General features: G+C 47.3%; 1 protein-coding gene across 12 annotated transcripts; it reads right to left on the bottom strand.

Annotated features, from left to right (window-relative positions):
- Nucleotides 1-7,222: 7,222 nt before the first annotated feature.
- Nucleotides 7,223-90,335, bottom strand: USP48 (ubiquitin specific peptidase 48). Of its 12 annotated transcripts, none has more exons than XR_016210218.1 (29): nucleotides 90,208-90,335; nucleotides 89,531-89,761; nucleotides 66,939-67,059; nucleotides 65,849-66,005; nucleotides 61,994-62,121; nucleotides 61,308-61,432; nucleotides 60,703-60,811; nucleotides 57,443-57,576; nucleotides 56,466-56,548; nucleotides 53,031-53,210; nucleotides 46,729-46,857; nucleotides 45,931-46,080; nucleotides 41,934-41,986; nucleotides 39,871-40,068; nucleotides 38,342-38,456; nucleotides 37,317-37,444; nucleotides 33,425-33,496; nucleotides 29,696-29,820; nucleotides 29,422-29,544; nucleotides 29,084-29,145; nucleotides 28,732-28,842; nucleotides 27,513-27,643; nucleotides 27,109-27,215; nucleotides 25,968-26,072; nucleotides 18,885-19,040; nucleotides 14,018-14,143; nucleotides 10,388-10,436; nucleotides 8,418-8,444; nucleotides 7,223-7,429 (listed from the first exon to the last, which is right to left on the bottom strand). XR_016210218.1 is itself a non-coding variant. In XM_008265728.5 (28 exons), exons 1-28 carry the CDS (start codon nucleotides 90,210-90,212, stop codon nucleotides 7,407-7,409), a joined length of 3,210 nt encoding a protein of 1,069 aa, XP_008263950.2. In that variant the 5' UTR covers nucleotides 90,213-90,335; the 3' UTR covers nucleotides 7,223-7,406. The 12 variants fall into 12 exon arrangements, 8 of the variants coding, with proteins under 8 accessions (XP_008263950.2, XP_051712689.1, XP_089155343.1 ...); XR_016210219.1 differs by having other exon boundaries at nucleotides 46,729-46,854; XR_016210217.1 differs by lacking the exon at nucleotides 41,934-41,986 and having other exon boundaries at nucleotides 27,513-27,638.
- Between the last annotated feature and the right edge of the window lie 17,464 nt (nucleotides 90,336-107,799).

Below are 107,799 nucleotides of genomic sequence, written 5' to 3'. Positions count from 1 at the left end.
CACTCCCTGGACCAGGCACCTCGCCCAGGAACGTCGGGCGGGAGGCAGACAGCAGTGGCAAGCCCTGGGCTGCCTGGCGGGCACCCCCTTGGATGGACTGCAGAGCCGGACACTCCTGGTGCCCCCTCCAAGCGACCATCCTGCACCAAACAAGGACACAGCAGTGCGGCCGCGAAGGCACCGCTGTGGGTCCCAAGCAGCATGGCCATGGCTGGTGGCTCCCAGCTCACTCCCAGGCCACAGCGCAGCCGTGATAAGAGAGAGATGGGATCCTGCTGGACCTCACCTTGTTCTAGAATCTGAGGCCAGAGAGGGGCAGAGACAAACCTTCATCTCAGAACAAGGAGGCCACAGAGCCCAGCAGACCCACGCCCAGAGCTCAGCGCGGGGACTCGGGTCACAGAAGTCTCATGTTCACTGAGCACCTGCCGTGCGCTTCACACGATGACTGTCAGCTCCAAACCCCGCTGTTTTCCCAGCTGCAGAGACTGCATTTCATTAGGGAAAAGATCTGAGGTCTTGAGCAGCTCTCACATCAGCCCCTGGGGGATCAGAGACTTGCAGGGCCCCACGCGCAGTCCCGTAGGAGCTGGGGACCAGGGCCAGGTTTCCTGGCCAAGACTCCCACCCCAAGGGAGAAGAGATTAGCGTAAGGGGGAGTAGCAGGAAATGCCTCGCCCTCCTCCCACCCACCCCCCCCCCCCAGATGGGAGAAGGCAGGGGGGGGGGGGGATGAGGCACTGGCTCTTCCCAGTGCTTCTCTGACAGCTCCTCCAGCTCTGGTGGGGAAGAGGCCCTGGCCCAGGGTTTCCCAAACTTCCAAGAGCACAGGAATGGCCTGTGGGTGCGGACTGCTCGGATTCCAAGCTCCCGGATCCGGCTTCAGCATTGCTGGTGTGGCCCGGCCCGGCATTTTGCTCCGAGGACAGACTGCTCCAGTACCACCTGCTCCCCCGGGGGCCCCCACTCCTGGCCACAGCCCTGGGGGGCCTTTGGTTTCCTGCCAACAAAAGCACCAAACTACATCATCAGTTCCAGGAGAGGAAGTGGCTGATGAGGTTGGCTAAGTCCTTCCGGGGGTGATGGCAGAAGGGACTGCCCCAGACAGCCCCGCCCTGCAGGGCACTGGTCCTGGGGGGTGCTGGGGGAGATGAAGCCTCCCTGGGAAACGACAGGTGTGTGTCTGTCCGAGGCTGCACGCGCCAGGCTGGCTTGGCCTCACAGAACTCAGAGGTGCACGTTCCAGCACCCTCAGGACAGCATCCCGCCTCCACCCGTCCGGCAGCACTGCTGTAGCCCGAGCTGCCATGATCCGGGAGCCCAGTTACGAGCCAGTCCCAGTGTTTCTTCCCGCGGCTTCCTCACACGTTCAGGAATCTGACCAGGAAGACACTGCTGATGCACGCTCCACACTGTGGAGGGGCCCCACTGGAGCCAGAGGCAGGGGCAGGAGGAGGCCAAAGCGGTGCAGAAATAACCAAGCCAGGGTTGGTGTTGTGGCTCAGTGGGCTAAGCCACTGCCGGAAACACAGGCCTTCCATAAGAGAGCACTGGTTCAAGTCCCAGCTGCACTAGTTCCCATCCAGCTCCCTGCTAATGCATCTAGGAAAGCACGGGCGATGGTCCAAGTGCTTAGGACCCTGCCACCTATGTGGGAGACCTGGACGGAGCGCCAGGCTCCTGGCTTCAGCCTGGTCCAGCCCTGACCATTGCAGTCACCTGGGGAGAGAACCACAGGGACGGAAGACCTCTGTTTCTCCCTTTCTCTTTGTAACTCCGCCTTTCAAATATAAGTAGTGGGGGAGGGAAAGGGAAAAGCAAAGCACTAAGGCAAAGGTTCCATGTGTCCCCGGGTCTGGACCCACACACTCCGCGGTTGCCAAGGACCTTGGAGTCTATTAGCAAACAGAGCCTATTAGCAAGGGGGGACTGAATGTGCCCAACCCTGGCTGTGCAGGTCAAAGCACGAAGGCTCTGTGTGCCAGGCCTATTTCTCCTTGATAACCAAGGAGCTTTTTAATCCCAGCAATGGGGGGGGGGACCATTCTGAGGCTGCTAGGCCCCCCAGGGGAGGAGGCAGCACATACCGCTAGGGGGTAGACATGCAGCTTGGTGCGGAGCCAGGCTACCAAAGCGAAGATGGACAAAGGCCCCAGAGCCTTGCTTTCCCTGCCCTATTTCAATCCAAACCACTCAGGACTGACCACTCACGCATGGCTGCCTGTGGGTACAAGTCTCTTCTTTCTCAAACGCTTAATGCATTGCGACCCGGCCACCACTCCTGCCCTCCCAAGTGCTGAGAACTGAAAGCTGGCTTCAAAAAATTCTGACATCCAAGAAGGCTGAAGAATGACAAGGTGCATGGCACAGCAGTGAACTCCAGACAGTGCACGAGGCCGCAGGGCATGGAGTACCCCCCCCTCTGACCAGCCCTCCCCAGCCAGATCACAGGGGAGGAAATGGGCACAGGCATTGCAAGCCAGAACGAGCAGGGGGAGGGAATGCAAGGCAGCGAGCCCGCAGGGTGCTGCCTGCGGAGCAGTGGGTAAGGTGTAGGAGGGGCCCGTGGAGCACAGGGTGGGCTGCAGGAGGCAGCGGAGACACGCGTGTCAGGGAAGCAGCCCAGCCTCCTGGTAGGGCAGCCCCACCGCCATTGGCAGGATGCTGGGGGACTCGCCCCTGGGCCAGAGAGCTTTGACTCATGAATGCGAACACAGCAAAGGGAGAAAGGAGCTGACAGAACGCACGGTCTCCGCTCCGGGGCCTCGAAGTGCCCACTTTTCCTGGCAGCACAGCTGTGGCACACTGTGGGGACAGGGCCCCAGGGCACTAGGACCGTCGCACACGTACGAGGGTGATGCAATTTCTGTTCTAGGTGAAACCAGAACCCAGCCCAGTGCTAACTGCGGCACCCTGTCTGGTCCCAGCATTCTAGGCAGTCAGCGCCACTTGCGGCCTGTCACCCCGGGAACCAGTGACAGAAGAATGCTACCAAAACCGGCTTGGATGGTTAAAGGAGGCGTGTCCCTGGAGGCCATCCCTTGGTACTTCCCCCAGGATTGGTGGCTGTGCCAGGCCTGGGGGTCTCAGGGCCCACTGCCCCCTTCTACCACGGTCACCTTTGCCATCCCTGCTTCGTTTCCTTTAAGGAAAACAGTGAGGCTCAAAGGGGAACAGCCTCATCCGGGATCATAAAAAGCTGAGGCTGCAGTTTAGCGTTCCCTGGGTTACAAACACCAGCGGTAACGGGGCAAGAAAACCCATACACAATTGTGCAGAGGCCCCAGTGCCAGCCGGCAAAGATCCACCTCCGCCTTCTGGCTCCCTGGAGTGTGTCCCCCACTTCCCGTGGCCCAGGGCCTGCCTCGCCTGGCAGCACCAGGGCAGATCTGGAATCCACACAGCCAGTCCAGCTGGTGTTAGAAGGCTGGCTCCCTCCCTGTCCAGGAGCAATTTCACTTCAAAGGCCCTGGCCTGCCAAGTCCTTGAAAGCAGGATTTCTGAATTTTTCTTTTTAAGCATGCTACGGGGAAATGGCTGATGTTCTCTATTTGAGATCAATGCAGTAATTATGTAGGACAAGCTCTTAGGGCCCACTTCAGGCGGCAGCTTTGTGACTGAGGCTGGAAGGCACGGGGTGGGTACGGCCAGTGGGCTGCCCAGCAGCAGGACCACAGCTGCAGGAACCTCGGCCTTGCCTCCGTGGGGCAGGACACAGCCAAGGCTCCGGCCTGGAATGAGTCGGTGCAGGCTCTGATTCTAAGCCACCCTGTCACCTGGATGAGGGCCTTTGGCTCCTGGCAAGTTGCAGGAGTTCCCCGACCTCTGCCTTCCTAAAATCTGGTGACGCTCAAACAAGATGCCAGCGGTGTGCTAGTTTGATAGCACTGGTTCTGTGGCTTATGGGGGGGGGGGGAGTGACATGTAAAACAAGCACAATCCTAGACTGGGGAGCCCCCTCTGGAGGGCTGGCATGGTTACCTCCGCTGCTTTGCACCGCCTGGGGCCCGCAGAGCCCTGCTCAAGGCTCTAGGCTTCTGGTCCCCGTGTTCTGGGCAAAGACAATGAAAACAACGGAAGCTGCCCTTTGGGGGCAGGAACCGTCCATCAAAAGGACACAAATCTTCAGGTGCATTCTGAACGCGTTTGGAATACCTGTCAACATCTCCTGCAAACGTGAACTGTGCCCGTACGCACACACACACTCGGGAGGGGTTGCTAAGTGACTACTGGCTTCATTTTCCTCCTGGGCTGAGCAGGAAGATTTATGTAACAGGGTGATCCAACACCTGTCCAGTCATCATTGTAGCTGGGGGGGCTTCCAGGGAGAGGTGTGTCAGAAGCCCCCAGCCAACCCGGCTATGCGGTTACAAGGCTTTTGAAGACTTGCAAAACGGAGATTCCAAGCACTCCCTCAGAAAGACTAGTCTCTCGACCTGCCCCAACACAATCTGCTACTGCTCAGTCCTCAGGGTGGGAGGGGGCTTCGAGGCAGCAGACTGCCGCTGTGAAGAGGAAAATAAGGCCAAGCAAGACAAAGTGGCATTTCTTGGTTACAAGACAAATGGTGAAATTATCTGGGACACAGGTGGCCTAACTTCTAAAATGTGCCCTCTCTCCACCTGCCCCCTGTGGCTGTGCCAGCTGGACAGCAAGCAGACTCCTCAGCCCAACTGACTCCTGGGCCAGGCTGGTTTGGAGGTGTGTCCTGTCTCCCCACTGGACGATGGCCCTGGCACAGAACAGTCACCCGGGGAAACAAGTGGGCATCCACAGGGCCGGTGCCTACCTTTTCCCAACATTTACAGCTGCATCTTAGTAACAGAAATCCCTGTGCAGTATTTCCGCCTGTGCAAGGTGCGGGGTACTAGCCTTCAGAGCTGGAAACGCAGCCCTTGACCAGACTCACTGGGGCCAGCGTCGTCTTCAAGTGAAAACGCTGGCCCCTCGCGGGCCTGCACTCCGTCCTCAGTGTCCTGTAAACACCGGGCTGCGGCTCGTGGCTCCAGGACAGGAAAGACAGGCTTTCCTGCTCACTTCACTCCAGCAGTTTGTTTAGACAGAGATAAACCATCCCTGGTATTCGGAACAGGTTCTTCAATCTGAGCGTTAGCTTCTAATATTAACCAGGGTCTGACCAATCTCACCCATCTGTCGGACATTTAAAATAACAAAAAACTCACTCTGGATTGGGACTCCACAGAAACAAAGGCACACTCGTGGCTTTTTAATTCAGCAGAAAACGGGCTTCATCAGTACACAGAAAGATATTTATTCCCCCAGGAACGAAGACATCCAAACGGCCCCCTGTAATGTGTGTACCAGCACAACACTGGGATTAAAGAGAGGTCAGAAACCCATACGGGAAGCACTGTGTCAGGGCGCCTGCCGTGGGAGACTGGGGTGCAGGAGAGTACCACGCCTGGTGTTAGTGCCTCACCAGGGGTTGCAACTGGGCTCCGTCTAATTATAAACATCAACAATCAGGATCGGGCTTTAGGCTACACCTGTGTGTGTTCTCCCTGTACGAGGTGGCAATGGGGCCAGTGCAAAGCCATCGAGTACACCACACTGCCCTGTACCACTGCTGTGGGTGGGAAAGAGGCCCAGCCCAGGGGTCTGAGCTCAGGAACTGCTAAGTTTCAGGGCTGCAGTGCTGCTGGGCCCTAGATGAAGTTTGGGCAGTCTTGGTGCTGTCGGCAGAAGGGAGGAGGTGCCAGGCTCTGGGGACAGATCCCCGAGCAGCACACCAAGACTGGGTATCAAGCAGGGAAGATTTACAAAAGGCTGTTTTGCACCAAATTACAAATTCAAAACCTTTACCCACAGCAGGTTGGGGAAAATGTATCTGATTTCTGGGGCTCCCTACATGGTGATGTCACTCTGCAGACCCTGTGCAAGGCAAAGGCAGCTGCTTCCCCAGGGGCCCACAGCCTGGGCCGTGGCTTGGTGTTCCCAGCCTCAGGCTCACACCCGGTTCTTCGATGCTCAGTCAAAGGCTGAAATCTAAACATCGGGGACGAGCCATCTGTGAGCTCAGCATCGAGTCCTAAACCTGGGCCGACCTTGACCTCGGTGTGGGACCTGGGACCCTACACAGGCTCATTAATAACCTCCCCTGTTCTTCAGGGGGCACAGGTGGAGCACAAACCCCAAGTCAGGATTTCAGCAAACCACCATCAGCACTCTGATAAAAAGAGCTATTCAGAAGGGATGCCACTAGGGTTACTGGGCCTCAAACTGGAACCTGCATCCACCATTCATTATTTGAGTTCAAATTTTCATGAAGTGGGAAAAAATGCCTAGTATAAACCCAAAGCCAAAAAGTGTCAGCAAGAGCTGCCTGAGCCGGCACCTCAGTCTCTCTCTCTCTCTCACACACACGCTCAACAGAGTAGAAATTCTGTTTTGTTTTAAAGAAACAAACCCCAAAGTTTCATATGCCTCAGTATTAAGAACAGTCCTCCTCCAGGTATTTGCTGCTAAGAATTTCGGAGTTGGACAGGACCCACGCCCCAAGCATACTTTCTTTTTTGCAGAGTGACCTGAGATCCTTTCTGGAAAACACTTTCAAGCGGAGGCAAGACACAAGGAACGGCGCGCTCGGGGACGGCAAGGGCAAACCGTGAAAGCCTTGTGTCAACCGAAAGTACTTGGGTCCAACTTACTCTTCTGATGGGGCGGCCAGGGTTTTCGGATGTGCACACCCTGGCACAACAGCGGGGACTGGAGCAAGACGCTAGCATATGTAACAGACATTTTCCACCTTCCCTTTGAAGCCACGTGGCACAGTGCCCTGCTCACTGCAGGAGACACTGGGACGGGCCGCCGGGCAGCGGGGGCTGCGGCTGACACGGAGGGCAGTCTGAGGCTGAAGACATTTTCCACAATTACAGCAAGTTCTTCACTTTCATGCTTTATTGAAAGTAGAATATGAGTCAAAGACAGGTATTGGTAAGCAGGTTATGTCTAAAGAGTTACTTTTCGTTCCGAGCAGAATGTTGCCCCATCTACGTGATACAAATCCTTTATGGACCAATGCGTCTGGTATGAAACTTGAGCAAGGAAATATAACAGAACTTTATTCCCCCATGACTAGAAATCTCATATGTAAACATGATTTACTGCCACTGCTACTAAACTTGCTCAATCTTTATTCGCCCCCTCCCACCCACCACCCCCGTTAAATATAAAATTGGAAACATTTCCTTCAAGTCTGATGTCCATCAGTGCAATCGGCTTTATTTGACATAAGGCATTTGGGACAGTCACTTTGAATGGATTTTTGCCTTCTGGAAGAGTCAGGTAATGGTTAATTCTGAAATCCGCCTTTTCTTTAATGCCCTAACATGTCAAACTCCTCTTCCCCTCTGGTCATTTCCTGGCAGTCAGCAAGTGTTCACAGATTAGTGTCCAAGGAGACCGGTACCTGAGGAGAGAAACACACGCGGAGGTCTAGTGGGGACGTCAAGTCACGACTTCATGCAGCCCCTCTGCCGAGAACACCCAGCTTAACAAGGAGCGCAGCAGCCCCTGGGGTCACAGGGTGGGAAGACCACCGAGTCCCCAGGCTTTGGCTGAATCACGTTTCTGTTGAAGGCCCGGTGTGCTCTCTGCATAGCCTCACACAAGGGAATCGGGTTTTACTGGTGCTTTCGTTTGCTGGCCGTTTCTCGTAAGGGAACTGTGATCTGTGCTGACCATGTCAGCGTTCCTCTGCAGTGCTAACACGACACAAGGCTGCAGGGTGGGGGAGATTGGACTCGGGCCAGCAGCCGTCACTCAACTCGCTTTAGAAGAGAAGCCCTGACATTTCATTCAGACTCATTCCTTTGAAATCACGGACCTCTGGAGTGGCCCAAAAAGAGATCAACGTGGCAGTGGGTCGTTCTGTAAACGCTGCAGGCCTGCACCCAGCGGGCGGGTGTGCAACACTGCCCTGGCCAAGAGGTAGGACATTTGCACCACTGTGTCTCTACCTGAAGTAAGTCTAACAAATACCTTACTCCTAAACATAGTGATTAAGCCTTCTCACTGCACCTGCTGTAATCAGGCAACTTCTTCCACTAATTCTAATCAGTTACTCATAAACAGTTCTGTCTTGAGATGGGGCTGGTAGGAGGAACTGGAAAAAGGTTAGATACAAATCTTGAAATACCATCAGCTAATTTCCCAGCCTCCCACAAAAGGAGAAAGACAAAGCTGATTGGACACGTGGCAGAAGAGGGACCTACTGAGGCCTGAGTGCTGAAAGATAATGAAGAAGTGAGAATAAAAAATGCATTTAACTAAAATTAATTTCAGTCATGAGACTCAGACTGAATTAAATTTTAAAATCAAATTACGGCCTTTGCTGTGACAGACCATTACAGTGTGGCTCCTGCCATTCATGAGCAGAAATGACAAATGCAACTTACCTTTAAAGCCTTCTTCTGGCATACACACTGGAAGAGGGGAGGAAAAAAGGAAAAGAATTCCGAGTTGAAAAGACTGTCACGACAGACGGTAGTAAGATCAGCTCAACGCCCAAAGACGAAAAGTTAAAAATAACCTAACTGCCTCCGTCACCTCGGAGGACGACATCGGAGGCTGCGGATGGCGTCAATCTGAAATCACTTTTTCTTTGCGCTTGTTTTTATCTAAGCAGCATGCATGCATCTTTTAAAAGGTTGAATCCTGGTCGGGCAGGGTTTTAAGGAGCGAGGCCTGGCGGAGACACTGGACCACCTGGGGTCTCTCCCCGCCACCTCCCTTTCATTTTCTAGAATGAAACCCTTTGACTCTTCCATCTTTATCACTAAGCAGCATGCCTGCACTGCAGCTTTCATAATTCTGGGCTGTGTCTCCCAGCTTCCCCAGTAACAGATCCTGGCTCTTCTCTGCACACTCCAGCTGCTCCTACCCCGCCCTCCTGACCCCGGGGTCTGCGCTGTGAAGCCATCTCCAGCGCCAGCCTCTGTGACACTGCTCAGGGAAGCCTCGGTGTGCCTCGGTCTGTTTGTGTGGGATGACTGTCTTTCTGGACGTGGTAGCTGCTCCACCACTGCTGTTTATGTCCCCTGTACTCATCTCCAATCCAAGCGTAAATACTTCATGATTCAGAGTTCTCCAGGCAGATGGCTTCCCTTCACTCTTCCCTGGACACTTCCCTGAGCCTCCCTCCCAGCACTCCCATCCCCCCGGGCCCTCACTGCTGCAGAACACCTGTGCTGGGATCTCTCTCTAGCGTCTTCTAGGGCAGCCTGGCCAGGCTGGATCCCCTGCTGACTGCCTTCTTGCTTCCCTCTCTGGGTAAGAAGATCACAGGCTCACACAGCACCCTGGCTGTGCATACACTTCTCCAGGCCTGCCCGTGTTCATGGAGCCCTCAGGTGGAGGAAGAGTAGAACGTGTCTAGCCAGAACTCTGAGTGGGAAGTCCGTGTCAGATGTCAGCCCCTGTGGGCCCTGCTCCATGTCCCTGTCCCCAGCTCCTCCCAATCAACAGATGCTTTTGGGATCCTCTTATCCCTGCCTTTAAATGTACAGTTTTGGCCCCTCAATGGCACCTGTTTACATTGCCATGAATTCTCAGTTCTCCAAATGTTCCTTTTACATAGTCCCTAGGTGGTGAGTGCAAGTCTCCTCTGTATCAGGCTCACAGGTAATTTGTAAGTTTCCTCATGCTTCCTACACTGTTTCTTTTCTTTTTTTTTTTCCCCCTTCACTGTTTCTTTTCTTTTTCAGTTTGTTGACTGCCTTCCTCCCCTGGTTCCTTGTTCTCCTTCAACTGCCCCATGATCTTTGGCTGCCATTTCTACCCATGTGAACGGGAGGTGCCAAAGAGGTCGGGAGCTCTGGTCAGTGGGCGGTGGGGGCTCACCAAGGGTGCCTGGAGACAAAGCAGCCTTGTTGGGCCAGGCTGGTTTCCCTGAATTAGCCTGTTTCCCCACAGGGGAACCCCCGTTCCTCCAGTGTGGGCTGCCAGCGATTGAGCAAAGAACACAGCTTGCTGGGCCACAGGCCTCCTGCTCACCGTCCTCGCTGGATGTCTGTGACGGGCTGGGGCACACTGCGGGGCGGGGCAGGGCTGTGGGCGAAGGGGTGATGAGGATCGGAGAGAAGGGAGTTCTCAACCTGGTGTCGAGGCTCACACCTCGCTCCACCCAGGGCGACCGGGGTGCACCGGGTCGCAGGCTGCCGGAGTAACTAGCATGCATCTCTTCCACTTTCCAAAATGTCACAGATGCCCTCCGCTCTTTCTACGACCCTTCAGGGCCAATCTGCTGAGCAAGCAGAAACGCCTGTCCAGGTTAAAGGTAAAAGCACAACACACGAAGCTTCACAAAGCCATATCCCTGCTCCTCTAGCAGCTCATCAACAGCCTCCTGAAGCAAATTCACCTTTACCTTGCATGACGTCGTCCATTGCAGCATAATCTGCAATTGGTTCATCAGCCTAGAAAACAAACAAAGACAATTCACACCCCAGCTGCTCACCACCCTGAAGTGGGCCCTCCATTCAAACACTGACATTGCTACTAAACACACACACACACACACACACACACACACACACACACACTGCCCAGCAGCGGACTCGGTTCCAGCCACTGCCGGCGAGTCCAGGTTTCCCAACGGCTCCCTGCGGTCTGTGGGTCTAGACTCATCACCTTACAACCGACAAACTGATGGGGCAAAGACACTGCTAGAAGTGGAACTGTGTGGACACCCGCAGTTACTAAAATGGACTGAGTGAAGGTGCTGGGGCAGTGGAGAGTAAGGTAGAAATGAAAAGCCAGGCTGGGGGCCGGCGCTGTAGCACAGCAGGTTAAAGCTACGGCCTGCAGCACGAGCATCCCATAAGGGTGCTAGTTCAAGTCCTGGCTGTTCCACTGCTAATGTGCCTGGGAAAGCAGCAGAGGACGGCCCAATTGCTTGGGCCCCTGCACCCACGTGGGTAAACCGGAAGAAGCTCTTGGCTCTCTGTTAACTCTGCCTTTTAAATAAATAAATACATAAATCTTCTTCATCCTTTTTTTTTTTTAAAACCAGGCCGATCCTCTCAAAAAAAAAAAAAAAAAAAATTAAGTGACAAGTATACTTCTGTCCCTGTTCACCATCAAGAACAGAATGCCAAATTTCCCTTTTAGGACAGAATCCTGTGCTGCATCTAAGCTTAGGGTGAGATTAGCCGCCTGGTGAAGTGGAAACTCTCTAATAATATGGGCTATTTCTAGGAGTTTGGGCTGGGTCAGTAGGCTCCAGCAACTCGACAGGTTTCAAGATCATTCCACAGATCTTACCATGCCAGGGAAAGTGACAAGTGACCCAAGGGCGGGAGGTGGTCGGAAGGGCAGCAGCACACTACAGGGGCAGGTGTGGTCTCTCTCATACTTACAATGCCCAACTTTATCACGAGAGAGTCAGGGGCTCTGGAACGTGTGCATTTCAGAGTTAAAGACCTGCCACATGGCACAGCCGGGAGCCTTCTAGGCTCTAAGAAACATGGGGCAAAGGGAGAAGACTAACTGAGGCCTTAGGGAGGGGCAGGTCCAGCTAAGGAGGTGATTCATGATTTTTCTTTGACAACATCCCAGAAACCCCTCCATTCTAAAGCATCGTCCACATACACTAAATCCAAAGCTCATGTCCACAAGTGGACAAGAATCCCATTAGACCACATGGGTGGTCTATCACGGCAGAACCTCCTGCCTCACCCTCGGTGCCTAGCTTGACTGGCTCGGCATCCCTGGTCCAAAAATCTGAAATCAGAACTTTTTGAGTGCTAACATGATGCTACAATTGGGAAGTTCCACACCTGACCTCAAGTGATGGGCTGAGGTGACAATACAGGGGTGCCAAAAACATGGGAAAAAATGACCTTAAGGTTATGTGTATAAGGTGTAATAAATGAAGCATAAATGACTCTCATGTTTAGACTTGGGAGTTCCAGATCCAATATATCTCACTATGCACGCAAATTTTCCAAAACCAGGAATAATTCCAAAGCCACAAAACCCAGGTGGTAGCACTTTAGATGCAGGCGACTTCAGACCTTGCTCTGAACCTAGAATAAGAAGTCAGGGTGCTGCACCGAAGTGGGCTGGAGTAGTCTGCTGACCCAGAAGGTTATGGAGGTGGACTTACAGCTACTGTTTTCAACGAAACTTCTGAAATCTCAGTGATGGCAGGAGTTTTTGTAATTTTTGTTAAAAATAGATACAGAATTTGGCTGGTGCCGCAACTCACTAGACTAATCCTCCGCTTTGCGGCGCCGGCACACCGGGTTCTAGTCCCAGTTGCCCCTCTTCCAGGCCAGCTCTCTGCTGTGGCCAGGGAGTGCAGTGGAGGATGGCCCAAGTGCTTGGGCCCTGCACCCCATGGGAGACCAGGAGAAGCACCTGGGTGCTGCCTTCGGATCAGCGCGGTGTGCCGGCCGCGGTGGCCATTGGAGGGTGAACCAACGGCAAAAGGAAGACCTTTCTCTCTGTCTCTCTCTCCCTGTCCACTCTGCCTGTCAAAAAAAAAAAAAAAAAAAAAAAAAAAAAAAAAAAAAAAGAAAGAAAGAAAGAAAGAAAAAAAAAAAGATACAGAATTTAAAATGCAGAGTAAGTCAGAGTTAGGCTCTATATCAACCGTGGATGGATCCTCTACCTTTTCTGGGGGGTTAGGACAGGAAGTGTTTCAGGGAAAGCTGTAGACATCAGTATCATTAGTGCACTTTTTTTTTTTTTTTAAAGATTTATTTATTTGAAAGGCAGAGTTACAGAGAGAGAAGGGGGGCGGGGGATGATCTTCCATCTACTGGTTCACTCACCAAATGGCTGCAACAGGCTAGGCCAATTTGAAGCCAGGAGCCAGGAGCCAGGAGCTTCTTCCAGGTTTCCCAGGTCGGTGCAGGGGCCCAAGGACTTGGCTATCTACCGCTATTTTCCCAGGTGCACTAGCAGGGAGCTGGGTTGGAAGCGGGGCAGTCAGGACTTGAACTGGCACCCATATGGGATGCCAGCACTACAGGGGGCAGCTTTACCTTCTACGCCACAGTGCCAGCCCCACCGGTATAAGTTTAAGGACAGACCCTCCAACTACTCAAAAATGGAGGGGTGTGTGTGCATACACACAATGACAGATACCACAGGAACTCTGTGACCTGACTGGTGACTCAGCTGGCCCAGCAGAGCACCCAATGTGGCTGCCAATGCTCAGAGGTGCACAACCTAACCTCACTCCCTTCCTCCAGTCAGAGGGGAATGCAAAATAAAGATGTGTGTCTGGAGGAGGGCCAGGTGGAAATTTATCAACTTTATTAGCAGGCCATACAAAATTATCAACTTAAAAGTTAGCCTGCTATAGATTTAATGCATTTCGAGCCACCCTGCTGTTGCCTTGGTAGGGCCAGAACAAATGACTTCGTGGGCTGTTCGCCACCCCTAGCTTGGAGGAAGCCAGCACCTGGATTTTCTTGGGTACCGGCAGTTGCTGATGCTGCGGCATCACTGACACACTACTATGAAACCCAAGAACAGACCCAGTGACGGGGTTGGCGCTGTGGTGTAGCAGGTATAGCTGCCATCTGCAGTGCCGGCATCCCATATGGGCGCCGGTTCATATCCTGGCTGCTCCACTTCCAATCCAGCTCTCTGCTATGGCCTGGAAAAGCAGTAGAAGATGGCCCAAGTCCTTGGGCTCCTGCACCCATGTAGGAGACCCAGAAGAAGCTCCTGGCTTTGGATCAGTGCAGCTCTGATGGTTTCAGTCAATTGGGGAGTGAACCAGCAGACAAAAGACCTCTCTCTCTCTCTCTCCTTCTTCTCTGTGTAACTCTTTCAAATAAATAAATAAACCTTTAAAAAAGAAAAAAAAGAGACCCAATGATGTCTTGACTTCTACCATGTCTCTCGTGGCTCGAACAGAGCAGAAGAACCCAGAGGCTGGAAAAGGCTCACTGCAGTGACTGCCACACCCTGCTCAGGACGCCTGTCACACACACCCTTTCCTGGAAACCTAGGGCTTCTCAGCTAAGGCGCTGTCACTTACCTTTAACAGAATGACAGATTCAGGAATGACGCCGAGGGTGCCGAGGGTAGCACAGTCATCACTTAAAATCTTTCCATCAATCGACAAATTCTGGTCAAAAGGAGCAACGGAAAATGCATGCATGATCTGTGCCAAAATAAAAACAAAAAACAAAGTCTTTATAACGCCAAATGCTGAGACCTGTACCATATTTGAACAAAACAATGCATGGGATCTACACAACAAAGTAAAAGGCCTCGGAGTACAAAAGACTCAACCCACACAGGACACCCCCGGGGAGCAGTCATCCGCTACGCACCTGGGAACTTTCAGGGGGAGGCGGGCAGAGAGCTGGGGGACAATGAACCCACTTTTGTTCTAGGCCTACCCATCTCCCCAAGGGTTAGGGGTGTGGACAATCAAACAAGCAAAAGGTGAGGCTGGGCTATTCTCTGTGACTCAGCTCTCTGGCTAGCAGACTTGGCAAGGTCATCACTGTCACCCACCATTCCCAGGCCCCACAACCTTTCATAAACAAGTAAAGTCCATTCCACCCTTTTTTCTTTCTTTCTTTTTTTTTTTTAATTTATTTGAAAGGCAGAGTTACAGAGAGGCAGATGGGGAGAGAGACAGAGAGACAGAGAGACAGAGAGAGAGAGGTCTTCCATCCGTGGTTCACTCTCCAGATGGTCGCCTGAAGCCAGGAGCCAAGAACTTCTTCCGGGTCTCCCATGTGGGTCTTTCCCAGGCTATTGCAGAGAGCTGGGTTGGAAGTGGAGCAGCCAGGACTTGAATTGGCACCCACATGGGATGCTGGCACTGCAGGTGGCAGTGTTACCTGCTATGCCACAGCGCCAGCCCCAGCCAGGCCATCTTTAAACTAACCTTCAACCTACTTGGACTTCTTTCTCTCTCCTGTTTTTATTCCTTTAGGCTGGACTACATAATTCAGCCCTGGGGACTGTCATATATTCTTAGATGAGTCTTTCTAGAAATAAAATATGAATGTCTAGGAGTAGACCAAATCTGTATCCCACCTAAGTTCTGGCCTAATGTTAAAAATAAATGAGGGGCCAGTGATGTGGCATAGCAGGTAAGGCCCCCCCTCTGCAGAGCTGGCATCCCATATGTGCACTGGTTCGAGTCCTGGCTGCTTCACTTTCAATCCAGCTCTCTGCTATGGCTTGGGAAAGCAGTGGTGACGGCCCAAGTCCTTGGGCCCTTGCACCTGAGAGAAAGGCCGGGAAGAAGCTCCTGGCCTCCGATCGGTGCAGCTCACACTGTCATGGCTATCTGGGGAGCCAACCAGCAGATGGAAAATCTCTGTCTCTCTCTGCCTCTCTGTAACTGCATTTCAAATAAATAAATCTTTTAAAAAAAATTAATGAAAGGCAGCTAATATCCTCAAAAGCTAATACTTAAATGTGTTGTTTGTGTGTATATCAAATTCAGAGAGTTTTTTTAATAACCTTTCATTTCTGGATAAGTACCTTTGAAAGACAAGTTGGGCTGAGAGCCATCTAGAAGCACCTTCTGTGGTACTGTTCTAATTTTTTTTTTTTTAATTGTATTTATTTCAAAGGCAGAGACAGATCTTCCACCCACTGGTTTGCTATGCAAATGCCCACAACAGCCAGGGCTGGGCCAGGACGAAGCCAGGAATCTGGAACTCAATCTGGGTCACCCATGTAAGTGGCGGGGACTCAAGTATTTTTTTTAAAGATTTATTTTTGTATTTGAAAGGCAGAGAGAGAAAGAGTGAAAGGGACCCAAGGACGTGAGATGGCAGGTGCTGCCTCCCAGGGTGAGCGTCAGGAGAGAGCAGGCATTAGCAGCGAAGCCAGGACTTGAACCAGGCACTGACACAGGCTGAGGCCATCTCAAGCAGAGTCGTAACTGCTATGCCAAACAACCTCCCCTGTTTTAATTCTTAATTTGATGGAAAGTTCAAGGGTATTCATTCTATTATGCTTTATGGTTTAGTTACACACTCACTGAATGTATTCTAGTACATGTATCTTCTGGGAAAATCATTTTGCCTTTTCTTGTACTCTACACTTTGACCTGGAAAGACAAAACAAGCTTGCCAGCTGAGTGCTGAGAAAACTGTGTACATAACAGGGCCTCAGGCTTTTACAAGCCTGAACAATGGTACAGACGAGTGAGGACGAGGGCGGCAACGCTGGCGCCCTCCCCGCTGCTGGACCGGAGTCGCGTCTGGTTTTCTCAAAAGAACTGAAGCCTCTGAAAAGCAGGCGGACTTGGCTAACAAAGCCAAGTGCAGTGGCATCATCAAGAAGCCTCCTATAGCAATAAGCCTATTTCTGGCAGAACAGCTCCACCAGGGCCAGCTCCACACACAGACACCAGCAGAGGCACCCAGCCTGAGGGCAGCAATCGTAACTCATGAACGCAAGCAGAGTCACCGTGGGGCCAAGTGGCGCTGACTGCGTGTGGGTGCCACAGCTACTTGGCTGGAGCAACGCTCATCTGCTGCCCTCCCTGGACGCACAGCGTCTGCACCGCTCTGGGCGACTGAGTGAGCAAATGCCTAAACTGAGGGCGCCTGCTCCTGCTTGTATTCTGCTCCTGCTTGTATGCCTTCAGCAACTGATGAAATATTAGGAGCTAGCCTGGGTCAAGTGCTGTGCGAGGTGCCGGAAATGCCGAAGTGAACAATCCCACCTGGAGGGGGTCACCGGGAGTGAAGGCGAGAAACCAAGTCATGAAGATGGAGGCAGAGCAGTGTGTGCAGGCTCACAGACACAGGGGAGGGGACGGCCGTTCTCCATTCACGGAGGTTCTGGGAAGCGAGCGAGCATTTGCGAGTGGGGGCAACGGCTGCAGAAACAGGATCAGGCTGACTGGGGCGCAGAGGCCTAAGGCGCCAAGTGCTAGAACGCTGAAGTGCGACCATCGGGGGCAGAGCAGAGGACAGAGAGCTGCTGCTGAAAGGCAGAGTGGGGCAGAAATCCGGAAATGCAGAGCCATGTGGGAGCTGCCAGCCACTTCGCCTCTGTGCCAAAATGTTCTCCCTTCTAAGGCAGCCAATGCCACCCACTGAAGGCCTATCTTTGGGAAAATGAAATAAGACAATTTAACACTGAGAAAGGAGATGAGTAAGTTGTGCTTCAGTTACTTTATGGCGTCACGGGCAAAGGAATTAATAATTAGGTAAGCTTCTCATGGTTTCAAGCAACTCTATGTGCTACGTATGTCTGAAATCAAACATGCAGTTTTACAAAGGTTGCCATCCTACTCACGCACCGGCCCTACAGCAAAAGCTCCATCAAAAAGAACAAAAGGAATCTTGTGCTTCTCAAGGGGCGCCCACCACCAGTAACTGAGATCACACACATGCCCACCAGACTCCAGCGCCACCCAGGCTGCCAAGCACAGGGCCACATCTAGGTGAAGTTCTAAAAGCTACCACCACTGAGCAGAGAGGGGAAAATTAGATTTCACTGCCCTTTCTCTCGACTTTGTTTGGATCACTGTGGTCCCTGCAGCAAGAGTTGGGGGTGGGAAGAAAAGCCACGGCCAAGGAACCGACACGGACACATCTGGGGGCTGCCTCTGAGCGGCTGCACCTGCCAGCAGCAGCCCATCCCTGCAGGCAGCAGGCTCCCACACGGAGAGGTCATTTCTGCTGAGTTCTGATTTATTTTTCAAAAATAGTAGTTTATAATAAAGGAAGCACAGGCTTTACAAAATGTCTATCCACAGGGGCTCTTTTTGTAATTTAAAGGTTTTGAATGTTCGAGGTTTACCACTGACAGGCAGAAAGCCGGTGGTAGAAACAAGCTTCCTGGATGTAAAGGGTACAATAACAGAGTGAAGATATTATGCCAACACGTTTATTTTCAGAACCACGGGTTCAACCAAGGGAAACACTGTTCTCAGGACAATCTGGAACACATAACACCCTCAAAGGAAGCCTGTACTTAGACCTCAATTACAACGATAAATATCAGCAACAAGAAACACACACAACCAGTAGACGAAGCCACATAAAAGTAGAAAAGAGGGGAATTTGGTCAATGTTTTAGATATCTAGCAGGGACTGAAATGGATTAGGGGCCAGATTTTTTTCCATGGACATCTTGAATTCATCAGCTCTTTTTAGACTAGCTTTTGAGATATTCCGTTGGAATGTTCATTTATGTTCATTTAGTACTGACACCAAGAACAATCCAGGAAGCGTCTGCACAATGCCTGCATTGTCATGGAACGCACGGGGCAAGCAGTGCGTGCTTCCATGCGGGTGGGAGCAGCATGATCTAAACTGCACCTTCAGAGGATTCGGGAAACACTGCTGCATAAGGAAAGGCAAAGATAACGTCCAACCCTAGCAAGCAGATCTATCTGCCACCGAAAATAAATGATAAAGGATCTGCTTCATCTTAGGAATAGGCATTCCAGGGGCTGCCTGTTATCTCCCTTTGAATTTCACAGCAGATCCTGGTAATAGGCTCAAATACCTAGTAAATGGTCAATGAAAAACATACTACACAATATGGTGAGAACAATTATCCTAGAACAAACTCAACATGGCACAAATTAAAGGGCTCTCAATGTTCCTCCGTATTAGAAGCTACTCAAAGTGTGATCAAGTTTTCTACAAATCACTTTCATCTTCACAGAAAGAATCTTGGCTATTTTGAAAGCTAAGTCTTTTTAACGAAGGAGTTATTTTCATTTTAGGGCCCTGCAGGCACTGTTCTGAAATCAAAACAGCCCCCTCTCAATGGTCTAGTGCTTTGAGCCCACACATGTTCAAAAGGTTGAGCCTGAAAGAGAGCAGATTCATATACAAGTACAGGAGGGAAGAAGGGATGCGTGAAGGCTCTCCTGACCCAAAGCAGAAGTGAACGAGCACTTTCCTTACCTGAATTTTCAATTCCTTTAATGTCTGGTTAGCAGAGACGAGAAGTGCTTTCTCACCACGGACTTTTCTATGTCGCATACTCCGTCGAATGACTTGCTTTTGGTAGGCTATGTAATTCTGATGGGAAATCTTCTGTCGCTTTGTTCCTCCATTGCTCTGTAAGGAAGAACTTGAGATTTGAAATTATCCTGAACGTGACTGTTGCCCATCAAGTTCTTCAGTCAAACAGCAGGTGACATACTGGTCCCCTAGACATCTGAAATGCAAGGCAGAGAGAGGCTGGAAATTCACCTGAGTCAGCAGGCTCACACAGAACTCTGGGAAGAAAAGCATGAGCGACATGCATTTGTGACCACGTGTGAGAGGCTGAGATGTTCGCCGAGGAAAACATTTAAAAGCAGAATGGTAAGTGTGACCTTTAAGTCAGAAAATACTATAAACTGAAAAGTTTCAAGATTACTAAATTGACTCCATACCAGAATTCTGATTTGTTTTAACATTTTCTTTTCTTTTTTGAAGATGACATGGAAAGTAAGTACAGACTGCTAAGAATTTGTATTTATTTACTTTTACTTATTTGAGAGGCAGACAGAACTCCCATCTGTCAGTTCATTCCCCAAATGCTTACTATGGCAGGAGCTGACAATTCAATCAAGGCCTTCCACACCGGTGGGTAGTGGCCCAACCCTCTAGCTGTTGCCACCTGCTCACTCCCAAGGTCTACACTGGCAGGAAGTTAGAACTGGGAACCAGCGTGGGGACTCAGACCCAGACATTCCCAATAAGAGATGGGAGTGCTCCTATCTTAACCAATATCTTAACAGCTAGGCCAAAGGCCCACTCCTGCTGAGAACTTTTAAAGGAAACAAAGTAGTTTAAACAATAAGATGAAACATTATGCCTTGTGTTAAAATGGTGAAATATACGGCCTAACCTATGAAACATTCTTGCAAAAACAATTCAACCTAGAGTGGGCATTTAGCCTAGCAGTTAAGATACCCATATTCCATTATTGGAGTGCCTGTGTTCAATTCCCAATTCTGGCTCTCAATTCCAGCTTCCTGGTAATGAAGTTTTTTTTTTTTTTTTTTTTTTTAAGATTTATTTATTTACTTGAAAGAGTTACACGGGGGGGGGGGGGGTGGTCTTCCATCCGATGGTTCACTCTCCAAATGGCTGCAACGGCCAGAGCTGCGCCAGTCCAAAGCCAGGAGCTTCTTTCAGGTCTCCCATGTGGGTGCAGGGGCCCCAGGACTTAGGCCATCTTCTGCTTTCCAGGCCATAGCAGAGAGCTGGATCAGAAGTGCAGCAGCCAGGACTAGAACCGATGCCCATATGGGAGGCTGGTGCTTCAGGCCAGGGCGTTAACCCACTGCGCCACTGTGCCATAGGGCCGGCGGCACTAACAAAGATCCTTAAGAGGCAACAGGGATACCTCAAGTGGTTGGCTCCTTGCCACCCACGTGGGAGACCTGGATTGAGTTGCCGGTTCCCAGCACGGCCACAACCAGAGTAGGCAAATGGGGAGTGTATCAGCAGATGCAAGTTCACTTGTTCTCTGTGTCTCTTAAATAATTAAAATTAAACCTGAATGCAACCATTGAGACCCAACTTCTAATTTAAACAAACCGGAGCACGGGGCATAGTTAAAATGAATCACGTAAGGAGGTCATCCGTGAAGGTGGGACGATCAACAAGAAACCAAAGTGGGCTCCAAGTCAATATCAAGAAAGGATACAAGTGGCTGGCACTGTGCGGTAGCAGGTCTGCAGTGCCGGCATCCCATATGGGCACCAGTTTAAGACCTGGCTCCTCTCCCTCTGATCCAAATCTTTGCTATGGCCAGGGAAAGCAGCGGAGGATGGCCCAAGTGCTCCAGCCCCTGAACCCGCATGGGAGACCCAAAAGAAGCCCCTGGCTTCAGATTTAATCAGCTCCAGCTCTTGCAGCCATTTGAGGAGTGAACCAGCAGATGGAAGATCTCTCTCTCTCTCTCTGCCTTTGCCAATCTGTAACTCTGCCTTTCAAATAAATAAATAAATCTTAAAAAAAAAAAAAAAAAAAAGGATACAAGTGGGCTGGTGGTGGGGGTGGCACCAGCAGAACTGTTCTAAATCACAGCAACACAAAGTGACACAAAACTGTGCATCTGGATAGCATATAGGTTAGAGGAAAAAACTGTTTAAGATATACCTGATGGGGTATGGCATAACGAGTTAAACTACTACCTGCAGCACCAGCATCCTATATTAGGCACCCGTTCCTGTCCGGGTGCTTCACTTCTGATCCAGGTCCCTACTAATGGTCTGGGAAAAGCAGCAGAAGACAGCCGAGTTCCTGGGCCCCTGACACCCACACAGGAGACCCAGAGGAAGCTCCTGGCTCCTGACCTTTGCCTGGTCCAGCCCTGGGTATGTGGTCATCTGGGGAGTGAACCAGCAGATGGAAGATACCTCTCTGTTTTTCCTTCTCTAACTCTATCTTTTGAATAAATAAAAACAATCTTTTAAAAAATATGCTTCCAGTGGTAGGCGTTTGCCCTAGCAGTAAATGTGCCTGTATTCCACATCGCAGTGCCTGCATTGGATCCCAGTCTCCGGCTCCTCACTCCAGCTTCCTGCTAATGTAGACATGAAAGCAGTGCTGAAGGCTCAAATAATTTGCTATGTGCCACCCATATGGGCAACCAGGACTGAGTTCTCAGCTCTTGGCTTTGGCCTTGGCCCAGTCCTAGCATTGCAGGCATTCGGTGAATGAACCAATGGATGAGAATTGTGTTCTTCTCACTCCCCTCAAAGAAATTAAAAAATAAAGCTCTTTCCCCCTGGTTTAATTAGATCAGGATGAGCTAATAAGCCCAAGGCTCTGGCTCTGGCTTCCATGCTTGTCACTGAAGTGTCAGCTGTGCAGCAGAGTGGCTTAGGGGTCTAATTATGAGCACAGATGCTGCAGAGTCATGACCAACAGAGCTCCACCGATGACAGAGCAGACGAGCAGGACACAGACAGAGGAGCACTGGGCCAGGCTGCCACCCACTGGCGGGCACTGCAATGGCTACATTCCTAGGATCCACATTTATAAGAAACAAGTACGCAAACATAGGGGCTGCCCAAAATTTAAAAAATAAATAAATAAAAAACAATGAAACATTCCTCAATTTTAATTGTTGGGATATATGGGGCGGCTAAATCAAATGAGCCTATATTCTACAATTGGGAATGTAAGAAAAAATATCTGTAACATATAATTTCACTTTAGCAGTAAAAATGCAACCAGAAAATAAAGCCCTGAACATTACATAATGTATTTGTTGGGGTTGGCGTTCTGGTACCTGTGTGAGTGCTGGCTTACATCCCAACTACTACCTGGGAAAGCAGTAAAAGATGGCCCAAGGGCTTGGGCCCCTGAACCCAAGTGGGAGACCTGTATGGAGTTTCTAGCTTTGGCCTGGCCCAGCCCTGGCCCTTGTGGCCATTTGAATAATGAACAAGATGGTGGAAGATTTCTCAATCTTTTGTCTCTTTTACTCTGTCTATAACTCTGCTTTTCAAATAAACAGATAAATCTTAAATAAAAAAAAAAGATGTTTGTGTTTGTTAACTTTGATTTCAAATGGGTCTAAAGGCTTTTCCTGGAATTATTTCCAGAGAATTTAAATCCAACTTAACTGACAAAAACCAGCCTGCAGGTTTTAAAAGGCTTTCAATGACTTAAATGTTACCCACTACTGAGTGTATTATTAACCTAAATTTTACATAATGTCAAAGAAACTGGGTTGATCTAGATTAGAGAAAAAAAGGGAAGGGATTTGTTCCTCTCCATTAAGGGAAGCAGAAATGCATGACTTTTTATTACAGGATTTAAACAGCATTTGGAGAAGCTATCTGCGCACTGAGATACTGTGATGATGACAGCGAAAAGGTGTGAGGAGGGGGACATTCTGAAAAGGGCTGGCATTCTTCAGGGACTATCCACGCTTTTCTGCAGAAGGAAGGTTTGAGATTTTTCACAAGCCAAAAATATTTAAAACAGCCTAAAGTATTACAACATCCAAACAAGGAGAAGGAAGAGAGAAGAAAATTATAAAGTATAGAAAACAGTACCAGCATAAAAAGCAATGTTCCGCAACATTCTCTATCATATTTATAAATGTGCAATCCGTTGTGATCCACAATTGAGGAGAGCAATTCTATATCCACTTTAAAAAAATTTCTGTGGTTATGACCACAACGAATAAAACTAGACATTCACAAAAGTTAGCTTTCCAAAATCCAAATCACTTGAAAATGTGAGTTTTCTAAGCAACTCTTGGGCAGAAAAGTAAAGCCTGAAATTACAGAAATTAAGGACAATAAAGCCATACCCATTAAGATTCAATAAATGAATTCACAAAACTTATGAGAGAATACAGAATAAATTAGTCACAATCAAGCAATAAAGGATTTGGAAAAAAGATGGAATTTCCAACTAACTATTCAACTATGCTACCAAGTGATAATAACCAAGACAATATGGTTTTGTAACCAAGCAGATAGTAAGAGAAAGACATTCTGAACCAGAATGGCTATGTATGTACGTATGTGTGAACACACACACACACACACACACTTTTTTTTTTTTTTTTTTTGGACAGGCAGAGTGGACAGTGAGAGAGACAGAGAGAAAGGTCTTCCTTTGCCGTTGGTTCACCCTCCAATGGCCGCCACAGCCAGCGCACTGCGGCCGGCGCACCATGCTGATCCAATGGCAGGAGCCAGGTACTTATCCTGGTCTCCCATGGGGTGCAGGGCCCAAGCACCTGGGCCATCCTCCACTGCACTTCCCTGGCCACAGCAGAGAGCTGGCCTGGAAGAGGGGCAACTGGGACAGAATCCGGCGCCACAACCGGGACTAGAACCTGGTGTGCCGGCGCCGCAAGGCGGAGGATTAGCCTAGTGAGCCGCGGCACCGGCCACACACACGTATTAATGTATCAACCAACAAGCAAACAATCTAGTTTAGAATCATGTGGCTTGGAAGATGGACTATATAAGCTTGAAACTTAAAAACAAATAAATGACAACAGATTAAGCAGCAAAGTTACATTTGCAAACATCTATTAAGAGACAAATTATTTGATCTCACAATCTCAAAAACCACTCCGAAGTAACTCAAGGCATACACATGTAGCAAGACTTTGATGGGCCAGGCACTGTGGTGCAGCAGGTTAACGCCCTGGCCTGAAGCACCGGCATCCCATATGGACACCGGTTCTAGTCCCGGCTGCTCCACTTCCAATCCAGCTCTCTGCTATGGCCTGGGAAAGCAGTGGAAGATGGCCCAAGTCCTTGGGCCCCTGCACCCACGTGGGAGACCTGCAAGAAGCTCCTGGCTCCTGGCTTCAGATCGGCAAAGCTCCGGCCGTTGCGGCCATATGGGGAGTGAACCATTAGATGAAGACTTCTCTCTCTACCTCTCTCTTTAACTCCGTCTTTCAAATAAATAAAATAAATCTTTAAAAAAAAAAAAAAAAAAAAAAAGACGTTGAGAAGGGGCCAGTGCTGTGTTGTAGTAGGTTAACCTGTTCAACCTCTGATCCAGCTCCCTGTTAATGTGCCTGGGAAACCAGTGGAAGATGCCCAAGTGCTTGGCCCGTGCAACCATGTGGGAGATCCAGAAAAGGCACCTGGCACCTGGTTCCTCGCTTCGGATCCACCCAGCTCTGGCTGTTGCGGCCAATTGGGGAGTGAACCAGCAGATAGACGACGTCTCCACCTCTCTCTCTCTCTGCCTCTATGTAATTCTGCCTTTCAAATCAATAAATAATCTTCAAAGTTATTACTTTATGAGAGTCTTCAAGCCATGACAAATGCTGACATATTCTTTGGGAAACTTCAAGTAACATTTATCTTGGGGAGACTAAGATTTAAGTCAAGAGGGCTTTTTAGACTTCCTTACTCATGCTGAAAAAGAAGTCACACTTTCAGTGTGTGCAGGCAGCCCACTGAACCCAGCCACCTACGCTCTCTAACAGGTACAACAGGGGACCATCACGACACTTTCTTTCAGGGATAATGTACAATATAACCTAAATACACGACTTTGCACTAAAAAGGAAAACATCTATCTCATCCAGGGGCCGGTGCTATTGTGCAGCAGGTTAATGCCCTGGTCTAAAGTGCCAGCATCCCATATGGGCACCAGTTCAAGACCTAGCTGCTTGACTTCCGATCTGCTATGGCCTGGAAAGCAGCAGAAGATGGTCCAAGTTCTTTGGCCCCTGCACCCATGTGGGAGACCTGGAGGAAGCTCCTGGCGCCTGGCTTTGGATTGGCACAAATATCTCATCCATCAAAAATGAAGGGTGGAGGGAGAAAAAAAAAAAAAAAAAAAAAAAAAAAACCATGAATTTAAAGTACCTTTAGAATACCCCAGAACAGTGTTCTTTCTGGGAAGCTGAAACTTATCCACATTAAACATCAACCACACATATTCCCACATTATTTCTTGTCCTTAAGACAATTTTCTCCAATATTACTAGGAACATGCAGAATATAATCAAGCAACTAAATGAGAGGGTAGAAAATCCCAACAGAAAACACTGTCTGAACAGAAGAATTTTAAGTCTGTTACAATGGAAAATGAAAATACATCAGCTGATCCAGTCACTTGATTAACATGTTAATTAAAGACATAGAAATGTCTTGTATATAACTCCACTATGAAAGCCATGGTTTATAACAAGGAAATCTGAGTCAAATAATTTTTCCATACTTAATCCCATGATTAAGTAACAAACCGAGATATGGGTCTTCTGTTACCGTTCTCTTCCAGCTAAAAATTTAACTGTTAGATCATATCGCAATCTTTCCTACTTGATAGCAAGAAACACACTAATTTTGGAAGAATGTGCTCCATGGCTTTCCATGAGAAATCACAACCGCTGTGGCACTGCCAAAACAAAGGGAAGAGAAAGAAAAACAAACCAAGGAAGGGAGCCGAGAACCAAGTCCCACGCAGGGTCCAGAGACCCCAGGTCTTGGAGCGGCTGCTCTCGGAGAACACCACGAAGTACAACGAAGAAAAAGCAGCGTGAACACGTACTTGACTAAAGTCTGGATCTTTCTCTCCATCTGGTTTAGCTTCTTCCTTGTCCTCCTCGGCTTCAGAACTACTCACATTCAGCTCTGGAGCAGACTCCTTCATCACCTGGAAGCCCAGGACAAGAGCAGCAGGTCAGCCACAAGGAAGGCACGCAGCTCAGGGGCTGGGGGTTCTGCAGGCAACCGCTACCCAGAGGAGGGGCACCTTCGTCCCGTGGGACAACACAGCAGAGAACGGGCCAAGAACCAAGAGCCCTGCTTTCCACGCTTGTTGAGCACTGCAGTTTTTTATCTTATAGTTACTGCACGAGCATAAACGTATGAGGCCTCTGCAGAGCAGCTACTGTTACTGATTTGAATATGATGTTATTTTGCAGAAGTTAGAAGGTATATGACACATCCCCAAGTACACAGTGAAATGCTGACACTAAACTCAAAATATGCAACAAAATTGGCAAGCCAGGTATTATACCAGAGACTGAGATATGAAGGGCCTTCAAAAATTCACAGAAAATGGAAAAAAAGGAAATTTATTTTGGCATAAAAATTTTGGGATTCGGGGCTGGCACTGGGCATAGCACCTTAAGCTGCTGCTTATGAGTGCAGGTATCCCATATGGGCACCTGTGAGTCCCAGCTGCTCCACTTCCAATCCAGCTCCCTACTGATGTGCCTGGGAAAGCAGTGGAAGATGGCCCAAATGCTTGGGCCCCTGTACCCATGTGGGAGACCTGGATGAAGCTTCTGGCTCCTGGCTCTAGTCTGGCCTGGCCATCCTTTATATGCATGGATTTCAAATATTTTTTTTTTTTTGCATCAAAATAAAGTCTTTTGATCCAATTTTCCATAAACTTTTTCAGGCACCCTCCTCCAATTTAAGAGCAGGTGCTTTGCCTGTCTTCATCACTGTATCCCTAGCAACACAACCAACCTGGCACACAGCTGACATTCAGTAGACTTCGATGTGTCACATTAATAAAAGACTAAATCCATTCAGTCATATAATTCTTTCAATTCCTGTCCAATCGCAATTCTGATGCCAACCAGTTCAGAGGACAGAAAACACCATCCTAAGATGTCCTCGGGAAGCCCACAGCAGCAAGCCTGTTCACTGCTAGTCATGGCCACAAGAGGGACCAGTACCTTTTTATTATCCACAACTTTATGGACATAGATGGTAGCCTGGGTGTATTCTCGCAGGTCCCTCTGCTGCTGACACAGTAAGCCTTCTCTGCACTCGGGACAGAGTTCTACAAAAAGGAATTATAGTCAAAGAAGCAAAGATATAAAAAACATACACCAAAATCATTAGTCATATTCATTAAACTAGCTATAACCTCTAGTAACTATTGTGTTGTATAAAAATGATAAGGACATCCACTTAATGCCCATAAACAAACATACAAACACTGAGATGTTTGCATGGTACTAGTTCTCACCCAGGGAGCATGCACATTGTCCCAGCTTTAACTTGAAGCACAGAAAAAAATACTGACACACCCTTCCCTCCTCCAGCAAGGAAACCAGAAAGCAGAATGAAGACTTACTAGGCTCAGAAACATACTGCGTTTCTGAAGGGTTTGTATCTCCCACTTCAGTTCTTGTGATTTTAATTACATGATCCACGACGAAGAGTTTTTGTATCGTTTGCCACTCACTGGGCCATATGAGAGCTATACTGTGCAAGAAAACACAACATGCCTTAAGACACATGCATACGATGAGAGCTAACAAAACCCACTAGTCTCCTAAACCAAAACCCAACACCATCACTTATCGGGAAGGAAATTAGAAGGAAAATAAAGATTATCAACAACAAGAAATAATAATTCTGTCATGCAAAGGAATGTTACAAAAGCAGTAAAACTAAACAGACTGGAGGTTCTATGAATCAACATGGTAAAACCTCTAAAACCTAAGTAGAATAAACCAAGCTTGTGGCGGAAGGGAAAATACAGTATGACAATACTTATATTTGAAGTTTAAAAAAACGAAACAAAATCCCCATGACTTTACGATGCACAAGCAGCCATATTTCAAGGAGTAATTTCTGAGTGGCTACTGGGAGAGGGCAGGAGGAGGGAGAAGAGAAGAGTCAAACAGAAGGGAGGGGAGAGGGCCGTTGGTTACATGAACTGAGCTTCCTAAATCAAGTAGGAAAATCTCTCTTTTTGTGTAGGTGTTTCAGGGTTTCTTTCATGGTTTTCTGGCAACGTTGGAGACATTCTACCTTCTCTCATACAGTTAGAAACCATTTTACAAGACAAAATGCAGCGCCAGGGGCAAGATCCACAGACAAGCCCTTTGGGAAGCGAGTGAGCAGTGGAGTCAAATGTCAGTTGTGGGAGCCGCGGGGGACGCTAGGCTCAGCAGCTCTGCTAAGGTGGACACTGTCCTTCCCTGGCTTCCAACAGCTGGCAGCTGCATGCAAACTCACAACTGAGACCAGGCTGATCGTGTGGCTGGGGAAGAGAGGGCCACCTGCAGCCACAGCACTGCTAATCAGCCGCGGGGGAGGAGGGAACAGAGAACACAGGAGTGGGAGCAGCCTCTTGCCTGTACTGGAGAAGTAGGTTTGCTTTCTTTTTTGATCTTATAAAGGTTTAAGTGCTCACTCTAGTAGTGCATTAAACAAACGTGGAAAAGAGGGAAGAAAAAAACAAAAAAACCCACAATTCAGTCAAGGACTAGATTCTTAGACTATGTCAGAAGAGAAATGCCTTAATCATTAGAAACAGAAAAACCACACGAAGAGAAGAAACTCACAGTTTAGAATCTTCTTTGGTCATGGACGCAAATGTAAACATGAGTCCCCCGTGGGGACACAGGAGGGCACTGTTTCCCACCGAGGACACGGGGCTACATCGAGCAGGCTTCCTATTCAAGTAAGACAAGGAGGGCAAACAGAGTTCATTACTGCAGGAGAAAGACTTTTTCAAATACTTATGTAAGAGTCTTAATAATTAAATGTGTGACTTAGAGCTACTCATTTAACTTCACAGAGAAAAGCAAGCTCTCAGGGTACCCTCCTGAAAGTAATCATGCAGGTACACAAACAGAATCCAAGAACATGGGAGACAACCCAAAATGAAGGAAATAGAAAATGTCTGGTTTCTACCTAACAAATTTCCGCCATTCTTCCACAAAAAACTGCGACACTATATAGAGGACGTCCGTGTCCTAGAATATGAAAACCACAAAAAAAGGGCACACTTTAATTCATCGCATGCTTAGCACAAACTGTTCATGAGAAATACACTGTGATTTTCCTTGTTGGAGTTTTATAATAAAATGGAAATGCAGCCATCTAATAAGAAACATCCAGCTGGGGTACATCCCCCGAGCAGGTTACTGAACAAGTGAGAATGAGCTAGGCTGTTCTTCAGCACTCTCAGGAATTTGGCAAGGGCCTGAAAAGGCCAAGTTGAATTCCTTTCTTTGGGGGGATGACTGTACCTCTGGCCAGTTACTGAGACACGGTCTGTTTTTGTCCTGGAACAAATTTGGGAGAGAAGTCTTCTGCTCGTTTGCAATCATCTTATGTAAGGCTTCGTTTTCTTCTCCTTCTCTTTCTAAAATCTGGAAGAAAGTGAAGCAATCAACTGTCTCTTGCTGACAGCCCAGAGCTTGCCTCCCCTACTCCCTCACCTGAAGCACAAGGTTAATTCCCCTGGGAAGCTATTCCAGGCAGGCGCACGCCCTTTCCTGGGATGTCAGTGGAGCTCTGTACCTTGCATTGGGAACAGCATTCTCTGTAACTTGGAAACTCAGGAGCCTTTGGGAAGTATTGTTGTAGCTTGCTCCAAGCCTCTTGAGAAACAAGCCTTCTTTCGTTTTCAGATATGCATAACTCTCCTGAGTGGGAAAGAAATTACATTTGAAAACAAGAGAGAAAAGCTGAAAAAAGACATTATAGGTTTTCGGTCCCTTCTTTTCTAAAGTGGTACATTTCTCTATTTTCAAAAACCTCTGTATTTTTAATTCTAAGAGATAGCCACCAACCTCGATTTCATGTCCTCAATCTAGGTCTGTAGTGGAAAGATCTGAAGACAAAAACCAGTGTGCGTTTTCTCCCAGCCGGCAGGAAGGAAGCAGTACAAAGGGGCTTCCAGGGATCTCCCACTCTCTACCCCCACAGAAGAAGGTCACAATTTCCTGCAGACTTTACTGTCTCCATTTTGAGTGCCAATGACACTGTTTCCAAGGCTGTCTCCAGCCCTTGCTTCAGAGATCTCATTGGATCTTGAAAAATTCCAGAAGGCAACAAGAATAATACTTGTTATGGCCATGGCCACTCCTGCTCTTGTCAGCAGATGGCAGGAAGGCCAGGACCAGGGCGCCGCCCCTCTGCAGCCCAGGGCCTCCCAGCCAGCTCTCCAGGGCCTCTCACCTGGCTGTCTCTGCTTCTGTTTGTAATCGTTTCAACTGTTCCCAAGTGGCAAATTAGTGAACTGCACTTACGTCCGATGGAAATCATTACCCAGGGAACTGTACCTTTGCATTTCCAAAGGCACCTATGGATTTATTAACAGTAATCAAGTCAGCAGCTTTTCGAACACATGAAACACTTTGTGTAACATCAACTGAGAGGCAGGGATGAACAAGGGTCACTGGCTGGGAAGCTGCAATGCTGCACCAGGAACCCAGGCCTACCTCCACCAAATCTCACGAATTTCTAATACCCATGCCCTGCCTCTGAGCTTTGAATTATCCAAAAGGGAAAAAACTAACAAACAAACAAACAAAAAAAAAACCATGATTTTCCTGCAACAAAGTTATTACTAGAGAAATTAGGTCACAAGGTAAAATTTCACTTTATTTCTAAGTAGGCTGGTAATTCAAATTTCCTCTGAGGCTATGAAAACTTACTCCAACATGACTATCCTCAGACATAATTAGGGAACTTATTTTCTTTCTTAAAAAAAGTTAATTGGATTGTTTAGCCCCAATTTAGTGGTCCTAGGACTATGGTGAAATACCAATACAGCCATAAAAAAGATTTAGGTACACCAGGCAATTATAATTTTAAAGTGGTTTCCCATGTTTTTCAAAAAAGGATTCAGTTTGAGCCAGAATTATGGTGAAATGGGTTAAGCTGCTGCCTGTAATGTCGGTTTGAGTCCCCACTGCTACTTCTGATCTACTTCTCTGCTAATGAACCTGGGAAAGCAGTAGAAGATGGCTCATGTGCTTGGGCCCTTGCACCTGCGTGGGAGGCCTGGAAGAAGCTCCTGGCTCCGGATCAGCACAACTCAGGCCATTACAGCCATTAGGGAGTGAACCAGCGGATGGAAGACTTCTGTCTGTCTGTCTCTCTGTGCTTCTCTGTAACTCTGCCTTTCAAATAAATAAATCTTAAAAAAAAAAAAAAGTGACAGCAACACAAATCTCCCCATGCACTTCACTGTGTCTATCTGCGGACAATTTCACAGACACTGTGGATGTACCCCCCCCCACTTTTTTTTTTTTTTTTTTAAAGATTTACTTATTTGAAAGCAGAGGTGAGAGGGGGAGAGAGAGAGAGAGATTTTCCATATAATGGTTCACTTCCACAAAGACCACAACAGCTAGGTCTGGGCCAGGCCAAAGTCAAAAGCCAGGATTTCCGTCCTGGTCTGCCACATAGGTGGCAGGGGCCCAAGTACTCGAGCCATTGTCCACTGCCTTCCCGGGGCATCAGGAGGACACTGGAGCAGAAGTGCGCAGAGCTCAGGCTGGCACTCTGGCACGCGATGCCACATTCCAAGTGGCAGCTGAACCTACTGCGAGCCTGCGCCTGGTGTCCCTTGTGACGATGGGATACTCCAAGGAAGAGACTGTGCCTGTGTGCCTGTGACCTACTCATGATTTCAAAGCAGAGTAACAAAGTCATTCTGCAATCAGAAAACAACCTGAATAGATTGTTTTACTTCAGTCTGGTTGGTAAATAAACACAAAGCCCTTCGTACTGCTTCTTAGTCACATTTCTAAATCCAACGTCCTATTATTTTAATAACAATATTTAATATATTTGAATGTGGTCTAAAATCTCACAATAATTAACTTTTACTTACGATATGTTTAGAAACTGGATTTGTATCATGCAATAAATGATGTTATTTCTTAAATTTGAAAAGATAAAGCCAATTAACTACACCTGTGCCTGAAGTGAGCACTCATTAAGACCAAGTAAGACAAGGACACACATAGGACCACACAGTGCTGGTTAAGAACAACTAGTACACAGTCAGACAATAGATGTCAAAGAAATTAAACCATCAATAGCCCAAATAACAAGAAGAAATATATAATGGCAGAGTGACAAAGGGAGAGAGAGACAGAGATATTCCATCTGTTGGTTTAATTCCTAAACGATAGCAACAGCCAAGTCTGGTCCAAGATGAAGTCAGGAGCCATGAGCTCCATCCATAACTTCGGCCAGCTTCAGCTGCCTTTCCAGGCACATTACAGGAAGCTGGACGGGAAATGGTGCAGCCAGAACTCAAACTGGCACCTGGATACAGGATGTGACAGCAGTGGCTTAACAAACTGGCTGTGCCACAATGCTGGCCCCTAAAAGACTGCTCTTCAAATTCAAAAGTGCTTCAATGTGACAAAAAGTTTCTTCTCTAATGATTTCCTCTGAACATGGAGGGTTAACTACTAAATTAAAAAAAAAAAAAAAAAAAAAAAAAAAAAAAAAAAGACTTTTCTTGCAAGGTAAGAAGAAAAGGGTGAGACTCTGGCACCGAAAGCCAGTAGAAGCTGACACTGCAGAAGGGTACGAAAGGAAAGGAGGTTTGGCAGAGTGGTGAGGATGCTACATGGGACACCCCCACCCCACATCACAAGCTTGAGGCCTGGTTCTGCTCCTAACTCCAGCTTCCTGCTACTGTGTGATCACAGAGGGAGCAGATTCAAGATATTGGGTCCCTGCCTTCAACACGGGAGACCTGGATTGCGTTCCCAGCTCCTGGCTGCAGCCTGGTGTAGTCCTGACTGTTTTGGAAATTTGGGGAGCTAACTGGCAATTGGGAGATCAGTTTCTCTCTCTCTCCTCCTTTTGAATAAATACATAGAATAAAACAAATGAATAAAAGAAGGGTAAGAAAATAGAAACATTAAAAACAAATCCACTGGGTCCCAGCTACCACACAGGATACCCAGATGGAGTCCATTCCTGGCTCCTGGCTTCATTCTGGCTCACCCCTGGCTGTTGCAGCAACTTGGGGAGGGAGTCAGAGAAACGAAGATATTTCTCTTTTGCTGTCACTCTGCCTTTCAAATGAATGGATAATAAATAAACAAGTAAATCAATGGGTAACATTTTTTAAAAAACCCAAGTATAGCTTAGAAAACATGAGAAAACATGTTAATCCACCACAGCTGCCACTTTAGTCCCTAAGATGAAGTGCAAGACATTTAAAATATTATGATATGCTGAAGTCAAACTAAGAACAGATTTGTGCTTCCAGCTTACCATGAGGACACAAAATATCTTCATTAAAATTTAACTCCTCCTCCTCTTCTTTTCTTTCTTCTTTTGATTCATCTAATCAAATGAAATACAGGTAATAACTACTGATTGTTGTGTTTGAAGTTCAAAGTAGCAGATACACTACTCAGCAGTTTTGAACAAAGAAAACTTTAAAGCATTCTGAAAATTAGTTACCAGTGAGTCTACATAGTCTTGCTAAGAATTATTATGTTTCTTTCCCTTAAAAGGAAAGAATAATATATCAATGACAGTTAACTTTTTAAAGGTTTAGGTTATGTAAGAAAATGTGCCCTTTTTCAACTTGAAGAATAATTTACATATCCTTCTATTAATTCTACCAAGGTTGAGAATCCTGTGTCATAAGCCAAGTTCATCATCTACATGCTGTTTCATGTCACTTTCTCTACCTATTCTTAGAGACTGAACACAAAGCTTTAAAGGCAAATGAAATAAAGAATGAACTTTTACCATCAAACATGCTATATAACAAGAGCTTTGCTTTTCCTGTTCACAAATCTCTTAAATATCTGATTTCCTTAAACTTCTACACTGTTATTGTCAATTGATAGTTCTGTATACCATGGACATAATCAAAAAAGAAATCTAAAGTTTCAAGAGATTAGAATACTTATCCATGAATTTTCCTTATAATACAATATATACCAATTAGACATTATATATATAATATATACTTACTGTATACATAGTAAAAGTTTCAAGTCAAGAAATGGGCAAAGGAAGGACATGACCAGATAATTCTGTCTCCTCTCTCTCTCCCTGACACAAAAACACTTTCTCAAATAAGATGGTCAGCCTCAGCGAAGATTTTGAAAAACATAATTCCTAAAACCGTTAAGTGATTTTCATTTATCAGACAGATGAAAACTGATGTGAATGATGCACTGTTTTGTTTTTGAAGAATTATTTTTATTTATTTGAAAGACAGAGTTACAGAGGTAGAATCAGAGAGAGAGTTCGGCCAGAGCTGAGCCAATCTGAAGCCAGGAACTTCTTCCGGGTCTCCCACGTGGGTGCAGGGGCCCAAGCACGAGGACCGTCTTCCACGCCATAGCAGAGACTGGATCGGAAGAGGAGCAGCCGGGAAATGAACTGGTACCTATGTGGGATGGTGGTTTGCTGCGGGTGCCAACCCCTATGATATACTCTTTCTGTTGACAAAAATACTCAAAGGGTTGGGTATGTGGCACAGCCGTTACTGCTTGGGATGCCCACACCCTGTTAAAGTGTGTGGTTGGAGTTCCAGCTCCACTACTTCCAATCCAGCTTTCTGCCAACGTGCACCCTGGGAGACAGCAGGTGACAGCTCAAGCACTTGGGTCCCACCTGGCCTCCTTGCTCCGAGCTTTGGCTTGCACCCAGCCGTTGTGTGCATGTGGGGAATGAACAAATAGGTGGACAGTTTCTCTCAGACTTTCAAAAGAAATGAAAATAAGTAAATAAATAGTTTCTGCTAAGAAAAGCACATAAAAGCGAGTCCCCTAAGATGCTTTCTGGAAGGCATTTACCAACAAAATCAGTGTCCGTGTGTTCAGGGTGTGCAGTTATGAATGTGTGTGATTCTTTGATCCAGCAAGTTCTAGGAACTTAAGATAATTAGGCAAAGCTGTAGGTACAAAGACACACGAGGGTGTTCACTGCTCCTGGGCTTATATACTAACTGAAAAACCTAAAATAAAATCAGTTCAGTAAATATATCCGTATAATGAAATGCAGCCACTCATAACAAGAAATGCACTATTTTTACAGGGAGAGATGCACAACTGAGCTCACATCAGCGCCACTATTTACAATGATTGTATCTTGTGGAAGGTTTTGAAGTTTTTCTGTTAATCTGTGCTGCTTTAAGCTTTTAAAATTCTTGAATGCAGGAAGGAGGAGAGGAGAAGCATATTACCCTATAAGCAACAAGCAGAATGGTTTCAAGTGAGGTCAACATCAAGGCCTTTTGTTTTATGGCATCAACACGGAAAGATAAAGAAGCTCAAAGGAACGACAAATAAATATTTAACATATGGGGTTATTCACTACCACTAAGACGGTGGCATGAAGCTAGTGTTAAATTCATTAATTATGCAGCACAATAAAATACTGGATTCAAAACGAAAAAGCTCTTCAGAATCAAAATGTTAAAAGCCACAGCTCAGGGAGCTTAAAATTAATAGTGGCTTTGGAATTCTCATTTTCTTAAGTAAGGTAGTGGCATGGTAAGATCCCTACCAGATGGAAATAGTATTATTCAGAAATGAGGAGCCGGCGCTGTGGCACAGAGGGTTAATGCCCTGACCTGAAGCACCAGCATCTCATATGGGCACCGGTTCAAGCCCAGGCTGTTCCACTTCTGGTCCAGCTCTCTGCTATGGCCTGGGAAAGCAGTAGAAGATGGCCTAAGTTCCTGGGCCCCTGCACCTATGTGGGAGATCCCGAAGAAGCTCTTGGCTCCTGGCTTCAGATCGGTGCAGCTCCGGCTGTTGCAGTCAATTGGGGAGTGAACCATCAGGTGGAAGCCCCCCCCCCGCCACCTCTCTGCCTCTCCTCTCTCTGTGTAACTCTTTCAAATAAATAAATAAATCTCAAAAAAAGAAAGAAAGAGAGAGAAAGAGAGAAAAAAGAAAGAAATGAGAAAATTTGGTGAGGGGCCAATGTCATGTCATGGCTGGTTAAGCCACCTCTTGAAAAGCTGGCACCTCATACTGGAGCGCAGGTTCAAATCCTGGCTAATCTGCTTCCAATCTAGGACCCTGTTAATGTGCCTGGAAAACAGCAGGAGAGGGCCAAAGTACTTGGGGCCCTGCCACCCAGGTAGGAGACCAGGATGGCGTTCCTGGTTTCAGCTTGTCCCAGCTCTGAACACTGCAGCAATTTGGGGAATGAACCAGCAGATGGAAGATCGCTGTCTATGCTGCCTTCTTTTTCAAATAAACAAATGAAAGCATAAATAAATCTTGGGGAAAAAAATCTATCAACAAAAAGAAAATTCGGTGAAATAATTGCCTATGGATTAGGAATCATGCATTACGGTTTACAGAAAACTAACCTCTGATTTAGTAAATCTTATCAAAACACTAACTTCCATTTCAAAGCTAAAAATAATTTTAATGACGTAATTTTCTTTGATGTCTTATATAGTACTGATAATTAAAATTTCATGATTTATTTACAATAACAATCTCCTATTTAAAAGCAGAGCTTCAGATAACTCAGGAACCTCAGAAGAATTTATGAACAAAAAGCTATACAAAAGTTGCCGGTTCTCTATGTTGAAGAAAGCCCCAGTCTTAGGGCAGCAAATCTAAACCAAATGTACTGAGTTTACAGTGCCCTATGCAATCAGTTCTCAGAGGAACTTTAAAACTTTCAGCCTCGAGCAGAATTCACGCTAATTTTGCATGTGCTTAACTAGGGAGAGCTTTTGAGCCTAAAGCATGATGGGTTAAGGAAGAATTAAATATATGAATTTACTGAGTCCTTGCTGAATTTTAATATAATAAAAATCTGTATTTGCCTTGAGCTACTATTTTTAAGAGCTTTGATTTAATAAAAGTTATATGGGAGTGGGCGGGGGTGGGGGGAATGCCACGGGGCATGCATTTGGCATAGTGGTTAAGCCATTGCTATGACATCCGGATCCCATGCTGAAGTACCTAGGTTCAGGTGCAGGCTGCAGTCCCTGCTAGTGTACCCTGGAAAGCAGCAGGTAGCTGCGTCTCTGCCATCCACATGGGAGACTCCGGATTAGGCCCCTGGTTTTGACCTGGCCCAGTCCCTGCTGTCAGGCTATTTATGGACTCCCTGTCTCAGTGGGTATTAAACCCACTACACTAGCAGTGAATGTGCTTTCTCTGATGGCACCTACCTTTACTGAAGGTGCTGCCATTCATCTTCCCATTGCTTTGGTCTGCTTCACCATCTTGCTCGTCCAGTTGCTCAAGAGCTAGCTGGCGCCAACTCCGCAAGGAAGATTTCCCCACCCAAAACCCGTCACTGTTGTGAAACACAGACAACATTAAATCATCCACGGGTCCTTTCTTTCTGTGTAAAGGCCACAGGTAAAATGAATCCACAAACATTCTAAATCAGCTGTTTACACACCAATTTTTTTCAACACCTCATTTTGGTGATTCTCATGCCTCATTACTGAACCGCAGGTAACTAATGTGTTGTTTCCATCATAAATAATTTCCTGCCTCTTCTCCCCTCATTTACATTCAAAGGCCACTTTCTTTTGATTCCCACTTACAATTGCATAGACACTCCTTCAAACAAGCACACAGCACCCATATGAATACATGTACATCCATGGCTATAGACAAGCATGCACAGTACCACACAGGCTATTTGGGATGACCCAGCACAGGGACCTAGATGACTCTTTGGGACAAAAAAGCCTGAATTAAACCCAGACATCGTAAGTCCTGCCACATTAAACTTTTGATTTACTGATTCCTAGTCCAGAGGTTCTCTATGGAGTCAAATTCAACATACTCAAGCGCCAAGAATGCCCCGCTGGGTACTGTGTGTTTACATAGTTACTGCAGCCTCACCAACAGAAATACCCCCATACCTGCGAGGCTGTCCTCCCAGCCATGCCAGAGCACAGGTTAACAGTCTGCCTGTCTGTCAAGCTTCAGGTACACATTTCTGCTTCTTCCTCTCTAGTAGACAGAATGCAAATTGCCAAGCTGTCTAACCCGGCTTCCTTTCCCTACACCTTGGGGGCAACTACTGCAGTAATCGCTAATTTGGATCTATGCGCTGTCTACTTCATCACTGTTCGTCTAAAAACCCAACTCCCTCTTTCTGACACATAATAAGCTGCTTGGTTATTACTTCTTGAACACTTTGTTGTTTATCATCAACAATGTACACTGTACAACATACCCCTTTACTGTTGCTTTTAGCAGATTGTTGACAGTCTTATAATCTTCATTTAATTGGTTCTTCAGGCGCAGCACACGACAACGCTCCACTACACATTCCTTACACAGGGCTTTCACTGGAGGCAAGAAAGAGGGAGAGGAAAGAGTTCATCCACGTGCAGAGCCCTGTTAGGAAATGTGTGCAGCACTTTACAAAACACAGCTGCAATCTAAACCCAAGTAACATATTCTAACACCTAATTGGTATACAGGTCAGATTATCTTGGTGATATATACATCAAGACAGCCATATTGTCACCTGCACAAAGAACAATGAGATGTGAAATGTCAGAATGTGCTAAAATTACACTACAATGGGCAAGCGGTTGCAAGGTTTAGATGCAAATTTTTTATAAGATCAATCTTCAGTGATCTTTGCAGGGGAGGTGATCTTCAAGGCATATAACACTAAAAGGAAAAGAAAAAATGAAGGGCTTAATTGAAAACAGAAGTTCTAGGAATCATATAAATGTGATTCTTTGAAAGATCTTTCCATTGTAAGGTTTAATTGTGAATCAGAAGCATACTTTTTTTTTTTTTAGAAGATTTGTTTATTTATTTGAAAGAGTTACACAGAGAGAGATGGAGAAGCAGAGAGAGTCTTCCATCTGCTGGTTCACTCCCCTGATAGCCATAACAGCCAGAACTGTGCCGATCTGAAGTCAGGAGCCAGGAGCTTCCTCAGGCTCTCTCACGTGGGTGCAGGGGCCCAAGGACTTGGACCATCTTCTACTGCTTTCCCAGGCTATAGCAGAGAGCTGGATCAGAAGTAGAGTAGCCCTGGGACTTGAACTGGTGCCCATATGAGATGCCAGCATTGCAGGCAGCGACTTTACCTGCTACACCACAGGGCTGGCCCCAGAAGCATACATTTAGAAAGCGAAACTCCTCTGAGAAGTGTAAGACCTGAAGTCTGCAGTTAAATGCTACTTTTCTTAGAGTATATTCTATACAATCAAAGACAGCATTTAATTTCCGTGGGGGTGGGGGAGAGAAGAGGGAGGGTGTCTTGTGGTTTCCTTGGTTCCTCTGCAGTGTAGGTAGGGACTATGTTGCCAATGCTCATTAAAAAGAAAAATGTGTCCAGGAGAGGCAGAACTACATGGCCCGTGGATAGTGTGTCCTGCTCTACATTCAAGGCAGATTCAGGCAGCTTCCACTCCAAACTAAGTAACAACCAGCAGATTAGAAGGTGCCATAATATGGAGGCACAGACCAGGAATCAAGCACACAGGGGCTCAACTACAGAGAAACCAACAGTTCTACCACATGGTCTCCCCCAAGGGGCCTATGTATCTGCTTTGAAACAGGGAGAAGAAACAAAAATAAACAAAGAACACAAACCTCCATGAACAGCAGGAATTGCTAACTGCTACAAAGATTTGCTAAGTCTGGTCTGACAGTTTAGGTCAAATCATCCCAAAGCCCCACTCACAGAGACCATGCGAAAACTTAATGCATGACAGCAGAGAAGATGACACCTTGAATTACCAGTTAGTCTTGGTCCTCCGCCATATCTACTGTAGAAAATGTCAGCTGCATACTCAGATATTCTCTTCATAATCGATATTTTATCTGGGTGAAGCTTGTCATGGGAACACAGGCAAGCATGATTATCAATAGGCTTCGTAGGTGTAGATTCATCCAACCATTTCTGCAGCCATTCAAGGGAGACAAACTCATAGGGCTCTGGGGAAGAAAGCAAGGGAAAGAGCCTATGTATTGTTAGAGTTTTCACATTCGGTAATACATTTGTTTTCCTCAAGAAACAATAGAAACTCTGTCCAAAGTCAGCAGGAAACCAGTCAATGAGAAGAATCATTATTTGGGGCAGACGTTTAAGGAGCAGGTCACAGATCTCCAGTTACCCACCACTGCTCTGAGTTTGGGAGCTGTGCAGGTAACGCGGGTACGCAGTGCCCTGAGGACCGGCTGCTATGATTATCCACATTCTACTAGAGGCAGCCACAGAGAAGTGTCCTGCTTGAACGCACAGCAGAGCTTTGATCAGGGCACCTGTGTCTGACTGCAATTTATACCCCACCCTGGCTCCCAAATCATGCCACCTCAAGCCCTACTGTGTTTATTTCATCAACACTTCATAAAGATGTGACATACTCATACATCTTTAAATTAAACTGAGAAGCCAGACCGAGTTCCAGGAGAGAAATTAACCTTGTTGGGGCGAGTACTGTGGTACACTGGATTAAGCTACTGCCTGCAGCACCGGCATGGCAAATGGGCACTGGTTCAAGTCCCATCTGCCCCACTTCCAATCCAGCTCCCTGTTAATGAGCCCGAGAAAGCAGCAGAAGATGGCCCAAGTCCTTGGGCCCCTGCCACCCACGTGGGAGATGTGCAAGAAGCTCCTGGCTTCAGTCTGGCCCACCCCTGGCCATTGTGGCCATCTGGGAGTGAACCAGTGGATGAAAGATCTCTCTGTCACTCCTCTCTCTGTTACTCTGCCTTTCAAAGGAAAATAAATCTTAAAAAATAAAAATACAAACAAACAAAAAGAAATTAACCTCATCACAGGGCCAGTGTTGTGGAGCAGTGGGTTAAGCTAACAACTATGTTGTCTACATCTCACCTGGGTGCTGGTTCAAGTTCCAGATAGTCCACTTCCATACCAGCTCCCTACTAATTTGCCTGGATGATGGCTCAAGTACTTGGACCCTGCCACCCATATGGGAGACCTAGATGGAGTTCTAGACTCCTGGCTTCTGCCTGGCCAAGCCCAGGCTGTTGTGGCCACTTGGGAAGTAAACCAGCAGATGGACAATCTGTCTCCTTTCCCTTTCTATTTTAATTCTGCCTTTAAATAAATCTTTAAAAAAATAAAATAAAAAATTGAACCCTGTCATCCACGATGCAACTGACATCAATTAAGAAAAGGTACTCATTTGCTCCACCCGAATCCATATCAGGATCTATTCATTACACTTCTATTTACTTTCAGAAAGTAACCTACTTTAAACAGGTTCCACAATGAAGTATACTAGAACTAAATTATTAATTTTGAAGTTGCAAAAATTAAAAAAAAAAAAAAAAGCCAGCAAACACCTCAAATAGAATTTTAACTAGGGGAAAGGGAGACCCAGAGTTCTCTAAAAGCCAAAATTAAAGATAAAGGGCCAGCTTTGGTTACTTACAAAGATCTCCAGTGAGTCCCAGCATATAACACAGAAGAAAACACAGAGGTTGAATTTATGGATTTGTATTATATACTACTGCTGATGAGATCTGAGGGGGAGACACTTCACCACAAAGCCCATTTTGATGAATTTTCCACTACCCTGAGAGTTACACATCTAAACACTAACTTTCATTTTAGTGTAAACTCTGTTTTATAAATCCTGACAGAATGCCGACCCCTGATCTGTGGAATGGACAGCCTCCTGGCTGCAGAGAGAGGGCACAACAGACCTGCAAGTGGAGACCACAGTCCAGTCTCAGTTCTGCTGCTAAGGTGAACCTGAGCAGTCACTTAAACTCTCTACGTTTCAGGTCTTTTATTTGTAAAATGAAGGTAATAATACCTGCCTTCTACCTACCTCACAGGGATGTTGTTGAGGGTAAAAGATAAAATATGTGAAGCATTTTTGAGCTTTTTGGAAGAAAAGAGATATAGAAAAGTTAATTATACATTCAGACAATATATAAAAGAGGAGCCTTAAGATGCAGTAAAGGTTAACATGGTTGTGGCATCTTGTAATACATAATGGTATGGTCAATTACATTCAAAACACTCCCCAATTCTGTTTGCTATTTATCGAGTTTAATCCATCAGGAATAGTGTACACTGGGTATCTGAGAAATGCAAAGATAAATGCTCCCTGAGAGTAAAGCACAAGCCTTCTAACATAACTAACCTTTCCCCAGGTAGTCACATGGATTAGAATGTTTAGTAACTGAAGGGCTCTCAAAGGAAGGACATGGAATCGCAATACAGTGTGACATTCGACAAGAATCTCCTCGGTGTTCTATTTCCCCAACAGCTGGGGAGCGCTGGCCACGGGTGACCCCTGCAATTGTTCACTGAAAGAATAAACCATAAGAATCTTGCCCTTGACAAGGAAAGAAGTCTAAGCTCTCTGTGCCTCGGGTGCCCACTGGAATTTAAGGCCTAGGCTAACTGCAGGACAGCAGTCCTGACTCACTGTCCAGCAACAACCTGACTCAGAGGTCCTTAACGCAAGACAATATTTTCTAACCCCTTTTTAGAAACCTACAGAAAACTTTCAAGGGAAGCTTATTTTTTTGCTTCTGAATAGTTCAGTATGAATTCAATCAATTCAAGATATGAAGAATAGCAAAGCCATATATAATTGTCTAGTGAGGAAACGAAGAGGGCAGAGACTGGGCCATTATTCTGAGTGAGCGGCAGCCAGCTCTCCAAATTTCACATAGAATGCTGGGAGGGTGGGGGAGCCATGGAAGGAAGAGTGACTGCGGTGACAGACGTGTTTCTTAACTTTTTTTAATGTTTATCACTATCAAGAGTCCACTGAGAGCTCTGCCAAGAGCTTCCGTGAGAACAGGAGTGCAGCACAGGTTTTCACAGTTCAGGCAGACTTTGCCCGTGGCAAGGTTTTTTATGACAGTCACTTCTGCACTGAAGAAAGGCTTCTGGGAAACTCTCAACGTTGCCCCCTAGTATCTGTGATTCAGCACACTACCAAAGCAGAAGCTTCCAGAGACATGGACAGTACACTATCAAACGGGAATATCATCAAGTTGGAGAAATTAATTTATGCAAAAACTCATTGAAGCAGAAAAGCAGCTGGTGTTGTGGTGCAATGGGTTGAGTCACCACCTGTAACACCAGCATCCCACAGGGGCTCTTGTTCAGGTCTGGACTGCTCCACTTCTAATCCAGCTCCCTAATGAACCCTGGAAAGCAGCGAAAGATGGCCTGAGCACCTGGGCACTTGCCACCCACCTGGATGGAGTTCTAGGGTTCTGACTTCAGCCTGGATCAGGCTTATTTATAGTGGCCAACTGCTGAGAGAACCAAAGCATGAGAGATCTCCTTCTCCTTCCTCTCTCTCTCTCTCTCTCTCTCTCCCTACCCCCCCATGTAACTCTTTCAAATAAATGAATTTTTTTTAAAAAAGGTGTTTCTAATTTTTTAAAAAATGACTAAATTTTTAACACAAACTTTCTTTAGGGAAGTTATGAACTCTGGAACAATGATGGCATCAAAAATATCTGAAATACTTGACTGAGGGTCAATTTAAGTGTACTTCAATTTAAATAAAAAGGCCAAAAGGGTAAATGTTTCCAGGGAGGGTTGTATTTTAGGATAAGTGCCCTAATTTAAATATGTTCACAAAGGGGCTGGCGTTGTGGCACAATAGGTAAAGCCACCATGTGTGACGCCAGCATCCAACATGGGCACTGGTTTGTGTCCCAGCTGCTCGACTTCCAATCCAGCTCCCTGCTAATAGCCTGGTAAAAGCAGAGGAAGATGGTCCAAGTGTTTGGGCCACTGCCATCCATATGGGAGACTTGGAAGAAGCTCCAGGCTCATGGCTTTGGTCTGATCCAGCGCTGGCCATTGAGGCCATCTCAGGAGTAAACCAGCAGCTAGAAGATCTCTCTCTCCCTCTGTAACTATTTCAAAATAAATAATGTTTTTTAAAAGTTCACAAATATATCTAGAGATTGGGCAGCACAAAACCATGGTCTTAGACATTTTACATCACTTTAGGAAAACATTTGCTTTGTACTCTGTAAGTGTACCTCAAATGAAAAAAAAATTATAAGGCTCATAACTGGTGATAACAGAGAATTAGTCTAAGAATATAAGCTTAGGTTCTTATATACTGAATGTAAACAGCCAAGAAAAACACTGTGCTAACTTGGCATATAACATCTTTGGACCATGTAGTGTTAAAGAATGGTTCAAAACAGCATTTCGTTTTGAACTCATTAAATTCCTTTCTCTTCCCCAGTGAAGACAGGAAACTAGATCTTTATGTGCCAGCCCCTTTAAACATGGGCCTAAAGGTTCAGAAGTCGAATCATGGGATCTTTTCCAACTACATTAAGGCCAGTCTAACACTGCTGGATAATCCCAAACCTCAGACACAATTAAAGTAACAATTACCAAGAAGGCTCAGAATCAAATCACGATACAGAATAAAAGAACTTCTAAATAGAAGTTAGATTCAGAAATTTATATTCACCTTTTGCTTAAAGCTAAACCAGTAAAGGAAAATTAAGATACTGGAGTCGGCATCGTGGCATAGCAGGTTGGGCTACCACTTGTGATACCTGCATCCCATGATAGAGCGCCAGGTTGAGTTCAAACTGCTTCACTTCTGATTCGGGTCCCTGCTAAAGCATATTCTGGGAGGCAGCAGACAATGGCCCAAGTACGTTGGACCCTGCTACCCATATAGGAAACCAGGATGGCGTTCCTGGCTCCTGGCTTCAAGGCTGGCCAAGCCCTGGCTATTGAGGCCGTTTGGTGACTGAGCCAGTGGATGGAAGATCTCGCTCTGTTGCTCTGCCTTTCAAATAAATAAATAAAATATTTCTTGAAAAAGACCAAACCAGGGCCAGAACTGTGGCGTAGCAGGTAAAGCTGCTGCCTGCAGTGCCAGCATCCCATGTGGGCACCAGTTGGAGTCCAGCTGCTCCACTTCCCATCCAGCTCTCTGCTATGGCCTGGGAAAGTAGTAGAAGATGGTCCAAGTCCTTGGGCCCCTGTACCAGCATGGGAGACCCAGAAGAAGTTCCTGGCTTCAGATCGGCCTAGTTCTGGCCACTGCACCCATTTCAGGAGTGAACCAGTGGATGGAAGACACCTCTCTCTTTCTCTGCTTCTCTCTGTAACTATGCCTTTCAAATACATAGAAAATAAAATCTGGGGAAGAAAAAAAAAATGAACCACAACTACCATACTGCTCCAATATTTATTTTCTAAAGTGATGACGAAATTGCCCCTCATGTTTTATTAGCAGAGTTAGGTATGGGGATTCAGATGTGTAAGATGACAATGATAACTTGGTATAGATGGTATATCAGCCTTTAAAAAGTGGCAGTAGGGGACACTAGATAAATATGAATAAACATACAATAAAGGGATGAATTGGAAGGTGCAGGATAATCCTAAGAAATCAGGGGTCAGCAGAAATACTTGATAATATATTTGATATTAAATTTCAAGTTAATCTAATTGTATCAAAACTGTCCTCATATAAAAGAATGCCTATTAATACTGTCAGTGCACAAAGTATACAAATAAAAAAAAAAAAAAAGTGAACTGCTTCCACAGTAACCCAATAGATTTTTCTTTAGAAACATGTTAGTATGTCACAAAACAGAAATATCTACAGGAGTCATATATGCAGAGTACAAGATAATGAAAACTATACGGGATGCTACACATCACGTTACTGTTGGTTTACATAGGAATGAGTGTATATGCCAGTTTCAATGGGTTATAAGAAAGGGTAGGGAAAAGTCTGTTCATATACACTGTGAACATAAAGAAACAAGGCACTTAATGGCAACAGCACTGTCCCAGAATATCTTACAGACCAGCTCCAGCAGGCAACCTTTGGTACAGCTCCTTAACCTCTTCGTGCTTTGCTTTTCCTTTATCCACACTTTGCTTACGCATCTCAGCCATTTCAATACACCACTCCTCAAATTTGGAATTATCCCGATCTACCAGCTCTTGAAGAAAGGCTATTCAAAACAGAAAGACAAACAACAACTTTATCCTGGCTTTGAAAGACCTCTAGAGAGCCAGGCTGCCCTGAAAATTATATCACACTGGTTAAGACACTGACAGCAGCTTCCTACTGTGGTCTCCCCTCCTGCTGAAGGAAGAAGTGAACTGCAGACACCCACGGGAGCATTGCCAGGTGACCCTGCCCCCTCGGTCTCCAGGACCTCATGAGAAACGGCTCAGAAAACCTCTTCCAAAGACTTTAACACCACAGCCTGGGAGCAGCACTGGGTGAGATGACAAAGAATGCCTTCAGGACACTAGCAACTCTTTATTTTTTGGAATCAGGCAATTTCATAAACAATCAAAACTCACAAGCACTCTACAAAGTGAGCAAAATCAAATGTCCTGATTATCTTTGATGGCATTTTTAAATATTGTTTTTGCTTTTCTTTAGAGTAGGTCAGTGGGATAACTCTGTCCCAGGCTCTTTCATTTCAAAAGCTCACTACTTTAAAGCCAAGTTTGTGATTAATATTCACTTACAACAACATTTACCACAATCCATCAACCTATCATCATAAATGAGAGCAATCTGTCAGTTGTCACTGGCCTTTAAGTATGGCATTCTAACATATCTGATACAATCCGAGAAAATGTCTTACCTGGAACTTGAATGGCTGTGTTGGGCTTTTCTTGAGTTTGTAGCCTGTAAACTAACATGTATGCATTGCGGGAGCAATGAGTTCCTTTTCCACACTTGGGTTTACGTGTTTGGGACTTAGAAGGTTCTGCTGAGTAGAGAAATCAAAAGACGACTTAATTAGAATGCCTATCGCTTGCTCATTGCTTACAGGGGGGGCACAGAAAGCAACTTCAAGATTTATTTTATTTTTACTTGAGAGGCAGAATTACAAAGAGAGAAACAGACAGAGAGGTTTTATATCTGCTGGCCAGGTCAAAGGCAGGAGCTAGCAGCTGCTTCCAGGTCTCCCAGGTGTGTGCAGGGGCCCAGGGACTTGGGTCATCCTCCACTGCCTTTCCCAGGTGCATTTGCAGGTGCTGGACCGGAAGAGGAGCAGCATGGACTCAAACCAGCACCCATATGGGATGCCGGATTCATAGGTGCTGGTTTAACCCACTTTGCCATAGTGCCAGCCCCAGAAAGCAACTTAAATACCCACCCAAGACACTTTAACATGGATCTAAACCGTTAAAAGGCCATACAAACCTAGCAGGCTCTTTCCATTACTGACTAGCGAACACCTGCCTGCCATATTGTTTTTAGAGATGAAAAGAAAGTATTATTTTCCTGAGGATAAATCTAGGATAAAGAAAAGTACTACTACTGCAAGTTGATTTCAATTAGTACTAAATCACAAAAATTAATTCACACCAATGTAATCATTGATGGGAACATTTGATAGTTAACTCTCCTGGTAACATTTTATTATTAATCTGAGTATGTCATAGACAAGTACTAGTTTTTGTAGTGTATTTTAATAAAGTATATGAAAATGCATATGGTTTGAAAAATAGTAATTTTAGTAAATAGTTCTTTAATTTAGTAAAAAGAACTTAGACTTAAAATTGTCAAGAGAATTAAAACAGCATATTCCAAAACATGGAATAAAATACTAGTGAGTACAAAGATTAGCCACCAGTCTCTGAATTCAGTAACAAGTGGAAAGCAGTGTTTCAGATGGTCTCTGTGTCACATGAAAGTGATTGCCAAGGGGCCAGCGTTGTGCATAGTGGGTAAAGCTGCTGCCTGCAGTGCTGGCATCCCATATAGGCACCAGTTCGAGTCCTGGCTGCTCCACTTCCAATCCAGCTCTCTGCTATGGCCTGGGAAAGCAGTGGAAGATGGACCAGGTCCTTGGGCCCCTGTACCCGTGTGGAAGACCAGGAAGAAGCTCCTGGCTTCGGATTGGCGCAGCTCTGGCCGTTGCGACCATTTGGGGAGTGAACCAACAGAAGGAAGACCTTTTTCTCCATCTCTTTGTCTCACTGTCTATAACTCTACCTCTCAAATAAATAAAAAAAAAATTTTTTTTTTGACAGGCAGAGTGGACAGGGAGAGCGAGAGACAGAGAGAAAGGTCTTCCTTTTGCCGTTGGTTCACCCTCCAATGGCTGCCGCCACCGGCACACTGCGGCCGGCGCACCACGCTGATCCAATGGCAGGAGCCAGGTGCTTCTCCTGGTCTCCCATCGGGTGCAGGGCCCAAGCACTTGGGCCATCCTCCACTGCACTCCCTGGCCACAGCAGAGAGCTGGCCTGGAAGAGGGGCAACCGGGACAGAATCCGGCGCCCTGACCGAAACTAGAACCTGGTGTGCAGGTGTCGCAAGGCGGAGGATTAGCCTAGTGAGCTGCGGCGCCGCCCCCAAAATAAAAAAATCTTTAAAAAAAAGATACAAGAACAATTTCCCATCCAGGGTCAAAAACAAGTGTCATCAAGCTCATTTAAAGATATATTTACAATGCAATTTCACTTTGTGCTTAATTTAATAAAATTTATAACATACTTTAATGAGTTTAATCCATTATGTAGTAATATTTAAAAGCTATAATAACATTCAATCCAAAAGAACACTATAACTGGAGCTGAACAGTTATAGAAAACATGGTATACTCCATTAGAATAAAATTCTACAGGGTAAGGATAATGAAAATAATTGTACAGAAGGAAATGTGGTAAAATTGGCAGAGAATATCCAATATCTATTGTATACAATTTCATCTAGCCACTCTTAAATGAGTGATGTACAAGTTTCAATATTTATAATTTGGCAAAAATCCTATGTGGAGGGGCCAGTGTTGTGAAGCAAGCTAAGCCACTTCCCACAATGCCAGCATCCCACATCAGAGCTTTGATAGCTCAGTTTCAGATTCAGATCCCTGCTACTGTACCTGGGGTCGCATCAGCAGATGGCCCAAGTACTTGGGCCCCTGCCACCCCTGTGGGAGACCAGATAGAGTTGCTGGCTCCTGGCTCTGGCCTAGCCCAGCCCTGAGCACAGTGGCCAATTGGGGAGTGAAGTAGCAGATGGAGGATCTCTTTTTTTTGTCTTCCCTCACTTTACCTTTCAAAAAAATAAAATACATCTTGTTTTAATCACATTTAGAGCTACTTAAGTTTATGGTGAAAAATGTTGGACTTTAAAATGTGGGGAGGGGCCAACGCTGTGCCGCAGCAGGTAACGTTGCTGCCTGCAGTGCTGACATCCCATGTGGGTGCTGGTTTGAGTCCCAGCCGCTTCACTTCTGATCCAGCTCTCTGCTATAGCCTGAGGAAGCAGTAAATCTGATCTAAGTGTTTGGGCCCCTAAACCCCAAGTGCGAGACCCGGAGGACGCTCCTGGCTATTGGCTTTGGATCGGCGCAGCTCCGGTCATTGTGGCCATCTGAGGAGTGAACCAGCAGATGCAAGACCTCTTTCTCTCTCTGCCTCTCTGTAACTCTGCCTTTCAAATACATAAATAAATCTTTAAAAAATAAAATAAAATGTGGGGAACAGGTGTCAGTGTTGTGGCATGGCAGTTAAACCTGCTGCCTGCAATGCCGACGTCCTACATGGGTGTCAGCTTGTGTCACGGCTGCTCCACTTCCCTCTAGCTCCCTGCTAATGATCTACTATGAAGAGCAGCAGGAGATGGTCCAAGTGTTTTGGCACCTGTCACGCATGTGTGAAACCCAAATGAAGCTCCTGCTCCTGGTTTTGGCCTGGCCCAGCTCTGGCCACTGTAGCCATCTGGGGAGTGAAATCAGTGGATGGAAGATTTCTAACTCTGACTTTCAAATAAATAAATAAATCTTAAAACAAACAAAAAATGGGGAACATTTGTAACAAAAATTGTTCAACTTTCTTATCGATAACACATGAGCAAAAACATCTGAAAGCCAGTGTTCTGTCAACAGGAAGGAACTAAACCATCACCAGCAGGACCAAAGGGACCAGTCCCCAGGATTGAAGATGGCCGTTACTGTGTGTGTCATGGAAAACGAAATGACTCATAAAGGTTCAGGACAGAATGAAGTAATGATTATCTTAACCGAATTCAATGAACAAGTATTTTCTATTTTTCATTTAAAATAACAAATGAAAGCTATAATATACACTGCAAATAATAAAAAGTTACTAAAACAGTGGAATGAGAAACTGACAGGCCTGCTGTCTCTCTTAAGCCGTTTTAAAATCGAGGGCTACTGCACACAGAAAAGAGCACAAACAAGGCTTTCAGTCCTATAGCCCTCTAAGATGAAGACAGAGCAAATAAGCCTCAGGAAAGAACAGTCCAATAAAACCAGGATCTAATTAGTTTAAAAGATTGATTTATTTGTTTGAAAGGCAGAAATACAGAGAAAGAAGGGGGGGAGGGGGGGGAGGGAGGGCGAGGGCGAGGGCGAGGGAGACAAACAGAAGAGAGGGATCTGATACCCACTGGCTCACTACCCAAATGGCTGCAACAGCTGAGGCTGGGCCAGGCTGAAGCCAGGAGCTTCTTCCTGGTCTCCCACATGGGTACAGGGGCCACGTGTACTTGGGCTATCTTCTGCTGCTTTCTCACACGAATTAACAGGCAGCTGGATTACAAGTGGACTCGAACCAGCACCCATATGTGATTCTGGCAATGCTGGCGGAGGCTTAACCTTCTACACCACAGTGCCAGCCCAGCAGCTATAAGCTACATCTGCATTTTCAACCTAGTAAGGATGTCACCAAAAAAAAAAAAAAAAAAAAAAAAAAAAAAGAGGGGCTGGCACTGTGGCACAGCGGGTTACACATGGGCACCAGTTCCAGTCCTGGCTACTCCTCTTCTGATCCAGCTCTCTGCTATGGCCTGGGAAGGCGGTGGAGGATGGCCTGGGCACTTGGGCCCCTGCACTCACGTGGCAAATCCAGAAGAAGCTCCTGGTTCCTGGCTTTGGATTGGGCCCATTGTGGCCATTTGGGGAGTGAACCAGCGGATGGAAGATCTATCTCTATCTCTCCCTTTCTCTGTCTGTAACTCTGCCTCTCAAATAAATAAATAAAATCTTAAAAAAAAAACTACATATACAGAAATATTATGAACCTTAGAATTAGTAAAATAGGAACAAGAACACTGAATGTCTATAAACATGTAAACATTGATTTAAAACTAGAAAATACTACTTTAAGCTACAAGAATGCAGTGGCCACATGAATAGTCATCCTGTGATATCCAATAGGGACTGGTTTCAAAACTTCCCAAGGATACAGAAATCTACAGATGTTCATGTCCCGTATATAAAACGGTATCATATTTGCATATATCCCACACACATTACATATACTTTAAATCACCTCTTGATTACTAATAATATGCAGTATAAAAATACTTCAAACTGGGGCTGGTGCTGTGGCACAGCAGGTTAATAATGCCCTGGCCTGAAGCACTGGCATCCCATATGGGCGCTGGTTCTAGTCCTGGTTGCTCCACTTCCGATCCAGCTCTCTGCTATGGCCTGGAAGGGCAGTGGAAGATGGCCCAAGTCCTTGGCCCCTGCACCCAAGTGGGAGACCCAGAAGAAGCTCCTGGCTTTGGTTCGGCACAGCTCCAGCCATTGTGGCCATCTGGGGAGTGAACCAGCAGATGGAAGACCTACCTCTCTGTCTCTACCTCTCTAACTTTGTCTTTCAAATAAATAAAATAAATCTTTAAAAAATACTTCAAACTAATAAATCTCTTCAATGTAATTAAGAAATAGTATGTGGGGCAGGCGTTATGCTGCAGCAGGTTAAGCCACCACATAGAATTCCAGCATCCCATAGGAGTGCCTGGGATTGAGCTCCACCTCTACTTCCCACCTAGTCCCATGCTGGGAAGCAGCAGATAACGGCTCTGGTACTGGGGCCTCTGCCATCCATGTGAGAAACATGGATGTAGTTCCCGGCTCCGGTTTCAGCCTGCCTATTGCAGGCATTTGGGGAGTGAACTAGTAGTTGGAAGATCTCTCTCTCTCTCTCTCTTTCTAATAAATATAGATAAACTTGTTCAAAAGGTAATATGCATTTCCCATAAACCTTTGAAGATCCCTTTATTATAGACATTATAAATGCTATATTAATACTGGTTATGCTGTATTGTTTAAAATAATGACAATGAAAAGAAAGCCTATACATGTCCAATATATACAATTTTTCACCAAAAAAGGACACCTATTTTTGACCTGTGGTTGGCTGGATCGAGGGTGTGGAACCCAGGGACGCAGGGCTGATTCTGTCTGCAGAGATGACCCACCTACCTTGAAAACGAACTTCAGTGCCACGCTCCCCCTTCTTGGGCACTTTGGAAAAGTGGCTCCGCCCAGTCAAAAAGGACTGTGGCAGGAGACACTGGATTCTCAAGTCAGAACCCCACTCACTATGACAGATAGGAAGTGATGGAAAGCTCTGCCAATCCGGCTCCCACTGGAAGACTTTTCACTCCTTTGGGAATAAATGGGTACTCTGGCCCAAGTCAAACAACTCAGGCAGTGACACTAAACACTAGGGCGACGTTTCAAAAGCTCCTTCTTTATGCCTTTCTAGAATAAAACAGTAAGCAGCTCACTGCTTCTTCACACTCCAGGGACGGGATAGGAGAGGATACCTAACAGACAGGGTTACTTCTCCCACACATTGTTCCTGACCCAAGAAAAAGGACAGTAAATTCCACTACCTTAAATCTACTACTCATCAATTCTACCTTAAGACCCACCGTTCCCAGTCCCACCCCCATTTACCAAACCCTCGACCTTAGAGAAGCCAGCTTTGCAATAGAGGGTTTCAGTTGTTTTTTTAAAGTAGACTTTGCTTTAAAAAAATGTTCTGTGATTTCATGTCTTAGAAATATAAGTATCCTTGATAATCCACAACAATCCAGCTATAATTTATCACAAATATTTCCAGTAAAAAAGATTTATATTGTAAAAGGGCACTCACAACTTAAAGGTTTTACCTAGATCTTCCTCAATCCCTAGTTGTAATTTCTTCCCCTCCATCTTTTCAATGTCTTCATCATTAAACTTATACCATTCGCCAGACTGTGGGTCCTTCACGTGGGCAATGTAGTGGCCAGAATACGCACTCACTCCTCTGTGTATGAGGACTGCACTGAGTTCATACACGTAGGCCCCACCTGGAGAAAGGGGGAAAGCAAAGCAAACACTGGATTACAGCACCTCTTCTCAGACCCTGAGCCTGCAGGGTGAAGATTACACGCATCTGGCAGACTCCCAATCTTGTCATGTAATATTTTAAAAACAGCCTAAAAAAATAATGTCAGAGACATTCTCTACAGCGGAAAGCTCTATGAACTCTCGATTCTTTCTACAAAACATATTGATGAAGTAATATGGCATCCAGGCCATTTAGGGTTGACAAGCTACTCTATAGCACGTTGTGCCCTTCTGTGCCAACTAGGTGAGCCATATGATTACCAAGAATCAGCTGTTCATATTATGTATGCTACAAAAATTAATTAAAACTATGTAAACCAATGAAATACAAGAATAAAATGAAAGTTATTATTTCCAGAAAAAAGAAAACAAGTATTTTAGAAAACATCAGAGCAGGAGCCGGCATTGTGACACAGCGAGTAAAGCTGACACCTGTGACACAGTACATCATATAGGCTCTGGTTCACATCCTGGCTGCTCCACTTCCAATCCAGGTCCCTGCTAATGGCTTGGAAATGGCAGAAGACAGTCCAGGTGACTGGACTCCTGCCACCTACATGGGAGACCCAGACAAAGCTCCTGGCTTCAGCCCGGTTCAGCCCTGGCCATCATGGTCACGTGCGGAGTGAATCAGGGGTAGAGGACCTCCTTCTCCCCCTTAGTCGGTCTCCCCGTCTCTAACTCTCTCAAGATAAAATAATCTTTGAAAAATTCTTATATATAATGATTACATACAATTATTAACATAATTAATAACATATTAAACCACTCTCATGTTAACAGACATTTAAATTTATAGCATTTGGGGGGCCTTTACAGTATCTTTGCAGTGAATGTATGTATATACATCTTTAACTACTTTGTTGCTCTAGTTTCTTTACAACTGCAAGGAGCGGGATACCCAGGTCTCATATCAGAGGGTGGGTGTTGAGACTCAAGTACTTTGCTTCCAACACAGCTTCCTGCTAATGTGCCTGGGTGGTGGCAGATGACATACAAGTGCTTGGGTTCCTGCCACTCCGCGTGGGAGACCCCAGATGGACTTCTTGGCTCCTAGCTTGTGTCCAGGCGGATGCAGCCTTTGGGGAGTGAACCAACAGATGGGAGATTCCTGTATCTTTCCCTCATCTCTGTTGCTCTGCCTTTCAAATAAACACATAAATCTTTTTATTTAATGCAAATAATAGAGAACTATAAAAAGTGATGCAGTGAATTTGAATTACAAGAAATGCCAGTGATTGTGTTTAAGTATGAATGAACTGTGGGATTAGTTTCTGACAAGTATGTGTGAGTCTCCAAAATGAAATGAGAGCCTGAGTCCCACCTACAATGGCGTTTGTCTCCAGCTTCCCTCAGGAGCCCAGATGAACAAGTAGAGATGCAGAGGCAGTAGAGTAAGGGTCCATTGCAGTTTTAATTTTGGGGCCTGGCAACACGCAGGGAGGATGCTATACTATTTAGGGACGCAAGCTTACGTAGAAGAAGGCTAAAGGGGAAAGGGGAGGCACAAGTGCTTACATGGAGGGCAGGAAGGAGGTTACAACTGCGAGGGCACCGAGGTACCTTTGGGTCCTGGTGACCTTTTTCTCCATCTAGATGGTGCTCAAGGAGACGTTCACTTTGTGGCATACGTTTTTGCATGTTTAATTTTTGGATGTGTTGTATTTCATAATAATAATAAAAAAAAGAGAAAACCAAAACTATGCAAAAAAACAGGGAGGGTATGGCACTCAGGAGGGTAAAAGACAAGACCACTCACTGAAAGAACTTTCAGGTCACTGAAAGGATTGTCTACAGCTCTTAATAGTGTCCCCACATTATTAATGAGTACACTGACTGACTGCAAGAAGTTTTCCTATCAGATAACCTGAATTTATGCTCATCAAATCACTATGTTCATAAACTTCGTAATTATGGTATTTTTAAAATCCCCAAGAAATACGGCAGACGCTACATTAGAGATTCAGGTGTTACTGTCCAAAGAATGAGGATCCCTCATTTTACATACAGATCTCTCGAAATCTGTAGGCTCCATCTTTAAGAAAACATGAGTTCTCTCTTTTTTTCCACAAAGATTTACTTATTTATTTGAAAGGCAGAGACACACAGAGAGACAGAGACAAAGAGAGAGAGAAAGAGAGATCTTCCATCGGCTGGTTCACTCCCCAGATGGCTGCAACAGCCAGAGCTAGGCCAGGCAGAAGCCAGGAGCCCAAGGACTTGGACCACCTTCCACTACTTTCCCAGATGCATTAGCAGGAAGCTGGATCGGAAGTAGAATAGCTGGGAATTGAACCGGAGTCCATGGGATGCCAGCACTGTAGGCGGAGGCTTCACCTTCCACGCCACAGTGCCAGCCCCGAGTACTCCCCTTCTCAAAAACATACCATTTGGGGTGGGCATTATGGTGTAGCAAGTAAAGCCACCACCTTTGATGCCAGCATCCCACATGGGATGACCAACTGTTCCACTTTTGATCCAGCTTCCAGCTTCCCTGCCCAAGCACTTGGGCTGTGAAAGACTGGATGAAGCTCCTGGGTCCTGGCTTCAGTCTGGCCCAGCCCAGCCATTTATGAACCAGTAAATGGAAGATTTTCTCTCTCTCTCTAACTCTGCCTTTCAGATAAATAAATAAATCTTTTTTAAAAAGCTCTTTAAAAAAGAAAGTGTATTTATTTTTATTCATCCGAGAGAGACAGACAGACAAAGAGAGGCAGGCAGAGAGAAAGAGATGGAGGGAGGAACTTGTTGGTTCACTCTCCAAATGCCCACAACAGCCCAGATGGAACAGGCTGAAGCCAGAAGCCAGGAACTCCATCAGGGTTTCTCACGCGGGTGTCTGGGGCCCAAGTACTTGAGTTATCACCTGCTGCCTCCCATGGTGCACAACAGCAGGAAGATGGAATCAAGAGTTGGAGTTGGGTATACAACAGGAATTCCAATGAGACACAGACATCTTAACTGCTACTAGGCTACACCCCCACCTCCCCTTTTTATTTTTTACAAATTCTTTTTATGACTATAATTACTAGCTAATCAATGTTAGGTATTTACCCACAGAAAATGGAAGTAAAATCTCCATTTACTTAAAGTCTTTGCTTGCTAACAGAGATAAGCAGAGAAAACCAGTAAACGGCAATTTTGTGTCATCACAAGCATCTCACAAGCTCCTGCGTCTGTACGTCACAATTCTCACCACTCAGGGAAAATGTTACCTTTGTGTTCCACATAAGGCTCCATATCCAGCATTTCTGAGAAGCCAATGTAGGTATTCAGCTTTTTCTTATGTCCAGTTTGCCTGACCAAGAGGAAAGCTGATTATATCTAAAACCATCATAAAACAATGTACAATCTCTATTGACTGCCTTGATAAATGTATTAGAAGCTAGATTTCCAATTTTAGCAATGTTGATCAAAAATCTGTATGATTAAAACATAATGCTATTTTATAGCTAGGTTAAAAGTTATGAATTCATAGTGCCAATCCCAAACAACCTATCCCCCCAGCTTTAATTTAATCACAGAAGAAAAGCAGACTCCTACTTATTAAAGACACGTACATGTGCGAACATTGCCTTGATTTTTAATTGTAAAATGAAAAATTCTCAAGAAATTAAGGAGGAAGGAACACTATAATGAGCAAAAAATTTTCTTACAAGGTAACTAAGCTCCCTGCCATTAATAATTCCTTAGAATACAAAAGTAAGGAGCCCTCCTTTCCTGGTTCCCTAGTTTTATCTCGCTGATTGCTTCAGAATTAGATGAGGGGCTGCAGTTGTGATTTGGTGGGTAAAGCTGCTGCCTGCAATGCTGGCATCCCACATGGGCACTGGTTTGAGTCCTGGTGCTCCACTTCTGATCCATCTCCCTGCTAATGCACCTTGGGAAGGCAGCAGAAGATGGCCCAAGTGCTTGGGCCCCTGCAACCACATGGGCGCTTCAGCCTAGGGGGTGACCAGTGTATGGAAGACTTCTCTCTCTCTCTGCCTTTCAAATAAATACAATAAATCTTAAAATAATTCTATGACAAAATCATGAAATATTGACATGTCAAAATTACAGGTTCCACCTATAAGTTCTGCTCCAGATCTAGAGTTTTAAATTACAATCATCTTATTGTCTTGGCTATGGTAAAATTCTGTGCATGTCAGCCCTCAGTGAACAATGAAAACTACTACCTGCCCATATTTACCTGTCAAAGACAAAACGCATCAGCTGTAAGTTCAGAGTACACGGAAGGCTAAGAAGTCGGATCTTCCTCGTTGCGTTCTGCTTGCTTTGACAGTTTTCACAAAAATATCGATTGTCTCCTTCCAATTTTTCTTCCTGATCAAGAATAAGACATATCAGTTTAACAGGAAAAAAAAAAAATTAAGAACAAGTGATGAGATCTCTTACATAAAGCACAATTTTTACTTAACACCTTATATTCAAACTGTTTAAAATCAAATTACTGGCCGATGCCGCGGCTCAATAGGCTTATCCTCCGCCTTGTGGCGCCGGCACACCGGGTTCTAGTCCCGGTCGGGTTGCCGGATTCTGTCCCGGTTGCCCCTCTTCCAGGCCAGCTCTCTGCTGTGGCCCGAGAGTGCAGTGGAGGATGGCCCAGGTGCTTGGGCCCTGCACCCCATGGGAGACCAGGATAAGCGCGCAGGCCGCGGCAGCCATTGGAGGGTAACCAACGGCAAAGGAAGACCTTTCTGTCTCTCTCTCTCTCACCGTCCACTCTGTCAAAAATTTAAAAAAATAATAATAAAAAAATCAAATTACTATAAAGGATATGCATGATTAACAGGCACTGCTTAATAGTGATACTATTAATCTGTATACAATGCTATTTAAAACTAACCTATTTCCAACTTGAATGCTTTTTCAAATGCTTGTTTCAAGTTCTTTATCCTGATTAATTCCACTTCTGGAAATTCTAAGGCAGTAGGTTATAAAAAGGTTGTCAATATGTACTTTGAAACAAATTAACTTTAAAAAAAAGCAGTGACAAAACTGGGTATAAACTACATATGGACACTAGAATGCAACATATATGTGGTCAGTATTATTAGATAATATTTATGAGACAAAGCTAATAAAAGAATGCAGAAACTACCTGACAGTGGGTTTTAAAACTTTAACATGGGGGGGGGGGGGGAACGGCACCATGGCGCACTAGGTTAATCCTCTTCCTGCGGAGCCGGCATCCCATGTGGGCACCAGTTCTAGTCCCGTTTGCTCCTCTTCCAGTCCAGCTCTCTGCTGTGGCCTGGGATAGCAGTGAAGGATGGCCCAAGTGCTTGGCCCCCTACACCCACATGGGAGACCTAGAGGAAGCTCCTGGCTCCTGGCTTCGGATCCGCGCAGTTCTGGCCATTGCGACCATTTGGGCAGTGAGCCAACAGAAGGAAGACCTTTCTGTTTGTCTCTCTCTTACTATCTGTAACTCTACCACCTGTCAAATAAATAAATAAAATCTTACAAAAAACTTTGATATAGGGGCCAGCGTGGTGGCTCACTTGGTTAATCCTCCGCCTGCAGTGCCGGCATCCCATATGGGCACCGGGTTCTAGTCCTGGCTGCTCCTCTTCTAGTCCAGCTCTCTGCTGTGGCCTGGGAAGGCAGTGGAGGGTGGCCCAAGTGCTTGGGCGCTGCACCCGCATGGGAGACCAGGAGGAAGCACCTGGCTCCTGGCTTTAGATCAGTGCAGCTCTGGCCGTAGCGGCCATTTGGGGAGTAAACCAACAGAAGGAAGACCTTTCTCTGTCTCTCCCTCTCACTGTCTATAACTCTACCTGTCAAATAAATAAATAAAAATCTTAAAAACAAAACAAAACAAAACACTTTGATATCTGCGATGGCTTTTCGACAGGGAGTGCTACAGTAAACGATGCAGTGCTGGCGCCATCACTGCCTCACTTGCCTTCCAGGATACCACTCACCTGTCTTCCTCCTAACTCACCGGCCATTCCTATTCCTCCAATGCATCCTTTGCCAGCTGCTCTGATCTACCTGATCCTTTATCCCTGGGATGTCCCACGTGCAGCCCTTGGTACCCATCTCTCTCCACTCCCTTAGTGATTTTATCCAGCCTTGACTTCTCCCCCCTTGAACTACATTTCTCAAATGCAGCACGCTAAAGACAAACTCCTCATTCTTCTCCCACCCTGCTGCTCCAATGGTCTCCCTCATCTCTGCATGGTACCTCCCTTTGCCTAGTTGATCAAATCAAAAACCTTAGTAGGCCTTGACCTTCCTCTTTCTCTCCATAAAGTCCACAAGTTTTATCAGCTCTACTTTGAAAATACATCCAAACACCAAGCACTATTTATCTTTCCAGCTAAGCCTGTTCCAAGTTAGGAGGGCCCCTTCTGTCTGCCCTTGCGCTACCTTCAGCCCAGTTACCCTGCTCACAGACTGGCATCACTCCTATGCTTGTAATCCCCAGTGGCACCTCAACCTCAAGCACAGTGAAAATTCAAATGCTAGCAAAGGTCTTCAGGACCCACCTGAGGGGACCCTTTCCTACCTCTGACGTGAACTTCACCCATCTCCCCTCGCTTACTCACTCTAGTCCTGTGGTTAGGGGACGAGCAAGGAGGTCACCACTCTTCTCCCTGATTCTCACACAGCTCACTCTTTCGCCTCGTCACTTTGATTCAAATTAAACCCAACTCACCCTTATGCCTGCCACACTGCCCAGCACCTTAGAGCTGACATACTGTATATACTGTGTATTTCACTTTTATTTATCTCACTGCACCATGAGCCCCACAGAGGCCTCCTTTGTCTGTTTTTCTCACAATCGTTACCTCCAACAGGTGAAACGGTGCTCTCAGCCGATATTTAGCTGATTGCATTCAGTAAATTACAACTTCAGGCATGCTGGTGGGTGTGCCAGGAGTAGGAAAAGTGGGAAAAGACTAAGACAGGAAGCTGTGTAATAAATCCCTCTATTAAGCTTTGTGTCTGCTCATGCTTGATAACACAGGTTCCCCCTTAGCAGGGGAGAACAAAAGGAAACCACCTCCATAATTCCATATACCTCCAAATACACAAGGAGTAGAAATTCAGAACAAAGAGGCTGAAGAATGACCCCACCGGTGTAAATACATATATACACACACTCAACACATTCACTTCTCATTACATGAAAAGGCAAATAAACTTTAAGGTAGCAGAGTTTACATTTCCTTAACTACCTTTCTACCCCAACCATACAATAACCTGTTTCCACAAATATACAACTTTACATATAAAATAATTTGGAGTAGCCAAAAATTAGTTTAAGATGCAGCCTGCTTCAGTACTTTACTAGGTTTCTCTTCTAGATCATTAACTACAGACACTTCTCACACAGGAAAAGCTGAAATAATTAATGTATCCATTAAATCAAATTACCATTCAGAACAGCACTGATCATTAACAAGCAGAGATAATATATGTGTACCAAAATGTGAATACCTTCAAAAATTCCGAGATACAGTCTGTTAACTGTTTGTGGCCTTGGATATTTAATTCCAGTTCATAAAACTTTGATAAAAGCTTAGACTCTCTTCCACACTGATTGCAACTATAATAAAATAGAGTAATAAAATTAACATCAAAGTGGGGAAAGCGATAAAGTTCTACTATGCTGCATTTGAGAAAGATGGAAAGAAACATTTATAAGATTAATTAGCTTTCTTACATACAATTTATACTATGGATACTAAAAAATAATTAACATGAAATTACTACTAGTGGGCTATGTATTTAATGAGTAGGACATTTTTATAAGGTATTTTAGATATCTACTCTTAGCATTCTAGCCAGCTCCAATCTTACCACAAAGCCAATAAAGCAGATGGCAAGAGCTCAACCAGACACAGTTCCCAACACCTGGACGGATTCAATTGCAATTATCAAGTCAGTTGTTTACATGTTCCCATGGAAATGTGCTGCTATAAATATTTCAGTCCCATGATAACCCTCTAAAGCTATAACTTGGAATAGAACTAAAAATTAGGCAACATATGATCAACTGCCTTAGAATAAAATGTACCATGAAAGAGCTGAAATACACTTACACAGTTACATAAGCATACTCTCCACAGAACTGCTGTTGGACAATGTTCCGCACATCTGGATTCTTTTGTTTAGATAAAGTATCTTCCAATAGAGACATAAAGAGCTTCGAAAATTCTTGGGCATCCTGCAAGTTTGGATTAATACAAAAAAAAAAAAAAAAAAAAAACAAAAAACTGTATCTTTTCAAACTTCTAATACAACACTAGTAAAAGTAAACCTTTTAGAAACTACCTGTAATTTCAACTTGGTATTCAAAAAGGACTACAGCTATGTTGAACCAATTTGTGCCTATGTAACAATTTTCAGAGATGGAATAATGTATAACATAAATTTAATCTTAGTTAATCTTAAACTTTCCATGCCATCCCGCTTTACAAACATTCTAAGGAATGCTTGGGGCCTCTGAGTATTTTTTAAAAAGAAAAAAAGCTGGCGCCGGTGCTGTGGCATAGTGGGTAAAGCCACTGCCTGCAGTGCCAGCCCCTGTATTCCCCTGTATTTGCTTGGGAACCTTGAAGAAGCTCCTGGCTCCTGGCTTTGGATCTATGCAGCTCCATCTGTTACAGCCATTTGGGGAGTAAACCAGCGAATGGAAGACACCTCTCTCTCTACATCTGCCTCTCTCTAACTCTGCCTTTCAAATAAATAAATAAATCTTTTAAAAAAGAAAAAAAGAAGTTCTTACCTGCTGTTGGCCGGTATCCAAACCCAAGGCTTTAACAAATCCCGACGGATCAATATATCGCCTGTTACTGTTTTGCAACAAAGCAAACAAGTACTGGAGGTGCTCGCAAATTGTCTGAGGCTCATAATCTATTAAAAGAAAAAAATTTTTTAAAAGTTACTACTTTTATTTGTAAAAGATGTTACTCCTTCACGTGAGAACATTAAATCTCTTATATCTAAACTACGTCAATCTTTTATTATCATTTTAAACTTGAAATGAAACAAAAGAGGGGCCAGTCCTGTGGCGCAGTGGGTTAAAGCCCTGGCCTGCAGTGCTGGCATTCCATGTGGGTGCCAGTTTGTGTCCCGGTTGCTCCTCTTCTGATCAGCTCCCTGCTAATGCCCCTGGGAAAGTCATAGAAGATAGCCTAAGTTGTTGGGCCCCTGTACCCCCATGGGAGACCTGGAGTAGGCTCCTGGCTCCTGGCTCCGGATTGGCTCAGCTCCACCAGGCAGATGTGGCCATTTAGGGAGTGAACCAGCGGATGGAAGACCTCTCTCTCTTTTCTCTTTTCTGTCTCTACGTCTCTAACTCTTTCAAATAATTAAAACAAATCTAAAAAACAAACAAACAAACAAACAAACAAAAGGGCCTGGTGTTACGGCACAGCAGATTAAGTCGCAGCTTGGGGTGCCACCATCCCGTCAGAGCATTGGTTCTAGTCCCAGCTGCTCTACTTCTGATCCAGCTCCATGCTAAATGTGCTTGAGAAAGCAGCAGATGAGGGCTCAGGTGCCTGGATCCCTGCTACTCACGTGAGCAACCCAGGTTCTGGCTTTGGCCTGGCTCAGCTCCTGCCACTGCAGCCATTTAGGAAGTGAACCAACAGATGGAAGATCTCTGTCTCATCCTCTCTCTCTCTGTAACTCTGCCTTTCAAGTAAATAAATACATCTTAAAATATAATTAAAAAAAAAAAAAAGAAAGAAAAATGAGGCAGCCCACACTGTCTATATACATCCCGTGAAGGCAAAAGTTTGTACCTTCATTACAGTAACAAGAGCAATCATGACTACAGTTTCCGGAGTGTCAGATAACATCCACTCCATAATAACTATCTACTATATTTACCATATGCATAAGATACATGACCAAATACTTTAAAATAATCTTCTTAATACAGACATTCCACAAACACAAGACAGGACTCTCAAGCACAGTAAAAATCCTAGAATTTTAGAACTGCGAATTTCAGTAAGTTGGGGAGGGTATACAAATGGGAAGCATGGTTCTTCTTTTTCAAATTTTTTAATTTATTTTCATTTTATTTGAAAGCCAGAGAGAGATGAGACAGATGTTCCCATCCACGGTCACTCCCCAGATGCCTGCAATAGCCAGGGCTGGAGCAGGCTCGAGTCAGGAGCCCAGAACTCCATCGGGATGTCCCATGTGGTAGCAGGAGATCTAAGTACTTGGGACATCACCTGCTGCCTCCCAAGCGATGCATTAGCAGGAAGCTGGATGAATAGAGAAGGTGCCAGGACTTGAACTAGACTCCAATATGTGATATAGGCATTGCAGTTACTTAACTGCTTTGCCAAATACCTGCCCAAGTTGTCTTTTCTGATCAGTTATTAATTTATGCTTCTCAGCTCCAAATCCACCCTTCTTTCCTGCTCTGCAATAAAAGATGAGTTTTGGGAGCTGGTGTTGTGGCACAGCATGTAAAGCCATTGCCTGTGACACCAGCATCCCATGTGGGCACTGGTTCAAGTCCTGGCTGCTCCGCTTCCAATCTAGCTCCCTGCTTATGCTCTGGGAAAAACAACAAAAAATGGCCCCAGGTGCTTGGGCCCCTGCCACACACTTGGGAGAACCAGATGAAGTTCTTGGCTCCTGCTTGGCCATTGTGGCCATCTGGGGAGTGAACCAGCGGATGGAAGATATCTCTCTCTCTCTCTCTCTCTCTCTCTCTCTCTCTCTTTTTCCCCCTCTCTCTGTAACCGACTTTCAAATAAATAAATAAATCTTTGAGAGAGAGAGAGAGGGAGAGGGAGAGAGCTGAGTTTGCAAGTATTTCTCCTGGGCAGCTGTTGAGAGGTGAAGTCATGTCAGTGGGGGCACTAGAGGGTCAAGTGTACCTCCCTCACCAGCCTCCAGCAGGTCTGCTTTTCCCAGAGCTCCAGAACCCCGCAGCTTTCCCCACATCTGCTCCCATCAGGCACTTCTTGAATGATCACCCTGCCGGAAACCCTGCCAGGTGACTGTAGAGGGTTCCAGGGCCTAGCATCTCCTTTGCTACTTACTACTGGTCCATATTTAAATATCCAGGAATACAGGAATGAAGCTTTGAGAAAACAAATTTTACTTTTTTTTTTTTCCCAGATATACCAGACTAATGATATACATCTCTTCAGGGAAACAACCTTATAAAGAACTTTTAGGGGTCAGCATCCCATGTTGGAGTGTTGGTTCAGGTCCCTGCTGCTCTGCTTCCATCCCGCCCCCTGCTAATGCACCTGGAAAGCAGTAGAAAATGATCCAAGTACCTGGGACCCTGCCACCCATGTGGGAGACCAGGATGGAGTTCTGGCTCCTGGCTTTGGCCTGGCCCAGTCCTATCCATTATGTCTATCTTGAGTGTGAAGCAGCAGATGGAAGGCTGATCTCTCTTTCTCTCTGCCTTTCAAATAAATAAAGACCAAAGGAAAAAAAATTTAAATCCTGTGTTCTGAAGCAAAAAGTACTATTAACTAGAACCAAGACTCTGAAGTGTCACCTCTGTTGAGGGGACTGCAAAATGATGTGGAACCAAGGACATTGACTATGCACCCAAACCAGATTAAAAAAAAGACAAAAAGTATTTATGGATGGGAGCAGGGGCCAGAAGTTCCCACGTTGGAGCTCTCAGACCTATATCATCTTAGTCACCTGTCCCACCAACCCCCAGTTGTGAGAAGGGGAACAATATGGCTTGCTCCATGGGAGCTTCAACACAAAGAGAAGACTTTCTAAAAATGAACTAATTTAGCAAGACAGCTACATACTATATAGGAAACAAGATATGTATTCCAATAGAAGCAGTCTGAGATGCACTCTGTAAATTTACAATGAGTGCAGGATCATATGAGTGGCAGATTGTGCCATGGTCAATTTGTTGAGTCATAATTTTTGAGAATGTCATTTAAGACACCCTATTTGGGAATCAGGCCAAAGATTGTGGTTACATTGAGATAGCATTATTGTTACCTCCAACAAGGCAAAAGAATAACCTTCTCTGCCTTATTGGTATAAAAAAGATTTATTTATTTATTTGAAAGATAAGGTTACAGAGAGAGAAGGAGGGAGAGGAAGGGAGGGGGGAGAGGAAAGGAGGTGGGAGAGGGAGTGGCGGGAGAGAGAGAGAGAGAGAGAGAGACCTTCCATCTGCTAGTTTACTTCCAAATGGCAGTAGGGGCCAGGCCAGGAGCCAGGAGCCAGGAGCCAGTTTTTTCTGGGTCGTGGGTGGCTCAATCACTCGAGCCATCTTCTGTTGCTTTTCCAGGTGTGTTAGCAGGGAGCTGGATTAGAAACCGAACAGCTGAGACTCCAACCCACCCATATGGGATGCCAGAGCTGCAGGCAGCGGCTTGAACTACTACACTATAGTGTCAGCCCCTATTGATTGATATAATCAAATGTGCTTCCTGCATTAGACTATTGGACACTTTGGCACATAAATGATAGTTAAAAAAAGGCAACTAATTTGAATCCTGTTTATAAAAGACCTAGCAACATGCCTGGCAATAACAAGCACTTATGTTTCCTCCCTTTTTGTTGGTTCAGAAGTGATCTAGATAGGCGCACAAGCTCTCCCAGACCCATCCCCACCAACCTCTCTCCTCTTGAACACCATCTCCCATCATGTAGTCACTACAGGTACTTGGACATAAGTACAGTGCCTGCCGAAGCTCCAAGTTGAGAAACCATACTTGAAGAAATGTGTTGACATAACAAGTAGCTCCAAGGTTTGTCAGGCCCACAAAGGAGTTCTACAAAATAACAAAGTTGACAATTATAAAATATACACAAATTTTTATGAGAAGCGCTATTTCTAAATTTTCAGATTAAAAATAGTTAAGTCTGTCTCAACAAACACATCCCATCTTAAGCCTCTCGTGGCTGGAGGTGGGCCATAATTTTCATGAAAACCCCACTGTGGCTTGAACACAGGAGTGGGGGAAACTTCAGGCGTCACCCCTTTTCACCTCTAGCATATTGGCTTCTTCAGCCACTTAAATCTAACGCTGGAACAGTGGATTCTAGAAAGATTCAGTTTTGAACATGTACAGACAAGTTTTTCATTTGCTATGTTCCTAACTGTCAGCATTCCATAGAAAGACAAAGCAAAACATATAGAAAAATGACTTTATATCCTAAAGATTTAGGAGATTAGAAGATAGGGGTCAGGCAATTTCTTCAGACAAGGTCAAGAATTCCTGAATTTACAAACTCGTGTTTTATAATAGACAAAATAACTAAAACAACAAAGCTATTTTGTGAATGTCAGGCTTTATGGTTAGAAAATATTGTGTACTTTTTAAAAAAGAAAAATAAAATTCAAATACACAAAATATAAATACTAGAAAGCAAAGATGCATCACTGTGAAGCTCATTCTCTTGCATACTATCTTCTTGGTGGACACTTTTAAAGAGAGTTCAAAATGAAAGGCACATAATGCTAAAGCAAAGACAGAATCAGAATTTAAACAATATTATTTAAAAGCTTACTGGATTATATAGCTACCTATTTAAAAGCATATCAATTAAGAACTGTTTCAATTCAAGAGGTTTAGAGTCTTAAGTTCCACTATTTATCTTATAGCTGCATAGGTTATCTGAAATCAATATTAGTTTCTGATAAAAGATATAAAACAAAAGCAAAAAATACCATACAGCAACCATTCAGAAAAAAGACGGCTTACCTTTTTTCTCCTCTCACAGTTGGGATCATCGATGTTATGAAAACTATTTTCATCTATTTCTCCTAACCAGATATGCTCACCAATCCCAACCAAACAATTCGGATTTCCTTTGCAGTTTCGTCTATTAAAAAAAAATATATTGCTTAATTTTAAAATGCCTGGTGGGGTGGGGGAAGACATGGGAAAAGACTAATGGCTATGCAGTTGCTTTCCTATGTGGAGAAAACGTTCCAGAATGGATTGTGCTGACAGGTGCACAACTGGTGGGTGGAGGTTCTGGTGCAGTGCTTAAGTGGTTAAGTTGCTTGGGACTCCCGCGTCTCACATGGTGCTGCTTAGGTGGATGCGCTGGACTCGTTCTCCATCCCGGCTTCCTTCCAGTGTGCGACCTGGAGGCAGGGGTAGTCACTCACGTGGCTGGGCCCTGCCCCCATTATGGCAAACTCTGACCCTGGCTCCTGCATCCACCTGTCCCAGCCCTGGACACTGCAGGCAACTGAAGAGTGACCCAGTGGATGGAAGGTCAGTCTCTATGGCTCTCTCTCTCTCTCTCAAATAAATTAATGTTTTAAATTGTTAAAAGTTGCATAAGTCTGTGAATATAAGTAAGAACCATCAAATTGTATGAGAAAACTTCAAAAAGTTCATGGAAAATGGACTATAAAAATGCATTTATTGGGGCTGGTACTTCAGCGTAGTAGGCTAAGCCTCTGCCTGAGGCCCTGGCATATCCTATGGTTGCCAGTTCATGTCCCGGCTGCTGCTCCTCTGATCCAGCTCTCTGCAATGGTCTGGAAAAGCAGCAGAAGATGGTCCAAGCGCTTGGGCCCTTGCACCCTCAAGTCAGACCGGAACAAGCTCCTGGCTTCAGATAGGCTCAGCACCAGCCGTCAAGACCATTTAGGGAGTGAACCAGTGGATGAAGACCTTTCTCTTGGTCACTCCCTCTCTAACTCTACCTCTCAAATAAATACATAAATAAATAATCATTTAAAAATGCATTTATTTTGGTGTAAATTTTTAAAAAATCAATGCATAAGAGGTCTTCAAAAATACTTATAGAAAATATGTGTTATGAAAAAAACTATGTACAGATCTCAGAATTGCTTGCACTCAAATAAACTTACCTTTTGATTCAATTCACCATGATTTTTTATTATTTTTTTTTGACAGGCAGAGTTAGACATGAGAGAGAGACAAAGGTCTTCCTTCCATTGGTTCACCCCCCAAATGGCCGCTACGGCCGGCACGCTGCGCCGATCCGAAGCCAGGAGCCAGGTGCTTCCTCCTGGTCTCCCATGTGGGTGCAGGGCGCAAGCACTTGGGCCATCATCCAACGCCTTCCCGGGCCACAGCAGAGAGCTGGACTGAAAGAGGAGCAACCAGGACAGAATCCAGCGTCGCAACCGGGACTAGAACCCGGGGTGCCAGCACCGCAGGTGTAGGATTACCCTAGTGAGCTGTAGCACTGGCCCATGAATGTTTTAAAAAGTGTTTTTATGCTTTAAATGGGTGAACAGCATGATACATGAATTATGTCTCAATAATGCTGTTTAAGAGAGCTGGCATATGGCACAGTGGGGTTGAGCTGCAGCTTGAGATGCTGGCATCCCATACCAGAGCACCAGTTCAAGAACCATCCAGGGGCCAGCCCCGTGGCTCACTAGGTTAATCCTCCACCAGCATCCCATATGGGTGCTGGGTTCTAGTCCTGGTTGCCCCTCTTCCAGTCCAGCCTCTGCTGTGGCCCGGGAAGGCAGTGGAGGATGGCCCAAGTGCTTGGGCCCCTGCACCTGCATGGGAGATGGGGGGTAGAGGAGGTGGGGAGCACCTGGCTCCTGGCTTCGGATCCGCATAGCTCTGGCTGTGGCGGCCATTTAGGGGGTGAACCAACGGAAGGAAGACCTTTCTGTCTGTCTCTTTCACTAACTCTGTCAAATAAATTTTAAAAAAGAACCACCATCCAGCTCACTGCTAATGCACCTGGAAAAGCAGCATGGAGTTCCAGCCCTAACCATTGTGGCCACTTAGGAAGTGAACCAGTGGATGGAAGGATCTGTTTATCTTTTTCTTCCACTCCCCCCCCCCCCTTTTTTTTGAAGGATTTATTTATTTATTTGAGAGACAGAGTTACAGACAAGACAGAGAGAGGCAGAGAGAGGTCTTCCATCTGCCGGTTCATTCCTCAAACACAACGGCAGAGCTGGGCTGATCTGAAGCCAGGAGATTCTTTCTGGTCCCTCAAGTGGTTACCAGGGCCCAATGGCTGGGGTCATCTTCCACTGGTTTCCAAGACCATAAGCAGGGAGCTGGATCGGAAGTGGAGCCGCCGGGTGCCCATATGGGATGCCAGTGCCGTAGGCAGAGGCCTAACCCTCTACACCACTGCCCCGGCCTTCTTGTTTTTCCCTCTCAAGATCACTCTGCATTTCAAATAAATAAATCTTTAAAAAAATGTTTATCATGCTTTCATAAGAGATTTACAAACCAAAACTATAAAATGATACCATTTTCATCTACTTCTTACCTGTAAGATTAGCAAAACAGAGAAAGTACAACAAAATATCCAGTATGTGAAGCTGTGGAAAAACAGGAATGGATACACTGCTAATGGGAATGCAAACTGTCATGGAAGAGGGTTTTACAGCCTGACAAAATCACATGTATGGCTACTTTCATCCAGCACTCTCACTTCCAAGAATTCACCAAGATAACACCTCCGATGATGAGTATGTGCATTAGCTTACTCACTCCAGCACTATTTAGAACTGTGTAAAACAGAGACAAATCAAATGCCTGTATACAGATACTGAACACCTGCATGATGAAGTACTAAGCAACTGTAACAACACACACAAGTGAAGAGGGGCAGGTATTGCGGCTCCATGGATGAACTTGCTGGAAAGGACATCCGTAAGCTGTAGCTGGAGTGCCTGGATTCAAGTCTAGGCTTTGTTTCTCATCCTGCTTCCTGCTAACATGCACCCTGGGAAGCGGAGGATGATGGTCCCAAGTGTGTGGGTCCCTGCCACCCACAGGGGAGACTCAGATGGAGTTCCTGGATCCTGGTTTTGGCTTGACCCAGCCCCGGCTGTTGGAAAAGTGAACAGGAAATGGAATCTCTTTCCCTCTCTCTCTGTTGCTGTCTTTCAAATAAATTTGAATAAATTAATTTTTAAAAAGTGTAAAGACCATGAACTAATGTGGAGTAATTTCAAAGAATAAGTTAAAAAAAAAAAAAAACAACAGAGTGTAGTATACTATTTTTTGTGTTAAGAACCAAAGGGAAATTGGGGCCAGTGCTGTGGCACAGCAGGTTAAGCCACCATCTATCTGCAGTCCCAGCTGCTCTTCTTCCCAATCAACGCTCTACTGTGCCAGGGTACAGGAGAAGACAGCAAAGTCCCTGGGTCCTGACACTCATGTGGGAGACCCCGAAGCTCCTCTTAGTTTCAGCCTAGCCCAGCCCTGATCATTGCAGCCATGTGGGGAGTGAACCAGCGGAGGGAAGATCTCTCTCTTTGCCTCTCCTCTAAGTCTGCCTTTCTCTTTTTTTTTTAAGATTTTATTTATTGGCTGGCGCCATGGCTCAGTAGGCTAATCCTCCGCCTTGCGGCGCCAGTACACCAGGTTCTAGTCCCGGTCGGGGCGCCAGATTCTGTCCCGGTTGCCCCTCTTCCAGGCCAGCTCTCTGCTGTGGCCCGGGAGTGCAGTGGAGGATGGCCCAGGTCCTTGGGCCCTGCACCCCATGGGAGACCAGGAAAAGCACCCGGCTCCTGGCTTCAGATCAGCGAGGTGCGCCGGCCGCAGCGGCCATCAGAGGGTGAACCAACAGCAAAAGGAAGACCTTTCTCTCTGTCTCTCTCTCACTGTCCACTCTGCCTGTCAAAAAAAAAAAAAAAAAAAAGATTTTATTTATTTATTTGAGAGGTAAAGTTACAGACAGTGAGAGGGAGAAACAGAGAGAAAGGCCTTCCATCCGTTGGTTCACTCCCCAGTGGCTGCAAGGGTCAGAGCTGCGTTGATCTGAAGCCAGGAGCCAGGTGCTTCTTCCCGGTCTGCCATATGGGTGCAGGGACCCAAGGACTTGGGCCATTTTCTTCTACTGCTTTCCAGGCCACAGCGGAGAGCTGGATCGGAAGAGAAGCAGCCTGGCGCTCATATGGGATGTCGGCACCACAGGCGGAGGATTAACCTACTGCACCACAACACCGGTCCCCTAACTCTGCCTTTCAAATAAATAAGTAAATCTTCAAAAGGGGGGGGGGGGGCGGCAGGGAAATAGGAAAATATACATATATCTGCTCATCTGGACAAAAACAAACAAAAGGAGTGCAGGTATTATGACACAGCAGGTTAAGCCACCTCTTAGGACTCATGCACCCCAGCCCTATCAGAGTTGGTTGGCGACCCAGCTTCCTGCTAATGCATATGGGCACCGGTTCTAGTCCCTGCTGCTCCACTTCCGATCCAGCTCTCTGCTACGGTCCTGGAAAGCACTAGAAGATGACCCAAGTCCCTGGGCTCCTGCACTCAAGTGGGAGACCTGGAAGAAGCTCCTGGCTTCGAATCGGCACAGGTCCAGCCATTGTGGCCTTCTGGGGAGTGAACCAGCAGATGGAAGACCTCTCTCTCTGCCTCTCCTCTCACTGTGTATAACTCTGACTTTCAAATAAATAAATAAATCTTTAATAAATAAATAAGCCAGAGATTAATGAAATGGATTACATACAGACAGCATTAAGTGGGAATAGGCTTAAAAAGGAGTTTGTTAAAGTTCCCTGAATATATTGCAAAATTTGAGCCACATTAGTTTCTTCTCTCCCTCTCTCTCTCACACACACACATACACACGTGGGTGCGCATGACAGCAGCCTTAATTCAACAGAAACAATATATTTTCATTGAATAAAATATCCACACTGAAGGGAAAGGGAGAGGAGATAAACAAGTAACTTGAACAGCTATTAATTAGCATGCGCATTATGGCTTGTCCACCGGCTAAAGACAAAAGGAGCAGACACCACACCCTGATGAGTGGGCTTCTTCACAGGTGGCTGACAATCTGAACACAGCCTGATTTCCAAGTGTCGCTACTAAAGGACCAGAGTTCGCCAGGGAAATGGCTGATTCCAGGCTGAACCAGGGAGATGACAGGCATCCAGACTACCCTGCTGTGCTCCCAGGACGCACAGAAAGCACGGCAGCGGGAATGGTGGTTAGGCTAGCAGTTAAGACACCCGTATCTGAGTGCCTGGGTTTGACAACCAGCTGTCTCCTGCTAATGTAGTCCCCAGGAGATAGCAATGATGACTCAAGTGATTGGGTTCCTGCCACCTGGCTTCAGCCCAGCCCTGTCCCCTAACTACTGCAGGCATTTGAAGAGTGAACCAAGGGCCGGCGCTGTGGTATAGCCGCCTGCAGTACCGACATCCCATATGGTCACTGGTTTGAGTCCTGGCTGTTCTACTTCCTATCTAGCTCTCTGCTATGGCCTGGGAAAGCAGCAGAAGACGGTGCAAGCCCTTGGGCCCCTGTGCCCGTGTGGGAGACCCGGAAGAAGCTCCTGGCTCCAGATCGGCTCAGCTCCAGCCATCGCGGCCATCTGGGGAGTGAGCCAGCAAATGGAAGAATCAATCAATCAATCAATCAATCAATCTCTCTCTCTCTGTAATTCTGCCTTTCAACTAAATAAATAAATCTTAAAAAAAAAAAAAAAAGAGGTACAAGGAATAACATTAGAATTAGAAGCCTACCATTAGGCATCCATCAGGAAAAAACGATCAGGCAGGAATCATCAAAGGATGGCAGTGAAGGCATGTTGGACAAATAACAATATTTACAACGTCTCCGAGTATCTCAGAACACCTTCATTGATTATAAAGAAAAAATAGTAACTTTCTGGAAAGAAACCAGACAACCACCACCGTAACCAAATGATGACAGTTAATGTAGCCAGCAATGGATCTGACTGCAAGTACCTCTTGCTACAATGCACTAAGAACACAGCATCACTTTTGTGTTTTCTGGCCAAAAGCACATAACCCAAATCTAGCTATGAGGAAACATTAGACAAACCCAACTTGAGGGCTTTCTACAAAATAGGTATCCTGTGCTTTTCAGAAAGGTCCATGTCTCAAAATACACAAAGATTCACCAACCATTCCAGAGTAAATGAAACTAGGGAGACACGACAGCCAAAAGCAGCATATGAGCACGGATTATCTGGGCTATACAGACACCTTCGGGATGACATGTTCTGCATACTTCTGAAAGTCACCCACTAAAGCTTTACAGTTGAGACTGGGAAGAACAGTCTAAGTCTTTCCTTGGAATAAGTGGCAGGGAGTAAATAGAGGAAAATTCTTACAAAAGAAAAGTAAAGCTAGCAGTATAGTCCACAAGATCTCTGGGAGACAGGATAAGACATCAATAACTGAAGTGAAGATGCATTTCTAAAACAAAGTACTTATTTTGTTAGTTCTTTCAAACTTTTTAAAATATTTACTGAAAGACAAAATGACAGAGAGGGAGGTAGCCATCTCTTATTCGCTGGCTCACTCCCCAATACCTGCAACAGCTGGGACTGGGCCAGGACAAAGCCAGAAAAAGTTTCTTTCTCCCAGCTTTGGCCTGGCTCAGCCCTGGGGAGTGAACCAGTTAATGGAAGATCCCTCTCCTCTGTTTCTCACCATCTGCCTTCCTTTTGAATAAACAGATGAATGAATGAATGAATGAATGAATAAATAAACAAACAAACAAACGAGAGAGAGAGAGAGAGAGAGAGAGAGAGAGAGATATCGATCGATCTCTTATCTGTTGGTTCACTCCTCAAATAGCCACAATGGTGGTGTTGGGCCAAAGCCAGAGGTCTGGAATTCCATCCTGGTATCCCCTGTGGATGGCAGCAGCCCAAGTTCTCGGGCCATCTCTGGCTGCTTTACCAGGCACGTTGGCACGGAGCTGGGTGAGAAGCAGAACAGCTGGGCCTTCAATCAGTGACCAAATGGGATGTCAGTGTCGCAAGTGGTAGCTTAACTTGCTGTGTCACCATGCTGGCCCCCTCTTAAAAAAACAAAACAAAACAAAAAAAAACACCTAACCCCATCTGGGTCTCCCATGTAAGTGGCAGGGATGCATGTACTTGGGCCATCATCTGCTGCCTCCCAGGATGCATCAGGAGGAAACCAGACTGGAAGCTAAAGAGAACAGCCAGGATTCCAATAGGGAACGTGGGTGTGCCAAGTGGCAGGTTAACATGTTATGCCACAACATCAGTCCTGCACTGCTCTTTTAAGATTAATTTCTTAATTGCTGGCAAGGCATTACTAAGTACACCATGCATCAGCTCCAACACCTTCATGGTGTAGATCAGACGAAGCTATCACTCAGCACCAGTCCCATGCTGGACCTAAGGCTTCTGGGTCCCCATGGCCACACTTCAGGCGAGAACAAAAAGCAAAGAGCAGTACCTTGCATTAAATGGGGCTCAGGCCAACCAAAGAAAACTTTCCAATTTGTGGCTAAGCCCATGAGCCCCGTATTGCTTCCCCTACCCCACCTGTATTTGTTGTCTTCTTCAGAAGGGTGGAGAATCTATGTAAGAGGCATAACTGATGAAAACATTTCTAGGCAGGAGCTATTACTTCCAGGCCAATCTAAGCAGCACTGCAGAATGCCAAGTACAGAAGACTCAGTCCCCCCGAAAAGAAAATCTCTGCATTCGGCGTCTCCAATGCCCCTAATTCACTGTACCCCTCATCAGGGGTGGACTGTCGGTGTCAGGAGACAGTTGTACCTTTTCTTGTAGAAAAACATTTTTGCGCAATTGTTTCAAAGTGTGGAAACAGCTCAAGGAGGCTGAGCATTCCAAGAAGGAAGACGCAGGAACACACACTTGCATGGAAGGACACGTTTGTTAATGTGTAAATACCCTGACCAGTCTGAATCAACTCTGTCGCGCCGCTGGCCCTGGGAAGCATCTGCATTTGCCTATTAGGGCTCAGAGACCAAGTATCTTTTCCAGTGTCAAAAGGAGCCGTGATTTAATCCAGGCAGAGTGGTGCCACATACCTTCAAGACACAAGACACAACCTTGCAACTGTACCTTTTACCCACGCCCCAGACATTCTTCACTCTGTCTACAGAGGAACTGGAAAGGGACAACCAAATCACAAACAAAACACGAGTAACGGCCAGCCTGGTTCTTCCCTTGGCACTCTGGGAGCTTATTTACTTGCACAGTCCTATGCTGCATAGCCATGTTCAGGTCAAAGTCGGACAGCATATACCATAACCCACACCACCAGACTGGGTACACAGAGGGCATCAGGGGCTGTTTGTGGGCATGCTATGACGTGCACCCAAAAACAAAAAACCTGTTCCTCTGAGATGCAGCTCCACTCCATCACCCAAAACTGAACGCAAACCTCACAAGACATTTTAAATGGGAACTGAGGGAAGAAAAAAAAAAAAAATTTATCTGTGGTGGCACCATCAGCACACCAGAGAAGCAAAGCTGTAAAGAGGCTCATGGCTCACTCCTTAGCCCAACTACCCCTGTGATCATTTATTTGTCCAGAACTTCCCTGGACATTAAAATTAAAAATAAACCTCCCCCAAATTCGTTAACTGAGGCATTGCCCTGGTGCTTGTTTTAAGCTTCTAGCATCTATACCTAAGAGTACCAACAAACATGGGCCAGGAAGATGAAGCTTTATTCTATCACCAGCTTCACATACCGAAAGCAGACAATCCACACACTTGGTCTCTGACCAACCTCCTCATTCTTTTTTTTTTTTTTTAAAGATTTATTTGTTTATTTGAAAAACATAGACAGAGAAGGGGAGACTGAGGGGAGAGAGGAGGAGGGAAAGTGGGAGGGGAAAGAAGGGAGGGAAAGAGAGAGCACACTACAGAACTTTCATTCTGCTAGTTCACACCAGGCAGATATCAGGAGCCAGGATGTTATCCAGGTCTCCCACTTGGGTACAGGGGCCCAAGGATTTGAGCCATCTTCCACTGCTTTCCCAGGCACATTAGCAGAGAGCTGGATTGGAAGTGGAGCAGCTGGGGCTTGAACTGACACCCATACAGGATGCCCACAATGCAAGAGGCAGCTTAACTATGCCACAGGACTGGCCTCAGACCTCCTAATTCTTAAATGGTTTTTCTCTTTTCCTCTAATACCAATTAACAAACACAGGGGAAAACATGCAAGTCCATGAATGCAATTTAAAAACAGCCATGGAGGTGGGCGTTTGGCTTGGCAGTCAAGAACATCTGACCTGGCAGCTAGGACCCCTACATCCCGTACCCAGCTCTGCTCCTGATACAGTTTTCAGTTAATGCAAACCCTGGGAGGCAGGAGGTGATGGCTCAAGTACTGTTTTCCTGCCAACCACGTGGGAGACTTGGACTGAATTCTGGGTTCCTGGCTTTGGCATCCCCCACCTCCCTGGGACATGTGGGAAGTGAACCAGCAGATGAGAGCACACATGCCCTAGTACTTGGGCCATCATCTGCTGCATCCCCAGGCACACTGGAAGTGATCTGGATCAGAAGTAGAGCAGCCAGGCAAACCAGCACTCCAACATGGGATGCAACCATCAAAAGCGGCATTTTTATTATTATTATTTAAAGCAGTTTCTTAACCCACTGTGCCAGAACACAGGCCCTGCTGCTGTGCCTCTGATCCAATTTCCTGCTGATGTGTATCCTGGGAGGCAGCAGGTGATGGCTCAAGTACTTGGGTCCCTGCCACCCACATGGGAGACCTGGATTGAGTTTCAGATTCCTGACATTGGGTGGCCCAGCCTCAGCTGTTGTAGGCATTTGGATAATCAATCAGCAGATGGAAGGTATCTGTCTCTCAAATAAAATGTTAATTTAAAAAATAATAACCCACACAACACACACCAGACACATACATCAATTCAGTGGCAACAGGATGGAGGAAAGCTGGGTTGAACCAGGTCGATGAGAGGAAATCAGTAAAAACATGGGGACTGATTAGATGGGAAAAGCAGGAAGGGAAAGAAGCCTGGAAGATGTCTGGAGCTGTAAAACGATTTCCCACAAATCACAAATGATCTGTCGAGGGAGTGGAGAAGCAGTAGGCTGGGTACCTAGGGCTACAAATGACTAGGTTCTTTATTAACTATAGGTAGAGATGCAATTTTAGCTCTGTTGTGATAAATCTCCAAGGATCTGTTATTTAAAAGAATGTCCTCCAGCACAATGGATGGAAAATTTATAATGAAGGCTTTCATGGTCCCTATGTAGTTCAAAGCAGGCCCTTCTTTTTTTTTTTTTTTTTTTCTTTTTCTTTTCTTTTGATTTGAAAGGCAGAAATACAGAGACAAGGAGGAGCGAGAGTTCTTCCATCTACTAGTTCACTCCCCAAGTGGATGGAATGGCCAGGGCTGGGATAGGACAAAGCCAGGGGCCGGAGCTTCTTCCTTTCTTCCACCTGAGTGCAGGAGCCCAAGTACTTGGGACATTCTCTGCTGCTTTCCTAGGCGCGTTAGCAGGAAGCTAATTAGAAGTGGAGCAGCCAGGACTTGAACCAGCGCCCACATAGGATGCTGGCACTGCAGGCAGAGACTTAACATTCTAAGCCACAGCACTGGCCCCAGAGGGCTCATTCTTTGAATGGGAGAGAGGAAGATTCCTACCCTCTCTCCAGGTAGTCAACTAAAGAACCTTCGCTTTGTTTTTCCTCCTCATCACTTCTTAGTTCCTCAGCTTTTCAAACACAACTTCACAGGTAGAATTCAATTGTGCTAACTTTCCTGTCTCTGGTGAAGAGCCACGACTATACCACAGCATTGCCTGATAGAGCACAGGTTTTTTTTTTTTTTTTTTCCTTTTTCTTTTTTTTTTTTTTTTTTTTGGACAGGCAGAGTGGATAGTGAGAGAGAGAGACAGAGAGAAAGGTCTTCCTTTGCCGTTGGTTCACCCTCCAATGGCGGCCAAGGCCAGTGGGCTGCAGCCGGCACACCACGCCGATCCGAAGGCAGGAGCCAGGTGCTTCTCCTGGTCTCCCACGCGGGTGCAGGGCCCAAGCACTTGGACCATCCTCCACTGCACTCCCGGGCCACAGCAGAGAGCTGGCCTGGAAGAGGGGCAACCGGGACAGAATCCGGCGCCCTGACTGGGACTAGAACCCTGTGTGTCTGTGCCGGCGCCTGCTAGGTGGAGGATTAGCCTAGTGAGCTGCGGCGCCGGCCTAGAGCACAGGTTTTCTAAAGCGCATTGGCAATAGATATCAAGACTTTTTCTGGTCTTTACATCCTTTGCCCCAGCATGGCTATTTCTAAGAATGAATCCAAAGCAAACAGAGGTGTCAACAACATTTTCAAAGACAATCATCAGTATTGTTACGATAAAACACTACCAGACTAGGCTCCCTGGCCAGCCACAGGACCAGTGCTAAACTGTGGGACAGGGATGGCATCGGTGCCGCAGTGAAGATGCCGCTTGAGATGCCTGCATCCCTGATCAGTGTCTGGGTTCAAGTCCCAGCTCTGGTCCTGACTGTAGCTTCCAACTAATGTGCACCTTGGAAGGCAGCAGGTGATGGCTCTAATACTTGGATCCTGACTACCTACATGGGAGACAGATTAATTCCAGTCTCCTGACTCAGGCCTGGCCTAGCCCCAGTTATTGCAGACATCTGGGGAGTGAATTGATGGATGGGAGATTCTCTCTCTCTCTCAGCCTTTCAAATAAATAAAATTAAAAAGAAATAAATGAGCTGCAGTACAGTCATGATGGAATATTATGCAGTCATTGCATCTTCTTTTTACATGCAATACTCGAATGAATAAGGCATAGCTGGCCAGCGCCGCGGCTCAATAGGCTAATCCTCCACCTGCGGCGCCGGTACACCAGGTTCTAGTCCCAGTCGGGGCGCCGGATTCTGTCCCGGTTGCCCCTCTTCCAGGCCAGCTCTCTGCTGTGGCCCGGGAGTGCAGTGGAGGATGGCCCAAATGCTTGGGCCCTGCACCCCATGGGAGACCAGGAGAAGCACCTGGCTCCTGGCTTCAGATCAGCGCGGTGCGCCAGCCGTGGCGGCCATTGGAGGGTGCACCAGCGGTAAAGGAAGACCTTTCTCTCTGTCTCTCTCTCACTGTCCACTCTGCCTGTCCAAAAAAAAAAAAAAAAAAAAAAAAGGCTTGTGGCCCAGAGGGCTAAGCTGCTACTAGGGGAACTGGTATCTGAGTGCCTGGTTCCAGTACCTGATACTCCACGCTTCCAGTCTAGTTTCCTGCTAAGGCTTCTGGGATGACAGCTCAAGACAGATATGGGTCCCTGCCACCCATATCTAACACCAGGATGGAGTTCCAGGATACTGACTTCAGCCTGGCCCAGCCCCAGCTGTCATGTGGCCATTGGGGAGTGAACTAAAGATCTCTTCCCCCACACTCCCCCACCCCATGTGTGTGTGTGTGTGTGTGTGTGTGTGTGAAAGAGAGAGAGAGAAAGAGAGCGCGAGCGAGAGAGAGAGACTCTGGCTTTCAAACAAAATCAATTTTTTAAAAAAAGAAGACAATGAATGAAAAGACTTAAAAAAAATTTGCAGCTTTAAGCATGAAAAGAAGCTCAATCTCCCCTGGAACAGGAGTGCAAACTAAAACTAGACACAGGGCCAGTGCTGTGGCACAGCAGGTTGAGCTGTCGCTTGCAATACTGGCATCCCACACTGGAGTTCCAGTTCAAGTCTTGGCTGCTCTGCCTCCGAACTAGCTTTCTGCTAAAGCATCTGGGAAAGCAGCAGAAGATGGCTCAAGTATTTGGGCCAGTACCATCCATGTTGGAGATGAAGATGGAATTCCTAGCTTCTGGCTTTGGCCTGGCCTGGACATGGCTGTTGTAGCCATTTGGAGAGTGAGCCACTGGATGAAAGGTCTCTCCCTCTCTCCCTCCCTCCTTTGTTACTCTGCCTATATTGTGTAGAGTTGTTTGTTTTTAAGGTTTATTCATTTGGAAGGCAAACAACTCTACACAGATACCTGATGTGGTAATCAACAGTCCAGACACCTTCTGGATGGGTAGGGCCATGAACCAAGCTCCAGACAGTGAGTATATACGATACAAGTACTTCCAAGCCAAGCACTTCACTGCTGGACACTGACGCAAGAGGCGACTGCTATGCTGGGCATCCACTGACCATGACGAGCCAGGCTCGCCACCTTGCTCACCTCACAGAAACTTGCAAGCTTCGCGTACCATGCAACACAGAAACTTGAACTGCTTTAAGCCACTGAGATTCAGGAGTAAACCCATCTCACGCATAACCTAGGTCATCCTGCCCTGTATCTTGTTGTACCTATCAGTCTGGCAAAGTCCAAAAAGTCTGAGAAGGCCATGAGGCAATGGGTGGTCTCTAAGACACTGCTGGTGAGGCTAAAAAACGGGGTGCTCTCTATGAAGGGCAGCGTTTGGTATGCAGCAACACTACCAGCTTGTTTACCCTCCACCCTGAATCCCAAAGGGGGATCCGCTCCACAACTGTGAGTATATCTGTACATACACAAAACAGCGTAAACAGAAAGTTATTTCTGGGCAGTTAGTAACAGCGAAGACTGAAAATGAGCCCAGTGTTCATTTACAGGAAACAGACTTCCTAAACCATGCTAAATCCATGCAGTTTAACTGTGCATGAGGACCCAGGAAGGGTAAATGTAAGTTTCTGGACTGTACACGAACATGGACAGCAGCTTTTATGTACAACAGGCAAAACTGTAAACAACTACCAAATGTGACATGACACTGAGCTAAGTGGTGGCCTGGGTACCCACATCCCATTTTGGAGTTTTAGTCCTGATTACTCCACTTCCGATCCAGTTTCCTGCCAATACACACTCAGGAGGCAGCAGATTATGGCTCAAGAACTGGGTTTCCTGCCACCTATGTGAGAGACCTTGATGGAGTTCTGCACTCTTGGCTTCAGCCTGTCCCAGCCCTACCTGCTGCAGGCATTTGAGGAATTAACTAGTGAATGCAAGATCTCTCTCTCTCTCTCTCTCTCTCTCTCTCGTCTTTCAAAAAAAAATTTTTTTAATGTCAACAGAATAAAATTATCAAATATATTCACATCCTAGAATGTAGAATTACACACACACAAACTACTGACATATGCAACATGGACGAATTTCAGAAATACTATGTTAAGCAAAAAGACCGACACAAAAGAATAACTGCTTAGGGTCCATTAATATGAAGTTCAAGAACAGGCAAAACTTACACAGAAAGAAACCTACAGAGGATAGAAATAAGAGGAAGGGATGGGTGAGGGCCCGGTGCTGTGGTATAGGCGGTAAAAGCCACTTCCTGCAATCCCAGCATCCCATATGGGCGCCAGTTCAAGTCCCAGCTGCTCCACTTCCAATCCCGCTCCCTGATAATGTGCCTGGGAAAGCAGAGGAAGATGGCCCAAGTGCATGGGCTCCTGCACCCATGTGGGAGACCCAGAGGAAGCTTTTGACTTCCAGCCATTGCGGCTATCTGGAAGAGTGAACCAGCAGAAAAAAGATATCTCTCTTTAACTCAGTCTTTCAAATAAATAAATAAATTTTAATAAATAAAAATTATTTTAAAAGTGGAAGGGAGAATGATGGAGCTTTCTGGAGTCTGACATCCACCTTGATGGGAGTTGTATATATATTAAAATGCACTGAGCAGGCCAGCGCTCTGGGTTCTAGTCCTGGTTGCTCCTCTTCCAGTCCAGCTCTCTGTTGTGGCCCGGGAAGACAGTGGAGGATGGCCCAAGTGCTTGGGCCCTACACCCGCATGGGAGGCTAGGAGGAAGCACCTGGCGCAGCACTGGCCGTAGCGGCCATTTGGTGGAAGACCTTTCTCTGTCTTTCTCTCTCACTGTCTAACTCTGCCTATCCAAAAAAAAAAAAAAAAAAAAAATGCACTGAGCAGACAGTTCACTTTAAGTAATTTTACCTTTTGTGGAAAGCTCTGACTGCTCTAAGTAAAAATGAGAGGTATGTGGCGTGGTGCAGTGGGTAAAGTTGCTGCTTGGGGCACCCTGTATTGGAGCCTGGATTGATCCACTTCTACTCCTGCTCCCTGTTAACCTGCCTGGGAGACAGCAGGTGATAGCTCAAGTACTTGAGTCCCCACCACACATGCAGGAGACCCAGATGGAGTTCGTGACTGCTGGTTTCGGCCTGGCCCAACCCTAGCTGTTGTGGTCCTTTAGGGAGTGAGCTAGCAGTGGGAGGTCTCTCTCCTTCTGTCTCTGTGTCATTACACCTTTCAAATAATTTAAAAAATAATTTAAAAAAAAAATGAAAATGGGAAAGCATTTAGGGACCGATAAAGACATTTCTTAGCTGGTGCCGCGGCTCACTTAGCTAATCCTCTGCCTGCAGTGCCGGCACCTGGGGTTCTAGTCCCGGTTGCTCCTCTTCCAGTCCAGCTCTCTGCTGTGGCCCGGGAAGGCAGTGGAGGATGGCCCAAGTGCTTGGGCCCTGTGCCCACATGGGAGGCCAGGAGGAAGCACCCGGCTCCTGGCTTCAGATCGGAGCAGCGCCGGCCTTAGCGGCCATTTGGGGGGTGAACCAACAGAAGAAGACCTTTCTTTGTCTCTCTCTCTGTCTAACTCTACCTGTCCAAAAAAAAAAAAAAAAAAAAAAAAGGAAAGTATTTTATTTATTTGAAATATTAGAGGGAAAACACCGTGCAGTTGGGGGGGTCAGCGACCAGAACCTAGAGTTTACATTCTCTTTTTTATTGTCATTGTTTCAGGAAAGCCTAAGACTGAGTATTTAAGGAAACAAGTTTCTTTTTTCGGGTTAAAAAAAAAGTAACTTTTATGTGTGAAATTGATTTAAAAAGTTATGTTGAGAGTTCTCACTCCTCCTCTGTCACCATCATCCCATTCTCACATTCTCTGTAAGAAACAACTCCTGGGGCCAACACTGAGCCACCGTCTACAGTGCCGGCATCCTACATGAGTGCCAGTTCAAGTCTGGGCTGCTCCACTTCTTTTGACAGGCAGTTAGTGAGAGAGACAGAGAGAAAGGTCTTCCTTCCGTTGGTTCACTCCCCAAATGGCTGCTAAGGACGTCGTGCTGCGCCAATCCGAAGCCAGAAGCCAGGTGCTTCCTCCTGGCCTCCCATGCGGGTGCAGGGCCCAGTCACCTGGGCCATCCTCCACTGCCATCCCGGGCCACAGTAGAGAGCTGGACTGGAAGAGGAGCAACTGGGACAGAATCCAGCGCCCCGACCAGGACTAGAACATGGGGTGCTGGCGCCGCAGGCGGAGGATTAGCCTAGTGAGCCGCAGCACCAACTACATATGAAGCTACTTCAAAAAGTTCCCTCCTATGTGCAGATAGCAAAAACGTTCATAGAGCCGGCACTGTGGTACAGTAGGTTAAAAAGAGCAGAAGGCCAACGGGGCAAACACTGTAGTGGGTGACCTGCATCCTTCATCAGAGTGCTTGCTCACTTCTAACTCAGCTTTCTGCTCATGCACCGGGGAAGCATTAAGTACCTGAGCTCCTGCCACCCATGTCAGGGACGGGATGGAGTTCCTGGCTCCTGGTTTTCCCAATCTTTGCTGCTAGTCCTTTGGGGAGTGAACCAGAAGATGAAAGCTCTCTGTCACTCTTCCAAATAAATCTCTTAGTGAAAATGGCCAAGGATCCAGAACACAACTCCCAGGAAAAAATACAGATGGATAGTAAATACAAAAAAGATGCTCAATGCCACCATCAACCCAAAAAACGGTTGAGTAAGGGGGCCGGTGATGTGATATAGCAGGTAAAGCCACCACCCATGGTGCCAGCATCCCATATGGGCTCCGGTTCAAGTCCTGGCTGTACTACCTCCAATCCAGCTCCTTGCTGATGTGCCTGGGAAAGCAGAAGATGACCCAAGTGCTTGGGTCCCTGCCATCCACACGTGGAGACCTGGAGGAAGCTCCTGGCTTTGGCCTGATCCAGTCCTGTCCATTACAGGCAGTTGGGAAGTGAAACAGCAGATGGAAGATTCTGTTTCCCTCTCACTGTAACTCTGCCTTTCAAAATAAATCTTTTTTAAAAAAGTGAAAATAAGACTGTTTTTAAATATTCATTTTATTTGAAAGGGAAGGGGGGTGGAGAAAGAGACATCATCCATTCACTGGTTCACTCCTGAAATGCCTGTTGCCTGTAACGGCTGTGACTGAGCCAAGAACTCCATATGAGTCTCCCATGTGGGTAGCAGGGACTCAAGTACTTAAACTATTACCTGCTGCCTTCCAAGGTGCACCTGAGCGAGAAGCAGAACAGCCAGAACTCAAACCAGGCCCTCTGATGTAAGAGGCAGGCATCCCAAGTCCAGCCCTAACTGCTGCCCCAAACACCTGCCCCCAACTGCTAATTTCCACTAATTGCAACGGTGTTAAGAACAGGAATGCTGTGGGTGGGTAACAAGGTCACTTACTGCAGGTGTCGGCCTTAAACCTTTCCAGTCTATCGAAAGTTTATCTTTGCCCCCGGATTGCTCATCTTGCAGCCTAAGTGAAAACACTCACCATCCCGGTACAAGGACGTCTACAGTGGCATTGTCTGTTGTAACAAGCCAGCAACAGGGGATTGGCTAAATAAATCACAGTGCAGCTACTACCTCTATACAACAAAATATCACGGAGCTACCAGAAAGGCAGGTGTGTGTCTGAAATTCCTGCTGAAAGCCTAGATTAGCTCTTGCCACAAAATAAAAACCAAAAAGGTAAATGTGAGATGGATGCCAATTCACTTCTTCATAGAATTGACTTCACTATCTACACATATCAATATCACATTATATACCTGAAATATACACAGTAAAATTTATCTTAAATAAGGTTGACCTATGCACACTAATGTGGAAAAAGGCATATTATATAAAAACAGGTTGTAAAAAAGTGTGAAATGTGACCCTCTTGTTTCTGTAAAATAACAATTGTGCTGTGTATCTGTCTTGTATCTAAAATATACAAGACATAAAGAGAATTTAATTTCCAGTATTTTATCCCAGAGTCACCCTAGAATACTACCAAGCCCAGAGTAGGTGCCAAAGAAATGTGAATAAATTAACACTTATTCCAGTGAGCTATGTAAGAGGCACCCAGTAAGTATTTGCTGAACTTCACATACATGCAGAGAAAAGAATTTCAAAGAACAGTTACACTGTACACTATTCGATACACATAGTAGCAGTGGCTAGCTGTGGGCCTGGGTTTAAGGAGGGTTTTCCCTGTCACTCAACAATCAGCCGAGGAGGATTCCTTCTCCGGGTGTCAGCGTGCTGGAGAGCAAAGACATCACACTGCACAGGAGCAGACCAGGGTGCCGCTTTCATGTAGCAAGTAACACCTGTTACACCAAGTAACACGCGGAACTGGAAACGTTCAGGTTACAGCTGGGTTAGGCAGGAAAAGTACAGCATCAGAAGAAAAAGCGCAATCAGCTCATGTCGGTAACCTCAAGATGAATAAGAGGGTTCACTGTACCATCCTGTTTAAAATTTGCCATAATATTTTCTTTTTAAACTCAAAAAAATTTTATAATTTAAAAATTGGGGAAAAAAAAACACTCAGATTGACCTGACTTGGTCCGAGCAGCAGGGGAACATGGCAAAAGGAACCAATACTATTAAGACTTTGACATGAGAAAAAAATCTTAGAAAGAAGGTGTCAATGAAACATCAGTAAAGCTTAGGAGAATAAAGTTCAGATGGGCCCACTACGGAGATTCAGCAGGGATGTGCCTGGGTCAAGTCTCAGCTACTCCACTTCCAACTCAGCTTCCCGTTAATTCATCCTGGAAAGCGGCAGCTGATGGTGGCCCAAGTGCTTCCACCATGTGGGAGACCCAGCTGGAGTTCCTGGCTCTTGGCTTTGGCCTGGCCCAGCCCTGGCTGTTTTGGGTATTTGAGAAGTAAACCAACAGATGGCAGTCTGATCAACTGATTGATCAATCTTTGTCTCTCTTCCTCTGCCTTTCAAATACATGTAAAAAAATTTTTTTAAAGTGTTAAAGTTTTTAAAAAATTTTTTAAAGTTTTAAAGTTCTTAAAAAATTTTTTAAAGTTTCATAATGAGGCCTCCTGGTTCTCATTAGAGTTCTGGTCTGGGGCTATAAAGCCCTAAAAGTATCTTAAACTAGCATAATACCAGCTAGAATGCTCCTTTTTTGGGATATTTTAATTTGGTAACAGTTGCATGCTGTTTCTAGAGAAAAAAAAAGACATCTATACACAGCTGGAAGTACAAATCAGTCCAGCCTTTTTTTTCCCTTAAAGATTTAGTTATTTATTTATTTATTTGAAAGTCTGAGTTACTCAGAGAAGTGGAGGCAGAGAGAGGGATCTTCCATTTGCTGGTTCACACCCAGATGGCCACAATGGCCAGAGCTGCATTGATCCGGAACCAGGAGCCAGGAGCTTCTTCCAGGTGGGAGACCCACAAGAAGCTCCTGGCTCTGGATAGAATCAACTCCAGCCATTGCAGCCATTTGGGGGAGTGAACCAACTGATGGAAGATCTCTTTCTCTCTCTCTGCCTCTCAAATAAATAAATAAATCTTAAAAATAAGAAAGTGTGTGGCATGCAGCTGGCCTAGCAGTTAAGACGCTGGTTGGGACACCTGCACCCCACAATGAGTGCCTGGGTTCAATTCCTGACTCTGGCTCCCAAGTCCAGCTTCCTGAGATATGGGCCCTGGGAGGCAGAGGTGAGAGCTTAAGTGACTGAGTTTCTGCCACCAACACGGGAAACCTGGGTTGAATTCCTGGCTCCCAGTTTCAGGCTGGCCCAGTGCTAGCCATCGGGAGTATCTGGGAAGAAAACCAGCAGAAAGCAACTGCTGTCAGACTCTGTGTCTGAGAGAAAAAAAGAGGAGAGGGGAGGAGAGGGGAGGAGAGGGAAGGGGAGGGAAGGGGAGGGGAGGGGAGGGGGAGGAGAGGGGAGGGGAAGGGGAGGGGGAGGGGAGGGGAAGGGGAGGGGGAGGGGAGGGGAGGGGAGGGGGAGGGGAAGAAGGGGAGGGGAGAGAAAGGAGGGAGGGAAAGAAAGTTCCGGACTGGGCCTGGCCCAGCTCTGGCTGTTGTAGCCACCTGGGTTGTAACCCAGCAGATGGAAGATATCTGTCTCTCTGCCTTTCAAATAAATAAGTCTTTTTAAAAACAGAATAAAATGCATTGTGCTGGTGAGGCTACGAGAAAACAAGACACCCTATCAACATTGGTAAAGTGAGATCACCACTCTGAAGGTCAATTTAGCAATGTGAATAAAAATGGAAAATCAGTCAACAATTTTATTGTGAAGAACTCGTCCCGACCTATACTGTTGGCCAAGTCTCATCTAAAAATTAAGACACGGGATGTTTGCAGGATTCTGTGGGCAAAGGACTTTGTCCCAAGCAGTTTCAGAAATGTAAATGGCAGTCCATTCTATGCCTGTGGCCAACTCCTCATCCCCTCAGCTCTGGCATCTCACAGCAAACCAAGAAAAGATTATGATACATTCTTCCATCTCTTTTTGAAGAGTCTGAAGAAATGGCAGCGCTGAGGCAGTGAGTAGGACCAGAGCTTGCTCTGGTATCTTAAACTGCTCAGACCTCGAGTGGTGCGCGGCTTATCACCACCCCACTGTAGTAGCTGAACTTCATCAGAATGAAAACCTTCGTACTGCAAAGGACATTGTCAACACACCAGCCAACCACACAGCGAACAGGGAACTTAAATCCAGGATGGAGAACTCTCAGCAACTCAAAAGTGATAACAGAAACCAATGTAAACAGGAGCAAAGGATTTAAATAGACATTTCTCCAAAGAAAACATGAATGGCCAATAAGCTCCACATTATCAGTCATCTGGGAAAGGGGAAGCAAAAGCACAAAAGGCAGACGACAGCGAGAGTGAGGATGTGGAAGAAGCTGGAATCCTACAGGAGAGTAGTAAAACAGGGCAGCCAGTTCGGAAAACAATGACACACCCTCAAGTTGTTAAGCGGCCTTACCACGTGACCTAGGTACAAACCCGAGAGACAGGCAAACAAACGGCTGGCACTCCGATGTAGGAAACAGCATTATTCATAAAAGCCAAGGGGCCCAACTGTCCACCAAGCTACGGAACGGGCATACACTGTAACACGGTAGATACAGCCGTGCAATGGGTATTATTTGGCAATAACAAACATGAAAATAGCCCAGCACACACAAGAAATGACATTCCACTCATTAGGTAAAGGCACATCAAAACCACAAAGCCGGCGCTTCTCTCCCGCCCGGAATCAGCCTGGGAGAGGGTGCAGGAACTTCAGCGGAACCCCTGCAAACTGCTCGGAACAGGAGATGGTGCTGCTGCTGTGTGGTCTGAGCTCTCAGTAAGTCAAGCAAAGTCACCAGGAGCCAGCAAGTCCACCCTCAGCACGTCCCCTAAAGAACCAGACAGGGTGCACAACAAAAACGCGCGGACCGACGTCCACAGCAGCCTGAAGTAGCAACAGCAGCCCTGAGCGGCGAGGGCGGGACCCGGAGTGTTACTCGCCATATGTTACAAAGCACGGATACTCGCTTGCTACAACACGGATGAGCCTGCAAAACTCTGGGAGCCAGTCACAGACCGCCACACGGCCGGGGAGCCCACCCATACCAATGCCCAGAGAGCAGGATCAACAGTTGCTTAGAGATGGGGAGGACGCGGGAGAACTCAGCGCTGCTCCAATGGGTACAGGGGAAAAAAATCCCAGTATCAGACTGGTGATGGGTACACAGCCCTAGGAATATACGGGAAAAAAACCCAAACACGCTGGGTTGCGCACTTTCCATGGGTGAGGTGTACGGTGTGCCAATCACAACTCAAGCTCTGTTGCACGCGGGCTTGTCACCCCAGTACGCAGGGCTGGAGCCAGGCGGCCAGAGCCTGGAGTCGCTCGCTGCATGGTGGAAGCGTCCGCCCCTGCTTCACCGCGAGCAGACCTGGCTGCAAAGCCGGAGACCACGACTCCCACCTGCTCGGAGCCCGCTCGGCCCCGTCCCCTCCGCAGCACGCCGGGGACCGCGGCGCGGACCCGAAAGCCAGGAAGCGGAGGGCGGCACGCGCACGGCCCCACCTCGCCCCTCGCCGACGCGGGGCCGGCTCGCCACGGCCGGAGGCGGGCAGCCGGGGCGGAAGGCACCGATGACGCAGGCCCCCACAAGCAGCTCTCTGCACCCACAGCCCCACGGCGGCCGGGGCCTCGGCGTCCGCACCGACAGCGGATTCGCCGAGCGGAGGCTCCCGTCCAGCAAGCTGCCCCGGAGCCGCGGCCCACGTACGCGAGCCAGCGGCGCCTGCTCGGCTCTTGGCTCCTACCTTCCACCATCCCCACCGCCATCTTTCGGAGAAGACCCCGGAGCTTTCGCTAAAGGGCTCTGGGCAGCATCACCTCCGCTCCGAGCCCGGGAAGGCTGCGTCCCCTCGGGGCGCCCGGACGGCGGGACCGGCGACCCGCACCCTCGCCCTTCCTCGCGCACGGGGCTGCCGGCCTCCTCCCCCACCCCGCCCCAGCTCTCCAAGGTCCGGCGCCGGGGGAGGGGGGGCGCAGGCCCGGTGCGCGGCCCTCACCTGCACACGCCGCGGATGCAGGGCTCCAGCCAGATGCGGTAGGCGGTCTCGATGTGCTCCTGCGACACCTCCTCGGGCCGCACCGTCTCCGCCCAGCGCCAGGCGGCCTTCTCCAGCTGCAGCCGCGGGGCCATGGCCTTGCCCCAAGGAGCGCCTCCCCAGCCCGGCCGTCGCCGTCGCCGCCACCGCCACCGCCGCCGCCTGCGCCGCTGCCCTACTGGGCTCCGCCACCTGCCAGCGAAGAGGACCAGGCGCTCCCTCAGCCAGCTGGCCAGTCAATCACCTGTGCGCGCCACTGCCGCCGCGCCCGCCCGCCCGCGCGCCCGCGCCCAACCCGCACGACCGGCCGCAAAGCGCCGCCGTCGACACCCGACACCCCCCGCGCCCGCGGACGTTGGCAGTGGAGCCCCCTGCCGCGGAGGGCGCATGCGCGTTCCCAGCAGTCCCTGCGTCTCCCGCGCCTCTAACCGGACGGGCGGAGGAAGGGGAAGCGTCGGTCCAAGGCCGTCTTGCCACGTCCTCACCGGCGCTGCTAGGGCGGAGGGCTCTTCAGCCTCTGTTCGGGGTAGCGCCCCGCGAACCGCTGCTCTAACAAGCCCGCGCTCCGAGAAGACTATTCTTTCCTCCGGAACTTCCCCTCTAAGTGGAGGATTCGCGCGAGAGGCTACTCAACGCACACCATAGGTCCGCGTGGCCGGTGGGGTGGGACCTGTTGAGAGTAGACACCGAGTCACCAAAGAAACCAGGGTCGCCTCTCTGGAGGAAGGTTTAACTTGACCCTGGGCCGGTGCCCAAGTCCTTTCCCGAGCCCTCGTGACGTCATGGGGCGTTCTGGGCTTTTCTTGAACTAGAACGGGACTACGTGTTCCGGCAGGCACTGCGTCCTGCCACTCACTGCAAGGCATGCTGGGATTTGTAGTCGTCAAGGTGGGCGGACTAGGTAGTGGCGCCGCAGGTTAGGCGGGGGCACCCGCAGGTCAGGTTCCTCCGGCGCGAAGGGTCGTCCTTGAGGTTGCCACTCCCTTCCCGAGTCTTTTTGTGATTTCCTGGTTCTTTCAGGCAGCTCCTCGGTTTAAAACGTTTCCTGCCCCGGGAGCGTAGGCTTATCACAAACTCTGAAGGGCGTTGCCGGGGAGACGATAATTGAGGACTTTGCATCCGAATGAGAACCCTGCGGGAATCGAAGCACAACTTTGAGTCACCTGCTAGCCGGGAATCTTGGACTTGGGCGGGGGGGCGGGGGGGGGCGCGCTCCCAGACTGGGGCAGGTGGGAGAGGCAGGCCGAGAGCTGGCCGTCAGGGTCAGGGGCTCAGTGAAGATTCAGAAGGTGGTGAGTGATGGAATGGAGATTTTCGGCTTTGCAAGCGTCCTTGGTCCGGGTCAAGATCAGAGGCAGAGAAATCTGTGAGACAGAGGGGCTGACTTTGGGTGCAGCAGTTAAGACAGGTGGGCATCACCCACACCTGGGAGGAGCCGTGTTAGGTAGCAAGGTAGGCATCACCCACGCCTGAGCGGAGCCGTAGAACGGAAATGGAGAGTTTTGTGCGCTGAATGAGGGGAGGAAGTAGAAGCAAGCCTTGAAAGCAGACCAGCGTCCGCACAGCAGAAGCCTCGTCCTCGGGGCTGCGTTGTGGCTTGGGCGCGCCGGGCTGCTCCGCCTCACCCAGCTCCCTAAAGACGGGAAAAGCAGCGGAGGGAGCGCCCTGCCCACCCACAAGGGAGACCTGGAAGAAGCTGCAGGCTCCTGGCCTCGGCCCCACCCAGCATTGGCGGCTGGCTGCCTTCCGGGGAGTGAGCCTGGGCATGGAAGATCTCTCAGTGTAACTCTTTCAAATAAATAAAGCTTTAAAAAAAGTCTTTGTTCCCATAACCTTGTTAGGTGGTCCCAGCTCTCCCCCAGGGCAGCTGAAGGGGCGGAGACCCCCACCTGGTGGGTTATTGGGTAGAAGGGGCAGGGCAGGATTCGAACATTGAGATGCATATGCATATGCTGGTCATAGATGTCTTTTAGGCCTTTGTCACACACACACAAGCTCATATCTGACTTCTTCCTAAGAGACTTACTAGCAAACAAACCACCACCACCCCCTCCCACGGGGCAGGGAAGAGTTCCCAAAGCTGCCCCCGGGGTAGACTGGGACCCTGCTAACCAGCTTCTGGGACACAAAGACTGAATGTGCAAACAGGTCTGCTTGCACAGATCCCTCGTTCAGCTGGTTTTGTTTGTCAGCCCCTCTCTCACACACAGGCTAATGGCTAATTTCCTACCTTGTGAGGGCAGCGGGCCAGCTGGGAGCTGACCACTGCTGCCGCATGGATTATAATCTGGGAGATCTGCGTCCCAGGCAGACTGCCGCTGGCTTGGGGCTTTTCCGTTCCTTCCTCAGCAGGGACCCGGTGCCTTCCACAGGCCCCTGCCACCCACGTGGGAGACCTGAAGGAGTTCCGTGCTGCCGGCTTTGGCCTGGCGCAGCTCAGTTGTTGCAGGCTTTTGGGGGAGGGAACCAGGGCATGGGAGCTCCCTGCCTCTCTGTGTTTCAAATAAATCAAAATCACAGTTTTTAAAATGATTTCTTTATTTATGTGAAAGAGTTACAAAGAAAAAAGGAGAGGCAGAGAGAGAGAGTGGTCTTCCATCCACTGGTTCACTCATCAAATGGCTGCAACAGCCAAGGCTGGGCAGGCCAGAGCCAGGAGCCAGGAGCCGGGAGCAAGTACTCCCATAAGTTAGGGAAGTTTTTTTTGTTTGTTTGTTTACAGGCAGAGTGGACAGTGAGAGAGAGAGAGAAAGGTCTTCCTTTTGCCATTGGTTCACCCTCCAATGGCCGCCACGGCCGGTGCGCTGCAGCCAGCGCACCGCACTGATCCGATGGCAGGAGCCAGGTACTTATCCTGGTCTCCCATGGGGTGCAGGGCCCAAGCACTTGGGCAATCCTCCACTGCACTCCCTGGCCACAGCAGAGAGCTGGCCTAGAAGAGGGGCAACCGGGACAGAATCCGGCGCCCTGACTGGGACTAGAACCCTGTGTGTCTGTGCCGGCGTCGCTAGGTGGAGGATTAGCCTAGTGAGCCGCGGCGCCGGCTGGAAGTTGGTTTTATAGACAGAAAGGGGCTGATGAGAATAGAAGCAAAGAACTGAAGGCAGACTGATCTTTTCAAAGTCACTTTTCTTGAAAGAGGGGACGGGGAGATAGAATAATTAAAAGACTGCTTGGTTAGCTTCAGGTTGCTTTTTTGGTTAGGAATCGCAAGGTTCTGTGGATTGAAACTGGCCTGCTGTGGGAAGCTGGCTGACCCTGGACTTCTCAGAGGGTCACATGATGGCTTAGTGACTCCATTTTGACTTTTAGTCTGATCTCTTGGGGGCTACCTGGTACAGATTAGTCCAGAACAGCACTTCCTCCTAAGGTTTTTATTTAATCGCTTTACAAAACTATTTTATTTATTTATTTGAAAGGCAGAGTTATACAGAGAGAGGGAGAGACACGGAGAGAGAGAGAGATCTTCCATTTGCTGGTTCACTCCCCAAAAGGCCACAACAGCCAAGAATGTGCCAGGCCAAAGCCAGAGCCCAGAACTCCATCCAGGTCTTCCATGTGGGTGCAGGGACCCAAGGACTTGAGCTATCTTTTTTTTTTTTTTTTTTGAAAGATTTATTTATTTGAAAGATTTACAATGAGAGGTAGAGACACAGAGAGAGGTCTTCCATCTGCTGGTTCACTCCCCAATTGGCTGCAATGGCCTTAGCTGTGCCAATCTGAAGCCAGGAACTGGGAGACTCCGGGTCTCCCACTTGGGTGCAGGGGTACAAGGACTTGGGCCATCTTCCACTGCTATCCCAGGCCACAGCAGAGAGCTGGGTCAGAAGAGGAGCAGCCTGGAGCCGGCGCCGTGGCTCAATAGGCTAATCCTCCACCTTGCGGCGCCGGCACACCGGGTTCTAGTCCCGGTTGGGGCGCCAGATTCTGTCCCGGTTGCCCCTCTTCCAGGCCAGCTCTCTGCTATGGCCAGGGAGTGCAGTGGAGGATGGCCCAGGTGCTTGGGCCCTGCACCCCATGGGAGACCAGGAAAAGCACCTGGCTCCTGGCTCCTGCCAGGATCAGTGCGGTGCGCCGGCTGCAGCGGCGGCCATTGGAGGGTGAACCAGCGGCAAAGGAAGACCTTTCTCTCTCTGTCTCTCTCTCTCACTGTCCACTCTGCCTGTCAAAAAAAAAAAAAAAAAAAAAAAAAAAAAAAGAAGAGGAGCAGCCTGGACTAGAACTTGCGCCCACATGGACGCTGGCGCTTCAGGCCAGGGTGAGCTGTCTTTTGCTGCTTTCCCGCACACATTAGCAAGGAGACGTAAGCTGGTGCTCCTATGGGATGCTGGCTTCACAGGTGGTGGCTTAACCTGCTGCACCACCGAGCTGGCCCCCCCTGCTTTATAACAATATCTCTCCTGTGAAAGTCGCCAGTGGCTTCCACGTCTCAGACCCAGTGCTAAGCACGCGGTGTTTCACTGGACCTCTTGGCTGCATCTGTCCCGGCGATTCACTCCCTGCTCTTGGAGACACGGTCTTCTGGTCTTCTGATTTCCCTGTGGCTCCTTGGCCATGCCTCGTCTGTGTCCCTTGCTGGGCTTTCTCATCCTCAGCCTGGAGACTGGAGTGGCCTAGACTTCAGTCCCTCCGACCCCTCCCCTTTCTTCACTCCCTGGGTGATGTCGTGTTGTCTCCTTTCTGGGCTGTAGATAGCAGCCGTGTGTGGAGAGCCCCTGAGTTGATACCTCCAGGCCTGACAGTGCTTGGAAGACGCCAGCCCCGCACACCCTGCTGCTTCCTTGGCATCTCCAGTGTGCAGCTCTGGGGCTTTACTGGTCGAAAACAGCCTTGTTCCACTTCCAGCGGCTTCCTGCTCCCCCCGCCCCCTAATATCCTGCAACCTTTCCCACCGCAGGAGCTGCTGTATCTCTGTCCTCCCAATAACCAAGCAGCAGCCTTGACTTCTCCCTTTCTCTCACATCCATGTCCAGTCCTTCCTGGCAGCCTGAGACATCTGTCCCCAGCATATAGGGAGAATGCAATGACTGTTACCACTGGTCACCCCTGGACCATTACAAGAGGGTCCTTACTGGGCTCCCTCTCTTTTCCTAAGACTTGGTTGTTTGAAAGGCAGAGTGATGGAGAGAGAGGGAGAATCGGAAAGAGACCTTCCATCCCCAAATAGCTGCGATGGCCGGGGCTGAGCCAGGCTGAAGCCGGGAGCCAAGAACTCCATCTGGGTGTTCCATGTGGTGGCAGTGGCATAAGCACTCGGACCATCATCTGCTGCCTGCATAGGTACGTTAGCAGGAAGCTGGGTCATAGGCAGAGCCTCTGGGATGGGACCGGTGCTCCTGTATGGATGCTGGTGTTGCAGGTGGCGGCTTAACCTGCTATACAACACTGACCATCTCCTTTCCACCCTTGCCTCCTTGTGTGGTTTGTTCTTGGCCATGTCTGTCATTCAGAACCTCCAGAGAGTTCTCACCTCACTCAGCAAACAGTGATAGAGCCTCCCCCCCACACACACACTTTACTGCTCAGGCCTCACTTCCTGCTTCCTCCCTGGCCCATCGACTACAGAAGCAGTCTCCTGCCTCAGGGCCTTTGCACATGCTGTTTCCTTTGCCTGGACCTCCCTTCCCCTACATGGTGGTGTGGCAGACTCCTTCACATACGAGTGACAGGGCCAGGAAGGAGACCCTGGGGAGAAGATCCAGAAGGAGCAGTTTTCTATAGGAGGAGAATCAGAGGAATTGCGTGTGGGTCTCAAAAACATAGGGGTGGGGGTGTTAAAGAAGGTGGGGGCAAGAGCTTGGTGCAGAGGTTAAGCGGGTGACCACATCCCCTTTCAGGGTGCCTGGGTTTCAGTCCTGGCTTCACCCCTCATTTCAGCTTCCTGTTCATGCACACCTGGGGCTAGCAGGTGATGCATCACCCAGCGGGGCTCCTGACACGCTCATAAGAGACCTGGATTGAGTTCCCCAGCCCTGGCTTCAGCCTGGCCCAGTCCTAGCTGTTGTGGGCATCTGAGGAGTGAGCCAGCAAAAGGGAATCCTCTCCCTCTCTCCCTCCGCCCCCTCTCTCTTCCTTTCAAATAAATAAAAATTTTGAAAAAGGACGCGGGATTCATTAGCAATGTTAAATCCCTTCTATCTTTCTCCCCATTTCTTGGTTCCCTTTGCAATGGAGACAGACAGCTCCCATCCCCTGGTTCACTCCTAAAAATGGCTGCAATGGCTGGAACTGGGCCACGGTCAGAACTGGAAGCCAGCAGCACAACCCAGGTCTCCCTCGCACTTGGCAGGAACCCGATCACATGAGCCAACCTTGCTGCTTCTCAGGGGTTGTCTCGGCAGGAAGCTAGAGTCTGGAGCCAGAGCTGGGGATTGTACCCAGGCACTGTAGTGTGTGACATGGGAAACTTTTTTTTTTTTAAGTTATTTATTTCGAAAGAGTTACAGAGAGAAAGGGAGAGTTAGAAAGAGAGATCTTCCATCTGCTGGTTCACTCCTCAGATGGCCACAATGTCCAGCTCTAGGCCAGGCCAAAGCCAGGAGCCAGGAACTTCTTCCAGGTCTCCAACATGGGTTGTAGGGCCCAAACACTTGGACCATCTTCCACTGCTTTTCCCAGGCCAGTTTAGCAGAGAGCTGGATCGGAAGTGAAGCAGCTGGGACTCGAACCAGTGCCATATGGGTTGCCAGAGTCGCAAGCAACGGCTTCACCCACCATGCCACAATGCTGACCCCAGGACATGGGAATCTTAACATGAAGGCTAAATGCCCACACCCCACAGTAATATTTTTTAAAGATTTATTTATTTGAAAGGCAGAGTGACAGAGGGAGAGACAGAGAGCAATCTTCTAGTTCACTCCCTAAATGCCCACAACAGCCAGGACTGGGCCAGGAAACAGGAACTCCATTTGGATCTCCCACGTGAGTAGCAGGAAGCCAAGCACTTAGGCCATCATCTCCTGTCTCCCAGGTGCATTGCTAGAAACTGGATCAGAAGCGCTGGGTAGCCAGTACCTGAGTTAGGCATTCTGATATAGGGTATGGGTGTCCCAGTTGTCAGCATAACCTCCTGTACCACAACACTTGCCCTCAGGTTAAAAAGTATAAACCGATATAATAATGTTAATTATGTGTTTAATCCAATATCGCTAAAATGCTTAATTTCCCTGTGTAACGAATGTTTTAAAAATATTGCTGAGGGGGCCAGCATTGTAATACAGCAAGTAGGGCCACCACCTACAGTGCCAGAATCCCATATGGGTGCCGGTTGGTGTCCCCACTGCTCCACTTCCAATCCAGCTTTCTGCTAACGGCCTGGGAAAACCAACAGAAGATGGCCCCGAGAGCTTGGGCCCTGCCACCCACATGGGAGACCAGGGTGAAGCTCTTTGCTCCCAGCTCTGGCCTGGCCTAGTGCTGACTGTTGTGGCCATCTGGGGAATGAACCAGAGGATAGAAGACCCCTCTCTGTGCCTCCCTCTCTCTGTAACTCTGACTTTCAAAATAAATAAATAGGGGCTGGTGCTGTGGCGTACTGGGTAAGGCTGCTGCCTGCAGCACTGGCATCCCATGTGGGCACCAGTTCGAGTCCCAGCTGCTCCATTTCCCATCCAGCTCTCTGCTATGGCCTGGGAAAGCATTAGAAGATGGCCCAAGTCCTTGGGCCCCTGTACCTGCATGGGAGACCTGAAGGAAGCTCCTGGCTCCTGGCTTCAAGATCCAGGCGCCGCTCCAGGCATTGTGGCCATCTGGGGAGTGAACCAGCAGATGGAAGACCTCTCTTTCTCTCTGCCTCTGCCTCTCTGAAACTCTTTCAAATAAAGAAAATAAATCTTTAAAAATAAATAAATAAATCTCTTAAAAATTACTGATATTTCTGCATTTTTTACACTGAGTTTTGGAAATCAGATGTACATTTTCACGTATAGCTCATCTCAGTTCCTAGCAGCCACCTTCCAAGAGTTCAGGAGCCGATCTCGTGGCTTGTCTGCCAGCCACTCATCTATCACCCAGCCCCAGCCTGGCCTCTGACCGGCCGCTCCTCCACAGCTGCCATGGCCGAGGTCGCCCTGACTTCCAAGTTACCAGACCCCAGCTCTGCCATCACGCACGCAGGTGACCGCATCTGCCATCCTGTTTTGTCCTCCTTTCTGGGCATCTGGGCGGCGCCCTCTGCTGGTTTTCCACCTCCTGCAGTGGCTGCCCCCGCTCAGATCCCCTTCCTCCTCCTCCATCTGAGCTGGTTTTCTAAACACTGGGATTATTCTAGCCTTTGTCCTGGGCCCGCTTCGAGCTCAGTCAACACAAAAAAGAAGCAAGTATGGTTATAGATCATGACACTCCATTTTGGCATCTTTTTATGCACTTCGAATGGAATTTAAGTTCCTTCTCATGTCCTATGGGTTTGTGGTAGGTGGATTAACAGCGCTCCATGTTGAACCCACCCTGAGGCCAGCATTGCGGTTCACCAGGTTAAGCCACCGCTTGGAAGGTCTGCATCCCATATCTGAGTGCCAGTTCTATTCCTGGCTGCTCTGCCTCCGAACCAGCATTCCTGCCAATACACCTGGCAAAGCAACAGAAAAGGATCAAAGTACTTGGGTCCCTGCCACCCGTGTGGGAAACCAGGCTGCTGGCTTCAGCCTGTCCCAGTCTGGCTGTTTTGCTTATTTGGTTTGACTTTTTTTTTTTTTTTTTTTTTTTTTTTTGACAGGCAGAGTAGACAGAGAGAGAGACAGAGAAAGGTCTTCCTTTTGCCATTGGTTCACCCTCTAATGGCCGCCGCGGCTGGTGTATCGCGCTGATCCGATGGCAGGAGCCAGGTGCTTCTCTTGGTCTCCCATGTGGGTGCAGGGCCCAAGCACTTGGGCCATCCTCCACTGCACTCCCGGGCCACAGCAGAGAGCAGGCCTGGAAGAGGGACAACCGGGACAGAATCAGGCGCCCAGACCGGGACTAGAACCCGGTGTGCCGGCGCCGCAAGGTGGAGGATTAGCCTATTGAGCCATGGTGCCGGCTTGTTTTGCTTATTTGGAGAGTGAACCAGCAGGTAGGAGATCTTTCTCTCTCTCTGCCTTTCAAATAAAATGAAGATAAATAAATACAGATTATTTTTAAGATAATGATCAGATCAGAAGTAGATTCTTTGTCCTAGATGAAGGGAAGCTAAGTTTGGAAGCACCTGCTTCTCAGCTTTTTGGCTGAGATCCAGTGAATAAATGTGGAAGCCAATTTCCCGTGAGGCTTTCAAGTACCAATCTCTTCAAATGCCGAGAAGCTGTTGGGGAAGCCCCACCCTTTCACAATTTCATCTCCTTCACTTGTGCACGCTACCTACTCCCATTTTCTTTCTTTCTTTCTTTCTTTTTTTTTTTTTTTTAGTGGAAGATTTTATTTTACAAATGAAAAATCAAAATGCCGCTATTGAATTGACCCTGAAGTCGTAGTCTAAATTCATACCTTGCAGCTGAATTTTCCCAGCTCACCACGAAGTCCCTGCGGAGGAGGCACAGCCTAGACAGACTGAGTCACGTGGCAGTGATAGCCCGCAGGAAGTGGCTGTATCTCTGGTTCAAGGTCGTTTTCTTCTTGGAAGCATCCTCCAAGGCCACATGAAGAGAAGCAGGTTCAAGTGGCCTCATGAAGACTCGTAGATGATTCATCCGGCATATCCACGTGTCTCAGAGAGGTCTGGCTAAGCCAGAAGGTTCTCTGCGACAGCATTCAAAGACCTTACCTTGGGCACACCTGTTACCCTTACAGGCTATTCCGAGCTAGAAAGTGCGGCTCCCATAGCAACAGAGGAATTTTGAAACTTCATTCCCGAGTCTCCAGCCGAGGGAGCAGAACAGCGGAATTCTGTGGCCCCCGAGCCCTCAAGGATCCTTCGTTGGTTTCGTATTCCCATTTTCCGTCTTTCAGAGGAGAGGCACCAAGTCACTGGGAAAAGTGAACCACCCTGGCCAAAGCTGTTGCAGGCTGTACTCTGACCTGACAGGGCAATGGTCAAAGAGCAATTTCTTTGGGAAACCTGAACAACACGGGAGCAGAAGCGGCTGAAAATGACGTGTTAGCTACAGGACTGTAACTCCATATGCCGCTCAGCGCACTTTCTGTGTTGTAGGACATAAACTCCACTCCCCACCTATGTGGTGGTAAGCTGATGTCCAACGCATAATTTAACATCCCACTATTTTCTGAGTTCACCCCTTTAAAATGTCTTAAAAAGATTTATTTATTATCTGAAAAGCAGAGCTACAGAGAGGTAGAGAGAGAGAAGGGTCTTCCATCCACTGGTTCACTACCCAAATGACTGCAGCGGCTGGAGCTGTGCCTATCCAAAGCCAGGAGCCAGGAGTCTCTTCCAGGTCTCCCACACGGATGGATGCAGGGGCCCAAGGACTTGGGCCATCTCCTACTGCTTTCCCAGGCCATAGAGAGCTGGATCGGAAGTGGAGCAGCTGGGACTCAAATCGGCGCCCATATGGGATGCCGGCCCTGCAGGCAGCAGCTTACCTGCTATGCCACAGTGCCAGCTCCTAAAATTTTTTTTTACACTTAAAGAAGTGGGAGGAATTTGAGTTCCCTCCTTCTTAAAATGTTTCTAGGGACTGGCGTGTGGCACAGTGGGTTAAGATGCTGGCACCCCAGGTGAGCACTGCATGGAGCTGTGATTGCTTTGCTTCTGATCCAGCTCCCTGCTAATGTGCCTGGGAAAGCAGCAGAAGATGGCCCAAGTATTTGGGCCCCTGCCACCCCTCTGGGAGACTTGGATGGAGTTCTGGGTTCCAGGCTTCATCCTGCCCAGCCCTGGCTGTTACAGCCTTTTGGAAAGTCAATCAGCAGATGGAAGATCTGTTTTTCTCTGTCTCTCCTTCTTTTTCTGTACAACTCTGCCTTTCAAATAAACAAAGTAAATCTTTTGAAAAAAAAAATGTTTCTAGAACAATCAAACAACTTGCATTTATAAAACAGTTGATAAAACCACTCCTCTGGATTTTAGAAGGCAGGAGACCACCAAGGAGACAGCGTGTGTGACAGTGATCAGAATTCACTTGCCTTCTGCTTGCTCCAAGGCTGGCCTCTCCTTGCTTTCATTTTCTTCTTTTTATTTGGGCAAATCTTGGGTTCCTTAGCTGGCCGCCTTGACCTGCTTCCCTTCACTCCTCCTTTCCCTTTGTTTGCACTTTCACACAAAAATTATTTATTTGCATTTTATTTGAAGGGCAGAGAGAGAGAGAAAGAGAGACAGAGGTAGAGTCAGAGAGATCTTCCGTCCACTGATTCACCCTCTAAATGCCTGCAGCAGCCATGGGGGTCTCCCACACGGATGGCAGGGACCCAAGTACTTGAGCTACCACCTGCTGTTCCTGCCACCCCCCTGCGCCTCCCCCCCGCCCCCCCGCCGCCGCCAGGGTGCACATTAGCTGGAAGCTGGAATTGGAAGTGGAGCCTGGCCTCAAACCGAGGTCCTCTGATGGGGGCTGTGGGCATCTTAACAATGCGCCTAGCACCCGACCCTGGGTTTTTGCATCTGAAGTTTTAACCTCTGCGTGCCGAGACCCGTTCTGATGTGTGAGATGTTGAGTTCTGATCCTATTCTCCCTTGTTGGTTTTCTCCCTGCTGGCTGGCTGTTTGCTAGAGGCATTTTGTTGTCCATTTGGAGCACTGACTTGTCATCCCCCGCTGTGGAGCAGATTCTTAGGTAACCTCAGGGTATCGCTTCAGCAGAAGTGGCGAGGACTCCGATTTCCCACTCTGGGCTGACCCCGCGCCTGACAGGGTTCTCCCTCCTGTTGGATTCGGGGTTGCTGCTTTCCGCCTGGCCCCTGTGATCTGAGCGAGGCACTCCCGAGAGCCGGTGCCCGGGTGCCGGTTCAGACCAGGAGGAGCTACTGCCTGCAGGGCTGGCGGGCCACGTGTTCCCCGCCTTCTCGCAACAGGCTGAGACACCACCTACCGCTGAGCCCCTCAAGCAGCCCTGGTGGCCCACGGGGACCCAGTTCCGTCTCTCCTGTTCTACCCCATTTCTGTTTTAGGGGACGAAGACAGAGCAGCTCATGCCAGCAGAGGCAACTCGGTTCGTATTCGGGGGTTACCAGCAATCCCTCTGTATCCCGGAATTCGAGGCGAGTAACCGGTGCCTCTTTTCCTTCCCCAATGGGCTAGATTTCCTTATCAACCACGTCTGTGTCCAGCAGGCTGAAGCGATTCTTGCCTCCGTTAATCTGACAGTGAACAGTCAGCGTGTCCAAGACTCACGGCCCTCCCTCTTCACTCGTAGTGCAGGTGCTCAGGTACGAAGTCTCCCACCTTCTACAGCTCATCCTATGGTGCCTATTGTCTGAGCCTCCAGGGAAGTTTTAGATTCTGTAAAGGAACATTTAACATGGAATGTGTTTTCTCCAATAGCCTACCAATTGTGAGATCTTTTTCTTTAAGAAAAAATTTGTTTATTTATTTGAAAGGCAGAGTGACAGAGAGACAGAGAGAGAGAGAGAGAGAGAGAGAGAGAGAGAGAGAGGCAGAGAGAGAGATATTGATCTTCCATCTGCTGGTTCAGTCCCCAAATGACTCCAATGGCCAGGGCTGGACTGGGCCTAGGCCAGGAGCCAGGGGCTTCATCCAGGTCTCCCATGTGGGTGCAGGGGCATGAGGACTTGGGCCATCTTCTGCTGCTTTCCCAGGCACATTAGCCGGGACCTGGATCAAAAGTGGAGCAGCCAGGGAACCATATGGGATGCCAGTGTTGCAGGCAGCAGCTTTACTGGCTACGTCTTAGCACCAGCCCCTACCTAGACATTTAACCAATTTAGGTAGGGCATTTTAACATTCTCAAATTGCAAGTACTGGGCTGTTTCTACTTCTTTGGAATAGTTTCTGAAACATAATTTTCCTTGCCAAATAAATGCAGATTGGGCTTAGTGGTCTGGTGATCTAGAGATAGTAGTGCTATAAAAATCCACACTACATACTAGGATCTGTGATAGGCATGTGTTTTCCTGGGTATGCAGAGATCTCTTCTGCAATTTCTAGGGTGTTTGATTAAAGGTCATTGTAGGACGAGCGCTGTGGCCCAGCAGGTTAAGCAGGGTGGTGTACAGTAGTGGAATGGGTATTTTGAGACTTGATGGTTGATTACAGCCCTTGTCTCCACTATTGAGGAATGGTGCTTTTTTCTTCATGCTATTTGCTGAACTCTTTACTTAGTGTAGGATTAATCTTATGAGAATAAAGTAAACTGAAAATAGATCTTTGTAAAAATTAAGAGTGCGCATAGGAGGAGGAGGAAGGAGGGTGGAAGGGTGGGGCGGGAGGTATCACTCTGCTCCTGAATCTGTACATATGAAACACATGACATTTGTATACATTAAATTAAACACAAAATATCAGGTGGAAAAAAAAGCATCCTATATAAGAAAGCCAGTTCAAGTCCTTGTTGCTCTGTTAATACACCTGGGAGGGCAGAAAATGATGCCCAAATACTTGGGCCCCTGCCACTCACATGGAGATGTGGATGGAGTTCCCGGCTCCCAGCTTTGGCCTGCCCTAGCCCTGGCTGTGGTGGGCATTTGGGGAGTGAACCAGCTGATGGAAGATTTTCATTGTTTCTCTTTCTCCTTCTCTTTTGGTTGTTCTGCCTTTCTTTTCTTTTCTTTTCTTTTCTTTTCTTTTCTTTTCCTTTTCTTTCCTTTCCTTTCCTTTCCTTTCCTTTCCTTTCCTTTCCTTTCCTTTCCTTTTCTTTTCTTTTCTTTTTATGATTTATTTTATTTATTTGAAAGAGTTACAGAGAGAGGTAGAGACAGAGAGAGAGGTCTTCCATCTGGTTGTTCACTCCCCAGATGGCCGCAACAGCGGGAGCTGTGCTGATCTGAAGCCAGGAGCCAAGAGCTTCTTCTGGGTCTCCCACGTGGGTGCAGGAGCCCAAGCACTTGGGCCATCTTCTACTGCTTTCCCAGGTTACAACAGAGAGCTGGATCGGGAGAGGAGCAGCCAGGACTAGAACCTGTGCTCATATGGGATGCCGGCGCTGCTGGCGGTGGCTTTACCCGCTTCACCACAGCACCAGCCGCCCCTGAGTTTTGTCTCTGGTGTCTGTCATCTCTATTTCCCTCTGGCCTCTCGAGGGACCTGCAGGGACTTAGGTCGGCCTGGTAGCACCTTCCTTTTCTAATGCAGTAGCAATGGCTGCTTCTGTATTTCATGATGGAAAACAATCTCTACAATAGTAACACTCAATACATTGTGAAGGCACGTACTGAGATGTTTTATTAAACACTGATATTATTCATTTCATTAACGCTGGCTCATTTGATTACTCCCTGGCTTCTTTGCTCTGGATGAAGCTCAGCTCCTCCCACCCCTCTCTCTGCATGGCCCTGCGATGCCAGATTTACTTCCGATTTGCATGTCTGCTAGACTGTGCCACTTAGCAGCTCCTGGTGCAGGTGGAGGACTTGGACTCAAGGTCAAAGTGAGACCACACGGAGCTATCCTGTCCTCTAAGCTGGGTGGAGTTCTCCTGCAGCCTCCCAGTCCCTGTTCCTGGGACTCAGGCCCCGGTCCTCTTTCTTGTGTTGGCTTTGACTGCCCCCCGGTGGGCACTTTTGTATGGAGCCGGGGTCCCCGTGGAATTCAGCAGGATTGGCGGAGGAGAGACTAAGCGCTTCTTGAGCTAATGCTGTCTTCCGGGCAATCTCCACCCCCCGACCTGTTATACCAGTCACCCGCTCCCCAGATCACACCCCCAGTCCACACTCCCCACTGAACTCCAGACTTGGGATCCAACTGTCCTGCCCCGCCCTGGGAGGTCCAGCAGCCATCTCAAACTGAGCCCCTCCTCCCACAGCGCTACCCACCCCAGTCATGCGACTTCTAAAAGCCAGGACCTGGGGCTGGTGCTGTGGCGAATTTGGTTAGGCCATTGCCTGTGATCCTGTGATGCCAGCATCCCAAATGAGCGCTGACTCGTGTCCCAGCTCTCCACTTCTGGTCCAGCTCCTTGCTAATGCGCTTGAGCAAATAGCAGATGACCCAAGTGCTTGGGCCCCTTCCACCACAAGGGAGATCCAGATGGAGCTCCAGGCTCCTGGCTTCAGCCTGGCCCAGTCCGGGCTGTTGCAGCCATCTGGGGAGTGAACCAGTGGATGGAAGAACTCTCTCTCTCTCTGCCTCTCCTTCTGTCTCTGTATGACTCTGACTTTCAAATAATAAATAATTATTTTAACAAAAAAAGAAGTAAGGATGTGATGGACACAAAATCATGTTTGAAAGTATTTGTTTATTATGTATTTATTTATTTTTAAATTCTTCTTTATCTGAAAGGTATAGTTACACACACATAGTTACACACACACAGAGACAGAGAGAGACAGAGACAGAGAGAGACAGAGACACAGAGAGAGAGAGAGAGAGAGAGAGAGAGAGATTATATACACTGGTTCGTTCCCCAGATGGCCAGGACTGGTCCGGGTCGAAGTCAAGAGAACTTACCCCCCGCCTCCCCCCCACCCCCCGGGTCTCCCATGTGGGAGGCAGGAACTCCAGTCCTCAGGGCATCATCTGTTTCTTCCCAGGCACATTAACGGGCAACAGAGTAGCCAGGCCTGGAGCCGGACAGGACATCCAACACACGATACAGGCATCCAAACCATGGTTTAACCTGCGGGCCACACTTTTAGCTGACTTACGAGAAGCTGATAGCACTCTGGTATTGTCCTTAGAGGGACTAGAAGGATAGTCCAGTCTCGTCTCTTGCATCTCGATTGGCTTCTTATAGCGATAGCTGAAAATCTTTTTTCCCTTCAGCTTTTTTTTTTTTAAAGATTTATTTATTTATTTGAAAGGCAGAGTTCCAGAGAGACAGAGGCAGAGAGAGAGAGAGAGAGAGAGAAAGAGAGAGAGAGGTCTTCCATCTGCTGGTTCACTCCCTAATTGGCTGCAGCAGCTGGAGCTGAGCCGATCTGAAGCCAGGAGTCAGGAGCTTCTTCTGGTTCTCCCATGTGGGTGCAGGGACCCAAGGACTCAGGCCATCTTCTACTGCTTTCCCAGGCCACAGCAGAGAGCTGGATCAGAACAGAGAGCAGCTGGGCCATATGGGATGCTGGCACTGCTGGCGGCAGCTTTGCCAGTTGCGCCACAGAGCCGGCCCCTACCTTCAGCTTTGCAATCCATCATTGGTAGGGTTATTCACACTTTTAACTTTGCTGTTAGATTTGGGACAATCTCTACCAATGTTCTGTGAGCTGTAACATTTGGAAGGATTCCCCACTCCCTGGTTTCTGGCCTCATAAATTTCAAATCCTATTTCTTTGCCAGTGCTGTCACATTCCCTGGGAAGGTGTCCTAGTGACAGACACACACGCACACACACAGAGAGCGCAGGGAACATTCTTAGAGGCCACTCCGGGACACCCATACAACTGCTCTAGAAGGGACCTGAGCCCCATTCATAGAGCTACTTCCACCTCCACCCTCCCATTGGCCTTCGCTTAGCACGATTCCAAAGTGCCCGGCAGCTCCACTTTCGATCCAGCTTCCCACTAACACACCTGGGAAAGCAGCAGAGGATCGTCTGAGTCCTTTGGCCCCTGTACCATGTGGAGACCAGGAAGAAGCTCCTGGCTCCTGACTTTGGATTGGCTCAGCTCTGGCTGTTGCAGCCATTTGGAGAGTAAACCAGCAGATGGAAGACCTCTCTCTCTGTCTCTACCTCTCTCTGTAACTCTGTTTTTCAAATAAATAAGATAAATCTTTTTAAAAAGTGCTGTAAAAACACATAGTCAAAAATTGCATCTTACGGTTCAAGTAACAGGGTTCCTGCTGCCCACATAGAAGGCTCGGGTTAAGCTCCTGGCTCCTGGCTCCTGGCTTTGGTCCAGCCCAGTCCTGGACGTTGTGGGCATTTGGGGAGCAAACTGGCAGATAGAGATCAGTGTCTCTTTGCTTTTTAAATCAACAAATACAAATTTCAATAGAAAATTCACCATCATAACCATTTCTCAGCGTGCAGCTCGGTAGTGTTGAGTATATTCCCATTATCACGCAGCTGAGCTCCAGAACTTTCCTCTTGCAAAACTGAAGCCGTGGGGTTGGCATTTGGTGCAGTGGATTAAGCGATGCTTGGGACACCGTGCCCGTATCACAGTGCCTGGTTCAAGTGCTGACTCCTTGGCTTCTGGTCCAGCTTCCTGCTGATGGACACCCTGGGAGGCAGCAGGCAGTGTCAAGTACTGACGTCTCCGCCAAGCACATGGGAGACCTGCAGTTTCTAGCTCCTGGCCTCTACTGTCCCAGCGCTGGCTGTTGCAGATGCCTGGGGTGAACCAGCAGCGGGAACATCTCTCTTCACTCTTTCAAACAAAGAAAAGAAAAAGATGCTGTATCCCGCATTGGAGCTCTTGGTTCAGATCCTGGCTACTCCATTTCCCATTCGGCTTCCTGCTGCTGTGCGCCCTGGCAGGCAGCAGTGATGGCTCAGGAACTTGGGTCCCTGCCACCCACATGGGAGACTCAGACTGAGTTCCAGGCTCCTGGCTTTGGCCTGGCTATGCCCTGGCTGTTGCAAACATTTGGGAGAGTGGACCAACAGATGGGAGATCTCGCTCCATCTCTCTGTCTCTCTGCCTTTCAAATAGAATGAAAATAAATTTTAAAATTAAAAGGGAATACTTGTGGCGCCGGCATACCGGGTCCTAGTCCCGGTCGGGGTGCCGGATTCTGTCCCGGTTGCCCCTCTTCCAGGCCAGCTCTCTGCTGTGGCCCGGGAGTGCAGTGGAGGATGGCCCAAGTACTTGGGCCCTGCACCCCATGGGGGACCAGGATAAGTACCTGGCTCCTGCCATCGGATCAGCGCGGTGCGCCGCGGCGGCCATTGGAGGGTGAACCAACGGCAAAAGGAAGACCTTTCTCTCTGTCTCTCTCTCTCACTGTCCACTCTGCCTGTCAAAAAATAAAAAAAATAAATAAATTAAAAGGGAATTAAAAAAAACCTCTGAAACTCTAAACCAGTGGCTACTGTTGCCAACCTGACAAAAACTTGTAATTGCATGCAAGTGATGGGGCTCAGGTGTCAGTTTCCCGAGCTCCAGGGCTGATCTCCTGCCCAAGGTGGTGGGAGCCTTCTTGGAGCCCCCAGGGTCTAGCCTTGGCCCTCACATGCAGCAGATAATCCAGGTTTCATCAAATGCCGGCTCCACAGCAGCCCAAGGAGACCATGGAGTGCCGAGAT

Source organism: Oryctolagus cuniculus, chromosome 7 (assembly GCF_051225735.1).
Source record: "Oryctolagus cuniculus isolate XC-2025 breed Fujian yellow rabbit chromosome 7, ASM5122573v1, whole genome shotgun sequence".
In the NCBI taxonomy this organism is placed as follows: domain Eukaryota; kingdom Metazoa; phylum Chordata; class Mammalia; order Lagomorpha; family Leporidae; genus Oryctolagus; species Oryctolagus cuniculus.
This window is presented reverse-complemented; position numbering and strand designations above follow the sequence as displayed.

Coding starts and splice junctions, on each gene's coding strand:
- USP48 (XM_008265728.5), bottom strand. Junction 29,821..33,424: donor AGATATTTTGTGTCCTCATG/GTAAGCTGGAAG, acceptor TTTCCCACTCAG/GAGAGTTATGCATATCTGAA. Junction 14,144..18,884: donor TAAAGGAATTGAAAATTCAG/GTAAGGAAAGTG, acceptor ATTTTGGCACAG/ATCATGCATGCATTTTCCGT.